The sequence below is a fragment of the Marmota monax genome, unplaced genomic scaffold, assembly GCF_021218885.2.
Source record: "Marmota monax isolate L192 unplaced genomic scaffold, Marmota_monax_Labrador192_F-V1.1 WCK01_AAM20220418_F8-fsc00020, whole genome shotgun sequence".
Taxonomy (NCBI): Eukaryota; Metazoa; Chordata; class Mammalia; order Rodentia; family Sciuridae; genus Marmota; species Marmota monax.
In genome coordinates, this window is record NW_026692912.1 from 6,599,740 (window position 1) to 6,743,918 (window position 144,179).

The 144,179-nt window shown below is 35.8% G+C and overlaps 1 protein-coding gene across 5 annotated transcripts; it reads right to left on the reverse strand.

Moving 5' to 3' along the window:
- Positions 1-473: 473 nt before the first annotated feature.
- Positions 474-97,670, reverse strand: Ptbp3 (polypyrimidine tract binding protein 3). Of its 5 annotated transcripts, XM_046451607.2 has the most exons (15): positions 97,481-97,612; positions 94,612-94,645; positions 67,049-67,133; positions 55,022-55,191; positions 48,167-48,313; positions 39,034-39,198; positions 27,344-27,454; positions 25,542-25,716; positions 18,463-18,540; positions 15,646-15,785; positions 14,862-14,895; positions 11,121-11,213; positions 9,677-9,893; positions 5,648-5,725; positions 474-5,520 (listed from the first exon to the last, which is right to left on the reverse strand). In XM_046451607.2, the coding sequence occupies exons 1-15, from the start codon at positions 97,486-97,488 to the stop codon at positions 5,388-5,390; spliced, it is 1,668 nt and encodes a 555-aa protein (XP_046307563.1). In that variant the 5' UTR covers positions 97,489-97,612; the 3' UTR covers positions 474-5,387. The 5 variants fall into 5 exon arrangements, with proteins under 5 accessions (XP_046307563.1, XP_046307566.1, XP_046307565.1 ...); XM_046451610.2 differs by lacking the exon at positions 94,612-94,645 and having other exon boundaries at positions 97,481-97,670; XM_046451609.2 differs by lacking the exon at positions 94,612-94,645 and having other exon boundaries at positions 67,058-67,133; positions 97,481-97,615.
- Positions 97,671-144,179: the final 46,509 nt, after the last annotated feature.

A 144,179-nucleotide genomic window follows, 5' to 3' on the forward strand; every position in this document is an offset into this window, starting at 1 on the left:
GAATTGTTCCTAAACTAAAAGAGAAGTAGTTAGGGGCTGAGGATAGAGCTCAGTTGGTAGAGTGCTTACCTCACATACACAAGGCCCTGGGTTCAATCCCCAGCACCACCAAAAAAAAAAAAAAAAAAAGAGCAGATTTTAGTGTCTTTAATTTTTTTCAGTTTTAAAATTGTCTGAATATGTGTTTACTAGTTTCAAACTATGACAAGTTGAGATAGATGACTATGGGAGAAAAAAAGACAATATGACATCATTAGAATTACAGGTAAGACAAGGGGAAACCCAGAGTACAGACAAGAACACAGAAAATTTTTAAGAGAGTACAGATGTCATGACATTTATTAAAAGGCATGCTACAATGCTATATTTGTTAGGAAAAGAGATTGGAAATATCAAGTTATAGCAAATATACAAACTGAAGGAAAATGGAATATACTGTAGTGTACAGAAGCTTGAATTAACCATGCACTACGTAGTTAGAAAATATGTTTTTAATATTTTATCTTCTCTTTGCATTTATAACATAATTCACTTCAACAATCACAGAATCCTTTTCTTCCAATGCCACAAACTGTATTACAAATGAAAGCTGGTACTGCTGCTTATCAAAATATACAAGACAATTGATGTTTTTATATAAAACCACTTTATATGTTAACTTGTTCCCAAAAACCTTTTTTCTTTTTTGGCCTGGTTAAAAAAAATGTTGTTACAAATATTTACAGCATTTTATTCTTATAAACTGAAAAAAGGGACTTTCATGAACAGATCACATAAAACACAAGACTATGTCAGAGGCTCCTAGCTGTGCTATTTTGTTTTGTTTTTCTTAAATACAGTACTGAAAATGCCCATCAAACCCTTGTCATCCTAATCCATCTGTTCACATTTGCACTCCCATTTTCTCTAAGTAGTCTGTTCACCAATAGAAAATACAAAGTAAAGGCCGCTCTCAACTGGGTCTTTCAGAAAGGAGCTTGGGGAAAATGTTTCACAGAGGAGTTAAAACCAGAACACTCAGTCTTTGGTCAGAGCAATGAGGTGACATTTTGATGCAAAACTTTGCTTGGTCAGCAATCTTTATAATTAGTAATTTTTCGATGTGGGATGAATTTTTAAAAGATCTGGGTAACAATGAATGGTAAAGGAAAAAGGCCAGAGTATGATTCTTTTTAATGACCCCCAAAATAGCTATTTAAATATTTATTACAACTACTACATAGATCCAAGAACTGAAAACAACAAAAATAATCTGCTGAGAGTGTTGAGTTAAATTTGCCATAAGCAGCTTTCAATCATGAGTATTATCACCAAGGTCACTGGACCAGACAAATATCCCTGTTCTCTGGAACATATGCCTCAGGTTGCAAAAACTAAGGTGACTACCACAAAGCAGCTCTGTTCTTGAACCAGCATAATGCTCTATAATGAAGATTATGTGATAAGACAAAAGTATAACTGAGACTTCACACAGTTACAATTATTTGCTTGTATGACTAGTTCGTGGAACAACATTCTTTTAAAACTCTGTAGTACATATTACCTGAAAACCAGAATACTGATACTATCTTAGTCTCGAACAAGAAGAAAAGGTCATTTAAGACTACTGAAGAAGGCACATAAACTTTGGTCCTGTTTTGCTTTTTTCCCTTTATAAACCCCCCCAAATTAAGATTTAGTTATTTTTATTTTTTAAGCCATTGTTAGAATTTGCTCTGAAAAAAGACTGCAAATAGTCTTACAGGTATCAACACAACTCTTTTAAAAGACAGCTAAGTTATACTTTTAAAGTTTTGTGCAATCTAAACCATGTTTTAGCACAATAAAAGTATTTTAGGTCTGGCAGGTTCATTAACAGATAAAAAGTTAACATTAACAAAAGATCAAGACAAAGAAAAGACTAAGAAAAATGCTTTACACATAGTGATGCTGTCCTTTTTGTTGTTGTTGTTTTATAAATAGCAGTACACATTAGGTTTTCTAAGAAACAGGCTGATCGTTTGGCAAACTTAGGGTTTTTAAGGGACTTAATGGGAAGGAAAAGATATGCTTTTGAATGTGTCATTTTTGTCCAAAAATATTTAATGGGAATAGAAGAGAATCTACATGACAATACACTCAAATATAAACATCACTGATGACATGGAGACTTTGAACAAAGTTTCGGAGCTGAACAGAGATTCATAGGAGCTAATTCTTAAAACGAAGTAGAACTGATGACCACAATAGCAGATGGAGACAACGAAGACCTCACTCCCATCAAGAATCAGGCAGGCAAAAATTATGGCTCTACAAACTGAGTTCAAACATTTCTACAAATAAATGATCGTAATATTCAGTCTTGAAGAATTTATGGCATTCTCTGTAGGAGCTACTAGGTAATCCTGATACTTCTCCAATAAGTTACAGATTAAGATAATGCATCATTTTTCTATTTGTACATTACATGAAACACATTTTACTGCTATGTAATTTATTTAAATCTCAACGTAAGATGTTTTGGCATAAATTGCTATTGTTAAATATGTACTGCTATTTTTTAAAGTCCTGATATATGCGTGTGTGTGCATATATACACACACACACACTTTGTGTAAGTCAATATACCTTGAAAAGTGATAAGTATACCTTAAAATAAAGTGAATAAACTTAAAAATAGGATATTATGATAGATCAACAGTGAAAACAAACCACTGCTTAGAAGATACTGAAAAAAAAAAAGTGTGCCAAAACAAACAATAAAAAAACAAATCTAGTTTTTCCACTATCCTCAATTTTTTTTTTGAGTCTTTTTACAAAAACTATGCCAACACAAATACCGTAGATCTCTATAATTCTAATAGCAAAGAGTTCAATATGGACAACATCCATGTGCTCTATAGCTAATTTTAGACACAATCTGATGGCTTCAAACATGCACTTTTAAAATAATATCCCACTTTTCCAAATCTTAATTTGGTTAATTTTCTTTTTCAATAAATAAAAATGTATGTAATGTGCATATGTATATACATTAGAAGTGTATGTATGTATATACATGAATCTATACACACACACACACATACACACAAACAACACACACACACATATCTACATAAATCCCTGAAAAGGATTCAAATGTTCTTTCTCAGACTTAAAGGCCATCCCCCACTTCAAAATTACATTCAACACCATTATTTCCCTTCTGCTATCAGTTACTTGCTACACTTAATGCTGGATGTTATGAGAATTATGAATTAATAAATTACATAGTCATCCCAAAGTAAACAAAGTAATCCAATTTAACATGTCACTGGAAGTTGCTTGTGTAGAAGGAAAAACAAAAACAAAAACAAAAAAACAAATTTTGGGAGATTTTCCAATTTGTTTCCCTTCCTCTCCTACTTGGGTGTTTAAGGTAAAAATGTATTTCATAAGTGGGGGAAAAAAACCAATAGATAAATGATAGTATACCTGTCTATTCAGCCATTTCAAAGGTCTCAAATTAATGACCTTTATATTCTACCAACTAACCGTTACTCAGTGTTGAGTTACAACCTATAATCTCTTTCAGCTTCCCCAAAACAACCTATGTTCAAATTAATGGCTGGAATAAAGCAAAATGATTTGAGATATTCTTTGAAAAGTTAAGATGAACCATTCTGAGAATTATGAAAAGTGTAAATGGGTGGACGAAATTAATCCCTCTGAATAATTCTGCTTTAAAAAAAAATCTGATCAAGCATTGAAGGAATAATAAAGCAGTTTCTTGTTAAAAAGAAACAATTTTACATAATACAATCACTGAAGCAACATTAAAATGTACTCTTACATTCAACCAGAAAGAGAAGGAAAGTATGAGAAATAACTAGTTTTCTCATACTCCAACTATGTGGGCATTCAGAAATGAAGTTACATTAACAAAGAAAAGCAAGTTCTCACTTGAGTACTGAAAAGAACAAGTAATCCTGAGACAAATTCTGATGGGCAATAAAGATTAGAAAAGATCCAGAAACTGAGATTGCATTCTATAGCCCCAGATTGGTGTATGATAATTGGCAATAACTGCTACGAGTCACAATGTAAAGAAGCCTACAAATGTGTACTGAGTTATTCCCAAAACCATTCACCCTTCCCCACCCCATCTCTGCACCAAAGCACCAAAGATTTGAATAAAAACTATTACTTATTGAAAACCACTTAAAATTGTAATGAAAATAACAACAAAAAATCTTTAAAATCCTTACCAAACCAGAGAAAGCAAAAACAAAATGCTCACCAAGCCCACAATATAGTTTTCAAGATATTTAGATAAAACTCTAACCTATTGTATCTTAAGCACATAATAAGGCACATAAGAAGAAATTAAGTAAATACACAGTAATTCTGAATAAGTATTAGATAGATTATAGTGGTACAAAAAACCCTTGAGATTAATTTTTTCTAAAAGAAGACCTTACCAAAAATAACTTCTAAAAAATCTGTCAAACCATATGATAGACCTGAATATTTCCTTAAGACTGTAAACTTTTTTTCCTGAAAACAATTATAAAAAAGTAGTTTATAAGTAGGATTATTTTTTAAAAAATTTTCAAGATCATATTATATTACTCGACAAATCAGTATCATTTTGAAATTTAAAACATGATTTTTCTAATAAAATTATTAATTATTCTGACTTATTAATAGATCCTGGTTGGATTCTTCTTAATTTCCCTGGGGACAGCTGAAACACTTAATTTTTTCCAGATAGTCTTAAAAAGGTAAGATATGCATATTCAAAGGAGTGTCATACAGTAGAAAAAAAAAAAGAAATCATTGAAAGAAAACATGCACATTTATAAGTCTGCTTCCAATATAATTCAATGTGTTTATATGTATAACCATCAATATATGGCAAATATTTGACATAATTTATAAGTGAACATAATTTCCTACAGGGGTCAAATTTCTGAATCATAAAGTTAAAAACTTGGTTGCAAGTGATTTAAATTACTTACATCAAGTAATTTTAAAAGTCCATATGTTTAAATTTCTCAAAGCTCAAAAGGAGTTTAGAGATGTTGTATAAGGCTGATCTGGACCCAAACTAAAAGAAAGCATGTTCTTTTGAAATCTAATTTAACATAGGGAATTAAATTACTGAAAAATATTTTTCCTGAAGGTTATTTTTATACAAACCATGGTACAAAGGAATAACAAACCTTCGATCATATACTGGAAGGGGAAAAAATGGCGGGGGGGGACCATCCCTTGTTTTGAATATACTTGAATATGAAACTCAAGAGTTTTTTTTTTTTTTTTTTTTTTTGAAAGAGGCAAAATTGGTCTTGAGCTACTTCAGTCTATGTCTGTAGGTTTTAGTAAAATTATGGTCCAGTTTTAGAGGAGAAAAATTCACAGAAAAGTCAGATTGTAGATTTTGAGAAAGAAACTCTGAGGTGGTGATTTTCTCCAAGATCATGATTATGAAGCTCAATGAGGGCCTGGATTGCTTCTTCTACAGATGCCAACTGAATGAGCGCCATTTTACGATCTTTCCTGGAAATGGCATAAGAAATAGAGAAAGTATTCAGAATTAATTGTTTCCAAACCTTCTTCCACCAGAAGACTCTTAGAAATTTGCATGGTGTGTTAAATAATATATTTTGTAAAAGCAAGGACTTACTGAAAGAATTTAAAAGCCTTCACTGAACATCCAGCTTCCGTGAAAAGGTTCTTCAAATCATCCATTGTAACAGAAGGGCTGTGAAAACATTACAGAATGTCAACGACATCAGCTCCACTTCTCAAATGAAGCACAGATTAACTCTGGTAATCATCAATTCTCTCTAGTATTTTACATTTCAAGCAGAATTACTGAGCCAGGTAACAGACATGATTTGGAAGTATCCAGGAAAATATTCAAGATGGCACATACATGTCTTAAACAATGGAATTTTGTCTCAATCTTTGCTGTAAAAAAAAAAAAATGTCATATATATAAATGTTGAGAGCCACAGCCTAAGGGGCCCCAGCAAACTTCCAGCTGCCAGCTGATGATTGGCTCACAGCGGCCCCAGCAACTTCTAGCTGCTCTTTGGTGATGCTCATTGGGCTGTTTCCCTACCCTTTCAGACCACGGAGCTGCTCATTGGGGGACTTTTTTTGGCTCCGCCCACACGACCCAGCCAATCAGCCTCAAGAGGAGGAGGAGTGTGGGAGGTTGAGAGGCTTGTGGGAAGCCGGTGGTGGCAGTTGGGCTCTGAAGGTTTTCCTGAGGAGCTGTGTGGTTTGGTGTGTGTGTTCTAAAAATAAAGTTCGTTTCTTTTGACAAGTGGCTCCTGAATTGTGCCCAGCCAGACTGCGGCATTTAAAGGTCAAAAAATTCTTTCTCTCTCTATATATTCTATCAAAGTGATTATTCTTCACACCACTTGACTCCAGTAATTAATTCCAGTACTTCCAAAGTTACTTCTCTAGGTCTGTTCTTTCGCTATAGTCCAGGATTCTACATCTTCAATTGTTTTCAAGGTAATTCTGACAGAATTGTGGTAGCCAGGCTTTGAGACGGCCCCCAATTACTTTTGCCTTCTAATATTCACACCCCTGGAGGTTATTCCTCTCTCTTTTTTTTAAATTTTTTTTTTTAGTTGTAGATGGACATGATACCTTTATTTTATTTTTATGTGGTGCTAAGGATCAAACCTAGGGCCTTACACATGGGAGATGAGTACTCAACCACTGAGCCCCAACCCAAGCCCTAATATTTCCCTCTTATAACTGAATAGAAATGACCTCTGTAATTTTTAGGACACAACAGAAATAATGATATGCTCCTTCAAATAATTGTACCCTTGCCTAGACTTTGCTTTTGGTGCTGGAAATTAAACCCAGGACCTTGGCACATGCTAAGCACATGCTCTGCTACTGAAGTCAACTACATTAGCTCCATAGTTATGAGCTATGCCCCTCCACCCCAATATTTTGACTGCAATCTTATGAAAGAATCTCAGTAAACCTACCCAGCTAAGTCACCTTGCTATTCTTGATTCACTGTAACAATATAAGATAATGAGTATTTGAATATTTACTTCTGTGCCAAGCTGTTACATTCTTCTGTGATCTGTTATGCAATAGTAGACAAGATTATAATACAGTGATCTATCACATGAGAGTTAATAGATGAAAAGTAGACTCCTCATCTTCTCATGATTGCCAGCAATAATAGTCTAGAGCAAACACTGGCTCTTCAGAGACAGATATGAACTCCAATTTTATTCCTCACTCATTTGGTATATAATTTTGAGTAAAATTACTTATCCTGAATCTTAGTTCCGTCAGCAAAATGAAACTATTTTCATTTATTTCATAATAATCCTTGAAGTAAGGGATGACCTTACTTCAAGGATTATTATTATAGATGCTTTTTCTGGTACCAGGGATTGAACCGAGAGGTACTTAACCACTGAGTCACATCCCCAGCCTGTTTTTTTTTTTTTCCCATTGAGACAAGGTCTCGATAATTTTCTCAGGGCCTTGTTAAGTTGCTGAAGCTGCCTTTGAATTTACAATCCTCATGCCTCAGCCTCCCAAGCTGCTGGGATTACAGGTGTGCACCACTGCAAACAGCTTCAAAGGTTATTATAGAGAAATTCACAAAGACAGAATATAGAACAGTGGTTACCAGGGTCCAGGATTATGGAGAAATGGGAGTTATTGCTTAGTGAATATAGTTTTAATTAGGGATGATGAAGATTTCTGCAGCTAAAAGTTATATATGCACAATAATGTGAATGTATTTTTCAATTTTTTTTAGTTGTTGATGGACCTTTATTTTATTCATTTATTTATATGTGGTGCTGAGAATCAAACCCAGTGCTTCACAAATGGTAGGCAAGTGCTCTACCACCGAGCCACAACCCCAGCCCCAATGTGAATGTATTTAATGTGAATGTACACTGTACTATACAATTAAAAGCAACCAAAATGGAAAATGTAATGTTATATAAATCTTACATTATTTTTTTAAACAAAAGTTTGTTGTGGCTTCCCTGCCAAAAAGGGCTGTTATGGAGATGAAATGAGGCAACATGTAAAGCACCAGTGCACTGCCCAAAACTTGGAAGATGGTTCAAATATGTTAATATCCTTTCTTTTTTTAAGGTCATGTCCTATGCTGGCTGCAACTGTTGACTAGCTTCTGCATAATCTGTTGTATTTTAAAAGCTAACAATGAAAGGTCCATTTAGCTATTCCACAGTGATGAGGTATTGAACTTTTAGATCCATGTACTCTAGCACTGTAGATTTTTTTAACTTAAGTGACTCCTCCACAATTTCCTAGCTGGATGAGATTTGATCCACTGCCCAAATCAGATTAAAGGTTTCTCCTCATAGCCTAATCAGACAAGCAGAGAGGTGGGCATTGAATACTATTTAAAGTAATTATTTTCCTTTCCTATTTAGCTCCCACTGGAACAGGGGTGCTTGAGATCTAACCTAGGTCTTTGAACATGGCAGGAAAGCAATGTACCACTGAAGAACACTCCCAGCCCTTAGTCTACCTTCTTATTCTTAATAATGTCCCAGAACTTTAACCCTGTCTCTTCAGTCTTTAACCTATTCTGTCCTATCAATACCACCTACAAAAAACTTAAATGTAGTACACAGTAGGTAATTATATAAGAATATATTATAATGTTAATTATTGTAAATATAAGCTTGAGATTATGATTTCTAATTTAATGCTCCTGTGTCAATTTGGTTGAAATATTCACAGAACTGAAAACTTGGGACTTAAAAATAGGTCAAATTTTTACACACACATATACAAATACACTCCCCACAGCTTTTACTCCTCTTTTCAAAGGTTATCCCATTTGATAATTAGTTTAAAATATACAAAATTGCCATTTCTGTAAGTCTACGATTTCAAGAATTAGAACAGGAGTTGCCTGTTTTTCTTAAAGGGCCAGATAGTAAAAATCTCAGGCTTTGTGGGCCATATAATCTCTACTGCAGCTACTCAGCTTTGCTACTGTACCTCAAAGGTAGCCACAGATATTCCATGATGAGTACAGCCAAAACTTACTTTATGACTTACACCAAACTTTAAGGAAAGGGAAATCTGAATTTTATCATATCACTTTTTTTTTCTTTTTTTCCCAACCATTTTAAAATATAAAAATCATTCTTTGTCCACAGACCATACAAAAACACACATGGGCTCAGTTAATCCCCGAGTTAGAAGCTGATAACTGAAGAAGACATAAATAAAACACTGATTAATAGAGATCTTCTTAAAGTGGTTACAGGAAGATAACTTTTATAGCTTTTAAGTAATCTATATATATAACATATTTATGACTTTGTAGTTTGTAGATAAAGAGTACAGAATTCATTTTTAGGAAATTCTTAGATACATAAGATACATAAGTTGCTTTTGCTATATTAGTTACTAAAAAGTTGTTACTTCTACAAAGGAAAGGGCAGGAATATTTCCAATGGAATATTTCCACTTGCATTTATTTTTATGCCCTTATATTACCGAACAGCAACTAATTGTTCATTTTCTATTTGAAATAAAAATTACAAAACATTGGATCACTTTTGGAAAGCATGACTGGAGATATAGTTAGAATAGTTTCCCTGTTTTACTTTTCCCAGACCACATACTATAGATCATCACCTAAATAAGTAATTTATTAGGTACATACGGAATGTTGGAAAGATGCAGAGTGGCTGATGGTGGAAAGATATTCTGGAAATTCTTAGAGCCAGGCTTTTTAAAGCGATGCAAAGGGCTATTGCTGAAATCCTTAGTCAGACCTTGGTCTTCTTGTCCCTCTCGAGGAAGCTGAACTGACTGGTGTTTGGACAATGTAGCACGAAGCACTTTTCCATAAAGTCTCTGGCCACTTAAATGGTTCATTGCTAGTGTACGGGAGAAAAGGGAAGTTCGAGTATTAAGTTAGACTCTCAGTAGTATGTCCTAAGTTATCATTTAGTCATTTAAAATTATAGTCAGTTTAAGTGTTAAAAGAGTTTTAAATCCAAAATATTTTACGGAAATGTATTAAATAACCTCATTTTATTATAATGAAAGCATTTTTATTTTTTTTATTATTATTTTTTTTTATTGTTGCTTGTTCAAAACATTACATAGTTATTCATATATCATCTTTCACACTTTGCTTCAAGTGGGTTATGAACTCCCATTTTTAGCCCATATACAGATTGCAGAATCACATCAATTACACATCCATTGATTTACATATTGCCATACTAGTGACTGTTGTGTTCTGCTACCTTTCCTATCCTCTACTATCCCCCCTCCCCTCCCCTCCCCTCTTCTCTCTCTACCCCCTCTACTGACCTTCATTTCTCCCCCTTGTATTATTTTTCCCTTTCCCCTCATTTCATCTTGTATGTTCTTTTGTATAACCCTGAGGGTCTCCTTCCATTTCCATGCAAACAAAAACAAAACAAAACAAAACAAAAAAAAAAGGGACTACTTTCCAAGCAGAGTGCTAGGAAGTTTCAGAATGCCTGGAACATAGTAAATATTAATGAAATGGTTACTGAATATATTAGTTTTATCTAAAGCAAAGAAATAAAGACTAGTGATGTTTTTCTTTTACTATTGTTATTTTTCCTTTTGTAGTGCTGGGGATAGAACCCAGGACCTTGGGCATGCTGAGCAACTAATAGCTACTCTACCTGAGCTACATTCCCTAGCCCCTGAGTAGCAATATTTTAATAGCCCTTGTTACAGTATAGCCTTAGAAAGACACTTTCTTATACCATCATTTGGAAGTTTGCCTTAACTTTTGAGCCACTCAACTGTTAAAGAAAACTTAATTTAGAAGGAAAACAAAACCAGATAAAATGAAACAAAATGCCATGTTTATTAGTTTAAACTTAATGAAAGATCAAATAGATAAATGAACTTCAGAAAAAAAGAGTAATTCGTAATTCAGACAAAATATCTTTAAAACTTAAAGTATAAGCAAGTACAAATAAAATGAAGATATTACCACCAGCAAGTACTCTTATAATATTATATTTCTAATAGCTTTACATTTGTTTATACTGAAGGAAAATTCAAAGGTAGGTCATCGTCATCATCATCATCATCACATTATTATTAATAATTAGTACCTAGCTGAGCTTGACTTGCATCTGCCATCTGAACCAAGGCATTTTCTTTCTTATTAAACATGATCTTCACTCTATGGACATCACCATATACTCCTAATTAGAACAAAGCAAAACAAAAACACTATTTAGTGTTTAATTAATTTTACTCTTTCATACATATTCACCCAAGTCCCAGATCTATTTATCTACTCAAGTTTTTCACTTGGATGTCCCATAAACACTTCAAATTTAATGCATTCCAAACACGTTCATCCCCACTTAGCTCTCCCCATTTTCAGTGCTGAATAGCTGTGGATAAATGGTACCATCATGCACATAATTACTGTAGTCAGATACCTGGGAGTCATCTTTCTTTTTAATATTTATTTTTTAGTTTTAGGTGGACACTATATATATATATATATATATATATATATATATATATATATTTTTTTTTTTTTTTTAAAGAGAGAATTTTTTAATATTTATTTTCTTTTAGTTATCGGCGGGCACAACATCTTTGTATGTGGTGCTGAGGATCGAACCTGGGCCGCACGCATGCCAGGCGAGCACGCTACCGCTTGAGCCACATCCCCAGCCCAACACTATATTTTTATTTTATTTTTATGTGATAATGAGGATCGAACCCAGTGCCTCATGCATACTAGGCGGGCACTCTACCACTGAGCCACAATTCCAGCTCAATGGGAGATATCCTTTAACATCTCCCTTTTCTTAAACCCTTACATCCAGTCTATTACTACTCACTAGCACCCACAGATTCTATGGCCTAAATCTCTCTTACATTTGTCCACTTCTCACAATCCTCACTATCATCATAGCTATCACCATTTCCCATGAGACTATGAGAACTACCACAATGGCCTCTTAATTCATTTCATTACACTCATTTTTTTTCTTAATAAGGAGTTTCCCAAAGTGGATTCCACATCCCAGAGAATGGAAAAAATGATTCATATATGGATGTGGGAAAAAAATAAATTTTTTTTGAGACTGGGTCTTGCTACATTGCCCCAGCTGGTCTGAAACCCATGAGGCTCAAACAATTCTTCCTCCCCAGCCTCCTGAGTAGCTGAGACTATAGGCATGCACTGCCACACCCTGTTTCAAAGTCCCGTTCCCCCCCCCCCTTACTGGGGATTGAACCCAGGGGTGCTCTACCACTGTGACACATCCAAAGCTTTTGTTTATTTTATTCTGAGATGGGGTCTTGCTAAATAGCTTAGGGCCTAAGTTATGAGGCTGGTCTTGAACTTGTGATCTTCCCACCCCAGCTCCTAAGTAGCTGATATTACAGGTGTGTAACACAGCACCTCGCCTCAAACTCTTATTTATACCAATCTATTTATATAAATCAACATGAAAAAACTACATTTTATGAATTTCAATCTACAGATGAAATTAAAAAGTTCTGTGATATAAATAGCATTTTCTTATTTTTCTCCATCCAGTGTATTATAATATATTACAGCTTATGCATAAAAGAGTATCATTATCATACTTTGCAATGCAATAAAAGAATGCCTACAAGGGACACAGAGGACAGATGGTTATCTTGTCAAGCACCTAAAGGCAACTGAAAACCTAGAAATGAACTGTACTTTTCAAATTTAAAACAGAGAAAAGCATTCCAAATTTGCTGCCCTTCTTGGCAATGACAAGTGGCTGAAGTAGATATTCTTTAAAAAACTAAACACACACAATTTGTTCTTCAAGGTATGGGTGATTTTTTTAAAATAATTTTTTTAAATATTTATTTTTAGTTATAACAATAGTGCTTGAGGACGAACCCAGTGCCTCATGCATGGTAGGCAAGCATTCTACCTCTGAGCCACAACCCTAGCCCAAGTTTTTTTTTTTTTTTTTTTTAATATTTTTGTTTAGTTGTTGTCGGATCTTTATTTTATTTATATGCAGGGCTGAGAATCAAACCCAGTGCCTCACACATGGCAGGCAAGTGCTCTACCACTGAGCTACAACCCCAGTTCAAGTAAGTTTACTTTTAAAGAGTCATATGAAGATGTATTATTATCTTCCATGATTTTGTTATTGAAAATTACCTAAATTTGCATTATTAAAAAATTTTACAGTGACTGCAAATGAGCATACAATTTTCTTTCTCTCTTACTTTTGTATGAGGTTTTCTAAGTAAGGAAGGAAAAGTTCTAAATTGGACTGTGATGATGGCTGCATAACCATGTATTTACTTAAAAAAAAACGAAAGCAGGTAAATTGTATGGTTGTAAATTATACCTCAAAAATGCTGTTAAAAAAAAAACCCTATCAATGCTCAAAGAATTTAGAAACAAACTTTTCTATCTTGTTAAGAAAAAATCTTACAAATGAAGAATATCATAGTAGCAACCCAATTTTTTAACACACTTAAAATAACTTTTAATTCAAGCTGTACTGATTTTTTAACATATATATTTTTTAGTTATAGACAGACACATTACCTTTTTTTATTATTTATTTTTATATGGTGCTGAGGATTGAACCCAGTGCCTCACACGTGCAAAGCGCACACTCTACCACTAAGCTACAACCCCAGCCCCACAAGATGTACTGATTTAACAGGAAAAAGATAAAGCACAAAAAAGTAGAAAAAACTTTCTAGATGAAGTACAACAAACATTAGTGGATTAGATTGAAAAACTAGTACAGTAACTAATAAAGTACATCAACAATGAAACAGTTCTATTTAGATTGCTTGTTTTATCCTTGGAATAATGAGCCAAAATGAAAAACAAAATATTTCTTATCCACAATAAAGCATACTTAATTGTATTCCTCACTACATATTATTTTTTTCTTTTTTTTATTGGTTGTTCAAAACATTACAAAGCTCTTGACATATCATATTTCATACATTAGATTCAAGTGGGTTATGAACTCCCATTTTTACCCCGTATACAGATTGTAGAATCACATCGGTTACACATCCACATTTTTACATAATGCCATATTAGTAACTGTTGTATTCTGCTACCTTTCATATTAATTCTTTAATGCAAAAAGATTTTGTCATTAAGAAAACCTCTTAAAATAGTAAGTATTATTCATTTTGTTGCTCTCATATTTCTATGCTTGTGTACTTACGATATATATAATGAGCACAGTAAAAGAAGCAATTTATAAATACTTTAATCCTCCATAAACAGGCATGCTTAACTTTCTTTTTAAGTTAAGCAAGAGGGGAAAACTTTTAGAAAGTATAGAGGCGATCTTTAAAACATGACTCTCATTAAGACACTCTGTTGTATAAAAACTATTTAATGCCTTCATATTCCTCATAGGGAACCAAACTCCTTCATATAGCCTACAAACCTCTTCATCATCTTGTCCTTATGCATCTGCCCAGCTTCAATATCTTTCTTATAATCTTCATTAGGATTTCTTCTCTTCCATGTACTAGGAAATCTCACCCACTACTAGTATCTGAAAAGACATTTACTCTCCTCACTTCTGCCTGGCTAACCCATTCTCATTTTTCCTAAGTCAGCTTAACTATCATTTCTACTGAATCCCTGGGCTAGGTTAGGTCTCTCTATTTTATGCACCCATTTACAACCATTATCACCCCTATTATAAAACTTTACTGTAATTACTTAAGTCTTATTCACTGCTCTACCCTCAGTGTCAAGTACACTACTTGGCATAATCAAGAAATATTATTAAATGAATCAAATGTACTCAATTCATATCTATAGGTAACATTAAAAACAATAAAAATGAACTTACCAAATAGAATAAAAAGCCCATGTGGTGTGATAAGCTGTTTAAAAAGGATAATACAAAATATTAAGTCTTAACTAAATAATTTAAGTAAAATTTTAAAATAATTATAATGTAATAAAGAGTTGATTTTGCTTAAAGTATTATTTTATATGCTTCTCTATATACTCATAATGAACAAACTTAAGCATTTTGGGGGGATGGGGAAGTATAAACACAGGGCCTCAGACATGCGAGGCAAGTACTAAGATACAGCCTTAGCCCTTTTTATTTTTGTTTTAAAACAAGGTCTTTCTAAATTGCCCAGGCTGTCCTTGAACTTGTGATTCTCTTGCCTTCGATTTCCAAGTAGCATGCATAGCCAACCAAACTTAAAAACCATTTTGATCTAAATACAATCCTAGCTCAGAAGTCACTATATCTCCTTTTTTTTTTTTTGGCGCTTGTGGGGGTAGGTGGGTGTGTGTGAGAGCACCAGGAACTAAATTCAAGGGCACTTGACCAGTGAACCACATCTCCAACACTTTTTTTTTTTTGTATTTTATTTAGAGACAAGGTCTCACTGAGTTGCTTAGCACCTTGCTTCTCATGAGGCTGGCTTTGAACTCTTGATCCCCGCATGCCTAGCTACTACTACATCTCTTCTTGAAAGACTACTTATAGGGGCTGGGGATATAGCTCAGTTGGTAGAGTGCTTGCCCTGCATGCACAAGGCCCTGGGTTTGATCCCCAGCACCACAAAAAAAAAAAAAAAAAAAAGACTATTTACATACAATACTTCTCAACTCACATCAGGATTGAGATTGGTGACAAGTAGAACAGAATTTCCTGGTATACCACTTGCTCCAGGAATGGCCATCCTTCCAGTGACAGCAGAGGAGGTGAGGGTGAGAGGACCAAGAGCTCCAGGAACAGCTGGGACTGATAGACCTTTGAAAAACACAAAAAGCATTTCATACTCTATAGTTATCTGAAGAACTAAACAGTTAATATAATAAAGTATATAATGAAGTAAATTTATGAAGCAAATTCTGTATATAAATGAAATAAATAAATGAAGACAAAAGCAAACATGGAAGAAAGTGTGTCAAGCTACCCATAAAGAATATATCAAAGGCCCGTTTTCTGCCCCATAGAGTCTGTCTGGCAGCTGAGTCCCTTATTTGTTGAAACCATTTACTCAGTACTTTACCATACTTGACAGAGTAACTGAAATCACTGGTCTTCAAAAAAAAGTTGTTAGATTTCTCAGAGGGTCAGTCTAGCAACTACAAGCACTCCTGCTATCCCAAAATAAATATATTCAAAAGCACCTTTCTAGTAAAAGCATGCAATTTTCACATTGACATCTACCATAAAATCAGGAAAGTATTTTTTAAAAGTCCTTCAGCAGAAGCCACAAAGAGGTGCTGGGTAGTTCTATATGCCAGTCTAAATTTTGTCACCTTATTAAGTTCTAAATAAATATTGACATAATAGATTTACAGAATTCAATATTCTTTTGTAGAATTTGTTTCAGAGCTCTCTACTCTCCTAGATATTCTGAAATCATTGAATGTTTTATAATACTGTAATACGGACATTATATTTGAACTAATTCTTTTAATTTGTTGTTGTTGTTTTCTTTTGGTGGTTCTGGAATCAAACCCCAGAGCTTTGCGCATGCTAGGCAAATGCTCAACTATGGAGCTATAACCCCAACCCAATTTGCTGATTTTAAAAAAAACATATATTTTAGTTGTAGTTGGACACGATACCTTTATTTTATGTGGTGCTGAGGATTGAACCCAGTGCCTCACACATGCTAGGCAAGTGCTCCACCACTGAGCCACAACCCCAGCCCCAATTTGTTGATTCTTTAAGCTCAATATTCTTTATAACAGTCTGACCACTAGTTTATTAAAACTGTGCAATTAAATTGCAATATATTTCACATTCAGCCTATTCCTCTTGAGAATCTAAGAAGGTCTTTACTACCATTATCCATATTGACTATGCAACTAGATTCTCAGGTTGATTGCTTTTTCATGAAATCCACACAGAAAAACCCTTTCTCCATTCCCTCCAATTCATTACTGCAACGTTTGCTACTGTCTCTATTATGTATTAGCTAAGAGTACAGCTTACTGTGTATTATATACCACACTGTAAAAGTCTTAAGTCAGAAACCCTTTCTTTAACCACTTTTTATCTTTCCTAAATATCTACTACTGCATTTTATATGCAAAGCGTCTCTAAAAGAAATACCTAAAATGAGGGAAAACACATTGCTGCTTCCAAATATTTATTAATTAAGCTTTGGGGAGCTTCAAATAAATAAAAACTATGTTTTCAACAAATTATGTAGAACAGTCACTTAGATAAACTTAAAACTCAACTTCATATCACTCCTTTTTTTTTTTTTGTTAACTCTATCCTCTCCATTAGAGAGACAATAGTTCAAAATCCCAGATTTAGAATATTAGGGTATAAATTTAAAATATAGCTACATTCATGAATTAGCTGGAATATGGAAATATGATGTATAAAATTGGCTTTATGGCATGCCATTTCCCTAAATTACCAACTTCAGTGTTTTCTTTTCAGAGATAAAACCATACAGCATTTTTTCCTTTTCCTTAAGTTGTGATCAAATTCATTTTGTTTACCATTTATAAAAGAATGGGAGTCATTATCAAAGTACTAATCAACTTCCATTTCTTAATTATTTCCATTAACTAAAGAGAAAAAAAAAATCCTTTGAAATAAATAACATGCATAACCTTCCATGGTAATCCTCCAAGTCCCTCAACGAGGGCTGAGGATTTAGTTCAGAGGTAGAGAGCACTTGCCTAGCGCATGCAAGGCCCTGGATTCAATCCCTAGCCCTGCGAAAAAACTAAAAATCAGAAAGGAAAAAACAAAACAAAACACTAAGTGCATCAGTAAAAAGAGATTTCTCAAATTGAAGAGTAAATATTTATTAAATAAAATATTTACTGAGTGTATACTGTGTATTCAGTGCCTTCAAAGGAACTGAAAACACAAAGTTCAGGTCTATTCAACACCTAATCAATAAGCCTATTGTTAATGACCTAAGCAGCTCATACATTTTATGTAATAATTTGATTAAAAATCATTTAATGTAGCCAACCTATAGTTGCCTGTGCAAATGGAAAGTATAAATGATGCAGAACATATAATGGAATGAGTGAAATTCAAATTGAAGCCAGAGAAAATTACTTATAAATAGGAGGAAGCTGTGTACCATACAGTCACTTCTGTGCTTGATATGTCTAATGCTTTTTTTTTTGTTTCCCCCTGGTACCGAGGATTGAACCCAGGGGTGCTTAAGCACTTAACCACATCCCCAGCCCCTTTTTATATTTTATTTAGAAACAGGGTCTGGCTAAATTGCTTAGGGCCTCACTAAATTGCTAAGATTGACTGTGAATTTGCCATCCTCTTGCCACCGCCTCCTAAGCCACCAGGATTATGGGGCAGGTGCTGCCACGCCCAGATGCCCAATGCTTTTATTCCACATTCTTCAAAATTTTCATTTTTCATCTTGCTAAGTTCCTGGAAAATCATTTGAAAATTATTTCAAAATCAACTTTAAAAGATTCACCTGTAGCTTGAGGAAATCCAATGGCTGGGGCAAATCCAGCAGCCCCTGCATATGGTGAAGAGATTATACCTGGTGCACCTAGTGAGGAAGAAAGAGAAGCTAAAATAAATATACTACCTTCTATGAATATGCTAACCAAAGCAACATAAAATGAGTACATTAGAGTTTATTACAGAAAAAGAAAAATATTACAGAATAAATATTTGTTCAACAGGTGATCTTTAAGGTATAAGAGTCTCTGCCATTTTGGGTGGCCTAACCACTTTCAGCTGGGTTCAATGATCAAGTGTATAGTTTAGCTGTTCATTAAGTCTTGACTAGGCTGAGATTTCTGGTCCTTATTTAGAGCATTTTTTTTTCTGTATGAATAGTCATCAAATACTCATTAAAATGTACTCTTATCTGTGGTGCATTGTGATGACATAAAGAGGTATGAGATTAAATCCTTGTCTGAGAGGCTTACAAAATGTAAGTATGAATTACAGGAAATTAATATGATGAGGGTCATATAGTGGTGTAAATGGAATGTACCGCAAGTGGACTAAGGAGTCACAAGGGATTCACGACGATCAGTTAGAGTAACTGAAAAGCATAATGCTTGGTGTGTACCGGATGATAAAATAAATACTGATCTTCTCTTTCCTCTAAGAAGTCCAGTGACTGTGTATCATCAACAAAAAACCGGAGATAATTCCAATGAATAAGTCAGCTCTTGCAGAAAAATAGTGAATGTGGTTTGGAATATGTAAAATTTGATGTGGTAATAAGATATTTAAATGGAAATGCTCACAAGGGGAAAACTCAGAGTAATCATCACAAGCAAACACACAGATTTGTAATCATCTGTGTTGAAATAGATGTGAACACCGTACAAATCAGAGCTCCACTAAAAAAAGCCAAAGAGAAAAACAGAAGAGAGCCCAAAACACAGCCTGAGAGTATTAGTACACTTCAGCAGAAGGAAGAGGAATATTCTACAGAAAAGAAAAAGAGAAGAGCCCAAGAAATAGGGGGGGGAAAGGTAGTGAATTATACAGTACCTCAGGATCTAGTTTTAAAAGGGGAAAGGAGGATCTACAATAAAATTCACACAGAGTAAGTAAAAAAAGTGTAATTGTTTTAGAAAATATACATTGCAAAAAGTCAAAGGGAGAGTTTTGGATTGTTTAATGACAAGAAGATGAACATATTTATAAGCATAAATATTCAGGCTATATTTTCCAGAGGAGTTAAAAGCTCATATAATTTCACTCTCTTTACTAGAGAACTGTTTAACTTAAATATGTAGATGTAATTTAGCATCATTCAAGAAAATGTAGATCTGCAAGGACAGAACCAGCAGAGATAAAGTACAAAAAACAGACTGACAAAATAACTGATAAAATACAGGAGACTGAAATACACCCAACAAACATGATTGATTGATTGATTGATTTATACATACATACATACATACATACTGCTGAGGAATCACTGAACAAAGCAGATATGAATCTCTGTCCTTGCTAAACTTAGACACAAGTAGGCTCAAGATCATCAATAAAAATGATTCATTCATTCATTCATTAATATATATGTACATTAAAGGAAGATTTAATAAGTCTTCAAAATAAAGCCTGCAGACCCATCTCCATAATCCCATTGACTGGGGAGACTGAGGCAGAAAGTTCAAAAGTTTAAGGGCAGCCTGGGCAACTTAGACCCTGGCTCAAAAAGTAAAATTTTAAAAAGGGCTGGAGATATAGTTCAGTAGAACAGTGTTTGCTTAGCACATGTGAAACCCTGGGTTCAATAACCACAACCAGAAAAGAAAAAAGGAAAAGCATGCATTTCTTTGTAATTCACACCCTGGGTTCAATAACCACAACCAGAAAAGAAAAAAGGAAAAGCATGCATTTCTTTGTAATTCACACCCTGGGTTCAATAACCACAACCAGAAAAGAAAAAAGGAAAAGCATGCATTTCTTTGTAATTCACTTTGTAATTATGTCATATGTTTCTGCAAAAAATAAAGGCAGAAATGACATGTGCCACAGAAGCTTTAAAAGGCATTTAAAGTTACACCAGCTCTCTTATTCTTTACGCTCTGCCACAAGAACATCAAAACACCTTCCGAAAGGCCCTATATCACAAGAGGGAGGAGTGCTGTGAAAGCTGATTCACAGCTGCTGCTGAGGCACTTTAGAAAAATGTTAATTGCCATAAAGTGCTGATGAGGGCCAGTTTTCAAGCACAGTCAAGTGGCTAATACAGATGTCTATGGGGAGTGAAGCAGAATGCTAGCCATTAAGTATTAGAAAAATAAGGAAAAAATTTGACATAACGATCACAGAACATTTAATACACATCAATTAAAAGAAAAACTGGCAAGCAAATATCTAAACTAAATTTTGAATCATTTCCCAGCATAATATGATTAATAGGAATATTTGTTTAATTTTGACAAAAGGATGATTTATAAAAAGTTTTTATGAATTTATACTCCTCAAATGAGCAAAACCAGAAACATTTTAGAAAAGTAACCTGTTAAACAATAATATTATTTTATGAGAAGATAATGCAAACCTTTAAAAAATGGTTTACAATTTGAATGACTATTAGAAATAGATATTTTACATTTGGAAATGTATCACCATGACAGCAATCAAGGCAATTTAAATTAAAAGAGGATTACATTTCACCTATGAAATCAGTTTATCACATAATTTATAATAGCAAAATTCTAAAGAAACTAGTTTAATATTCCAACTGGAGAATGATTAAATAAATTATGAGTTACTAGACAAAATATAAGACCATTTAGTATTAAGAGCATGCACTATAAAAATAACATAACTACATTAAAATTTTTGCTCAACTCAAAGAAATGCTAATTATTCTGATTTGATTATTACACATAAGTGTATTGGATTTTCACATTGTACTCCATAAATATGGACACAGTGTTAATTTTACAAAGGACTATGTAGTAGATAATACTACTGTATAGATATTAATTTCCTCATTTTTATAACTGGTATTTTTTTTCAATATTTATTTTTTAGTTGTAATTTTATTTATTTTTATGTGGTGCCAAGGATCAAACTCAGGGCCTTGCACATGTTAGCCAAGTGCTTTATCGCTGAAACATAACCCCAGCCCCGATAACCGGTATTTAGGTAAGAATGTTTTTGAGTCAGAAATGGTGACACATGCCCGTAATCCCAGTGACTCAGGAGGCTGAAACAGGAAGATTATAAGTTTGAGGCCAATTTGGGTCAATTTTGGGAGACACTGTCTCAAAATAATAAAGTATATTATGGAGATGTAGCTCAGTGGTAGAGCACTACTCAGTTCAATCCCCAGCACCACCAAAAGGAGAAAAGAATGTTTTTGTTCTTAATAAATATGCAATGAAAATACATTCTGCTGTCCTGTAACAAATTAGAAAAAGTAAAATAAATATATAAAAAATAAATAAATAAGCAAGCAAGCAATAGGTATTTAGAAGAAAAGAGCATCATGCCTGCAACTTACTTTCAAATGGTTTGGATAGGGAAAATAAATAAAAACAAATAAATCAGAGAGATGATAAAGTAAATGTGGTATGATGCTAACAATTGTGGAATCTGAATGAAGGAGTTCTTAGTGCTATTCTTGCAGCTTAAGTTAATTCAACACAAAGTTACTAAGATACTAAATATTTTAGAACATAAGTATGTATATTTATAGCCTCAGAATAACAAAAAATTTCTTAAATAAGACCCCAAAAAGGGGTTGGGGCTGGGACTCGGTGGTAGAGCGCTCTCCTAGCATTCGTGAGGCACTGGGTTCGATCCCCAGAGCTACATAAAAACAAAATAATAAAATTAAGATATTGTGCCAACCTATAACTAAAAAAATAAATGTTAAAGAGCCAAAAAAGAACAATAAAGGAAATAATATACAAACCTAACTGCATAAATCAGTAAGCCTAAACCCAGAGAAACTATAATATATAATCTACAAATGACAGGTATCTGGAATACATGAAGAATTCCTACCAATAAATAAGAAAAAACTAAAATAAGAAACCAAACACAAAAACAGACAAAAGAATCAAAATTAAAAGAGAGGATGGCAAATAAACAAAAATAGTTCAACTTCCCTGGAATCAGGAAAATGCAAATGAAACTACAACGATAGGTATTATTTTACACACACCAGAATAGTAAAAATTAAAACACCCCATAATGCAGGTATATAGGGTAGGATCCTTTAAAAAAAATATGGTGCTATGGAGTAAAACTGAAAAAAATACACTCTGTATGACTCAATAATTTATTGCAGATGCATGTTCTCTAGAAAAAAATTCTTGTCCAGAAGACACAAGAATGTTTATAGTAGCATTATTCACAATAAACTCAAATTAAAAATAACGCAAGTATCTATCAGTAATAAAGTGGATTAACAAACTCTGGTACATTTATCCAGCGGGACAATACACATTTGACTATACTGAGAATGAATGAGCCATAGTTCCATGTATGAATATGGATGAATCACAAATGCCTAATGTGAAAGAAATAAGTCACAAAAGAAAAACAGCATGATTCCACTTATGTAAAATTCTAAATATAGGTTAAAAAAATTAGGGGCCAGGGTTATGGTTCAGCGGTAGAGCGCTTGCCTCGTACGTGCAAGGCATTGGGTTTGATCCTCAGCACCACATATAAATAAATAAATAAATATTAAGATAAAAAATTAAAGTAGCATTTAGGGCTACATAATAAAAGTACTAAAAAGAAAAACAGAAAAGAAAAAGAACAGTCATTATATTGGGGGTTGTGGTTATCTTGAGGCAGGCAGAGTAGGAAAACAATCCATGAAGAAGGGTGCAGGAATGATCGTCAGTACACATACATGTTTTCTTTCTTTCTTTTTTGTTTTTAACTTTCTATAGTTGTAGATGGACAGAATGCCTCCATTCTATTTGTTTGCTTTTACTCGGTGCTAAGGACTGAACCCAGTGCCTCTCATGCACTAGGCAAGCACTCTGCCACTGAACCCCAGTCCCAGCTCCCATGTTTTATTTCTTAACCTGGTAGTCACAGCATGGGTATTTTAAAATACATTTACTTGAGGGTGCATGGGGGCAGGAAAAATGGTGGCATGAGATGGACATCATTACCCTAGGTACATGTATGACTGCACATGTGATGTGATGCTACATCGTGTACAACTAGAGAAATGAAAATTTGTGCTGCAATTGTGTACAATGAATCAAAATGCATTCTGCTGTCATATATACCTAATTAAAATAAATAAATTTTAAAAAGTGCTTTCAGAAAATGAAAATATAGTAAAATACATTTACTTGTTTTATAAGTTATTTTATAGGTATATGTCACTAAAAACAGGGACAGAATGCTTCTGACTCGGACCTAGAGACTTTTGACTGTATTGAGTCAAAAAGTTGTGCTGCAACCTTTAAAAGAGAACAGCCAGTGAGGAAGGCATAAAGTAGGGAGAATGTGGTATTACAGAAGCTAAGAAAGGAGGGAATAGTGAACTGTGTCAAAAATTAGTGATAGGCAAAGAAGAGAAACTTTTACACAATATGTAAAACATATTTTTCTCTGATGAATCACTCAAGATGGAAATATTATTTTGCAATGACTAAAGATTTATTAATAACAATGAAAAAGAATGTGAATAGTGTTACTTTATATTCAGAAAGCAAAACTCTTAACCATATTTTCCAAATGTCCTACTCCCACAATACAGAACATTAATTACACCATAAGTATATATTTAATTATTAGAATAAACATGGTCCTGCATTTGATAGCCCAGTTTTGGCAAACATGAATTTGCCCTAACTACAATCATTTGTTATTAAAATGGTAATGACAAAGACCTTTGGTTCTGCCAAATCAGGCACATACATATCAAAAACAAAGTTTATACTTAAGTTATAGAATGTTTTCTAGAAAACTATAGGCAACTAATTGGTTGTTCTTTAATTCTTTAATTTTCTCACCTACAAAAGAAGATGGATTAAATACTACTTAAGGTCTCAATTAGTGATATTGCTTGTATTTTTATTAATGAAAAATCCAATACCACATAAACTTAAAGATAGAAGTTTTTTAAAAAAACAAAACACAATACCTTTATTTATTTGTATGTGGTGCTGAGGATAGAACCCAGTGCCTCACACATACTAGGCGAGCACTTTACCTCTGAGCCCAACTCCAGCCCAAGATGTAAGTTCTAATGTTTAAAAAAACAAGATAAATTCTCTTCTTTGAATACAGGAAAAACATATGATTAGTTAAGGCCACTGATTTAAAGTATCACTATTTAAAAAGAAAAAATAATTTTCAAGAGCACTTATGGCAAAATTGTGCTGACTATAAATCAATTTAATTTTTAAGAATCAATTAGAAGCAAATAGTTGTGTAACTTATGAGTAATACCAATGTTAGAAAATAAATTTGTAATTCAATTAGAGACATCTACTTGTTTTGACAAATAACAGAACTTTCTAATATTAAAGAGTTAATGAGGGGCTTAGGCTGTGGCTCAGTGGTAGAGCGCTTGCCTAGCATGGGTGAGGCCCTGGGTTTGAATCTCAGCACCACATATAAATAAATTAATAAAATAAAGGTCCATACATCTAAAAAAATAAAATAAAAAAGAGTTAATGAAGGACTGGGGTTGTGGCCAGCAGTATAGTGCTTGCCTAGAACATGCAAGGCCCTGGGTTCTTTCCTCAGTACCACATAAAAATAAATAAATAAGGAGCTGGGGATATGGCTCAACAGGCATGAGGCACTGGGTTCGATCCTCAGCACTGCATAAAAATATAAATAAAGATACTGTGTCCACCTAAAGCTTAAATAAATAGACAGATACAGGTATTGTTTCCAACTACAACTAAAAATTAAATATTTTTAAAAAAATAGATTTAATGAATGGTCACATTTGTTCCAAGATTCTTGCTTTCCTTTAGAAATTCTGAAAAAAAAAAAAAAAAAAAAAAGAAGGCTAACTTAACAGATTAATAAATGAAACTTCAGAAAACTTGCTATGTGGCCCAAAAAGGAACTACTCACCAAAAGCAGCAGCCATAGGGGGTTCAAGAGATGGCTGGCCATCACCAGTAGGAAGATCTAAGCGAGTGAAGTCTCTGCTTTTGTCATTATTATATTTCACATTAAGGCTGGTGAGCTTGGAGAAGTCAATACGCAGAGTGCAGCATGCATTATATATATTCTGGCCATCCAGAGCCTAAAGCACGTGAGAAAGGGACTGATGTTTTTGCAAGACAATACCACTGATGAATCAAATAACCTCTACTGTGACAAAGAGTGGTAATCAGGTATAAAGCAGAGAGCAATGGAAGAACTAGGTTTACTTTCATCCCTGTCACAATGAATCTAAGGGAGAAAAAAAGATGCTGAGCCTCAATATATATTTGTATAAAGAAAGTAACATCCGGGGCTGGGGATGTGGCTCAAGCGGTAGCACGCTCGCCTGGCATGCGTGCGGCCCGGGTTCAATCCTCAGCACCACATACAAACAAAGATGTTGTGTCCGCCGAAAACTAAAAAATAAATATTAAAAAATTCTCTCTCTCTCTCTCTCTCTCTCTCTCTCTCTCTCTTAAAAAAAAAAAAAAGAAAATAACATCCATCTTATCTATGGTAGGAGCTAACAAAAGAGAAGAAATATAAAGGCTTGGGAAACTACTGTACATTAATATAGAAATACTAAGCTGCTACTACGGCAACTCTGCCTACAACAAACTCTAAACATGATAAACATAAATGAGTGTTTAGAGATATTCCTATTTCACATTTCACCTTAATTATTTTACTATAATTTATATAGATTAAGGTGAAACAAAGCCTTTGTAATTTGTATTTATCAGAAACATAATACACAGAATATTATCTACCACTTATTCTTTTGTGAATTTATCCTGTAATACTTTAACAATGAGCTGAGGAAAATTTGGAGTCAATTGTTATCAAAAATCAGTAATCCCTCCCTTTGCAAGAATAAAATCTTACCAACAGAATAACTGTCACTGCTTGTGATTTTTGTGATTTCTATAACTTGAATTTATAAAAACAGATACCAGAAACCAAAAGCACATACAAATGAAACAAATACATTAAAAGCTCTGATTTACAATAAAAGTAATTAACAAAAGTCATTGTGCTATTAAAATGGTACAAAATAATATATGCAAGAAGGCTATCTTCCTAACTGAGGGCTAGACAGTGCATGATATAGAAAAGAACTATAAGCCTTAGTCTCTGGTCTCTAATTCGAGCAGAAATTAGAAATGATTCAGGAACAGAAGACAGAATAGCATTGGAGATAGATCTCAACAGACGTATGTAATATAAGCAAATTAATGTGAAATTTGTTATACTATCAAGTTAAGTATCTGTGTACTTTAAAAAAGCATGAATTGACAACAGCATAATTCTTGAGACAATGTTTTCACCAATTTAGAGCTCAACAGAAATGAATGCTGAAAATTTTTCAAAAGTAGTGAAATCAATTTTAGCTGATTTAATAGGACCGTACAAAGGGCAAAAACCTATTCTCTTAGATTACATCAGGAGTACTGTGCTCAAATTCTAAACATAACAAACAGCAAAGAGTCTCAAGAGTCCTGAGGGGCAAACTAGAGATTTGAAACCATTTCTATGAGGAAAATAATAATTTTTAACTAGGGGAACACATTCGATTATATGGTTAAAAAAATTAAAATGGTAGATATTATTTTATATATTTTATCACTATTTTAAAAATCACACACAGTAAACTAGAAGAGAGAACACATGATGGTTTCCTTTAGAAAGTGATTAATTATTGAAAAATGAAAAATAATCATAATTACCATTTTGGCATAATGTGCATTCACTGGGTCAGCATACTGAAGCAAGGCTTGAAATTGATTATTCTTTGTAAAGGTGATAATCTTCAAGACTGTTCCAAATTTAGAAAATATCTGGAAACAAGTTCATATTAGTTAAGTCTAAGGAAAATATTAAACTAATGTACCTTTATAAATACAATCTGGCTCATGAATCCCCTTTTTAAATGAAAATAATTTTCTCTTTTATTAAAACTGTTGGTATACAACCCTCGACCCGAAAAAAGCCAAACCTAAAATGTTAATGTTTCAATACCCATTCATGTCTTGGAAGAATACCTTGCACACAACAAAACTCAAAACATGTAATCTACTTCATAACATGTATAAATGATAAATAGTAAAACAGAAGGTGACAACAGAAGTCGAGAGTATAATGATGTTACAAAAGCACATTTCACCCTGGGAATCAGCATATACTTCTGGAGAATTTGTGTTTTTTTTAAACTTGTAATCTTAAAAACAAAATTTATTTTTATTGGCATATTATAAATAATAATGGGATTCATTATGCCATATTCATACACACACATAATTTGACCAATCTCATTTACCAGTACCATCCCTTTTCCTCCTCTCTTCCCTACTTCTGATCCACTTATTCAACTCTACTGATCCCCCTTGTATTATTATTTTAATACATTATAAATATATATAAGTGAAATTCATTGTAGTATGTTCATACATAGACACATGCATAATTTGGTAGATTTCATTGTCCATGCCTTCTGCTCCTCCCTTCTTCTTGATCCCCTTCCTCTTACTCTGTTGTTCTCCTTTTTATTTTGAGGAGATCCCTTTTTTTTTAATTCCCCTTTTTCCCTTTCTCTATATTCCATGGGAGAGCATATATTTAACTTTTTGAGACTAGACTAGTTCACTTAGCTTCTTCAGTTCCATTCATTTACCAGAAAATGACATAATTTCATTCTTCTTATGGCTGAGTAAAACTCCATTGTGTATATATACACCACATTTTCTTTATCCAATCTGTTGAAGATTGGTTTCTTAACATGGCTATTGTGAACCGAACTGCTATAAACACTGGTATACATGTATAATTATAGTATGCAGATTTTAGTTCTTTTGGATAAATACTGTTATGGTTTAGGTATCTCCCAAAAGCTCGTTGTGGGACAATGGAAGAAATTTTAAGGGTAAAGTGATTGGGCTTTGAGAGTTTTTTTTATGTGGTGCTGAGGATTGAACCCAGCGCCCCGCGCATGCAAGGCAAGCACGCTACAGCTTGAGTCATATCCCCAGCCCTTTGAGAGTTTTAACCAAATCAGCAAAATGATCCCCTAAAAGAGATTAACTGGTAGTAACTGTAGACAGGTAGCTGTGGCTGAAGAAGGTGGGTCACAGGGGTTATATATTTCGGGGCTGATGAGCCGAGTTCTCTCTGCATTCTGATGTGATTTTCCTCTGTAACACCCTTCTGCCATGATGTTCTGCTTCACCTCCAGCTCTGCAGAATGGAGCCAGCTGTCTATGGACAGAGACCTCTGAAATTGTGAGCCCCAAATAAGATTTTCCTCCCCTTTTTGTTCTTGTCAGGTCTTTTGGTCACAGTGGTGAAACAGCTGATTAAAATAAATACCAAGGAGTGGGACAGCTGGGTTACGTGGAAGTTCCATTCCTAGTCTTTTGAGGAATCTCAAATCTTTCCAAAGCAGTTGTATTAATTTGTAATTCTACCAACAATGTACCCTTTCCTCCTCATCCTTGTTCTGGAAGGTTTTATAGCCAGAAAACTTAGAGGTTATTCTATATCAAATATTCATAGGGTACTATTCTAAGCACTGGAAAGATAGCAGTGAAGACTATAAAAAAATAAACAAATATTATGATGTCTAGTCATACAAAAATGTTACAAATAAAAATAGAAAAGGGGAAGGGCGAGTCTGAACCATCATGCAAGTTGGGATAGTGCAAAAGTGGTCAAAGAAGATCTTGCTTAAGTATCTTCTGAGAAATGGAATAAATAAGTCTTCCTGACAGATTCCTACTTATCAAGTTCTTACAAAACTTGTTCTACCACAGTAGCACTGAGTCATGGTTATTGTTACTATTGTCTCATTACAAAAGTTTATCTAGGTAGCATAAAACAATAAAACATTTTGTTTTCCTTTGTTAATCCATTTTAAAACTAGATCTTAATGAATAAGAAATTTGTCTTTCTGCCTGTGAGAATAAAAAGGTTAACCATTTCCTATGCTAATAAGATTTTGCCATTACTAAGTATTATGTATAAGTGTGCTGAATAAGCAATTAGTCCTGCTTTAACAAACAAATAAAAAATAAACTGGACTACCTCAAAATTTTGGGCATCAAAGGACACAATCAACAGAGTGAAAAAGCAACCCAAAGAATGGGATATAACATTTTGCAAACCCTATTTCTGACAACACTCAAGATATATAAAGAATTCCTACTACAAAAAAGAAATCCAATTTAAAAATGAGCATAGGATTAAATAGACATTTCTCCAAAGAAGATCAAATGACCAATAAGTAAAGAAAAGATTGACGATCACTAACTACTAAGGAAATGCAAATTAAAATGACATGAGATAGCAGGGCACAAAGGCACACACCTGTAATTTCAGCTACTCAGGAGGCAGAGCAAGGAAGATTGCAAGTTCAAGGCCAGCCTCAGCAACTCATAAAAACTGTCTCAAAATAAAGTTAAAAAGGAAAGGAATGGAGGGCTAAGGATGTAGCTCAATGGTATAGCACCCAGTTTCAATCTCCAGTACTACAAACACACATGCACATATCATATCACTCACACCCTGTAGGATAATGTGTGTGTATCCATAAAATAATGAAGTGTTAGGGGAGGATGTGGAGAAAATGAAATCTTGTAAGCTGTAGGAGGGAATGTCAAATGTTGCAGCCACTATGGAAACAATATGGCAGTTCCTAAAAAAATTAAAAATGACCATGTGAATCAGCAATTATACTTCTAGGTATACACCCAAATAATTGAAAGCAGGAACTGAAAGAGATACTGGTACACCCAAACTCAGAGTAGCATCATTCAAAATAGTCAAAAGGAAGAAAAAAAATCAAGTGTTCATTAACAGATGAATGGATAAACAAAAAGTGATGCACACACAGAGGAATATTATTAATTCTTAAAAAGGAAAAACATTCTGATAGATGCTACAACATCTTCAAGACATTATGCTAAGTGAAATATGTAGTCAAAAAGACAAGTACTGCATGATTCTACTTATATGAGAAACACAGAATAGTCAAATTCATATAGAAAGTGAAATGTTGCTTGTCAGGAACTGGAAAGAGTAAAAAATGGTGAGTTATTGTTTAATGGGTACAGGAGTTTCAGTATGAAAAGATGAAAAAACACTGGGGAAACATAGTGTTCGGTGATGGCTGCAAAAAAATGTTGTGTTAGCTTTTCATTACTGTGACCAAAATACTCAACATGAATAAGTTAAAGGATAGTTATTAACAAATTAAAGGAGATTTACTTTGACCCACAGTTACAGAGGTTTCAGTCCATGAACATCTGGCTCATTACTTTGGGCCTTAGATGAGATCAAACATCATAGCAGAAGGGCATGGCAGAGGAAAGCTGCTCAGCTCACAGCAGCTAAAGACAGAGGGAAGGAGGGGCAGAGCTCAAGTGACATTCTTACAGGGCAGCAACTTAGTGAGATCCCTATCTCAAAATAAAGTTAAAACAAACAAACAAAAAAGGCCCCCAGTGATTTGCTTCCTCCAATTAGGTCTCATCTCCTACAGTTTCCATCACCTCCAAATAGTTCATTCAAATGAGTAATTCATCAGATCATGGATCCACTGATGAGTCTAGAGACCTCATGATCCAATCATTTCTTAAAAAGCTTGACCTTTTAACACTGCTAAATTGTGGAAGAAGCCTTCAACACAGGATGGTTTTGTTTGTACTAAGGATTGAATCTGGGGGAGCTGAACCACTGAGCCATGTCCCCAGCACTTTAGGATCTCTCTGAGTTGCTAAGGCTGGCTTTGAACTCACAATCCTCCGGCCTCAGCCTCCTGGGTTACTGGGATTACAGTTGTGCACCACCAGTCCTGGCAACACAGGAGTTTTTGCCAAACACTTCATATTCAAACAATATCGAAATGTGAATACACTTAATTCCACTGAACTGTTTACTCAAAAATGGTAGTTTTAATTTAAAATGGGAAACTTTATGTAATATATATGTAATCACTTTTAGGAAGATATATATATATATATATATATATATATATATATATATATATATATATATATATATAAATAAAATACATGTATCAACTGAGGGTTTTCCCCCCAATAAAAGAGCAACATTACAACTTGTTTTTTAAAATAAAAAAGGGAGAATGAATATAACAAGTGTCGAATCTCCCTCGTTTATATTGCAGCCAACGTAGGGTCCTAAATCACAAACCAGATTATATATACCCCTGCTTAAAATCATTTACTATGGGGCTGGGGTTGTAGCTCAGAGGTAGAGCGCTCGCCTCCAACTCATGAGGCCCTAGGTTCGGTCCTCAGCACCACATAAAAAAATAAATAAATAAAAATAAAGATTAAAAAAAAAAAAACTTTACTATGTACTCATAAGCATTTGCCTTGGTATACCTCTTCAACCTGACATTTCTTATATCACAGAATTTACAAAAACAGTATCAATTGGCTATACTTCTCCAAGTATAGCAAGTGATTTCAGACTTCTATGCCAATACTTACGGATTTTCCCTTTTCCTAGAACTGAGTATAAAACCTAGTAAATCTTCATTTAAAAACAGTTCAGAAAGCAATGGAACCAGAAAATTGTTTCCCCCAAATCCCAACAAAGTTAATTCTCTAAGTATTATCCCCTTCTTGCTCTCATATAGTTATTTACCTTGTTGTTGTACTTATATTAAGTAAAATTCTTGGCATAAAAGAGTACAAAGGTAGGGGCTAGGGTTGTGGCTCAGTGGTACAGCACTCGCCTAGCACGCGTGAGGCCCTGGGTTTGATCCTCAGCAACACATATAAATAAATAAAGTAAATGTATTAAAACAAACAAAAAATACAGAATTCGGACTGGGGTTGTGGCTCAGTGGTAGAGTGCTTGCCTTGAACGTGTGAGGCACTGGGTTCAATCCTCAGCACCATATAAAAATAAACAAACAAAATAAAGGTATTGTGTACAACTACAACTAAAATATGTGTGTGTGTGTATATATATGAATATATATATTTTTTAAGAGTACAGACTAAAGTGCATCTTTTTTTTAATTTGTGTAAAGTGCTTATTAATTAATAAAGAGTACTTGTCTAGTATGCATTCAATATTAAGACTATTTTAAAAATACTCTTTGAGAACTCCTAGCTGGAGAATGATGATGGTATGCAAATTTTAAATGATAAATATTCTTGATGAGAAAGTAATAAGAACATATAATTTGCTCTAAAACTTGGGATACTTATATACTAAATTATGCTACAAAGCCTAGTTAATTTCCACTAAACTTTCAGATCTTATTAATATTTAGATTCTTTCACCTAATTTAATAATCACCTGATACTTATCTTTACTGACAGCTTATATTTGGTTGTGATATTATTATTATTATTATTATTATTATTTTGTAGAGCTAGGGATTGAACCCAAGGCCTCACATATTCTAGGCAAGTGCTCTACTACTGGGCTATATCTCCAGGCCCTTGATTGTGTGATTTTTATATGAATGGGCTAAGAAAACAGAACTGAACTGGCTAGCATGGTTAATGCTATAGTGCCCCCTGGACTGTATTCACCAAGCAAGGAGGAACTAAGATCCATCTGAAAATTTTTGAATAAAATAAGGAGTACCAACATCAGGAATACAGAAATGCCTGAAGTGCAATTTTCAACACCTTTTCATAATTATCAAAATAGTAAAGGGGCTTGGGTGGTGGCTCAGTGGCAGAGCACTTCCTAATATGTGTGAAGCATTGGGATCAATTCTCAGCACCACATATAAATAATTAAAATAAAGGTCCACTGACAATTAAAAAAAAATTTTTTTAAATAGTAAAATCTGGGGGGCTGGGGTTGTGGCTCAGTGGTAGAGCGCTTGCCTAGCATATGTGAGGCACTGGGTTTGATTCTCAGTACCACATATAAACAAATAAATGAATAAAGGTCCATCAATAACTAATAAAAAAGTTTTTTTAAAAAAATAGTAAAATTTTGAAAAGATATAGTCTAAAACATAAAAATTCATAAAAGTTTTATATATACAAATGTGTTTTTAGTAATTATAAGGTCTTTGACTCTATTCCCTAATATGTTTATTTTGCTGTCATAGATAAAAAAGATTCCATTCTAGAGGTCTCCTGTCTTTTCAGACTATAAAATGGGACTAAGAAGATATCAAAGGTCAAATTCTGATAAAATTATTCTTCAGGGTGATTTTTTTTTTTTTTTTTTTTGAGATGGGGGTTTTTGCTATATTACCCAGGCTGGCCCCAAATTCCTGGGCTCAAGTCATCTACCTGCCTCCCCACCATCCCCTGCAAACTGCTGGTATACCCCTGTACCCAGTTCCAGAGTTGTTGTTATTATTATTGTTATTACTGTGATGCTAGGAATTGAACCAGGGCCTCATGTATGCTAGGTAGTGCTCTACCACCGAGCTATATAGCCAGCCCTCAGGGTAATTTTTATAAAGGCAGAATTTGCCAGAAATTGAAAACGTTCACTAGTATTCACTTGTGAAAAGAATATTCACATCAGAACTTTTATTGTTTGCTTGTTTATTTATATTTTTCAATACTAGGACTGAACCCAGAGCCTGAAGCTCTGAGCTACATCTCCAGCCCTTTCTTTATTTTTATTTTTGAGACAGGGTCTTATTAAGTTGCCCATGCTGGTCTTGAATTTGAAATTTTTCTGTCTTGGCTTCCTAAGAGGCTGGAATTATAGATGTGTACCACCACATACAACACAAGAATATTTTATTTTAATATTAAACTCATGAGTCATAATCTGTTTATAATAGTGTTTGTAATCAACAAAACAGGAAAAATTAGGAAACATTATTTTACATTAATGTTCATTCTTTTATTTAGTACCATGATAACTTGTTTTCTCAAGCTATATATCTTTATTACAATTAAAAAGATTAGTCCTGGGCTGGAGATGTGGCTCAAGCGGTAGCGTGCTCGCCTGGCATGCGCGGGGCGCTGGGTTTGATCCTCAGCACCACATAAAAATAAAAAGACAATGTGTCCACTGAAAACTAAAAAATAAATATTAAAAAATTAAAAAGATTAGTCCTTTCTCTTAAAGAGCTCTATCTGAAATTCATAAATTATTTCCTTATATATAGTGCCTGAAAGTGATAGATTATATGAGAATACTGTTGTGAGCTACTTTTTTAGTACATCAAGAAACTTTTTAGTATGCAGGGTTGAGAGGTTACATAAGGGATCAGCTGATAAATTTTCTCTCTACCTACAAATGCTATCCAGGTAATGCTGTCCAGTCCAGTGGCTTTATACCTATACATATACTGATGATTATCAAACTCTAGATTGGAATTCTTCCTCTGAATCCAGATTTATCTCCAAACTGTCTCAATATTTCTCATGTGTCAATCTAATAGATACCTCAAACTTAATATGTCTAAAACCAATTTTGATTCCTGCTCTACTTCCAATCCCTGCACCATTTTTTTTCCTTCCTTAATCTATCACAGTTTAGGGTAGCTCCATTTTATCAGAGGTTCAGATCCAAATCTGGGAGGCATTCTTGATTACTCCCTTTCTCTTTATAACCCACATCTAATTAATCCATCAGAATATCCTTCAAATTACACCCAGTTCCAGTGCCACACCCTCACCCAGGTCACCATCATCTAACATGGACAATGACAAGAACTTCTGTATGACAGATTATGGTTAACACAACAATGAGTGATTCTGTTAAAACATTAAATGATAACCTCTCATTGCTCTATTTAAAATCTCCCAATCATTTCCCATTTTATTCAATGTAAAATGGTATAAAAACTTTGCACTGCTTGGCTCCCAACCCCTCTTCCCTGATTCTATTGCTATAGCTTTCCTAGTCTCTCTACACTAGCAGCCTGATACTAAACATATCAAGCACACTTCCATCTTGGGGACTTGCTGTTCTTTCTGACTGGATCACTACTCCTCCACATATATATAACTTAGATCCTCACATTCTTCAAGGTTCTGTTCAAAGGCTCTGCTTAAATGTCATACTAGAAAAACTTGCCCTAACTTCCCTCATCTAATACAGCACTCCCCCCATCTCAGTTTCTCAGTCCCCTCACCATGAGCTAAAAGAAGAGCCCTAGCTTCTACAGACATTATACAGTAGTTTAACTAAAGCCAACTTTTCAGCAAATACTAAAACAATTAGCTTAGTTATAATAGATAAAACCAACTCCTTACTTTTATATATTCCCCATTATGATGTTCACATTTCACACCATTATTTACAAAATTACTATTACCCATAAGAGCAAGGAACAGTATCTTACATTGCAATTCTTTAGTATCTGATAATTAATGTTTCTAGAGGAATTAATATGTACTAGGCACTGTTCTACCTGCTTTAAGCATATTAACTCATGTAATCCTCACAATGAAGGTATAAAAACTACCAATTTCATCTTCATTATAAAAATAATAAAACAGGCCTGGCACAGTGGCACACACCTGTAATCCCAGAGGCTCAGGAGGCTGAGGAAGGAGAACTTTTTAGTTCAAAGCCAGCCTTGGCAACCTAGTGAGCAACTTAAGAGCTCCTGTCTCAAAATAAAATATAAAAAGAACTAGGAATGTGGTTCAGGTGTTAAGCATCCCTGGGTTCAATCCCTGAAACCAAACAAAAAGAAAACAGACAGAAGTTGGGCAAATTGCTTACCCAAGGTTGTAGTGGTATAGACAGGATTCCAAACAACTCCAGACCCTGTATCCTTAATTATTATGCTATACTATCTCTTGGTTGACTAAACATAGAATAGAGTGCTGGGGGAGAGGGCTTAGTTACCATAATTAGAAAAAGACTCTTCAAGGGGGTTAACATCTGAGATGAAGAGTGAATTATGTACTCATAGCCAAGTGACTATGGGTAAAAGAGTCTCCCAGGCTTAAGAAATAGGCAACTAAGAAAGGACTAAGCTGGGGGGAAAGAGAGGGGGTAAAAAGGCCACAGTGTTTAATAAGCAGAGTGATGCATAGAGAGATTAAAGAGATTTTTTAAAGGTGTTTGTACATGGAGGCCTTAATAAATGCTTTAGTGAGGGGTTGGTTTTATTCCAGTGGCCCATAGAAAAAGAGTTAAATGAAGGACTGTTGCAATTAAAAGACTAATAAGAGTCATGATCCAACAGTTTCTATTGAGAACTTTCAAAATTAGTTCTCTTCACCTGAAGGACCCATGATTTTGAGGGTCTTGATTTGGGGTTTTACTGCTTTCAGGGATATGATAAGTGAAATGATAGGACATTAGCACATAATAGTGACTAGGCTCGCTGATGGATGTTGGCACTGTTCGAGTCACAGATATAAAAATGTCTGTTAAAAACAGTGTAGGTCAGCAAGCTGCAGAATCTTAGTAGCAAATACAAACACATACAGTAGCTGATGGATTGCATAGTGTGTTCAATGCTACTTTGTGGGATAGAAATTAAAAAAAGAAAATTCACCAAAACATGAAATCAATCACTTAAGGAATTGTTAAATCCCTCTAGGGAGCAATGATGGCTATTGTCCTCTCTAGGACATATTTCACAAATGCATTTATTCTGAAAATGGTATTCAGAAAACTACCAAAAGGAACACAGCAAGCCTATTAACTGGTATATTTAATATTTACATGCACAGCGTGGAAATGTACTGGGAAAAATGACTGAGCATTATCACTAGTTGGTATAATGACCATGGAAGAGTATACACAACTCCACCTTTCCTTATTTGCAAAATGTAAGAACAGAATATATATGCATTTCAATTCTTAAAACACATATGCACAATACCCTCTAAAACCCTTCATTTGATGGTACAAATCCAAAGATATAAAAAAGGTTAAATAAAAATAAGCATAAAGTTTGTTTTAATACCTTTGTATTTTAATGTATAGGTTGATAAGTATAATGAAATGTAATCAATAGTTAGCTAAAGGGGATAAAAACTCAAATTCTGAAGCTAGATGTCAAACATCTGTGTACAAAGATTTATCAAATAACTTACATTTTGAGGATATGTATATATGGAATATTAAAGATATAACAAACATTAAAAAACAAACATTGAACTCTATCACTGAGCCACATCCTCAGCCCTATTTTGTATTTTATTTAGAGACAGTGTCTCGCTGAATGGCTTAATTTGCTGAAGCTGGCTTTGAACTTAAGATCCTCCTGCCCCCAGCCTCTGGAGCTGCTGGGATTACAGGCAAGAGCCACCGTACCTGGCTTAACTGGATTTTTAATTACCCAAGTATCTGACTTTCAGTTTTAATCATTATAAAATTATGTACATAGGTGACCTTCCTGTTCTAAATTCTAAATATTATTAGTCATGATTTGGTGGAATGCTTTTTATCAAGACAAACTGGATATATAAAGGTTACATTTGGTATCAGTCAGCATTTAACATGATGAGTATGATATATCCATATTACATGTGAAGATTTATTACTTAGCCTCCCTTCAGAATTTTTTAAATGAGTATTCAAATGTACGAAGAGTTCAATAGAAATAAGTTAGTTGTATTCTATAGTGACATTATTTTCTAAGGAACAACCACTACTTGGGCTTTCTAGAGGATTCTATGCTTTGTTCATTTTCACATGTACCTATTTACAAAACTGAATTTCTTGCCTAATATTTGTATTTTAGTGTTGGGATTTTATTTTTTGTTTGTTTATGTGTTGGGGACTGAACCAAGGGTTTCATGCATCATGTTAAGCACATGCTGTATCACTGAGCTCTGTCCCAGTCCCTCTTATCTACCTTTTTTTCTTGAGGGTTGGGGGGGTACTGGGGATTGAACTCATGGACACTCAACCACTGAGCCACATCCCCAGCCCTATTTTGTATTTTATTTAGAGACAGGGTCTCACTGAGTTGTTAAGCGTCTTGCTTTTGCTGACTCTGGCTTTGAACTCACGATCTTCCTGTCCAGCCTTTAGAGTTACTGGGATTACAGGTGTGCACCACTGCATTCAGCCCCTTACCCTACCTTTTAAAAATCAAGTATTCAAGTTAGAAACAGGAGGCTATAAAAAATTGTCTCTAGTTAAAATAACCTCTTTTTCTTTTCTTCTTTTTTTGGTACTGGGTTTTGAATCCAGAGACACTTAATCATTGAGCTACATTCCCCAGGACCTTTTTATTTTGAGATAGGATCTCCCTAAGTTACTGAGGTTGGCTTTGAACTTGATATCTTCCTGCCTCAGCCTCCCAAGTGTACTACTGTGGTACCCAGCTTGATCAAACTTCTTTTATGAAATAGGATGATTTTTCTCATTACTGAAACAAAAATATCAACCCAAAATAACAATCTGAAGAACACAGAGTTAATGAATATCAAAAGTTTCAGACATCACATTTGAGTATGTTTTCTGTAAGAATACTCCTTCTTACCTGATGAAGAACTTCCAGAGTAACGGGATAAAAGAGGTTTTCAATTATTATTCGGAGCACAGGGCTCTGTCCAGGTAGGACTGTGCCTTCATTGGAAGGAGCTCCAGGAAGGGCCAGGTTTCCTGACTGGACAGCACTGACAGCCTGCAATGCAGCTTGGGCTCTCTAGAGAACAATCCAAAATCAGGCTTTTTATTATATAAAAGCATTTAAATGAATCTTAAAAGCCAGCTGATAGAAAACAATATGAAATAAGATAGTTAAATCATCCCCCACTTTATCTAGATGCATATAGCCTAAGTTCTGAATCGGTCAAAAATCCAACAAAGACCTATCTTATCACATTGATACAGTACTTAATATTGCTTAAGTTTACTTGATACAATTTGTATTTCCTAATTTTTAAAAGACAATGAGGAAGAAAAGAGCAAAGATCATGTAATAATCACTCAAGTCCCTCTTCTTCACTCTATTCCTTTCTATTCTCAAATAATTCAAGCATCTGGGTGGCATAAAATAAGTGTAAACAAGGAGAAAAAGGGGTGTGGTGGCCCAGAGTGGGGAAAAGAGGCCATTCATATAGGTAGGCATCCTAACATGAAGCATCAGAGCCTAAGAAAGGTGAGGAAAGCATCCATATGGCAGAGCGGCCTGGTAAGGGGAAACTTAGCCCAAAAGTAAAGTAAGGAAGGATCTGTGTGGGGAATGGTTCAGTGTTGAAGATCAGAACCTGAGAAACATAAGAAGAGTAAAGAAGGCATACAGAGGAAGGGGTACCTGGCCAAGACCATCAGAGCCCAAGGAGAGTTGAGAGGGATCCATATGGTATAGGTAGTCAAGATATGAAGACAGCCTAAGCAGGTAAAGAGGAGGTCCAGGGAAGTGGGTGAGCTGGTATGAAGTCAAGAGCCTGAAGAGGCTAAAAAAAGTCATTCAGGGCTGGGGATGTGGCTCAAGCGGTAGTGCATTCGCCTAGCATGCATGAGGCACTGGGTTAGATTCTCAGCACCACATAAAAATAAGATATTGTATCCACCTAAAACTAAAATATATATATATTAAAAAAAAAAGTCATTCAATGGAAGGACAGCCCGGCAAGTTGCTAAAAATCATTCTCCATTAAAAAGAAACAAGGGAATCTAAAAAATAGCTGCTAATTCCAGAGCTGAGGCAGGAAAAGCACAAGATAAATGTGAAATGTTTTTGTTTCTATGGTGTTTTTCTTGTTGTTTTTGCCAGAATATAAGAAATATTGAAAGAATGGTAGAGATCTGTCAAAAGGATATAGAGGCCAACATGAAGGGGGGTTCCTACTGATCAAATGTGAGACATTTTGTGGATTAAAATAGTAATAATTATACAAAAAATAATCCATGAAACAAAACAGGAACTCTGAAGTTCATGGTAAAAATTGAGTAATGAACAGTATGTTTACAATGTCTTAAAATACCTGCCCACAGAGGTTGGGGTTGTGGCTCAGTGGTAGAGCACTTGCCTGGCATATGTGAGGCAGTGGGTTCAAAACTCAGCACCACATAAAAATAAATAAATAAAAAGGTATTGTATCCATCTACAACAACAAAAAATATTAAAAATAAAAAAAAACCTGCCCATAAAGTCCTATTCCCCCCGCCCTTTTTTTTCAGTGCTGAGAATGGAATCCAGGACCTTGTACATGTTAGGCAGGTGCTCTACTACTGAGCTACATCTCCAACCCTATTCCTCCCTCTTTTTAAGTACAGTTGGTCTTCTGTGTCTGTGGGTTCTGTGTCCAACTATGAATTGAAAAATACTCAGAAAAAACCTGCATCTGTATTGAACATAAACAGGCTTTCCTTGTCATTATTCCTTGAACAGTACAATGTTACAACTATTTACATAGCACTTATATTGTAAAAGATACAGCGATCTCTAGGTGATTTCAAGAATATGGAAGTATGTGTGGAAGTAAATAACTTGAACATCCTTGAATTCTGGTATTGGGAGGGGTCCTGGAAACAATTCCCCTGAGTACTAAAGGGCAACTATAATAACTTGACGGCAGAGAAGCCTGTCAAATACCAGCCTAATGAAGAGACAGAGGAGCACACGATCAGTAAAGGAACAAATTGAAAATGTATGCTACCTGAAATTACACAATAAGAAGAAAAGAGTATTACTTCTGTGGCGTACCTATAAAAGATACTTACCCTGAATCGAAACATGAAAAAACATCAGACAAACTCAAATTGAGGGACATTCTAGAAAATAAATTGCCTATAATTTTCAACAGTATCAAGGGCATGAAAGTCCTTTTTTATTTTTTTTAATGTTTATTTTTTAGCTTTAGGAGGACACAATATCTTTATTTTACATTTATGTGGTGCTGAGGATTGAAGCTAGTGCCTCGCGCATGCTAGGCGAGCGCTCTACCACTGAGCCACAACCCCAGCCCCTGAAACTCCTTTTTTAAATTTGACTTTTTTAATTTTTAAAATAAAACTTTTAAAAATTTGACTCCTTCAAAATTTAATTTATTAAATTATTCAAAAAATGCAGTAGGCTGGATGCGGTGGTGCCTATAATCCCAGCTGCTCAGGAGGCTGAGGGCAGGAGGATCGCAAGTTCAAAGCCAGCCTCAACAAAAGCAAGGCACTAAGCAACTGAGTGAAATCCTGTCTCTAAATATAATACAAAAAAAAAAAAAAACACCCTACATATACACATACATACATACATACATACATACATACAATGGGGCTGGTGATGTGACTCAGTGGTCAAGGGCCCCAAGTTCAATCCTCAGTACCCTCCCACCAAAAAAAGTAGGACAAAGGAGGGAAAATTAAAGGAAAAAAGCATGGTTAATGATTACTAAAATTAAATGAATGCTTTCAATGAATCTTTTGCTCCATACTTATCATTTCTTAAGGTGATGATATCTGAATGATAAAATAAAAAATTCTACCACTTTAATGTCACTTTAATTTTTACATATCACAGTTGCAATTTTAAACATCACGATACTTTTTTGTATGTAAATCATAAATTCAAACTGAGGGACATTCTAGAAATTAAACTGCATGTAATTTTCAACAATGTCAAGGACATGACATTTCTTGTTTTCTTTTCATGATTCTAATTTTTAGTTACTGTTTACTATTTATTATACCATGTGAGATATTTGAGTTTTCACCATTTTGCTTTAAGTAATAAATACCTGTCTGAAAATCGGAAGTCTTTCATTTTCTATACACTTAACATTTAAACAAATTTCACTTTTAACTTGTATATATTCTTTTTCCCCCTTTTAAAAAACATGCTGTGGAAGTGAGCACTATCCCTTTTGAAATTACTTGCATACAAACATTTTTTATACCACACACAGATTTTTAGGTATCAAATGATACACAAACTGCTAAATGTTCAGTTTCCAAAGCAGCAGCATCTTTGAGAAGGTATGAATAATTATTTGAATATTTTGTATCATTAATTCTTAAAACCATGCTTTTAGGCAGACAATTAATTGTAATGGGATATTGGCCACCTCAATCTCACTTCAATTCAAACATGGCAGTTTATCTCATCTATTTTACACTGTTCTCCCCAGTAAGATTTTATTGAAAAGCAAGAGTGGTACTGCTTTTAACAATTGAAAACTGATTCAGACTTCCATGTTGGATCCACAGTTGGTGATGTCTTTATGGTTTATATATGAGGTGTCCTCCAAATGCCGATGTGTGAGACAACGCAGGAATGTTCAGAGGTAAAATGATTCAATTATGAAAGCTGAAAACTAATCAGTGGGTTAATCTATTTGACAGATTAATAATTTAGAAGGACTAACATACTAGGTTAACTGTGGGCAACTAGGGTGTGGCTGGAGGAAACAGGTCACTGAGGACATGCCTTTTGAGTTTATATTTTGTCCTCTATGCCCTAACCTCTCTCTTCTTCCTGGCTGACATGAGCCGAGCAGCTTCCTACCACCACATCCTTCTGCCAAGATGTTCTGACTTACCTCTAACCCAGAACAATGGAGTGGTCAACCAAGGACCAAATCTCTGAAACCATAAGTCAAAATACGAACTTTTCCTTCTCTCAGTTGTTCTGGTCAGGTATTTGGTAAAGTGACAAAAAGATGACTGACACACAATGGCAGAGGGAAATGAATCAATCAATTAAAAGACCCAGAACTGACACAGGGGTTAGAATTAGGAAGTCAAAGCAATGAAATTAGTTGTTATAACTCTATTCCACACACTCGAAAAGTTATGCAGAGTGCTTGCCTAGCATGCACAAGGTCCTGGGTTCAATCCCCAACACTACAAAAGAAAAAAGTTGAGCAGAGGCTTGGAAGACATAAAAACAGTGCTATCCAACAGACTCCTGGGATTGTAGAAATGTGATTGCTATGCTATCCTATGATAGCAAGAGGCTAGTGAGCATCTGAAATGTAGCTATTACAACTCAGAAACTGAATTTTTAAATTTAGTCACATATAGCTACTGGTTGCCATGTTGGACATCACAGTTCTAGAGGATCTCTGGGAAAAGACAGCATCCTAGGGAGGTTTTAAGTATAATAACTGTCCCTATTCCTCTTAGATTAAAATGATTACTTTTTTTTTTTCAGTACTGACAATTGAACTCAGAGCCCCACATGATAGGAAAGCACTCTGCCATTGAGATACATTCCCAGCCCTGTTTAAATTTTATTTTGAGACAGAGTTTCACTAAGTTGCCTCTACAGACCTGGAACTTGTAATCGTCCTGCCTCTGCCTCCCAAGCTCTTAAGATTACTACCCCAAGCTAATGGGAAATGATTTTTAAATATCTGGGAAACGAATTCTCTGGAACAATTATACTATTAAAAAGGAAACAGTAAAATTGGAAAAGCAACAAAGATTTTATTGTCAGAACAGGGACATATATTTCACATAACTATAAAGAAGCCTAGATAATGTGAAAAGCACAGTTCTAGAATCAAGAAGATAAAATTAGGGCTGGGGATGTGGCTCAAGCAGTAGCGCGCCTGCCTGGCATGTGTGGGGTGCTGGGTTCGATGCTCACACCACATAAAAATAAAATAAAGATATTGTGTCCACCTAAAACTAAAAAATAAATATTTTTTTTTTAAAAAGAAGATGAAATTAACATATAGTAAATGTACACAGTCAAGTGTTTGGTTTAATAATTTTTGAGGGAACATTTTAAGGGCAAATTTTCCTAAAGTCATCTCTGAAGATTTATACTTTTACCCATGTGATTGAAAAAAAAATATATAAACGACTGCCATTAACATAATCACCTCTCAAATGTTATGCTTCAGGATATGATCTGAATATTTTTAAAAATTTTTAAAATGTCTTTTAAATAAGGGACCCCAAAGTATTTGATATTCACCTGACTAACAAGTTATGTCCATGAGCTGGAAAAGAAGTCACGTGCAGATATGTGCAGTTCAGAGAATAATGAAAGAAACACTAATCTATTAACTTCCTGGGACTGTCATAATAAAATGAAATATGGTACATTTTATATATATAAAAAGGTACCATCTACTTTGACTTCAGTTTGGTGTTGGACTTTGAATAAAAGAAATCTCAATTACATTTTATCAAACATTAATGCACAAAGATTGCACAAAAGTAATAAAATGGAAAGGGTATCAGGAAGAAATCCAAGCTATCTAAGAATAAAGTAGGTCATTTGGGTGGCTCTGGTTGCCAAGCAACTGGTATTTCTGTTTCCCATTGGAATAATTTAATCATTAAAAAGTTTTACTAAACTATTTTTTCTTCTTCAAGATTTATACTTGAATTTATACTTTATAATTTATAACATATTCAGAAACACACTAATGGGAAAACTGTAAGATTTATATAAAGGAAAACTTAAAAAACTTTACTGAAAGACGTAAAAGAAAACAATGTAACTTCTTCCTCTAAAGGATCACAGAGAAATAGAAATGTGTTAGTTATTCCCAAATTAATCTACAAAATCTATCCTATTCTAATTGTGTTTTTTAAGGAGCATGTATTACCAAAATAATTCTGTGATATATCTGGAGAAATCAAAAATATTGATGTTAATTTCTGGAGAGGGTATATTATCCTATAATATACTAAGTTATAGTATGCGCTGAAGCAGGAATGGAATAGAATGGAAGCTAGTCCAGTTAGAGACGGAGTACATGCCATGTGAGCAGCACACACGAGGATAGACCAAGCCATGCAAGCAGAATGCAGACATGTCTAATGAGGGTGTCTGTCTGTTTATATGTATATGCATAGCATATCGATAGAAAAACTAGAATATGATAAAGAATAAGTTTCACATCAGAGAATAGTAAGTAGGTTATTAAAATAACAATGTTTGGGGCTGGGACTGTAGCTCAGTGGCAGAGTGCTTGCCTAGCATGCATGAAGCACTGGGTTCAATCCTCAGCACCACATACAAATAAGAAATAAAATAAAGGCATTCTGTCCATCTACAACTATAAAAAGTTAAAAACAATAACAACAACAACAACAATGTTGCCCTTATTCCCCACATCAAAAAACTTCCTAATAGAACAAAGATTTAAACATCAAAATAAAAGGAACCAAAACATGAAAATATTAGCATATTGCTTGTTTGTTTAAATCTTGGTGTGCTAGGTTTTTCTGAGCATGGTACCAAAGTCAGACTGCATCATGACAATCTTAACAAGAGTTTTTACTATACATATAAAAAATATTTTTAAAACACATAAGCAAAAACATTTATAGGAACAGAAAGTAGAATCGTAGACAGAGGCTGATGGGAAGAATAAGTGGGAAGTTATTATTTAATGGATAGGAAATTTCAGTTTTAGATGATGAATATGTTTTAAAGATCAGTGGTGGTGGTGGGTTATCCAATAATGTGAACGTGCTTAATGCCACTAAAGTACACATTTAAAAATGGCTGAATAATTTGGCACTAGATATATATATATTTTCTTAATATTTTTTATTAGTCATTGATGGATATTTATTTATTTATATGTGGTACTGAGATCAAACCCAGTGCCTCATACATGTTAGGCAAGCACTCTACCATGGAGCCACAATCCCAGCCCGATATTTAAAAACAAATTTTAAATGGGAGGAAATGGCATAAATAGAAATCACTATAAATAAATATATTTAAAATGATCAGGAGTGATGGGAGGGGAGGGGAGAGGAAGGGGGGAAAGGAAGGACAGCAGAATAAAATAGTCATTATTATCTCTGTATGTATATACGTGGCTGCATGACCAATGTGATTCTGCAACCTGTACACTCAGAAAAATGAGAAATTATACCCTATCTGATTCAAATGTATGATATGTCAAGATCATTGTACTATCATGTATAACTAATTAAAACAAATTTAAAAATTTTTTTTAAAAAAAATGATTAGAGCTGGGATTGTGGCTCAGCGGGAGAGTGATTTCCTCGCACGTATGGGGCACTGGGTTCGATCCTCAGCACCATATAAAAATAAATAAATAAATAGAATAAAAGTATTGTGTCCATCTGCAACTAAAAAAATATTTTTAAAAATGATCAAATAAAAGTAAAACAATAAGTTATAATTTCTCACCTATCATATTAACAAAGATAAGCAGGAAAACCACTTGCTTATACATTATCAAGAGCACCCTAAATTGGCATATAATCTTTTACAGCAAGCATTCATGCAACATATTGAAATATAAAATATAATCTAATAATATAATGTTGGAAGTGTGCTAAAATATGTTCTTGGAGTACTATTTGTAAACGCATTAAATAGGAAACAACTTCAATGTCTAAGAAAAAGTAATTGGATATACGATGGCTTTCCTCTATAGAGGAATAATAGGCAATCATTGAAAACTTATGAAGTACCTCTGATTTGTGGTTATGAAACCATGTGCATAACATATAGAGAAAAAAAATAAAAGGTTTCTAAACATCAGAATTCCATTTGTACAAAATAGATAACACAGACACCAGAAAATGGAAGGGCACATACTAAAATATTAGGTCTACTACTTATTAGTTATCTCTGGGCAACTAGATGATTTTTTTTTCTTTTACTTTTCTAGATTGAGTGTTTTACCATGTATACATATTGTAACTGTCATTTATAAAGACAATTTTTTCATTTTACAAAATCAATTCTAAGCCCTGGGGATACAGCTCAGTGATAAAGATCATGCAAAGGCAAGGCCCCAGGTTCAAACCCCATCATACGTGTGGTGGGTAAAATAAATTAAATGAAATCTATTCTATTTTAAAATATCAAATGCTGCCAGATGCGGTGGAATCCATCTGTAATCCCAGGTACTCCAGAGGCTGAGCCAGGAGGATCTCAAGTTCAAGATCAGCCTCAGAAACTAGGGGAAACCTGTCTCAAAGTAAAAGGACGTAGGATGTAGCTCAGTGGTAAAGCACCACTAGGTTCAATTCCCAGTACAAAAAGAAAGAAAGAAAAATCAAATACTGCACTTATTCTAGTTTATATTATATGCCCTATGTCTTAAAACAAGGATTATGTGTAGGAAATGCCCATTGTGATCAATGTGGAAAACTAAAACTCAATAAATTTAAATACAGTTTGCATTGTAATGCCTTTCAACACAGAATCAAAGACTTTTAAGTTCTTTGTATAGAGCAAGAATATAGAGGCCAAATATGCTCTTTACATAATAAAAACCCACTTAAAAACTACTTGCTTTGTAGATAAAATTTTCCTATCTTTAAGTAACTTCAAATTACCACTTTTAACTATTTAAAAATTAACCTGGAAGGACACAAAAGACTCAATATGAAGTACATTAAAATAAAAATAGAAAAGTAAGGTAATAAACATTGATAGACTACATTCCACATTCATCTTAAGGAGTCAAAAATCACTTAATTCTAAATACATTCTCATTAACATCTTATATAAGTTACTCAACATTACAATATAAGCATCACACTCAACTTCTCAAATCCTTTGCTATAAATTCTGTAAAAAGGAGGAATTAAAATGAATGACTTTCTAAAGTTCCTTTCAGATTTGAAATGTTAAGAGGTTCATAACTATAGAAAATTAATTTTAAGTTATGATATCATATATTTTTACTCCTATTTTTAAAGATGTCTTAAATACTTACAGCTTGATTAGGCAGATTGTCAGTCTTAAGTTCTCTGTGATTGGAATACTGAATATAAACTGGCTGGCTTCGAAGTTGAGGAGTAACAGGAGTGTAATAATTCACCATAGTAACTGCAGCTTCCTCAGAAGCCATTTCTAAGAAAGCCTGCAACAAGCATAAGAAGGTAAGGGGGAAAGTTCATCTTTTTTAATAAGACAGTTCACTATTTATCATTCTAACTCACTCTAAAACTCATGCATTCTCAACAGAAATAATATTTCCTCAAAAAGACGAAAAATCTTTTGTTTCAAAGTATATCATGGATGGTAAGTAGAAATGTATTGGAAAAGTTGGGTTTGAGAAAGGTTTGGACTTGAGAAACTGTCAGTTGATTAAATAATTTCATGTGTTTTATCTTCCTATTATTTTTGCTTCTTCTAAAATTTAAAAACAATTAAAAAGGTTAAAATAAATATATAAATCAACATTATAAATGGATGTTTTCAGAGACTGTGATTTAATAGTTTTCTGTGAAAACTTTGGGGCTAATGGGCTATATTCTACATCAAGATATTGAAATTTCATGAGGCAATAAGGAATTTTTTTTTTAAGTCTCAAATGTCCTTTAGAGGAAAAAAGGAAGGAGAGAGCATTGTACTAACTATTTAAATTCTTATGTTTTTTTTTTCTTTCCTTTTCTTTTGGTGGTGGTTGTGAAACAACAGCACAAATAAAATTAAACGGAGCATCCATTTTTCAATAGTTATTATTTCATACTTTGCCAACTAGAAACCAACTTATCTGATCTGATAGCAAGAATGAGAGTTGTCAAGACTTGGTAGAAAGGGAACCTATTCTAGCTATTACAATTTCGATAACTTAGAGGTCATTAACACCTCTGAATCTTAGATTTCCTCATCTAAAATATGAAGTACTGGGCTGGGGATGTGGCTCAAGCCGTAGCGCGCTCGCCTGGCATGTGTGCGGCCCAGGTTCGATCCTCAGCACCACATACAAACAAAGATGTTGTGTCCACTGAAAAACTAAAAAATAAATATTAAAAACTCTCTCTCTTTAAAAAAAAAAAAAAAAAAAGTTGTTAAAATATGAAGTACTGCCCAATATGATCTTTAAGTCTCCTCACATTTTAGGTAGAATTCCTGTTAAGTGATCAGTCTGAGATTTTACAGGAAAGAAATATTGGAAAGCATCTTTTTCAAGTGGTGGTGCCCAGAATTAAATTGTACTTACTTTACAAATATGTTCTCAATCAACACCCATGTTACACTTTGAAACAAAAGTTACATGTAAGTACTCAGAGTTCTTTTCCCTATTTTATATATTTATATTATATGCTTATACACATGCACACACATAAACACTATATCTACACATCTGTATGTTACATATATTTCTTGTGTGGCATCATAATAAATTACTACTGATCAAAGTCAACACAAACCTCTAGTAAGATAACCCAACTATTTTTTCACTATAAAACATTTAATTAGCAAGCACACAGCAACCACTTCGACTTATGTCTAAAACACTTAAAATTTATAAAATATACATTTATTAACAATAAAATTTACTGAACACAGAAAATGGCAAATATCTATAAATCCAACTATGCCTTTGTTTATAGTTATCTTAACTGTCAGATGTTTTCATATGAAGTCCAGTAAAGGAATATCAACTATATAAATGTTAAATATGATGTATAATGGTATCAACCAAATGTCACAACTAAACCAATTAGATGTTTCAAATTAACAATAATTTCCCAAGAGGTAGTTATGTTAGCCAATGAGGGTGAATCAAATATCACAAGTCAAGAAATCAATTCACAATAAACATAAAATTCCACTATCTTTAAAGAGATAAAAGTGTCTTCAAGTCATTATACATCTAAAAGATATAAACGTCCATGATATTCTTTAAAGTATCGGTAATAGACTTTTTCTAATATTTATAAGACAGGAGTATAAAAATGATTAAGGCAAGGAAAAAAAAAAGCTGGGATTCAAACTCAAAAGCTTCTTCTCAGCAAAAAAAAAAAATAATAATAATCAGTGAGGTGAACAGAGAGCCTACAGCTTGGGAGCAAATTTTTACCACACATACATCAGATAGAGCACTAATCTCTAGTATATATAAAGAACTCAAAAATCTTAACACCAAAAAAACAAATAATCCAATCAATAAATGGGCCAAGGAACTGAACAGATACTTCTCAGAAAGTGATATACAACCAATCAACAAATACATGAAAAAGTCTTCAACATCTCTAGCAATTAGATAAATGCAAATCAAAACTAATATTTTATCTCACTCCAGTCAGAATGGCACCTATTAAGAATACAAATAACAGTAAGTGTTAGCGAGGATGTGGGGAAAAGGGCACACTCATACACTGCTGTTGGGACTGCAAAATGGTACAGCCAATATGGAAAGCAGTATGGAGATTCCTTTGAAAACGTGGAATGGAACCACCTTTTGACCCATCTATCTCACTCCTGGATTTATAACAAAAGAACTTAAAAGCAGCATACTACTGGGACACAGCCACATCGATGTTTATTGCAGCACAATTCACAATAGCTAAATTGTGGATCCAACCTAGGTACCCTTCAGTAGATGAATGGATAAAGAAAATGTGATATATATATATATATATATACAATGAAATATTACTCAGAAATAAAAGAGAATAAAATCATAGCATTTGCAGGAAAATGGAGTTGGAGAATATAAAGCTAAGTGAAGTAAGCCAATCCCAAAAAACCAAAATGCCAAGTGTCTTCTCTGATATAAGGATGCCGATTCATAATGGGGATGAGGAGAGAGCATGGGAGGAATAGACGAACTTTAGATAGGTCAAAGGATAGAGAAGGGAAGGGGAGCAAAGGGGTGGGAAAGATGGTGGAATGAGATGGACATCATTACCCTAAGTACATGTATGTAAACACATATGGTGTGACTCTACTTTGTATTCAACCAGAGACATGAAAAGTTGTGTTCTATTTGTGAAACATGAATTGAACTGCACTCTGCCATCTCATATAACTTATTAGAATAAATAAAATTTTAAAAAACTTTTTAAAAAGAAAAAAAGCTATGGCAATAGTTTCTACCTGGTTTTTAATCGCCATTCAATAAAGAATTTGTAAACATTATTCCAATAATATTCTCCATAAGGGAAGAAAGTATATTTTTACTAACTCTTTGCTGAGTGTTAAGAAATAGTTCAATTTCTAACATCAGTCACATAAAGAAAAAGTTTAACAATGTCTTTGGAATATGCGAGTCTTGTCATAGGAAGGGTTTTTTTCCCCCCCTAGAGTATACAGAATCTAGACTTTTATATGTAAAAATAAATTTCTCACATGAAATCCAGTAATCATTTAAGATTTTCCAAAGTATCTAGTCAAAGAATTTAGTCTTCATCATGTGGGGTGGAGAGACAACTAAAAGTCATTGCCCGGAGGACTTAAAATAGCCCCTCTCTTCCCCCATCATTCCAAATGCTCTGGGAAAGGTTATAGCCCATAATCATGAAGTGTATTACTAAATAGGTATTTTCTAAACAGGATTTATGATTTAAGAAAAAGGTAATGAACAGGTACAGTTAGCTTACAGATAAACCCCAGAATAAACAGTAAAGACAAGAAAAAACAATTGTGACCTTGCCTACTGCCTATCAAAACCAATATTAGAGATGATCATGATTGCTTTTTTCAAATCACACAGACCACAGGATTCCCAGCAGTAGCAACTCTTGTTTAACTCTTGTTAAATAATAAAGATTTAAGCCCCCATGTACTAGTCTCCAATAGATGTAAGAAATGTGCACACATGAAGAATACATACGAGAGCATGTTTATAACCTCTCTGAATCTTAGTAACCTCATCTGAATTAAGTGGGGATATTAATCAAGCAGTTTACTAGAGGAGGACTGAATCAGACATGATCCAATCACTTTCATACCCACACTTGACTATTTATTTTTTAGGTACCAGGAATTAAACCCAGGGACACTTAACTACTGAGCCTCATCCCCGGCCCTTTATGTATTTTACTTAGATACAGGGTCTTGCTCAATTGCTTAGGGCCTCACCAAGTTGCTGAGGCTGGCTTTCAACTCACAATCCTTCTGCTTCAGCTTCCTGAGCCGCTGGGATTATAGGTGTTCAACACAGCAGCTGGCTCTATTTATTTATAAGTGTAGTCATGCTTCTAAAACTTTTATTTACAAAAAGAAGCAACAGTGACATATCACAATGTACTATAAATTTTATAGTCTAGATTCCATGCCTCCTTTCTATAATAATGCTTAGCACTAAAGATTTTCAGGATAATCAAAAAAGTGGAAAGAACTGAAGAATACATCCCAGTGAGGTCTCATTTTGGAACAAGAAAGCACACAATCATTAAAATCAATATAACAAGTATTATATTTTTGTTATGGTCATGAGAGAATCAAATTTTCTTAGTTATTTTCAGAAAACTTATTTTTTTCAGGACATTGAAACAGGCAAAAAATTTTGGGTTATAATCCAAAAAAGCAAAAATCATACAAATGAGATTAGATCAAGTTTTTAAAAAGCATCTGCAAAGCAAAGGAAATTATGAACAATATCTATAATATATAAGGAACTCCAAAAACGCAATAGCAAAAAAGAAAAAAATTAAATAATTGACAATAGACCTAAACAGATATATCTCAGAAGGAGACATACAAATAGCCAAAGGCATCTTAAAAATGTTCAACATCAGGGCTGGGGTTGTGGCTCAGTGGTACAGTGCTCACCTAGCACGTGCAGGGCCCTGGGTTCAAGCCTCAGCACCACATAAAAATAAAAAAATAAAAGATATTGTGTCCAACCACAACACAAAAAATAAAATATTAAAAAAAAAGTTCAACATCAAAGAAATGCAAGCTGAAAAAAAAAAAAAAATGAGAGGCCAGGCTACCTCACTCCATTATCAAAAAATAACAAGCGCTGGCAAGAATGTGGAGAAAAGAGAATGCCTGTACACTTGTTGGTTGGAATGTAAATTAGCACACTCATTATGGAAATCAGTATAGAGATTACTTTAAAAATTAAAACAGAACTATCATATGATCTAGCAATCCCACTACCGAGTATATATCCAAAGGAAAGGAAACCCATATGTCAAAGACATCTGCACTTCCATGTTTATTGCAGCACTATTCACAATAGTCAAGAAATAGAAATAACCAAAGCATCCATCAAAGGATGGATGTATAAAGAAAATGTGAAACATACATAATGGAATACCATCTAGCCATAAAAAAGAATGAAATTCTGCCATTCGTGACAACACAGATGGAACTAGAAATCATTATGTTAAATGAAATACACCAGGCACAGAAAACAAGTACTGAATGATCTTGTGGAATATAAAAAACTGAACTCACAAGCTGAGTGGAACAGTGGTTAACAGAGGGTGGAGAGTGTAGGGGAAGAAGATATGGGGAAAGGCTGATCAGTGGGTGGGTATTAAGTTATTGTAAGTAGAAATAAGAAGTTCTGGTGTGCTATATTGAACAGTAGGGTGACTACAGATAATGATAATGTGCAGTATATTTCAAAAAGCTAGAAGAAATGATTTTAAATGTTTTCACCATAAAGAAATGATCAATCAGGAAATATGCTTAATCTGATTTAAACAACACACAACATATACATGTACCAAAAATCACATGGTACCCCATAAATATGTATGATTCTTATATACCATATATATATGTATGTGTGTGTATGTGTGTGTGTGTGTGTATAGAATTTTTTTAAGTGCAGGGCTGAGAACCAAAACCTACAGCTTTTGTACATGCTAGGCAAGCCACTCTCTGAGCTGCATACACTCTCAGTGCCAATTTTTGTATTATTGTGTATCAGTTAAAATAACTAATTAAAAAAAAAACCTATTAACTTATCAAATGAAGCCTCTCTTATATCTCCCTCAAATTATTAAATAAATTACATATTAATTCTACAACTGAATATACATACTGTTAAATGAGTTTACAGGAAGTCATTGTTTTGTACTAGCCTCCTACACAAGGCCCAGAAGATATAAGAGTCAACTCATATTAGGTAGATAAATTTCCAAAATAACAAGTTTCTTTTTCTTTTCTTTTTTTTTTCTTTTGATGTTAGGGATCGAACCCAGGGCCTTGTGCATGCAAGGCAAGCACTCTACCAACTCAGCTATATCCCCAGCCTCCAAAATTACAAGTTTTTAACAAAAGGTTCATAGAAACCCATTAGCATGAGCTCATTCTACCCAAACATGTTTACCCTCTGCTTTAACTCTTACAATAATCCACTTAGTAAGAAAGTGTTGTTTCCACCTTAAAAATGCTAACCATTCTATCATGTCCAGCTTAACACTCATACTATTTTATAGAATTAAGTATTGATTAATTCTAACATCTCACATAAAAGTCAATTTAGACCTTAAAAATCATTGTAATTTGGTCTTGTGACAATACTATACATTTCTATCTAGATTTTGGGAAACTTCACCGTTCTTTGTCAAATATGATGTGATTTATATCCTCTCTATCAAGGTCTTCTAGTAATCACAGGATGTTTTCATAAACCATCTTATGAGTAAAATACAAAAATATTTCTTGTTAGGAAGGAAAATGTTTATAAATCAACAAGTGATAAATACTATTATTTTTGCATTAATATTTGTTGATTCCTGGTATAACCCCCCAAAAAAAACCTTCTACTTTAAAAATTAATGATCATAAAATTTAGAAAATAAGAAAAGTTGAAAAATTATCTGTAATATACCCAGAGATAATCATTCTGTGTTACTCTTTAAATATTACATACCTGGCTTTTTCCTTTCAACATCAAAAGATTAGTTACTTTGCCAAATGGTAGACCTAATGATATGACCTCTGCTTCGGTGACATCACATGGAATTTTGCGAAGATGGAGAACACGGGAAGGTGAACAGGGAGGTCTATCTCCTTTAAATTTCTTGTTGTCATTCCCATTAGCTAAAAAACAAGATTTTTAAAAATTACTAAAACTAATATGGTTGATATACTACATCAATTGTCACAATTGATCCTCTAGAGGTTTAGAATGTGAAATTCAGAAAGCTATAGGCATTGATGGGAGGGGAGAAGAATGGGAAACAAAATCAACCACATTTCTATGAGTCTTTTTTCTATTTTTTTTTTTCCACTGTGAGTATTAAGCCATTTATTTCCAACTCTTTATATCTAAAGACAGCATCTAACTAAGCTGCCCTAACTGGCCTGGAACTTTAGATTCTCTTGCCTCAGCCTCTTGAGTGGCTAAGATTACAGGTATGCTCCCTGACTTCAACTTTAACTTCAAGAAAAAGTATTAGTATAAATGAAATACATCATTTCAAATACAATCATGCGCCACATAATGATGACTCTTCTGTCAAGAAATGGACCACATACAGGCTTATGATCTCATAAGATTATAAGGGAGCTAAAATATCACCTAGTGACATTGTAACACAATCCATTATTCATGATTGTAGTGATGCTGGTGTAAACAAACCTACTGTGCTTCCAGTCATGTAAAAGTATATCACATACTATTACATACAGTAGATAATACTTGTAACAATAAATGACTTACTGATTTACATAGATTACAATTTTATCATCATTTAGGGGTATACTCTTTATACTTACAAAAACAAAACAAAAAGTTAACTGTAAAACAGCCACAGGCAGGTCTTTTAGAAAGTATTCTAGAAGAAGGCACTGTTATCATGAGATGAAGGTTCCATGTTACTACCCATGAAGACCTTTCAGTGGGACAAGATGTGGAAGTGGAAGACAATGAAATTGAAGATCCTGACCCTTACATTAAGTAAAATAAAAAGAAAAACTTTTTAAAAATATAAAAATTCCATCAAATAAGTAAATTAAGAAAGATATTTTTGTACAGCTAAACAATGGGCCTATACAATCAAAAGCTTTTTTAAAAAAAGCTAAAATTTATAAAGAAAATGTTATAATAATCTAAGGTTAATTTATTATTGAAAAAAATTATTATTTTTTTTTTTACATATTTGGCAGACCCTAAATGTACCATGTTCACAAAGGTACATTAGTGTACAATAATGTCTTAGGCCTTTACATTCACTTTTTACTCACTGATTCATTCAAAGCACCTTCAGACCAGAAATCTCCATTTGGGATAAATGCCAAAACATCTTTTCTATGTTTAGGAACAGAAATACCATTGTATTACAAATGCCTGTAGTATTCAGTATAGTAATGGTGCTATACATATTTGTAGCTGAAGGCAGAAGCTATTTCCACTGGCAGGTGGGGTCTGCTGAAACTGCAGGTATCTGCATCTGAGATACATGCTGTAGCTCTTAATGACAGGCTATGCCTTCCAGTGTTGAAACAGACCCCAGCAGCTCACTATCCATTTCTTCTTTCTAGGTTCTTAACTTGTGAATTTGAAGAATGAAATCCACAGACAAGGATGAGTGAGTATAATAGAATTTATTCAAGTATATGTAGAAAAAGAACTCCTGCAGGACCAAAGAAGACAAGACAGGGATTGCCACCTAAGTGTTAGTCTAGTAGTTTATAGAATATAAAGCACTTGGGTGAATGCTATTGGTCCAAATTTATGCTAATTAAATTTTGGAAAAATATTAATGCTGTTGGTTAACTCTTGAGTCAGAACTTCCATTCAAGTCTGTTCCACTTCCACTTTTTCACAGCTCATCTGTAATCCCAGATGGTGCAGGTTCAGGGATCCAGAGGAGGTGCCAGGTGGGCATGCCCTAGCTTGCCCCAGCTAGCATGGCAGTCTCAGGACCTGTGAGCCAGAACCTGTGCTTCTCACCAGCACAGCAATCCACCAGGGTTGTAGCTCTACCACCAATTCTCGAAAAGATTATTGGGCTGGCTGTGTGGCTAGGCAGCTAGGGGTCATGTCACAATCTCCATTCAGGGAAAGTGTCCTATACAAGTATATCTTTTCTACGTTCAGGTACACAATACCATTGTGCTACAAATGCCTGCAGTATTCAGTACTGTAATGTGCTACATATATTTGTAGCTAAAGATAATGAGCTAAACCATATATCCTAGGTATATAGTAAGTAACCCATACCATGTAGATCTGTGTACGTATACACACTATGACGTTCCCTTAATAATGATGAAATAGCCTATAATGCACTTCTCTGAAAGCATCCCCATTTTAATTAGGGTACCTATAAATACTCAAATTTTTGTTATGAATAGAGAACAATATTTATGGCTTTAAATTGTTTTTCTAATTTGTTCAATATTTACAAACAAATAACTATAAAATAAATTTTAGGAAAGATTATGAAAAAACTTTATATTTATTACATCTAAGATCTGAATTTGAGCTGTTTATGAAAATTAAACTCATTTCTTAGGCATTAAAAGTTTTATTAATTTATTATTTAATTCATTTATTGATATATAATAATCCTATTCATTATTACAGTAGTTCGTTTATTTTTTGGTATTTGGGATTGAACCCAGGAGTGCTTTACCACTGAGCTAAGTCCACAGCCCTTTTTATTTTTTGTTTTGAGAAAGGCTCTTCCCAACTTATTAAATTGTTGAGGCTGCCCTTGAACTTGTGACCCTCCTGCCTCAGCCTTCCAAATTGCTCATATCATAGACATACACTACTATTCTGGATTCATTATTACAGTAAATCTTAACGTAAGTGCCACCTTCTCAAAGATGCAAAGTTTCAACACCATACCAGACTTACTTCATCAGGAAGTTCAGGGCTGGTACCCAGCCTTCTACATTTAAAAATGTCCTCCATGTAATTATGATTCACTCTGAAGTTTGAAAACTGTTGCTATAAAATAAATTCATTATCCTAGCACATAGCTAAGTTTTGTTTAAATCCTATTGGTTTGAACATTGACATAAGTAGAACCAACAAGCCTGTAAGGAATACTAAAGTTTATGCAGATAAGATTCAGAATTTTTTCCAGAAATAGCATCATGTAAGACTTCATATAAATTATTTAAAAGCCAAAAGTTCCATCACAATGCTTTATAATAAAAATGCCATATTTGCCACTATTTGGAGGAAAAATTTCTTTTCAAACATCTGCGAATACCTTTTTTCTAATGAAAGAATAATATCTATGATCCTAAATTTAAAAATTTCATGAGAACCACATAAAAATCATATACGATAGATTGTACCCACATGTATGGCACAGAACTCAATGTGTTCACAGCACTTGCTCCCAAATTCTCTCTGTAAATGTATGTAGCATCTTATCCAGCACCAATACTATTTTTACTTAGTAGTCCATATAGTCTTCATACAGTAAATGCGGCAGTCAGATTATGAATGAGACTCAAATATTTTTTAGATCAATTAATCTGGGAACAAAGGATTCCTTCTCCTCTATTTCATCAATTACCAAGAAATTCACCTTTTTCCCCTCAAAACTCACCACTGATTACATGCTTCCATTTTCTTTTTTTTTTTTTTAATATTTTTTAGTTGTTGATGGACCTTATTTTATTTATTTGTATGTGGTGCCGAGAATCGAACCCAGTGCCTCACATATGCTAGGCAAGCGCACTATCACTGAGCCACAACCCCAGCCCCAACTTCCATTTTCACTCTCAATATCATCTACCTCACCTTTTGATCTTGTCTCATTTCCTGCGAGCCCAGTCCCATGTTCCTAGGATTCAGTATCATATCAACTTAACTCAAAGAGTTTATCATGTCTTAACCTATTCTAAAAACTGACAAGTTTCCAAATACCAATACATGTCCTTTAGTTTGCAGTGTTTAAAAACTGCCTCATTAGAGTCTCAAAAATATCACTATAATCTAAAGTTAGTTTTTTTAAACCACAAAAATCTCAAAGTATGTCTTAAAATTCCTAGAAAAGACTACGTAACTTGACACTGACACTGAAATTTTTCGAAGTATGACCAGGCTTATGTGGATTAACAATAATAACAAAAGAACAATGTGAAGGAATTTTTTTTTTAAATTCTAAGTTTGCAAAATGTAAATGCCAAAAACCAAGTTATTTGAGCTTTCACTTGTGTTGCACTATATCAGATGAAGACCTACTTTACCAAAAATATGCTACTGCAAATCATTTTAAGATGTTAATTGACCCATAGGATTGAAGTGCCTGGATTCTGTTAAGGAAGGGGAAGGGCAAAGAGGGAAAGCATAGCACTTGGGCTGCCTATAAATCAGACACCTGTTCTGGACAGGTTACTTGACATTACTGAACCTCAAGGTTCTTCTTCCATAAAATGAGCATAACAACAGGGATGCTATAAAAATTAGTTTAATTTTCAGTTGTCTTTTAAATGTTTGTCAGAATGTCTAGCACAATGTTATTAACAATGCTATTCTTAAGATGCTATTCTTGCTATTCTTAAGACAAGTTGTTTTACTTTGTAATTACCTTCTTCTTTGTTTTTCCCCCAGTAACTGATGACTGAACCCAGGGGCACTCTACTACTGAGCTACATCTCCAATTCTTTTTATTTTGAAACAGGTCTCACTAAATTGCCAAAGCTGGCCTTGAACTTATGATCCTCCTGCTTCAGCTTCCTAAGTACAGTTGGGATTAAAAGTACCATGATACTCCACATATATATGTAGTTGAATACAATACCTTTATTTTATTTATTTATTTTTATGTGGCGCTGAGGATTGATCGAACCCAGTGCCTTGCATGTGCTAATGCTTTAAAGTGAGTGCTTTACCACTAAGCCACAACTCCAGCCCCACTTCTACTTTTTTGATGTCAAAATGATGATTTTATTTTTTTCTCTCGATATCATTAATTGGCAAAATTAAGAAAATGCTCAAAATTAATTGAAAATGTTATCTTATGAAATCTAAAAAGATGTCTAGGTCATTTAGATCATCAGAAAAAGTTTGTATCTGAAGATTTGATAAATAATTTCAAAATGGAGAATGTATGTAATTATAGCCATAATTTAAGAAAAGCCAACATGAAACAAGGAAATTTTAATCCACCAAACACACAAATTTGAAGAATTATTCTCTGTACAAGAGAACAGACTACAATTTTAATATGAAAGTAAGCATTGGAAAAACTTGTATATTTTGTTGCATTCTGTCGGAAAACATACTGGAAACTATCAAATGCATACTACATGTTAGTCATGTTCTGAAAGAGTTATGTGGAAGTGGCTTTTTAAAAAATTCATATATTCTTACTTCAAAACTGGATATTTCAAAACTGGAGGAATTTGTCAGGAAAACTACCTTAGATGTTATGGATTCTTTTTTTTTTAACAATTAAATTTATGAAGGTATACTTTTAGATATAATAAAAATCCATCAACATCTTAAGTGTAGATTTTGATGAGTTTTGACATGTGTATACCAATATGACAACCACAAAAATTAAGATGCAGGATATTACCATCAAATATCCCAAAATGTTTCCTAAAGACACTTTGCAGTCTGTAGGCCTTCCAAAGTCCCCAGACCCAGACAATCTGACTCTATTCTGTTTAATTAATCTAAACGTCCATCATTTGCCACTACCACACTGCCTTGATTTCTAAAGTTTTATAGTAATTCTTGAAATCAGGTTCTTTTTTTTTTTAAATATTTTTTAGTTATTGACGGACCTTTATTTTTATTTATTTGTATGTGGTGTTGAGAATCGAACCCAGTGCCTCGTGCATGCTAGGAGAGCACGCTATCACTGAGCCACAACCCCAGCCCTGAAATCAGGTTCTTATTTCAGGAAAATTCACATCTTAACAATTTTAGTCATCCAAACTACAAATATCCCAGTATCTCTGCCTCCCAAACAGATGGAATTATAGGCATATGCCACCACATCCAACATAAGAAATTACTACTAAACCCTAATAGCATACATAATATTAAAAGACTAATAAAGCCATTTCCACCCTCATCATCTGAGATAAAAGATGAAACTCAGTGTTAGCAAAATACCTTAAAAAACTTAAAGGAGGGCTGGGATTGTGGCTCAGCAGTAGAGCACTTGCCTAGCATCGGCGGGACCCGGGTTCGACCCTCAGCACCACATAAAAATAAAGGCATTGTGTTGTGTCCATCTACACTTAAAAAATAAATATTAAAAAAAAAAAAAACTCAAAGGAGGAATGATTTATTTTGGCTTCGGGTTTAAGAGGTTTCAGTCCATAGCCAGCTGGCCTAATTGCTATGTGCCTGTGCTGAGACAGAACATCACAGTGGGGAGGGTATACAGGAACAAAGCTGTTCACCTCATGTTGGCTGCAAAAGCAAAGAGAAAGAGACAGAAGAGTCCAGGGACAAGATATTGCCTTCAAAGGCATGCTCCTAAACACCTACTTCCTCCAACTAGGCCCTACCACCCACAGTTTTACTACCTCCGAATAATTCATTAAGCTATGAATTTATCAATGAATTACTCCATTAATGATGTTAAAGCCCTCATGGTCTGATCACTTCCCCAAAGCCCCATATCTGAGCATTGCTACATTGGGGACTAAGCCTTCAACAAATGAATATTTCAGGGACATTATAGATCCAAATCATAACAAACTCCTTCAGGCAGTAGGATAGAAGAAAGGGAAAATAGTATAACCATGCAGAGATACCACAGAAGTCCCATGTAATACATCTATTTTTATCTCATTAGCCAGGACTTAACCATATGATCATATCCAGCTATAAGACAGAAAAGTAGTTATTTAATCTGGGTGGCAAGTATCCAAAGAAGGGCTGGGGATGTGGCTCACGCGGTAGCACTCTTGCCTGGCATGCCGCCTGGGTTCGATCCTCAGCACCACATACAAACAAAGATGTTGTGTCCGCCGAAAACTAAAAAAAAATAAATATTAAAATTCTCTCTCTCGCTCTCTTTAAAAAAAAATAAATAAAAAGTATCCAAAAAAAATTAGCAATCTGTTACTAAACAGAATGGAAATAATAATACTGGGATATACCATAAACAATGTCTGCTTTTAATTCCTAATATTACATTTAAAAATAGCATATGGATTAATGAAGTATGAAACTTATGCAGAGCTGTCACTGGAGTTAAAATAACATCTATGGGCTGGGGATGTGGCTCAAGCAGTAGCGCGCTCGCCTGGCATGCGTGCGGCCCTGGTTCGATCCTCAGCACCACATACAAACAAAGATGTTGTGTCTGTCGAAAACTGAAAAATAAATATTAAAAATTTTAAAAAATAAAAAATAAAAATAAAATAACATCTAAAAATGTGGACTCACAAATAATTTTCCCAGATGGAAAGCAATACCACACCAAAAAAAAAAAAAAATCAACATTTTACATTAATATATAAATTAACCTAAGTCAAACTAGAACCCCTAAGAGAGAATGAGGATTCTAAATAAATAAATGTTTGGATTCTGAATTTTCTCTTCCTTTCTTAGAAAGGAATTCCCCAAAGCAACAAACACATTAGAAGACGTTAGATGCTGATGATACAGTGGCTAACCTAGCAAAGCAAACACAAAATTACCCCAGAGATTTTCACAGAAGAAAAAAATAAATCAACTAAAGACTCTCCCACAACCAAAAACTTTGACTCACACAAAGAAAAAGAACATAGCATCAGCAAACACTAACATATATTATATAGAAAATAGAAATGTTAGTACCCCTAAGAACCCCATAATTGTAAAATCTGAAGTTATAAAAAGTCTAAAGCTAGGCTGAGGTTGTGGCTAAGTGGTAGAGCACTTACCTAGTATGTGAGGCACTGGGTTTGATTTTCAGCACCACATATACATAAATAAAATAAAGGTCCATCAACAACAAAAAAATATTTTAAAAAAAAGTGTTTTAAAGCTATATATTTAGGGTTAGGAATGCAGCTCACTGGTATAGCTCTTACCTCTGGAATGCACAAAGCCCTTGGTTGATACCAAGCACCTCCACTTCTCCCACCCCCAAAAAAGTTTGCTTTAAATGATTAAAGAATTAGGTGGAAAAAGAAATATCATAGGAAAAAAGAGTACCATTAAAAAACGACCAAACAACAACAACAAAAAAAAACCCAAAGTAGACCTTAAAATGAATCAAATAGACATAGAAAAAAATACAAGCCCTGAAATCAAATATTCTAGAAGAATTAAACAGCAAATGAGAGAAAGCAAAACATATGATGAGTCAATCAGAAAACCATTTTAAGAAAATTATCTAAAACACAATGTTACAGAGAAAGAGATAACAAAATATGTAAAACAGATTATGACAAATCAGGGCAGAATGAGGTGCTCCTGTACAGGTTTAACTAGGATTCCAGAAGAAAATAACTGTAGAGAGTGTCTCATTACTGAGAAGGTCAAAAGAAGGACTTCAGTAATGGTCCTCAACTCTAGCTGTATCTTGGAAGCATCATCAATAAAGTTAATAATTTTTTTTTTTAGAGAGAGAGAGAGAGAGAGAGAATTTCAATATTTATTTTTCAGTTTTCAGCGTACACAACATCTTTGTTTGTATGTGGTGCTGAGGATCGAACCGGACCGCACGCATGCCAGGCAAGCGCGCTACTGCTTGAGCCACATCCCCAGCCCCTCAATAAAGTTAAAAAAAAAAAAAAATTACTTAGGTCCCCACCCTCAGAGATTTTGGAATTGGTGTGCAATAGGACAAGGCATCTGTGTTTTTTTTTCAATGTTTCCAAGTTATTTTCAGGAACATACAGGGTTGAGAACCAGTGATCCATACCTAGACATAGCTAATGAAACCATAGAATAAAAAGAGAAAAATGTTAAAAATAGCTAGGGAAGACAAATAGAATGAATTTAACAAAATTATACCATACTCATATATAAAGAAACCAGAGGAAATTTCACTTTTAAGTATATGCAGAAGAAAAGAAGTTTAATAGAGTAGAGAAGAGAGAATAGGGGGAGGGCAGAAGGGTGGAAAAAGCAGGTAAAGGGGCTGGAAATCAAATTTCTTGCATGTATGATTTTGTCAAAATGAACCCAATTTCTATGTATAATTATGATGCTCTAATAAAAAATTTTTAAATAACTAGCAAGAAGTAACACTATCAGATAGGTAGTCTGACTGCTCAGTAATGACAGCCAAAAGAAAAACAGAATAGTAAATTCAACAAGAAAATAACAGTCACCTTAAACAGTCAACTATCATTCAATATCATTTAATAGTGGTAATGAAACAGACACTTCTAGTCAAAGTCTAAGAAAGCTTACCACTTAAAAGGCTCTATTAAAGCTAGAAACACAAAGAACCTAAAGTGAAATGGGGTATATAAGAAGAAATCCAAAACAAACACAAAACTGTTAAAATTCACATCCATATCTCATTTTTCCTCACTAAATCATTACCCAAAATATGAGTCTTTCTGGTGGTCTATCCAATAGTTCACAAACATGACTGGACAAAATAACCAGAGGATCTAGCACGGTGGCACACATCTGTAATCCCAGCAGCTTAGGAGGCTGAGGCAGGTGAATTGAAAGTTCAAAGCCAGCCTCAGCAACTTAGCAAGACCCTGTCTCTAAATAAAATATTTAAAAGGGCAGGGAATGCGGCTCAGTGGTTAAGCGCCCCTGGGTTAAATCCCTAGTAATAAATAACCAACAAGATGTTTTAAAATAAGAATATGTGGCCTCACTCAGGATGTAGTTTAACCTTAAGAAGTAAAAGCAAAAAAGCTTTTAAAAGTCCGCCAGATCAAGAGGATAATCAGGTTTATGAACTTCATATACCAGCCTTTCTTTCATCCAGTAGTTCTCAATATGATTCCTAAAATGCAATATTAGTATTTTGCAGATTCTCAGGATGCATTCCAGACCTTCTGAATTAGAAATGCTCAGAGTGAACTTAGCAACTGTCTTAACAGCACCCCCAACAATTCTAATGTGAGCTTAACTTTTAGGAAATCTGCTTTAGACTCAATGTCCATACTATTAATCTGTTTATACTTTCACATGAACAAATCCACTGCTGTTACCCTACCTACAAAATCATTCCATTTAGTCCTTTAGAAAACTGTACTATAAGCCCAGTGACTTGAGGCTGAGGCAGGAGGGTTGCAAGTTCAAAGCCACGTCAGCAACTTTTTATTTTTTAGAACCAGATATGGAACCCAGAGGTGCTGAACCCCAAGCCACATTCCCAGCCCTTTATTATATTTTATTTAGAGAAAGGGTCTGGCCAAGTTGCTTAGGACCTCACTGGGTTGCTAAGGCAGGCTTTGAATTCATGATCCTCCTGCCTCAGCCTTCCAAGCCACTAGAATCACAGCCTTGTGCCATGGTGGCCAGCTGCCTCAGCAACTCAGCAAGTCCTTAAGCAACTTAGCAACACCCTGTCTTAAAATTAAAGGCGTGGGGTGTGTGTGTGTGTGTGTGTGTGTGTGTGTATAGCTGGAGGTGTGGCTCAGTGCCCACCCCCCCCCCATTCGATCCCTGGTTAACAATAGCGGGGAGAGGGGGCCCTGTAGCACAGTTAATCAATTCCCAAGCATTCTTAGAGTTTGTTTTCATTCTTTTGCTAGCTGATTAAAACTGACCAATTCTCTTACAGAGTCCTCAGGTAGAGGCTGTTCATTCTCCCAAACACCATGTCAGCTCATAAAAGAGAGATCTATTCATTCCCTATATTATTCCAAAAAGATCCAGATAAAAATTCTCCTTTTTGAGACTGGGGTTGTAGCTCAGTGGTAGAGCTCTTGCCTCACATGTGAGGCACTGAGTTTGATCCTCAGCACCACATAAAAAAATAAATTAATTAAAGGTATTGTGTCCATCTACAACTAAAAATATATTTTTTAAAAACTCCATTTTTTATAGATTTCTTCATTCCCATGGTTTCCACTGTCAATTGTTTGATACCAAGAACCAAATTTCTCTTGTGCTGTTGAGATCAGGAAACCACTGCTGTGTGACATCTCTATTTGATGTTCCACAGGAACCTCAAACTCAATATATACAAATCTGAACCTACTACATTCTTCTATATTCTCTGATAGAAATGAACAGCACACCACTCATCTAATTATCAAAGTCCAACTCTAAAAGCCTAGAAGTCAATTGATAGAATCCCTTAAACATTCAATTAATTACCAATTACTGTCAATTTTACCTTCTACAAGTTCTCCAATGCGCTCCATCACAACTGTCACTGCCACCACTTCACTAAGTTACCATCCCTTATTAAGATTACAGAAATGGCCTCTTAATTGCCCCCTCTCTTTCCAGTACTGCACTCTTCCATCCCATTTTGCAACCTTCACATTTCAAAAGCAGTTGTTTTAAAATCAAGTGGTATCCTGTGCCTCATGTAGTCTATATGAAGTATGTAGGCTGTAGTATGTAGTATGTAGACTACATGAAGTATGTGTGGTATGTAGACTACATGAGGCTGAGGGTACTTATAGCTCAGTGGTGGAGCACATCCTGGGAGTTCGATACTTGGCATACCCCCACCAAACAAGAGTTATAGTTTTAATACTTCTATTCCAAGTCCATCATCATTCAACACAGATCTTAAATCTAGCTCCCTTTCGCTCAGTAGTTCTTGATCACAAACTCATCAATGATAGTTTTATCACAACTATGTAACACAAATCAATAAAAAAGGAATTATCAAATTAGATTCAAAGGAATCCTTAAAACTTAAAGAGAGCTATAACTGGTGATTTCATCTACATAAACAGTGCAGTATCTCAATACAACAAATTTTTAGTTTATATTATAAACAGTATCACTTCAACATGTTCATAAGATAAGCAAAGTAAGAACACTATTAAAAAATTAAAACTCATAAAAAGAAAATATTTGGAAAAGAAAATTAAAACTTACCATACACACCTGTAGAAGGAGTAGAATTGTTCATGGTAGAAGATCCGTTAATAATACCAGAAGAAAGAAGTTCATCAGACCCCCGCTGAAAGGCAAAACCAATCATCAATTAATGAAATAGGTTTTAGATAATGGTTTATATTTACTACTAAAAATATTAAAAGCTAATTAACTTAATATTTTAGTATGAAGACATTTAGAAGTTCTTGAGCATCACAAAATCTAAAGTTTGGAAGTGAACTGTATGATAAGGAAAAATTATAACACATTCACATGACTAATAATAGCTTTAAAAAAACAATTGCCATTGCAAAAATGGGAGTATAATCTTTCAACCATTTTTCCCCCAAACTCCAGTTCCCCAGGATGTGTTACTTTAGTACTAAACTGTATTTAGGTGGTTGCATTCTGACATTCTTTTTATAATATATATAAACATTCAAGTAATTTTTGTTGCCCTCCTTAGAATCCTGATTTTTCAATACCTATATTTTTTAAATAGAACTCAAAATACAATTTATTTCTATATTGAACAAATTCTTTAAAATCAGTGATTTTTCAACCATTAATTCTAATGTGTACTATGTCTTAAATATTTTATTCAGAAAACTGAAAATCTCAATTCCCCCAAAGATAAAGATTAAGACTTCACTTAAAGCATAGGTCTTCCTAATAATTTCTAAAATGTAGGTCTTATCGGGCTTTGTAGCCTTATAATTATCAGACAAACTATGTAGTTCACTGGCTACATGGAGATATAGAAAGATAAAATTTTTTACAATTTTAAATATAGTAAAAATCTAAATGTACCCAACATGGTTTTTATGTATGAGAAATTTGGTAAAGTATGTGTTACTAATAGATATATTTTCTACATACATGTGAGGTTAGGATCAATGTTTCATTTGAAAATCAAGTTAGTTTGATATTAGAATCCACTTCCACTATTTCTGGCAATAATATATTAAAATGTCAACAAAATATTATAATTACATTAAAATGTAAAAGGCGGGTCAGGCTTTAGCTCAGTGGCAGAGTCTTCCCCTAGCAAGTGTGGCACACTAGTTTCCATCTTTAGCACCATATGAAAACAAACAATAAATGCAATCTGTCCATCTAAAAAACTGGGTATGTAGGCCAGTGGTAAAGCACTCCGGGTTCAATGTCCAGTATTACAAATTTTAAAAACCCACTTTGAATAAAAGTTAAGACCATAAGTGTACATGCATGAAATTAAACAACAAATCCCACCATTATGTACAGCTATAAATCACTAATAAAAAAAATACAGAGAAAAAAAGACCTTATCAACACACACCTATCAGAACTAAAATAAAACAGTGACAAACTCTTGACAAGGATGTGGAAGAATCTGGCTCTTTGAATACACAACTGGTAGGAATGTGAGACAGTACATCTTGAGGGTTTTTTTGTTTTTTTTTTTTTAACTAAATATAAATTGTTATCTTAAAAGATGACATGCTCTTGGAAGGGTGGGAATATAGCTCAGTGATAGAGTGTTTGCCTAGCATGTGTGAGACCTGGTTTGAGCCCCAGGACTATAAAAAAAAAAAAAAAGACATACTCCAAAATAAATAATATGATTTTACTCATACAATATTCTCAAAATAACAAAATTATAAAGATGAAAAACAGATTGACCATTTGCAGTGGGTACAGACACTTGGGGGAAGGTGATATGATTATAAAAGGGTACCAATAAGGGAGATCTTTGTGGTGATAGCCTAGTTCTATATCTTGATTTTGGTGTTAGTTACATGAATCTGTATATGCCATAAAATGAAACTGAAAAATAGATATGGAAATAAAAATGCCATATAAAGGCATTGTATCAGTGTCTCCATCCTTGTTTTAATAATATACTATAATTATATAAGACATAAGTATTGAGAAACTTGGTGAAGTGTTCATAGGACCTTTTTATGGTATTTTTACACTTTGCTATGAATCTCTAATTGCTTAAAAATTTTAAAGTAAAATAAAAACAATAAGATAAGAGATATTTCATGTTGAGGCAGAGAACTCCTACTGGCTTGAGAGGCTTCTTAGACTAGTCATCACTAACACCTGTGCCGAACCCACCCACGGTTCACTGTCACTGTTCATCCCCACACTATGCTTTAAAGATGAACAATATTCAAAACAGAACCACATGGATTCCTTATGGAAATCTATGTGTAAGGTTAAAAAAAAAAAAAAAAGAAACTATAATTATAGAAGAGAGACTACATACATCAGAAAATAATATAATTTTAAATTTGTTCATATAGTAGCCTCTCCTAAATACAAAGGGATACAATACTCAAGGAAGAGGCAAATAAGAAATTGTCTAAAGGAATAAAAGTGAGATTGGTGCAAAAATAAATAAAGAAACAGATACCTCAAAAGTCAAACATTTCAAAGGAAAGGATTAGAAAGTAAAAAATGCAAACAATTTTCTACCATCTAAATAAATTACCTGCTGTAAGGAACCAACTCTTTCTATAATTTTAATATTAAAAAAAAATAAAAAAAGAAGAAATGTTCAAGAAAGCACTTTCCTGGATGCACCTGAGATTACCTGAAAGACTTCTAGAAAATAAATTTAGCTGTGAATACAGGTCCCAGCCATGGCTTGCCAGCTGAGAATTTTAAAAGTTCATGGCAGTCTTCATAATGCATACTTTTAATTTTTGGAGAAAAAGTGATTCATGTTTCTTCTATTTCTATCTCATTCGATAAATGGTTACCTAATTTCCTACCAAATAAATATCTAACCATTAACATGAAATTATTTTCTGTTATTTATTGAATCAAGTCTAAATATACTGTGATAGCAATTAAAAGCTCTAATCTGGATCCCCTTCTCAGCCATATAATTTTCCCCAAATACATCAGCATTTATGCTGCTTGTTTTTATCTTCATCTTCTGCCTCAAACACTATCTCTTCACTACTGGTCACAGACAATGGTACTACATTCTTTCATCCCAAATGTAAAAAGATTCAACTTAATTTTGTTTTCAACATGACAATGTGTGTGGTTCTAGGACTTTAGTATAGTTCACATAATATATCCTTTCTGTATGAATAATATCAGTATCGAGTTTTTTCAAATATGTGTACAAAGTTTTTTCTCAGCTACTTTGAGCTCTATTATTGCACCTTTACTAGATTATATTTCATCACAGCCTGTGTGTCAGGTGTAAAATCTCTGCCTTGGCTGTGCATTATAATCTTATGTCCAGTTTTAAAATAAATGCTCTACACCAGGTCTCACTCAGAGATTTTTTTTTTAATATTTATTTTTTGGTTATAGTTGGACCCAATACCTTTATTTCACTTATTTATTTTTTGTGGTGTTGAGGATCGAACCCAGTGTTTCACACTTGCAAAGCAAGTGCTCTACCGCTGAGCCACAACCCCAGCCCTCATTCCAGAGATTCTTAATCCATAGGTCTACAATAGAACCTGGACACCTAGACAGTTCCAAAGCTCCATAGCTGATTGTAATATGTAGCCAACTGAGAACCACCACAACAGATATGTAATGAACACAGAGCAGAATAGTAATGCAGTTAAAAATGTAGTCTTCTAGAGTAAATCAAATCCAGGTTTGAATTTAGGCTCCACAAAGTAAATTACCTTTATATTATACAAATTATTTAAAACCCTCTCTAAGACTCAGTTTGCTCACTTATATGAATCATAATGATACCCACTCTGATGAGTTGCTCTGAGGATCATTATTTCTAGTATATAGGTTTCATTAAACACTGGCAATAAGTTTAAATAATTACTTGGTCCTTTTCAAAAGCTATATATGCCAATAGTTACTTATATTCAATGCAATTAATATTGGAAAGTAATCACCTAAAAGTGAGAATTATTCTTTCAATATGGAAAACTTTCCAAAATTTCTAAAGGAAACATTTCCTTAATATATTTTTTTAATTTCCTTCTCTCAGATAAATTATAAAAGACTTGATTTGATAAAATGGTCTTAGAAACTGAAAGCAGTAATTTCATATTCTATGTAGCAAACTCTTAAAATGTGTATCCATTTTTAATAACTAGAGTTGATTTTTAATTTGTTTAGAATTGTATGGGAGATTAAAATCTCATTGATGATTAACCTTAACAGAATAAAAACAAAACATGTTATTTTCCTATGCATTAGGACTTCTCCTCCAGAATACTGTGATACTTTTTTTAAGAGGGGAAATGTCCTTTTTATATGTTACCATCCTTATTTAAACCTCTATGCATACTCATCCAATTACCTCATTATCTGTAGATTTTAAATCATTTTTTTCATTTTTATGATTCATTCATCTTACTACGCATTTTGTGAAGTTACAATATGAATCTATGAGTGTCTCTATAACCCTTTCAACTGATAGGTTTTTCAAGTTGTTAAAGTCTTCACAATTATTTTAAAAAATTATGTCATCTATAACTATTTCCCTATTATTAAGTAACTGGGCTTCCAAATTATTGCTATAAATCATGCTGCAATAATTCTTTTAGAACAGCATTTTTCCTGTATTTTTATCTGTAGATGGGAGAAAATCTTTGCTATCTACTCTTCAGAGAGAGCATTACTATCTAGAACATGTAAAGAGCTCAAAAAACCTTTACATCAAAAAAAGTCAAATAACCCAATTAATAAATAGGCAAATGAACTAAATAGACACTTCTCAAAAGAACAAATACAAATAGCCAATAAATGCATGAAAAATGTTCAACATCATTAGCAATTACAGAAATGCAAACCAAAACTACACTGAGATTTCATCTCACATCAAAAAACGGCAGTCACCAAGAATACAAATAATAATAAATGCTGCAGAGGATGTGGAGAAAAAAGGAGCACTTTTACATTGTTGGTGGGACTATGAATTAATACCACTACTATGGAAATCAGTATGGAGGTTCCTTGAAAGATTATGCATGGAACCACGACATGACCCAGCTATGCCACTCATCAGTATTTACCCTGAATAATTACTACAGTGATACATGCATACTCATGTTTATAGCAGCACAATTCACAATTCAAACTATGGAACCAGCCTAGGTGTCTGTCAGTGGATGAATGGATAAAGAAAATGTGGAATATATACACAATGGAATTTTAATTATGCATAAAAAATTATGTCATTTTCAGGAAAATGAATGGAACTTGAGACCATCGTGTTAACTGAAATAAACCAAATTCAGGTCAAGGATCCTATGTTTTCTCTCATTTGCAGAAGCTGGAGAAGTAAAAGGAAATCAAAAGATCAGTAGAGGAAAGCAACCAAGGGGTGGCAGGTGGGAAGCGGGGAGGAGGGAAGCGCTGGGGAGTGATATTGGCCAAATTATATTGTTACATTATGTCATGTATGAATATGTAACAACAAATCCCATAATTATGTACAACTATAATGCACCAATTAAAATATGGGGAAAAACAGCATTTTTCCTAGATTTTGTATTTTATCCGTAGAATAAATCTTCAAGAGTAAAACAGACAATTTTTGATTACGTGAAAAGTAAAGCTACTGTTTTAGTCAGCTTTGTTCATTGCTGCAACCAAAAGACCTTACAAGAACAATTAGAGGAGGAAAAGTTTATTTTAGGGCTCACAGTTTCAGAGGTCTCAGTCCACAGACAGCTGCTCCATTCCTTGGGGCTTATGATAAAGCTGAACATCATGGTGGAAGAGTATAGAGGTGGCTCAAGACATCACACCAGGAAGCAGAAAGAAACTAAGCTCAGCTCAACAACTATATACCCCAAAGGCACAACCCCAATGACCTACTTCCTTCAGCCATACCCTACCAGCCATAACAGGGGACACTGGGTTAAAGCTCTCACAACACAATCACTTCACCTCTAAATCTTCTTCTGTTGCCTCACACAAGAGCTTTAGGGGGACACCTAAATATCCAAACTACAACAGCTGCAAAAAACCTCAAATTCCCATAGAACAATGTAGAATAATTTCAAGTTATTAGTATGCTGAGTGACTACTAAGAAGCATTTTATCTCTACAGGCTGTCTTCCAAATATTGTTAAAATTAGCACATGACTGCCTCATTTTAATATGACTCAGTGTTTGAGTAACAAAGAAGTTAACCTTGCCCAAAGAGAGGTATAGCTTTTGCCTTCTCCTGGGAAGCAATCTCTAAGCTCTTGGAATGTCATGTCTAAGAGGGCTACCTTTTTTTTCCTCTCCAGCCTAGGGGCTTTGGGTTACCAGGTAGTCCTCAGTATAAGAGCTGACTATACATCATTTAGTTAGGGTCCTGTGGGTCATGCCTGGAGCAGCTGGAGATGTTAGACAAAGATAACCCTTGTGGGAAACCAGTTATGTTCACATAATGGAGCCCCTATATAAACTGTAAACACCAAAGCTCTCGTGAGCTTTCCCGGTTGACAATCCACCATACCTACTACCACACAGTGAAGCTGAGAAAGTAATGTGTCCATGGGGAGAACACTAAAGCTCCAAGTTTGTTTATTTCCCTGGACTCTGCCTTATATGTTGTTCCCTTGGCTGATTTTAATCTGTAGCCTTTCTATGTAATAAACCATAGTTTAATAGCTTTCAGTGTATTGTGTGTCCTAGCAAATTATCAGACCTGAGGGTAGTAATTTGGAGAACTTGCTAGACTTACAAGTGGTATAAGAAAAACAAGACTTGTGTGGACTGTGTCTCAGGATTTCACAAGTGGCCTAACTCTTCACAGGGTTAAATGATAAATCATTAAACATAATCAAATTATTCATTTAACAAAACTTTTTAAACTTTATTCTTAACTTTTGAATTACCACTGAACTTCTAACTGTTAAAAAAAATCAGCTGGAAAATGTGATCTAAGATTCAAGCACAGGAAAATTAGAAAATTAATTTAAATTTATACATCTTAAATTAATGTAACATCTTAACTGTCACATTCAAAATATACACACAAAATATCAGTTAAATAAGGAAATGGCAAACACTGCAAGATTCTTCAAAATAAATGACTAAGTTGGATAATTCTACTAAGCTCTTTCAATGATATAAAGAGCTTTTAAAAAATAGAATAAAACATGCTTTAAATAATGCATACATAAAGGAAATTCTATAGTATCAAGTGATATACTGAGACAGATATTTTTATTGTCTTACACTACACAATAAAGATAAAAAAAAAGACTCTGAAGTTTATATCTGGAATCCTATTCATCAATGAGGGGGTTTATCACTCATCATACAGAATAAACCAGACTCAAATTATTATGATATTGGTAACATTTTTTTACCCTAGTAATTTCAGAATGTGATAAACAAAAGAACAAAAGGAGTTTACATCTGAAAATGTAGTCATTAAAAAGTCTTAAGCTGGGCTGAGTTTGTGGCTCAGCCACAAGTAGAGCGCTTGCCTAGCACATGCACAGCCCTGGGTTCGATCCTTAGGACCACATAAAAATAAATAAATAAAATAAAGATATTGTGTCCAACTACAATTAAAAAATAAGTATTTTTTTAAAAAAAGTCTTAAGCCACAATTTACTGGCCAAGTTTTCCCCCCAAGAATTTATTTTCAAATTACGGGGGGCGGGGGGGGGGGTTCATATTATAAAGCTTAAATCCCAAGAGTTATGTTACTTTGTAAAACATGATAAAAAACATAATTAGTTCTATATTGTCACTTTAAACACTTCTTTTAATAAAGAAATAAAACCTTTCTTTCCTAGACACAATTTTTTTCTCAAAAACATACAGGCTATTTTAGTATAAAATATTTTTTTACTGAAAATTATATACCCTAAGTGTCTATAAGTAATTTTCCTTAATAGCAGAGGAGAAATAATGCAGCCGTAACTAAAACTCAAAATTTCTCCCATTAGGTTTGAGTGCTATAAGAAATGTGGCTTAAGGGAAGAATGAAAGATATTCCAGCACAATGAAAAGACTTAAAAAATGAAAGACAACTAGGTAAGATGAGTGATTGTAGACTATCAAGAAAACAAAATTGTTTAAAAGGAGAAGGAAAATAAAATATTTTGTATCAACAGTTAACAAATTAACAGTACACAAAGGCAGCCTTAACAGGACAAATAATAAAGACATAATGGGGAGGAGGAACAGACACTACTGGATCAACAGTCTCCTTAGAAACACACAGTAAATTTACATTGAGTACAGCAGTTTCCTGCAGACTTGTTAGCTCTCTGGTTAAGTCAACACACTAATCAGCTTCACTTCCCTCAAGTATCAATTATTGAAGCTCTTTCCTGATTGAAGAGGGAAAAAAACTAACAGGACCAACAAGGCAAAGGAATAATGCAATAAAGCAACACAAATAAAGTGTTTCATTATCAAATTTGATGAGAATTGGTTTTATTTAGCATTAAAGTGAGAGTATTAATATGATAAAAGGTAATACACACAACTGAAAGACAGACACTGAAATAAAATGTAAGGAAGACTAAAAATAAATTATTAACTCATGTTAACCTTCAGATCATAGCTAAAATATATGTGATGATTCCTTTTAGCCTACCAGATACAAGGGGGGGAGGAGATGGAGGAGGAGCAGGGAGAAGAGCAGCAGCATCACTAGGTCCAATTTATTTTTAACCCCAGATATCTGTTTTCCATCATTTCATACAAATCTCCCCTCAATTTTATGCCAATCCTGGAACCCATTTATTCTACGTATAAATATCATTTTATATTAGAACTTAAATAAGAATACCTGTATATAGTTACCCTTTATAAGAGCAAAAGAAACAAAATACAATGATAACTAGTATGGATTGATTAGTATATGCCACATACTGTTCAACATACTTTTTACATTCCTATTTTATGAAAGTTAAGAAGTCACTGATTTGAAGAACCCATCATTTTATCTAACATCTAAAAAGTAAAACTGCTGCCAATTAAATTATACCTATCAAATTTAGGATGCATCCCGAAAATGTAGGTATGGGTGAAAAAAGGCCTTAGAATCAATGCATTGAATCTTTACAAAATTCCAAGAATTAAGTACTATTATGCTGACCAACATTGGTACAAGATGTTATACCCCATTGTTAAAAATACTAATTCTATCCTTTTTCTTTCTACATTTTAAGTTCTGGACCTCTCTCAAGTGCCTTTTCACAAGGTAATAACTAACAGAACGTTAAGTGCTTAACTTTAAAACCATAAGCTTATTTTGTGTGTGTGTGTGTGTGTGTGTGGGCGGGGGGTACTCAGGATTGAACTCAGGGGCATTCTACCACTGAGCCACATCCCGATCCCTATTTTTTATATTTTATTTAGAGACAGGGTCTCACTCAGTTGCTCAGTGCCTCGCTTTTGCTGAGGCTGGCTTTGGACTTGTGGTTCTCCTGCCTCAGCTTACCGAGCTGCTGGGATTACAGGCGTGTGCCATCATGCCTGGCAGAAGCAACCTTTCTAAGGATAGCAATCTCAGTCTTGCTACATTACCTGCTTTCTACACATCAGCCAAGCCTAAAAAACAAACTAAATTTTAATTTTTTTAAAAGAGTTACCTCATTAACAATGGAACCCAGACACGCTTCTTCAAAATTAAGGTTGTATTTCCATTTTAGCAACGGATTTGGAAGAGGAAGAATCTGAAACACTGGAGGCCAACAAAATATCAGAGACAGATATAACAAAAGATATAGGCTAGGGAGTTCAGGCATTTGGACTCAAGTCCTGCCTCCACTGATTGTTGTATTATAGATAAGTTATTTGGTATATTTCCACCTCAGTTTCCTATTTGAAATAGTGAAAATAAAAAAGTATTTTCTTCAGTGTTACTGGTAAGGATTACATGCTATTATTAAAAGAAGTTCCTGGGCTGGGATTGTGGCTCAGCAGTAGACCGCTGGCCTAGCATGTGGAAGGCACTGGGTTCTATCCTCAGCACCACATAAAAATAAATAAAATAAAGGTATTGTGTACAACTGAAAAAGTAAAAATAAAAGAAAAGAAGTTCCACTCCTCACTTAGTCCCTATTGAAGTCTCTCTGAGGTTAAATGACAATCAGAACAACAAGGGTCTTATACCAATGGTCATGACATACAAACATGATATCCAACTGTTTAGCAACAGTTAAATACCAATATACATCATTAATTTACAGAGGAGAAAATGGACTTTATTATAAATGATATGTGGACAACTGGGAAGCCATCTTAAGAAAGACAATGATTCTATATCTTAAATCCCTCATTAGAAGAAAGCCCAAGTGTATGAAGATGTAAATAATTTTTTTAAAAATCAGAAAAGTATTAGAAGAAAATAGAAGTAAATCCTTTATAATCCTCAAATGGGGAAAGCCACTTATGACTTAAAATCCAGAGCTAAACAACAACAATAAATTCAGTTATCCAAAAATAAAAAGGTTTGGTATGACAGAAAACTTCATAAGCAAGTCAAAAGACACAACAGGAAAAATATTTATAGTTCATTACAGGCAAAGGGTTTACCTATTTTACAAGGAGCTTCGAGAAGTTGAGAAGAAAAAGACTGTGCCAACAGAAATATAGGATGAGAACCATGGGCCCTTAAAAATAAAAAATGTGCTCTACCTTACTCATAAAATAAATATAACCAAATTAAAATAGTATTTCTCACCTTTAACACTGACAAAAATACAACTCTGACAGCACAATTTTTCAATTGGAATTGGGAGTACAAAATTGTACAACCACACTGAAGGTGAATCTGGTTAATATTTTCCTAGAGACACATAAGTAATCCAATGTCTGCATTCCATTTCACAAATACATATGTATGACATGAAATGGCATGCATAAGGATTATTCTTAAGTAATTACTTAACAGTGCACAATACTAGAAATAAGAATCCATCAGTGGAGATCCTTGTAATTTGGCTGGGGCTATAGCTCAGTTGGTAGAGTGTTTGTCTTGCATGCACAAGGCCCTGTGTTCGATCCTCAGCACCCCCCCCCCAAAAAAAAAAAAAAAACTGGGAGACAGAGAGAATGGGAGAGAGAGAATGGGAGGGAGAGAGTGGGAGGGAGAGAGAGAGAATGGGAGAATGAGAGAGAGATATTATCCTTGTAATTGCTGTTTTCTCAAAATATTTTCCAGCTGTTAAAAAAATACTGGCCAGGTGTGGTGGTACATGCCTGCAATTCCAGGTACTCAAGAGGTTAATGCAAGAGGATCACAAATACAAAGCCAGCCTGGACAACTTAGGAAGCCCCCGTCTTATAAAATTTTAAAAAGGTGTCAGGTCCAACAGCATATACCTGGAATCCCAGAGACTCAGGAGATTAAGGCTAGAAGATCCCAAGTTTAAGGCCAAGTTTGGCAATTTAGCAAAACCCTGTTCCAAAATAAAAAATTAAAATGCCTGGGGATATAGCTCAGTGGTCTGTTCCGGTTTTCTGTGTCCTTAAGATTCAGTTCTGGTAGGTTTTGTGTTCAGAAACACATCCATTTGTCCTAAGTTTTCCAGTCTGCTGGCATATATGTGGTCATAATGGTCCCTAATAATCCTTTGTATTTCTGTGGTATATTGGTTGCAATGCCTCCTTTTCAATCTCATTTGTATCTCTTCTTTTGCCTTGATTAGTTTCACTAAAGGTTTTCCAATTTTGCTCATGTTTTCAAAAAACCAGCTCTTTGTCCTATTGGAGTTTCTGGAGTTTCTTTGGGGGGTGGGGGGACTTGATTCCTAGTTTTCATTATTTTCCCACAACTCTATTTCATTCATTTCTTCTCTGATCTCTATTATTTTCTTCTATAAATATGGGGCTTATTTGTTCTTTTTTTTTGGGGGGGGGAATGGGGATTGAATCGGGGTATTCAAACCCCGAGTCACATTCCCAGGCTCTATTTTGTATTTTATTTAGAGACAGGGTCTCATTGAATTGCTTACTGCCTTGCAGTTGTTGAGGCTGGCTTTGAACTTGCGATCCTCCTGCCTCAGCCTCTCAAGCCACTGGGAGTACAGGTGTATGCCACCCGTCCTGGCTTTGTTTCAATAATTTTTTTAAAATTTCCTTGTGAATTCTTTGACCCATTGGTTGTTAAAGAGAATTTGGTTTCATTTCTATGTATCTGTACAATTTTTAAAGTTCCTGTTATTGATTCTACTTTTATTTCACTATAGTCAGAGAAGATACATGCTATGATTTAAATTTTCTTGAATTTGTTGACACTTGTTTTGTGGCCTAACATATGGTCTATCCTGGAGAATGTTCCATGTGCTGAGGAGAAGAATTTGTACCTTAAACTATTGGATGAAATGTTGTATATGCATATTGGTCCTTTGGGTCTACAGTATAATTTATCTCTAATGTTTCTTTGTTGATTTTTTTTTTTGTCTGATGTGTCCACAGATGAACCTGAGACGCTGAACTCTCCAACTATGACTGTATTAGTCTCTCCTCTTAGATCTAATAATGTTACTTTATATAATTGGAAACTCCAGTATTGAATGCATATATATTTACAATTGTTATCCTCTCCTGCTGAATTATCCCTTTTATCATTATATAGTGACCTTCACTGGCTCTTCAGTTTTTTATCTTTAGTCGGGTTTTTTTTTAAGAGCTACTGTTTTATATTTTAGAGCTACTTGTGCTCACATTTGGTTTCCATATGCATGGTGTATCTTTTCCTATCCCTTAGCTTTCAGTTTGTGTCTTTACTGTTGAAATCAGTTTACCAGGGACAACATATCATTAGCTCTGTAATTTTTATCCCTTCAGTTGGTCTACATCTTTTAATTGGCAGAATTTAACCTGCTTGAATTCAAGGTGGTAATTACTGACAAGTAAAGACATCCCTATTATTCTGCTAGTTTATGTTTTTTTATGGTTGTTCTGTATACCCTTTTGCTCCTTTCTTCCTCTTGTTCATCTTTGTAAGTTTGGTGGTTTTCTGTATTGAGAAGATTTGATTCTCTTCACTTTCTCTTTTGGGTATGTGGTCTGCTGTTGAGTTTGGAATCTTCCCATATTCTCACAATGGCAGTTACCATTCCTCCACTTCTAACATAGGAACCCTTAAGTATTTCTTACATGGCCAGTCTGGCAGTGATAAATTATCTTGGAAAATATTTCTTCATTTTTCTGAAGGATAACTCTTCTTGGTAGGCAAATGTTTCTTTTGTTTTCATTGATGTTGTTTTTTTCCTGTCAGGACTTTGAATGTTATCATCATCCCACTCTCTTCTGCCTGTAAGGTTTCTGCTAAGATATCTCCTGTCCGTCTAATGGGGATTCTTTACTAAGTGATGTGACACTTTTTTCGTGATGCTTTTAGATTTCTGTCTTGTACTTTTGACAAGTTAACTATAACAAGTCTCACAAAGGATCTTTTTTTTTTTTTTAACCTCTATTACAGGGGTTCTTCAAAATTCCTGGACTTGTATGTTTATATCTTCCCAGAATTTAGGAAGTTTTCAATAATTATTCACTGAATACACTTTTGAAATGCCTTTTCCTATCTCTTCTTCTAGAACACTCATAATTTGAAGATTTGCTCAAAGGTGCCCCATAAGTCTCCTCTGTTGCTTCTTTTTTTTCCTTGACTGTTATTTCAAACAAACTTTTGTTCAAGCTCAGAAATCCTTTCTTCTCTTTGATCAATTCCACAACTGAGGTCCTCAAGTGTATTTTTTATTTCAGCTATAGAGTTCTTTGGCTACAAGATTTCTAACTATTTTTATAATCTTTCTTTGCTAAATTTCTCATGCATATCATAAACTGCCTGTATTCTCTCATCCACCATTAAGTTTCTTTTAAATCATACTTTTGATGGCTGGGTTGTAGCTCAGTATTAGAACACTTGTCTAGCATGTATGAGGCCCAGAGTTCAATCCCCAGCACTGCGAAAATAAATAATTAAATAAATATATCAACTTTTAAATTCTTTGTCAGGCAATTCATTTATTTCCTTTGCTTTGGAGTTTTGCTAAAGAGTTATGATGTTCCTTTGGAGGCATAATGTTCACCCTGTTTTTTCATGTTTCTTACGCCACTGTATCTGTTGGGTTAGTTTCCTCTACCAATTTCATAGGATGGCTTTTGTAATAAAAGACTTTTTTTCTGCATAGACAGCATTGGCTCTGATTCCAAATTAGCACTTTAGGGCAGTGTCCACATAGCTTCTTCAGCTATGATCAAGGTCAGTAATGTCTACAGGTGTCTCACTGGCCTAGGACTGTGGGACTGCCCTGTCAACTGGAATGTCATTTCTCTTAGAGTGGTTGGGTTCACTGGGAACACTGGGAACTGTGTGGCCAGCTGTGGGAAATGTGAGAAACACATCAGTTTCCTTGGACAGGGCAGGGACAGGATTGCTCTGGTGGGCCAGTGAAGGTGAGATATGGCTGGTGCGGCAGCAAATGTATGGCACAGATTGAGGACCTGTCTACATCTGAGGTTCACACAGGTTGACTTCATAGAACCTCTGAGCACCAACCTGCTCAGAGCAGCTGCTTCTTGGGACCAAGAGTGAGGAGCAATCCATTTGTTTCTCAAGTCTCAGCTGGCTAAACTTCTGAGAATTACCCAGCTGCTTCTTGAGGCAACAAGATGCATCATTCAGTTGCATTCCAGAAACCTTAGGCGCTAAGCTGAACAGGGTAAGTTGTTTGCTAAACAGGGTCATGGGTAAGTGGGTAGGGCCACCCATCTCCTGCATTTTATATTTGAAGAAGAAAAATTATGTGTTTACCTTTATTTGCATAAAAAAATACCAAAAAGATTTAAAAAAAACAGTAAAATGTTTACCTTTGGGTAGAGGGAAAATGCAGACAAGGCTGAGAATGTCAAAAATATACAACATAGCTGAATTTCATTTCTGTTAAATTACATCTACTATTCTTTTTGCATTTTTAAATAAATTTAATATTATCAAAACATACACAGTATATCAATTAAGAGTTTATATGATTAAAGCAAATCTCTCACTCCAATTCAAACAATTCTCATTTATTCTAATGGTTGAACCAATAACCCAGAATAATATGCTTACCTCATATTTTTAAATATCAACTTTAAAAGTAAACCATCTGATGTCTAATATGAAAATTTAATTATTTATCGTCCTTTTCCCATACTATCAATGTCTAAAACATATTCTAACTTTTAATTATTCTATAAGTACTTGTGAATTTTAATAATAACTGCTATATGAATAAAAACAAAATTATACCTTTATTGCTTATGTGGTTAATTCAACATTACTTAATTTATCATTCTGAAAGACAAACATGTTAGTGTTAGTACTTTCTTATCTTCCTTCCTCCTTCCATCAATTTACCCTTTATATTGTTAACAATTTCATTCTGTCCTGCAACAGCAGCATTTGGGCTCTGTTCATTCATGTAGTCAGAAAAGGGTGCCTCAAAAGTTGAAAATCACCAGGTGTGGTGGCACACACCTATAATCCCAGCAGCTCAAGAGGCTGAGGCAGGAGGATTATAAATTCAAGGCCAGCCTCAGAAACTTAGCAAGGCCCTAAGCAACTCAGCAAGACCCTGTTCAAAATAAAAAATAAAATGGGCTATGGATGTGGCTCAATGGTAAAGCTATTCCCAGCAGCCCCTACCAAAAAGTTGAAAATCAAGAAACAGTAAACATATTTTCATAACTATGTAAATATTATTTAAGGAAACATGATCTTGGCACACTTCGTTTTTTAATCTATGGTCCAATGTGACAACCTTAGGACTACTTAAAAAACACCATTCTGAGATTCAAGAATCCATGGATTCATTATTACAGTCCCATATATATTGCTTAACATCATGCCACATTCTAATCTGATTCATATAACCAGGATTTTCTCCAGTTTATTAGCTTTCCATAATATCTTCAAGTGCCTTTTAAAATTCTTATTTATACTACTGTCTTTTATCATAGCATCAATTTTGTCCCAAACTTTCCATGACACTCTTCATCATATCCGATCCCCATTTTTCCCAAAAAAAAAAAAAAAATCTTCCTAAAACCCTATTCTGTCCTTCTGCTCTAACCTAGAATAATTGTTTTCTCTGGGTCTTCTGAATGGCTGTTGTCAACCTATATCGCTTTCTCACCTTCTCTTCTAGGATGGCTCAATTTTTCTTAAACCAGTGTCGTCTTTGTTGTTATTTCATCATGAGCACATCCTTAAATAACTATCTAAATGACAGTAAAGAAAGTAAAGTTTCTGGATCCACCCCATGGATGAGAATTCTACCCTCATAAATGATCATTTGACTTAGTAGAGAATTTTTGGTTAAAAAATTATTTTTTCCAGCAGGGCGCAGTGGCACCCACCTGTTATCCCAAGAACTCAGGAGGCTGAGACAGGAGAATCCCAAGTGCAAAGCCAACCTCAGCAATGGCAAGGCGCTAAGCAACTCAGTGAGAACCTGTCTCTAAATAAAATACAAAATAGGGCTGGGAATGTGGCTCAGTAGTAGAGTATCCCTGAGTTCACTCGCCAGTACCAAGGGGGGGAAATAATAAAAAAATTTAAATACACACACACACACACACACACACACACACGCATATGTATATTTCCCCCAAGAAAATTAAAATAGTGTCCCATTTTCATCCAAGATTAACGTGAGTGATAAGATACCCATATGACATTCATTTATTTGATATTGACTTATTCCTCCCTGGAAGTTATGGGAATCATTTCTTCATCCATGGAATTCTGAAATTTTGCAATAACATAACAATATATCTAGGCAATGGGTCTTTGTACTCACTGTCCTAATTAACTAGTGGGTCTTTCGGTCTGAAGTCTGTAATCTGCATGAGTTACTAACCCCTGTCTCCAAATTCATCTGTAGAAAACTGTAGAAACTAGAAGAATGTGTGGATTTAAATTAAAAAAAAAAAAAAACTAATCAAAATAATGAAAGAAAAACCCTGAGGAAGCTGAAAGTTACTTCACTTAATGAGGTAGTGATACAGAGGAGTGGCTACAAACTAGGGCTGAGGACTTCAAAGGTCTCAGAAGACAAGTTGGAAGAAAGTTTTTTAAAGAAAAAAACTGCATTCTAGCCAGGCATGCTACTGTATGCCTGTAATCAACAACTCAGGAGGCTGATGCCGGTGGATTGCAATTTGAGGCCAGCCTCAGCAACTTAGACCCTGTCACAAAATAAAAAGGATTTTTATTTAAAAAGGAATTGTATTTTATTTTATTTAAAATCTTTTAAAATTACATTTTTGCCTTCAAATATCCTCAGGAATACAAAGCCTCAGCAGATCTGTCACACAAATGCACACATGTTAACTTTTGGGGGAAAGTACTCAAATCGGTAGCAAAACAAACCCCAAAGATAATTTTTTAAAAAGATATAGATCTAAAAGTGACCAGATATCATAATGAAACATACACTGATGGAAAAGAGAAAAAAAAATACTAAGGTCTAGAGAAAATGAAACAGTATGTCTATAATAATCCCAAACTAAAATTCTAGATATTCATCACCATGATGAAATGTAAGGAAAAAAAAAAGTTAAATCAACAATTGAGTGGAAATTCTTACTACGTCCCTCTTAGAAACAAAGAGACTAAACATACAAAATATGACCAGGGAACCAAACAGTACAGTACAATCAATAACTTAAGCTAATAGATATCCTGAATGTAGAACCAAATACCCAGCTAAGAAGATACATTTACAAAACAGACATTTGGACTAGGTGTGTAAACTCAGTGAAAGAATGCTTGGGTTTAGCTGGGCAGAGTAACACATGCCTGTAATCCCAGCAACTCAGGAGACTGAGGCAGGAGGATTGCGATTTAAAGCCAGCCTCAGCAACTTAGCAAGACCCTGTCTTTAAATGAAATACAAAAAAGGGCTGGGGATATGGCTCAGTGGTTAAGTGCCCCTGGGTTAAATCTCCAATACTAAACTAAAAAAAAAAAAAAAAGGAAGCAAGCCCTGGGTTTGACTCCCAGCAGTGGGACAGGGAGGAACAAGGCAAAGACATTGCATCAGGTTAGCAAATTTATCTTAAAAGGGCCAGAGAGTAACTTTAGGCTTTATGGCCTCTATAGTCTCCGTCCCCAACTATCAACTCTGCTGCTGCAGGAGCAAAAGCAACCATAGACAGCACAGAAATGAACATGGCTGTGTTCCAATAAAACTTACAGAAAAGATGTCCAAAAACAAATAGTAGTGAGCTCAATTTAACCCTTGGGTCATGATTTGCCAACCTCTATATTATAGTTCATAAAAGAATATTATCCAAAGGAATATACTAAAGAGACTATGTTCTCTATAATAAAAATAAAATGCTAAGCAATTCAGTGAGATTCTGTCTCTAAATAAAATTAATTAATACAAAATAGGATTGGGGATGTGGCTCAGTGATTGAGTACCCCTGAGTTCAATCAGTTCAATCTCCAGTACAAAAAAAAAAAAAAAAAGGAAGAAAGAAAAGTAAATTAGAGCCACGCACCATGGCACAGGCCTGTAATCCCAACAACTAGGGAAGCTGAGACAAGAGGATCGATCCCAAGTGCAAGCCAGCCTCAGCAAGGCCGTAAGCAACTTACTGAGAGCCTGTCCCAAAACAAAAAGTAAAGAGGGCAAGAGATATGGCTCAATGATTGAGCACCTCTGGGTTCAATCCCTGATACAAAAACTTTTTTTGAAAATTAGGAGGCGGGGGGCTGGAGATGCAGCTCAAGTAGTAGCACACTTGCCTGGCATGTGTGAGGCACTGGGTTCGATCCTCAACACCACATAAAAATAAAATAAAGATATTGTGTCCACCTAAAGCTAAAAAATAAATATTAAAAAAAAAGAAAATTAGGGGGAAAATCATAGGAAAAATATAGAAACACTTTGAAATAATGACAATAAAAACAATGGGCTGGGATTGTGGCTCAGCGGGTGAGCACTTGCCTTGCACATGTGAGGCACTGGGTTCAATCCTCAGCACCACATAAATATAAATAAACAAAATAAAAATATAAAAAGAAAAGAAAAACATTAATCAAAAACTTGTAAATCACAGCTTATGTAATTAAGGTAATTTATAAATACACATACCAGAAAACAAGAAATTTAAATGAGATACTTATTTAATTTTTAAAAAATTATAGCCATGTTTTTTAAAAATTTAGTTTTAAGAATTAACTGATCTATCCCAGTCAAAATTTTAGCTTCCTCTGAAGAAAATAACAAGCTGATTTTAATTTTTTTTAAAGTTGTTTTAGTTGTAGATGGGCACAATACCTTTATTTTATTTATTTATTTATTTATTTATTTATTTATTTATTTATTTTTATGTGGTGCTGAGGATTGAACCCAGTACCACACACAAGCTAGGCAAGCGCTCTACCACTGAGCCACAACCCCAGCCCCTGATTTTAAATTATAAAATGAAATTGAAATGACCTCGAAAAGCTAAAGTAGTTTTGATAGATAAAGAACAAAATTGGACATTACACATTTTAAGACATATTATATAAACCTCCTGTTGTCAGGTCAGTGCAATATTAACCAAAAATAGACAAATTGAGCAAGGAATGAAAATAAGAGGATGTAGAAATAGATCCAATCACATATGAAGAACTGATTTCAAATAATGTTTTCAAAAAACTTAGTCTGGAAAGGAAATCTTTCAATAATGGTGCCAATCTAACTGTATAACTACATGAAAACAAATCAATCTCCACCTCTACCTTACACAATATACAAAAAATAAATAGGCCAGGCACAGTGGTGCATACCTGTAATCCCAGCAACTCAGGAGATTGAGGCATGAAGATATCAAGTTCAAGGTCAACCTCAGCAACTTGGAGAGACCCTGCCTCAAAATAAAATACAAAAAAGGGCTGGGGAGTAAAGCACCCCTGGGTTCTATCCCCATTGCCAAAAAAAAAAAAAAGATTACCTTTAGACATATCTATAAAAGCTAAAACTATGAAGGTTTCTTGAAACAAATAATGGGCAATAACTTTCTTCATGTCCTTGGGAATAAGTAGATTTCTAAGTTAAACAAAGAGAAAGCCATAACCAAAAATTTTTTAAAAAAAGAAAATATATTTATCAAATAAAATTCTTCTCTTTACCACAGACATGATTAAACACAGAAGTCATGCAATGAGAGAAAATATATCTGATGGGCTGGGGTTACAGCTCCATGGTAGAGCGCTTGCCTCACATGTGTGAGGCACTGAGTTTGATTTTCAGCACCATGTATAAACAAATGAATAAGATAAAGGTCCATCAACAACTAAAAAATTTTTTAAATGTATCTGACAATATACAAATAAATATACACATATCCAATAATAGACACATAAACCCTAACTGGAAAAAAGTTAAAAGACTTTCAGTTCAGAAAGGAGTTTGAAAATTGTCACCTCCTCCCATCTTTACAAAATGAAAAAATACCAAACTAAAAATCATCAGCTTTTCTTGGGCCTAGCAGAGAACTGTTGACTACTGGGCAAACTACTACCTCAAAATCTAGAGAAATGGATAATCCAGAGTCACAGCCAACATACATCCAAAGTTCCCTTATGTGGGAACTTTGACAAGCTACTGGAGGATAAGTATTAACTTGCCCAGGATAAATCTCTGCAGCCTTCAATATTAGGGGTCCCAATGCATTCCTGAGTTTTACCTCTAATAAACTCACCAAGTTCTCAAGGTAAAGAGACAAGAAAGGTTCTTTCTAGCCTCTAGCAGAAGAGGGAACATAACCATTGTGAAATATGCATTCATGTTTCTTCAAAACAAAGTCCTACTCTACTCTATCTAATGTAAGGAAAGAGCATTTCCTCAACTCCAGCCCCTTCTTAGTCTTCCTGATTTACCTGAAACAAACAAACAAAAAAACCTGCCAAAGTCACAGCCCACGGTCACAGGCGTAATTTAACCGGGGCTTGGTGACACACACATGTAATCCCAGCTACTAGGGAAGCAGTGACAGGACAATCAACTAGTTCAAGGCCAAACTGGGTAATTTAGCAAGATCCTGTCGAAAAGGAAAACGGTTGAGAATATAACTCCATTATAGAACACTTGCCTACCATGCCTACGGCCCCTGGGCTCAATCCTCAATACAAAAAAAAAAAAAAAAGGATATTAAGAGAATAGAATGCTTCTTCCTCTCCATGCCTTACCACCACATCACAGGGTTATAGCTTAATAGCAATGGATTACAGCTGAAAGAGCTGCAAGAGTCAGACTCTAAGGAAGGGACAAAAACAAGGACACTAGGGAATTTGAAGCTTTAGCACCCATAGCAAATCTACAGCCCAACTCCTAGCCAGATTAACATGAAACTCTCACTAAGGCAAGGCGTTTTACCACTCAATTTCTATTGTCTGATACTATGGCTTTCAGCCAAAAACCAAATTATGTTAAAAGGCAAGAATAAACACAGACTAAAGAGACAAAGCAAGCATGAGGAACAGATTCAAATAGTAAGGGATTCTAGAATTACTGGACAGGGTTTAAAGTAACTATAATCAACATGCTTAAGGATCTAATGGAAAAAGTAGATAACATGCTATAATGTAAGCAGAGGAAAACTCTAAAAAAGAAGCAAAGTGAAATGCTAGAAATCAAAAACACTACAACAAAAATGAAGAAATCTTTGATACACTCATCAGCTGACTAGACATATCTGAAGAATAAATGAGCTTGGAGTTGGGGCTGTGGCTCAGTGGCAGAGTGCTTGCCTCGCATGTGTGAGGCACTGGGTTTGAACCTCAGCACCATATAAATAAAATAAAGGTATTGTGTCCATCTACAATAAAAAAAAAAGATGTGTGTGTGTGTACATACACACACACACACACACACACGAATAAATGAGCTTGAAGATATTTCAATAGACTTTCCAAACTGAAATGCAAAGTAAAAAGAATGAGAACAAACAAACAACAACATCAAAAAAAAAAAAAAAAAACAGAACACCCAAAAACTGTGGGACAATTTCAAACATGTAACACAGACATAAAGAAATACCAGAAAGAGAAAAGACGTAGCTCAGTTGGTAGCTTGGGCATGTGCAAGGCCCTGTATTTAATCTCCAGTACCACAAAGGAAAAACAGAGTACAGAAGAAGCATTTAAAATAACAGTGGCTAATAATTTTCCTTACTAGTGATAGATACTAAAACCACAGATAAAGGAAACTCAAAGATCATCAAGCAGAATAAATAACAAAGACATCTACACTTCTACAGAAAATCAAAGATAAAAGAAACATGAGGGGGACTGGGGATGTGGCTCAAGCGGTAGCGCTCTCGCCTGGCATGCGTGCGGCCGGGGTTCGATCCTCAGCACCACATACAAACAAAGATGTTGTGTCTGCCGAAAAACTGAAAAATAAATATTGAAATTCTCAAAAAAAAAAAAAAACCTTTTGAATGTTTTATCTATAAAGAAATGATAAATGGGGCTGGGGTTGTAGCTTAGTGGTAGATGGCTCGCCTAGCTTGTGCGAGGTCTTGGGTTTGATCCTCAGCACCAATATAAGTAAATAAAAATAAATGTATTGTGTCCAACTACAACTAAAAATTTTTTTTTAATTTAAAAAGAAATGATAAATGAGGAGATTAAATGTTTAACCTGTTTTAAATAGCATACAATGAGTACCCGCATTAACATATCACATGGTACCCCCATAAATACATACATTTATGATATTTTTATGTAAGACTTTAAATTTAAATTTTTAAAATATCAAAAAGAAAAAAAGGTCAACCCAATATCTCTAGCACCACAAAAAAATGTTTTGTCAGACAATAAACATCAAGAGAATTCACTATCAGTAGATCTGCTTTGCAAGAAGTTATTTGAACTGGGGAGGAGGCACATGCCTGTAATCCCAGCAGCTTGGAAGGAAGAGGCAGGATGATCATGATATAAATCAAAGGCAGCCCGAGCAATTTAGCAAGGCCCTAAGTAACTTATTGAGAACGTTTCCCAAAATAAAAAAAAGGGCTAGGGATGTGGCTCAGTGGTTAAGTGCCCTAGGGTTCAATCCTTAGTATCCAAAAAAAAAAAAAAAAAAAGTTTTTTATTATAAAGCAAATATTTGATCTACATAAAGGAAGACTATCGGAAAAGTAATAAATGAAGGTAAAATAAATCTTTAAATTTAATTGAGCTATAAGGTTTCTGGAATGCAACTGAATGATGCATTGAGCTATCAGGTATCTACTGCAAATTATAATAGTAACAATGTACAGGGTAATTATTGCTTAAGATTAAGTGAAATGAAGATCAGTAGTGTCACAAAAAGAAGGGATGGAAGAACTAAGAATATTACATTATATTGTACCCACATTACATATCATGTAAAGCAAGAGTGTTATTTGATTATGTACTTAGATAAGTGTAAATATACATAGTAAAATGTATAGGGTAAGAATAAAGAAAAATGTTTAGAGGAAGTATAATTAATACGTGGAGAGAAATAAATAGAATCATAAAACGCTCAATTAAAACGAGAGAAGGCAAAAAATGAAAGGAGAAATAAGAACAAGTATAAAAACAGAAAAGTTAATGAACATGGCAAATATTCATCCAACTCTATTAATCATCATTTGAAGTGTGATTTATTTACACCGATTAAAATACAGATCAGCAGCTAGAAGCCAATTATGCTCCTCCAGAAGCACATGAGTTTTCTACATTCAACTACTCACTTAAAATAGGATGACAGTCAGATGCCAGGGTGCATAGCCTGGAATCCCCGCAGCTAGAGAGGCTGAGGCAGGAGGATCCCAAGTTTAAAGCCAGCCACAGCAACTTAGCAAGTCCCTAAGCAACTTAGCAGTTTCTAAGCAACTTAGTGAGAGCCTGTCTCAAAGTTCAAAATAATAATAATAATAAAGGCTCAGGATGTGGCTCAGTGGTTAAGCACCCCTGGGTTCAATACTTGGTACCAAAAAAAAAAATAAGATGATGAAACATTTAAATAGAAGCCCAACTTAAACAGGAATATGGGAAATAGATGAATTTAAAATAAGCCAGCTAGGGGCTGGGATTGTGGCTCAGTGGTAGCGTGCTCGCCTAGCATGCATGAGGCACTGGGTTCGATCTTCAGCACCACATAAAAATAAAGACAATAAAGTCCATCAACAACTAAAAAAATATTATAAATAAATAAAAATAATAAAATAAGCCAGTATAAACTGAAATCTTTAATTATCCTTTGGGTCTGGGGATAAGGTTCAGTGATAGAAAACTTTTCATGCCAGCATGTGTAAGGTCCTGGGTTTGATTCCCAGCACTGTGTAACTATTTATTTATTTATTATTTAATATACATTGTTACACACAAAAAACTGTTACTTATAATACTGACACTTTATCTGGCATAATAAAGTTCTTGGAACATGCACAGCTCACTCAATCACCTGGCTGGTTCTTTACTTAGAAGAATTCAAAATTAAAGATTTTTGTTACTTCTCACTGTTTCTCAATAAGTATTTCAAAACACAAAACAACATACAGAAATAAAAGTAATATTTCATAAGTAATCAAAAGATCATTTTCTTAAGTTTGGGAAAGGTGCAAAAATTACATGGAACAGCCGGGTGCACACTAGTAATCCTAATGGGTCGGAAAGCTGAGACAGGAGGATTGAGTTCAAACCTAGTCTCAGCAACTTAGAAAGACCCTGTCTCTAAATAAAATATGTAAAAAGGCTGGGGATGTGGCTCAGTGGTTGAGGGCCTCAGGGTTCAATCCTCAGTATAAAAAAAAAGAAAAAAGAAAAACATGAAACATCCAAAGTATACACCTAAATATAAAAGATGGTATTGCCCGGAAACTGCTGGAAAACATTTAGCCGCCTTCAACAAAGTTCCAATCTAAAAATGAAATGAATTCTTTCTCACTATGGTATACAACCAAAAGAAGAAACACCAGCAAAACTGAAGACTTGGGTTCACGTATAAATTTGCCACCTAACTAGCTTTGTGACAATGTGGCACATCCATTCATTCATCATTTTTGAGAGATTATCCACCAGACACAGCAGTGAATATCAAAAATCCCTGTCCTTATGTATGACACATTCTAAATCACTAAATCTCTAAAAACAACTCTTTTCTTTCTTAGCTAAAATAATGAATTTTATATTTAAGTATTTCAATTCTTTAAAAAAAATCTGCGGGGCTGGGGATGTGGCTCAAGCGGTAGCGCGCTCGCCTGGCATGTGTATGGCCCGGGTTTGATCCTCAGCACCACATACAAACAAAGATGTTGTGTCCGCCGAAAACTAAAAAATAAATATTAAAAAAAAAATCTGCTATTGCTCTTCTGAATCCAGGAAAGTAAATTTATTTAATCATATAACCTGAAATCCACTCTTGCCACTAGCTAAAACCATGTGTTATCATATTCAGACAACAAACAGAGGAAGTAACTGTTAGTATATCTTTCAATCTAAATAAAATATGAAGCTTACTGGCCTATTATTTCATAACAAAACTTTCTTGGATGGGATCAAAGAAAGAACAATTTTATGAGAAATTCCATATAATGAATAAGTTTACACACACTTCCAGTATTTAAGTCTATAAAAATACAGATTATTATTGAATCAAGTAGTCAGTTTATCTTCTCTTCATAGTAGTTATGTTTTCAAAGTGCTTGCTGCAAAACATGTAGTCAGAAAAGCCCAGTTCTGTATTCACATATGGTTCTTGTGCCTAACAAATTTTCTTTCACATGGATATATATTTTCCCCACAATAAAATGGGCAAGGCCAGGCGCAGTGGCGCACACCTGTAATACCAGAAGCTCAGGAAGCTGAGGAAGGAGGATCTCTAGTTCAAAGAAGGAGGATCTCTAGCCTCAGCAAAAGTAAGGCACTAAGCAACTCAGTGAGATCCTGCCTCTAAATAAAATACAAAAAAGGGCTGGGGATGTGGCTCAGTGGTTGAGTGTCCCTAAGTTCAATCTTTAGTACCAAAAAAAAAAAAAAAAAAAAAAAAGCATGACAGTCCCTTAGCTCCTAAATGTTAAGTTTTTTAAAAATATCTTCTGTATTCATTTTTGCCAGATAGAACTCTAGAATCACAAATTACATTTCTGATAAGACTAAAACAGCATTTGCATTAAATATTCTTTCTCCCACAGGCACCAACAGACACCAAAAGTAATCTCAGACATGGTTAAGCCTGTAAATTTCTAATCTAAGAGTCATTCCCAAATGAGAAACTGAATTAACATATCTACCAAAAAAAAAATTCCAACAAAAGAGACCTCTCCATTTATTTCCAAATAATAAATATATTCAAAGTTTGTCAAAGCAGGTCAATTCCACCCAACTCCAAAACTGTATGAGCAGTAGTTCCTCCCAATTGTGCTAGTTGTTGTATTTGTGCTTCTTTTTCAATTTGTCTTTAAGAATATGAGGACCAGGCTGGGGTTGTGTGGTAGAGCGCTTGCTTAGCATGTGTGAGGCACTGGGTTCGATTCTCAGCACCGCAAGTAAATAAATAAATAAAATAAAGATCCATCAACATCTAAAAAATTCATATATTAAAAAAAAAAGAATGAGGACCACCATCAACCACAATAAATGCAAATGAAGTAAAAGCATAGAAACTGCAAGCAAGATGATACACAGAAATGGACAGGGGTAGAATCATGTGCTCTCTTTAGCAGCATTTATACTACAAAGGGATGGAACACCGTACATAAATGTATCTAAAATATTTAAAACACATGCAATACAAACAACTAATGTTTTGTGCATAAGTGTGTAATAATACTGTAATCTGAACTAGATTCCCAACTCAGCTATATCAGATACCAAATTACAAAAGGAAACCTTATTACACCAGCTATATTTTAAAAGTCTCATATTGAGTATTATTTACTTGATTTATATTTTTAAATCAAATAAATGACAAGACTGATAAAACAAGTGATGTAGAACTTAGAGAAATAATTATATTAATTATCCAGCTCTCTAGGCTGTTCACTTTTTAGCTAGAACCCTGGATGCTACCGTAAGGCATAATATAAAAAGGTCAAGCTTTGGAACCAGGAAGATATGGATTTGAACACCAGTGTACCCCGTCTTGGACTTGAACTTTCTGATCTCACTTTTTCATCTCTAAAGTGGGAATATTAATTACCTACCTTTAAGGTTTGTAATAATGATCAGTGGGAAAAAATACATATATAAAGTACTCGGCATGAGATACTAAAGAAATATCAGCTATTATTATTTTATTACTTATAAGCACCCATGAAAAGAGAGGATATAAGAAAGGACATGACAGGAAGATGCTCAGAATCTTGGTTACATTTAACTACTAAAAAACAAAAACACCTTTAATATTTCAAGTTAAACTTGGGGCTCAATTTTCTGTTCATACTTTATTTGTGTATATGGTGATATTATAGCTGCTTCTTAAAATATAGAAATTCCAAAAATAACTACCAGTCTACTTATTTTGGAGTAAATAAAAATGAAAGATTACTCTCACATAACAGATAATTTTATGAACAGATGGGATGGTTTTACCACTTAAAAAATTCCAAAACTAAATTACAAAAGGATAGTAAAAGATTCCTACCTTTAAACCGACTGCTATAAGATCTGTAACAACACTGTATGGAAAAAGTAAAAAGAGAAAATGGAAAACAAAGTTAGAGAACAAGTTTTTTAAAAAGACAGAGATAATAAGGTTAAAGAAAAAAAGAAAAAGCACTTAACAAATAACAAAAATAAAAATGTAATGAGTTGTGAAATGTTAATAAAAACAAAAATGATGGAATGTCTAGTAACAGCAGAGTGTAAAAGCAAAGCCTCAATACTAAAGTAAGAAATTTAAAATTATCTTTTAGTACTATACTGATGCATCAAAACAATGTGTTAAAATTTATTCATTTACCTCTGTTTAATAAATTCAGACCAAAATTTAAAATCACCAAAGTTCATTCCTTTGAATCACTGGTATGAATGATTACATCTAAAGTTTCAAATAAAACAAAACCATTGCTTGTGTTTTATAGACATAGAAAGCAAATCTGCATTTACACCAAAACCTGCTGGCCAAAATACAGTTAAGACAGTCTCCCAGAACTAAAATAGATACAAACATCAAATTTCAGGCATCAAAATTTAAAAAAAAAAAAAATGCTTTAAAAAAAAATTCTGCCATGTCAAAATAATCTAAGTATAAAATCATTCTCTTAGGAAGAAATGAAAACACACACACACACACCAGTGAGATAAGAAGAGACACTAGAAAGATAATTTTGATTAGTGGTCTGTTGTTTGTTTTTCTAACAAAATAAAGGAAAAGAAACTTTTTCGGGCTGTGAGAAAATGAAGAAATTTAATTAGCTTCCTGAGGGCAAATTCTCCCCTTAAGACCAAGATGTAAAAATTCCTATAAAGTCTTGCTGTACAAAAAATTAATTCTTCTACATCTTCAATGAATAGGCTCCATATTTCCTAAAACAAACCTACAAATAAGTCCTATATACCATTTAATAATTTATAATGTCATCATTACTACATGTAAACAAATGTATGGATCTCGATCTGATTGTTTTAAGCAGTAAGCTTGTAGATTTCATCTTCCCTTGTAGACTTCTGAAACTTGGAATACATTTTTCTAAAATTTAAACATGACAACTAATGTTTTGTGCATAAGTGTGTAATAATACTATCATTACTGATGCAAAGAGCAAATGATATTCCTACCTAAACTCCTAAATGAACTTACCTTCTGTATCATTACCTGGATATTTAAGCCAATAAACTCATTCTTAGCTTTAAAACCACAAATAATGCAAAGGGAGAGTTAACACTATCAAAGATTAACTTTGCACTTCACAGATATAAAAGAGTTTAAGAGCCAAGACACACAATTCAAGAGTCCTCTTTATTTTTACTATAAATTTACGACTCAAAAAGCTAGCCTGCTTCCATATATGAAGTAAAACCTTTTAAGGACAATTCACTACACATACTGAAATACTAATTTTAAAGGCTTCCTGAACTAAAATATTGGCACAATGACATAAATCATTAGAGTAGCAAACTTTGCACATATATAAAATGTAACAATAACATAATGTGAAACAAGTCTTCAATAATGCCCAGAGAAGCTCCAATTAAACAAAATAGCTTCAATTAAATAAAAACAATACTTTAAAGAACAACACAACCATAAATAAAATCTAAAATTGCACTTTGTCGTCTACTGAAGTACGTAGTCTGCATTCAAATAAATTAATCAATTTATCACACTTAATATTGCAAACCTAAGATAAATGAAATCTAATGAGGACAAAAATGGTTGGAAGATTCTAGTGTCTTCACAGCTTGCAACAATCATCAACTATATGGCAACATGTAAAATGGCTTTTACTTTTCAAGTAAGTTGTATATATTCCACAACCAGGAAGCTTACAGAAACCTTGTCATAAACTCCAATGCATTAACGGGGATAAATAAATAGATTTGGAATCCCCAACAGAGTTTGGAATTTAAAAAAAAAAAAAAACTTGATAATATGACCTTCGATTATTAATTCACCAAGATCCTTCAATTAACACTTTAATCAGTAAAATATATCTGATCCCACCCTATATCCCTGAGTTCCCAGAGAAATATTTATTGGGTACAGGAGATTCTAAATCTTTTCGTTTTGATCACGAACCCCATTTAGTTTCTCAGCATTTGAAAACTCCCTGAAAATTGCATTTACACAATTTCTTACACACACGGCAGCGAATTCACGAAGTTTCGAGGGGGTATAGGGAGAAGGGGAAGCGTCCATGGTCACTAAGTCCAGACGTCTGGTACACAGTAATCGTTAACAAGTCTCGCAGCGCAAGTCGGAAGACCTCGGCCGGCCCCCGGGCAGCCGCGCGGGGCCGCGGTTCGGGACCCGGTTACCGCCCAGACGTGTACCGACGCGCACCCTGGCCGTCCGCCATCCGGCGGCCACTCGCCTTGCCGCCGGGGAGAGCCCCACGGCTCCACCCCGCCGGTAAACAGCAACTCTCCGAGCGGAGGACGCCCGCCCGCCTCGAGCGCCGCCTCCGCCTTCCCCAGCGCCGCGCACCATTTTCTGAGAGGAAGTGTCGGGAGGCCGGCTGGGCTCCCCAGACTCTGGGCGCCGAAGGCGGACCCAGGCACGGACTCCGAGCCGGGCTCTCCTCCGTTTCCCGCTTTGCGCTGTTGGGGTGCGAAGGGGCGAACATTACCCAGGAGCCGCGTGCGAGGAGACGCTGCAGCGGACCGCGCCTCCGCCGATTCAGGGAGCCCCACGAAGGCGCCCGGAAGCCCTGCCGTCGGGCTCTGCCCGGGCCGCTCCTCCGGCCGCCCGCGCCGCGCCCCGCTCCCCGGCCTCGGCGCGTCCCGCCGAGAGCAGAGAGGAAGCGGGGCCACCGCAGCCCCGCGCGGCCGCCAAGCAGCCTAACACTTACCCATCCATGGCCCAGACGGAGGAGCGCACCGTGCGAAGAGTGACGGGTTGGCCGCGAGCGGAGGGGGTAGGTGGCCGCTGCAGGGCGGCTCCGGGGACCAGAGAGCGGCGCCTCTCCGAGCCCCAGCGGGTCGGAGGTGGAAGCGAGTGGGAAACAGGGGCGGGGACCGGGCACGCTCCCGCCACCGCCGCGCCCCCGCCTTCCCAGCCCGCAAGCGCGCCCCCGCCTCGACTGACCCCGCCCCCTCGGCGTCGACGCCCTCCCCCCGGGTCCCGCCCCTACGCTCGGGCCCACCCTCGGCTCGGCTCCAGGGCGCCCTCTGCTCGTCGTCTCCTCACCGCCCCGCCTTCCCCCTATCCAGGCACGCGCGCGCGCGTCCCCAGCCTCGCTCCTGTGCTCGCGGGAGCGCGCGCCTTGTGCTTCCCGCTCCCTCCTCTGCCCAGCGGGCCTTCCGGCTTCGCGGACCAGGGCGGCCAGGTCAGAATACCTCCCCCTGCTGGCAGGAAAAGCCTTGAGACCCAACTCCCCAAAGTAAGAAGGAGTGTCAGCTAGGACCGGAGAATCCCGGCTGTACTGCCGGAGCTGGACGAGGTTGTCGGAGGCCAGGCGTGATGGCCGGGAGCCAGGCGCGGTTGTGGTCTTCGGAGACCTGGACCCTCCGGCTCAAGGAAGACTCTAGGTTCGTGCCCCTGAAGTGGGCAACCTCTGGCCTGAGCGGGACCCGCCTGGCACCGGGAGTTGACTACTAGGACCCGCCCCAGGGACGCTGTACCCCCGGATTACATCCCCAGAGCTTTTTATTTTTTATTTTGAGACGGTGCCTTGCTAAATTGCCTAGGCTATTTCCGATCTTCCTGCCTCGGCCTCCTGAGCAGCCGGGATTACAGGCGTGCATCACCGCGCTGGGACATTTTCATTTTATTTTATTTGTTTGTCGTACTGGGGATTGAACCCAGGGGCCCCCTACCGCTAAGCTACATCTCCAGCCCTTTTTATTTGGAGACCGGGTTTTGCTGAGTCTGGCCTCAAACTTGTGATCCTCCTACCTCAGCCTCCAGAGCCTCTGGGATTACAGGCCCATGCCGCCACGCCCAGCCACATTTTCATTTTTGCGTAATTTTGGTTTAAGTTTTTTTTTACCTAGTGGTCTGATATTTAATTTACATTAAACTTTCATTACACATGTGTAGTATGGCCATTATATTACCAGCATTTTATGAGATTACTCATTCATACGTCCCAAAGCAGGGGAGGGGGCGGCTTCTGGGAAGGACTCATTACTCTTACTCATTTTCCAGATGAAAGTATAACCAATAGTGGTATCACAGTTTCACAGTGAGGAAACATTTGCACCAAATCTCTTTCCTCTAGTCTGAGCAAAAATAAATACATGTGTGTGTATTTGTATAATAACTATATAGTATATATATATATACATATAACATATGTAACATGATATTTTGCTTGCTTTTTTTTTCTCCTTTAGTCTGTCTGATTCTAAAATTGAATGATTTTTCAGTTCACATATCACCAAAATGTGAGCCACCTAAGCCCTATCTTCAACCAAGCTTGCAACCTCCTTAAGAATGAAGGGGGCACTTCCTCTCCCCATTTGAAAAGTAAAAGGAGCCTCAAGCATGCAATCTTATGTTCTGCTTAAGTAGGTGCTACTAATAAGATTTACTCATCCAGTCAGTATTTACTGAATTTTTACTATCTGCTGATACTGTAATGATGTGCAAAATCAGTTTCCATCATTGATGACTGAATGGATTGCTCAGTCAGTGTTTATGAGGTTTTGTTTGTTTTTGTTTTGGTAGAAAACAATTTTCAAATAGGTAAGTTATCTAATTCAGTGCAGTCATTTAAAAAATTTTTTTTCTAGTTGTAGGTGGACACAATACCTTTATTTTATTTATTTTTATGTGGCGCTGAGGATCGAACCCAGTGCCTCACACATGCTAGGCACGCACTCTATCACTTAGTCACAACCCCAGCCCTGCATCGACATTTTTAAAGTACTACACCTAACCAAAATGACAAGCGTATTTTGTTTATATGTTAAATCCAAATATTGTTACATTTGTAAACATTGCAACTCTGTTGTTAGAATTTTAAAAAAGCAAAATAAAGTAGTTGATGCAGTCTTGCTATCTTATTTGGGATATATTCAGTTGACATGTACTTAAGCTTTTTAAAGCTACACAAGTAATATAAGTGTAGGTGCTCATTTTGGAAAATTCAAATAGTATTAAATATTAAAATGTGTTTCCTTTCCAAACCCCTCATGCCCATGATAACCAATGAAATTATTTTGTTTACATCCTTCTAGATCTTTACTATTTTTTTTATTATAATACTTTTAATCAACTTAATTATTTTTAATACTACATAGAATTTCATAACTTAATGTATAATTTATTTAACCTTTGTCAATATACTAGAATTCACATTATTTCTAGTTATTCAATATAACTAACAATGTGGCAGAAAATATTACATATGCATGAACATCAACTGCACAGTTATGATTACATCTAAGGAATAGATTGCTAGAAGTAGAATTGTAAAAAAATAGGATCTAAGCACTTCAAACCTGATAAATAGTGCCAAAATGATTCCACAAAGTCCATACCAATTTACAGTTTCTTAAGAAAAAGAAGAGTCTCTTTTAACCCCATTCTTTAAAATAGCAAATTTCAATATTAAAAAAAAAAGTATGAAGTATGTTACAACCTTTCCATATCCATACAATCATTCTAAAAAGTCTGCAGTGTAAAGATAATGCACTTGGGGCTGGGGTTATAGCTCAGTGGTAGAGCACTTGCCTTGCACATGTGAGGCACTGGATTCAATCCTCAGCATCACATAAAAATAAATAAAGATGTTATGTCCAAGAATTGGTGTGAATATTCTTTGTATACAACCAGAGATATGAAAAATTATGCTCTATATGTGTAATAAGAATTGTAATGCATTCCACTGTCATATATAAATTAAAAAAAAATTAAAAAGTGTCTATCTTGGGCTGGGGATGTGGCTCAAGTGGTAGCGCGCTTGCCTGGCATGCGTGCAGCCCGGGTTCGATCCTCAGCACACATACAAACAAAAATGTTGTGTCCGCCAAATACTAAAAAATAAATATTAAAATTCTCTCTCTCTCTCTCTCTCTCTCTCTCTCTCACTCTCTCTCATTCTCTCTTAAAAAAAAGATTTAAAAAAAAGTGTCCATCTTTTCAAAAATCTTTAAAAATAAATAATGCACTTAAATAACAATAAACTTTAAAAAACTGTACAGCATTTCCTAAACATTCAACAAGTCCAGCTTTACAACAGAAGTCTATATTAAAAAAAAAAACAGTTTATAATGGAAAACAAGATGAAATCTTGACCTTGACCTTGGTCTTAAATTCAAAGACTATGAATTAGCCTGTGATTTTTGTGAGTTACTCTGATTCAAAAACAATAGAGTTGGGGGCTGGGGTTGTGGCTCAGTGATAGAGCACTAGCCTAGCATGTGCAAGGCCCTGGGTTGGATCCTCAGCACCACATAAAAATAAATAAAGTAAAGGTATTGTGTCCAACTGCAACTAAAAAATAAATATTAAAAAAAATAGAGTTTAGCTCTTGAAGACCCACATTTAGAATGCTAGCTATTTCCATAGCCTACATGAAATGGAATAATATTGACTTTCTATAATCTCAGAAGCTTCTAGGTTTCTGGAATAATCTGATATTGACCTTAATATGTATGAGCACTTTATGTTTGGTATATTGGTGTAAGAGTCAGGCGAAGTGTCGGAGAAAGAGACCACCAAGTGACCACTCATGCAATTGGCAGAAGGGGATTTATTGAACCAGCATGCTGGGGCTCCGTGCCCACTCGAGAAGGGAAAGCAGCCCAGAGCCCCGAGCAGGGGCTGAGCACTGCTTAAGTACACTTTTTTGGAGGGCAGGGATTTTACATACATCACAGTCTCCTTTAACAAATCATCATACACTGCGGGAAAATCAAACAATAATTCTGAGACATGATTAGTTCGTTCATTGGCGGGAACAGGTCAGGCAGGGGTGATAGGTCAGTTCTAAAGCGGGGTACACATTCAAACTGATTGGTCCAGGCCCTGCGATGCCTACGTGCAAGACCACACGGAGCCCTTAAGTTATTAAACAACCAAGCAGTCAGGGGAAATATTTACTGGGGGTTCCAAGCATTGTCTTAACAGCTACAGGAATTTCAGGTTTTGCATGTAGCATAGGAACTTAACAATACCTAGTCCTTTACATTTTAACTCAGGCCTTGCAGCTTAGAAACTTTACAATACCCGGTCTTTTACCCTTTAACTTTTACACTTTAACTTCAATTTCTTTTACCCTTACATTGGAATTGAACCCAGGGCCTTGAACATGCTGGGCAAGTGTCCTACCTCTGAGCTATTACCTGCAGCCCTTATAATGGTTTCTTTTCTTTTCTTTTTTTAAAAATATATTTATTTGTATGTGGTGCTGAGAACCTAACCTAATACCTCACATATGCTAGGCAAGTGTTCTACCACTAAGCCACAATCCCAGCCCCCTTATAATGGCTTCTTGATGGTAGCATTTCTCTATTTGCTAATTGTTCTATACTTTGAAAAGGAAGACAGTTTTAAATACTTTAATTTATAAATTTTATAACATTTAATCTGTTTTATCCTAATTTGCCTATAAATTCCCCTGAAACACTTTGACCTAATAAGAGATATACCCCCCTCCCTATTATATTTGGACAACATGTAACCTTTGAACACCTGCCTTAAGCCAGTCTAGCATGCAGTGGCTAGTTAACATTTAACCAATATTACCCTATTCAAGTTTACAGGTAAGATTTCTTAGGATATAAAATAATGCAAAGATGCCAGTGTAGGGCAGAAATGATACCAATCAGGTGAATCTGGGGAAGGTCAACATTTTCATTTCATTTCATGACAAATACAAAATCATCATCATTAACATGTATTCCCCAAAATAGAAACCTCTAAAATTATACTGAGTAGAGAAAAAGGCCAACCTCAAAAAGTTGCATACCAGGGGCTGGGGATATGGCTCAAGCGGTAGCGCGCTTGCCTGGCATGCGTGCGGCCCGGGTTCGATCCTCAGCACCACATACAAAGATGTTGTGTCCGCTGAAAAACCAAAAATAAATAAATAAATTCTCTCTCTCTCTCTCTCTCTCTCTCCTCTCTCAAAAATAAAATAAAATAAAATATCCAAACTTAGAATCTTTGTATTCATTTAAAAAAAAATTGCATACCATACAATCCATTTGTATAATATTTTCAAAATGACAAAATTATATAGAGAACAGATGAGTGGTTGTAGGAGATTAGGAACAGGGTAAGAGGGAGTAGAAGGGGATGTGAACGTCCATGACTGTAAAGCAGTAGCAAGGGCAATGTTTGTAGTGATAAAACAATGGGGATGGTTATACAAATCTGCACATGATAAAATTGCATAGGACTTTAGACACAAGTTCATGGAAAAATGGAAAAAATTGAAGATTTGTGGATTGTACCAATATCAATTCCTGATTTATTTATTTGTGCCACAGTCTGGCTGGGCACAAAATAACAGAGCCGCCAGGAGGCACTTGTAGGTTCAAACAGGAACTCCTTTATTGCCCAAACTCCCACGAACGCCACCCACGCAGCCCTTCCAGGAACACCACACCAACCAGAACTCCCTCCCCCGGGGTCTTCACCAACGGGGTCTTCACCAACCGGAGAGCTCAACCGGAACTCGGAACTCAACGGGAACTCCAAGAGAACTCAAAAGTACCTGAGCCAGCGCCGGAGGCAACAGGAGCCACCCTATTCTGGAGCCGCCCTATTCTGGAGCTGCCCTATTCTGGAGCCGCCCTATTGCCAGACAGCAGGGGTCCATATACAACTGAATAGACAGCCTGTTTCAATCCAGCATCATCGAGTCACAGCAATTATACACAGCTTAACTTAATTATCATCATCTTAATGGCTGGCATCACCTAGCAACCATTCCTTCTGGCAAAATGCCAGGCACCATTCTGACTAGGCTGTAGCTCTCAACATATTTGTTCATTTTTGATACTGGGAGTTTAACACAGGGGCACTTAACCACTGAGCCAAAGACCTTTTTATTTTTCATTTTGAGGCAGCGTCTCACTAAATTGCTTAGGGCCTTACTAAATTGCTGAAGCTGGCTTTGAACCTGCAATCCTCCTGCCTTGGCCTCCTGAGCCACTGGAATTACAGGTGTGCACCATCACACCAATTAATTCCCTGTTTTTTTTTTTTTAATATTCATTATTATTATTATTATTATTTTTAGTTTCAGCAGACACAACATCTTTGTTTGTATGTGGTGCTGAGGATTGAACCTGGGCCGCACGCATGCCAGGCGAGCGCGCTACCACTTGAGCCCCATCCCCAGCCCCCCTAGTTTTGATAGTATACTGTAATCATTAAAATGCTACCATTGGAGGAACCTGTATATTGTAAAAGGGATTCACTTGTTGCATTGACTACATTCACTTGTGGCTTTGAAACTTACACATTTTTTTCTTTTTCCAATCTTCTTTTTCCCTAACCTTCTCCTTCCTGATCCCCTCCCTAATCTTCTCCTTCCTGTTTTCATTTTCTCTGAATCACCTCTATAAAAGCCCGGCCCCTGTTCCTTCAGATGGGCAGAATCACTCCTTTGGGACAAGAGTCCCCTGTGTTTCTCCTTTGCTAGCAAAGTAATAAAACTTCTCTTTCCTTTTTCTCAAGACCTTGTCTTCGTTATTGGACTGGCATCAAAGATGAGGACCAAGCTTTTGGTTACATTATCTTTTAAACTCCCTATGAATCTATAATTATTTCAAAATAAAACAATGATAAAAAAAGAAACCTTATCTGAGTGTTTCCTCAAGAAAAAATGTGTGGGAGTATAATTCATATTTTTCAGGCTTTCTCACCTTGGTTGTCAAATGAGGTCATTAACTACTGGCACACACTGAGTGTGACAGACTTCACCTTCTTTGGAATTATGAGACTTTCTGCAAAGTCCTTCCTATTTGAAAACACAGCATGAAAGTGTCTCTGTATGCTCACTGACTTCTCAGCTACTGTGCATCATGTCCATTTTCCTCATCCTGTGCCTGGCCCTGAGATAATCTCCACATGAAGTCTTAACATGAGCAGCACCTGGTGCAGAGAACTTGTATGTCTTAAACAAAGCTGTTGTCTCCCATCACTGTCCTATAGTTCTGGGATCCAGCCTGTGCCAAAATTGCATTGGACTTTCTGGAGCACCTTTCCAAAGAGGGAAGTATTTCTTTCCCTTGTCTTGTCATAGTATATCACCTAGGTCCCTATATCCATAAGAGTTTTTAATAAAACAGTCCTTTCTACTTTGTTGTTGTTGTTGTTCCAGGGATTGTTCCCAAGGGCACTTAACCACAAAGTCACATCCCCAGAACTTTTTTATATTTTATTTTTTTTTTTTAAGAGAGAGAGAGAGATTTTTTTTTTAATATTTATTTTTCAGTTTTCGGCGGACACAACATCTTTGTTTGTATGTGGTGCTGAGGATCGAACCCGGGCCGCACGCATGCCAGGCGAGCGCGCTACCGCTTGAGCCACATCCCCAGCCCTTTTTTATATTTTATTATAGAGAGGTCTCACTGAGTTGCTTAGGGCCTCACTAAGTTACTGAAGCTGGCTTTGAACTTGAGATCCTCCTGCCTGCCTCCCGAGTCACTGAGATTACAGGCGTGCACCACCATGCCTGGCTTCCTTTCTACTTTTATTCAGAGAAAAGCCTCCTTCAGAATTTAGGCATAAATCTATGTGGGTAGGCCAAAGAACATCTGAGTAACAAACAGTACAGTGTATTAAGAATCATCATTCCCCTTGAAAGAATAAAAGAAATTGAAGTTAAAATGTAAAGGACCAGGTTTTGTAAAGTTTCCAAGCTGCATTCAGAGCCTGAAATTCCTGTGGCAGTTAAGACAATTCCCGGAACTGCCTGTTAGATGTGTGTCAAAATCTTCCCCTGACCACCTAGTTACTAAATCACCGCTTCCCAGAAACCGTGCAGCTCAGCACGTACACATCTCAGGGCTTCAACCAATCAGTTTAAATATATACCTATCTTAGTACTAACCAATCACCCCCACCCGACCTGTTCCCGCCAATGAATGTGCTAATCATGTTTTAGAGTTGCTATTTGATTTTCCCGCGGTATATGATGATTTGCTAAAGGAGGCTATGATGTATGTAAAGCCCCTGCCCTCTCTAAAGAATGTATATAAACTCTGCTCAAGTTGTTCTCGGGGCTCTTTGTTCTCTGCTCTTCTGAAGTGAGCTCTGAGCCCCAGCATGCTGGACCCCCAATAAACCCTTTGCTGTTGCATGGGACGGTCTCTTGGTGGTCTTTTCCTCTGACCCTCGCCTGACCTTTTCACCCTTAAGCACTAATCTTTTTTCCTTAAAATTGGTAACTCCCATTTTCTACCTTGAGAATGAATTCTTAAGCCAGAATTCTTTTGGGGCAGGTTATCAGGCAGATCAAGCCATTAGAGGATTAGAGAGTTTGAACTTTCAGCCCACCCACCCATCTTTAAAAAAGAGATTAAGTTCAGTGTTAGAGTATGTGCTTAGTGTGCACAAGACCATGGATTCAATCTCCAGTACCCCCAAAACAAAGCAAAACTATGACAACCAGATTTGATGAGCTTTCAGATTACTGAACACATGGAGGTGCTGAGAGGTTGACGCACCCAGAGAGAGCACAGAAGCTCTGCTCGACCATTCTACATACTTGCTTGCCCTGTATATCTGTTCCATCTCCCTGTTTCTGAGTTGTATCCTGTATAATAAACCAGTAAAAGTGTTTTGTTGAATTCTCTAAGCTATACCGGAAAATTATCAAACCAAAAAAGAGGGTTGTGGGAGCCTCCAATGCCACGTGGTCAAAAGTGCAGGTATCAACCAAATAGATTCAGAATTCGATTGAATTATAAGACAACAGTTGATGTTTGCTGAAGAATTGTTTGGTCTATGGGGGGGAAAAAATCACCATATGTTTAGGCACAGAAGGTCTGCATTGTGTGAGAGTATAGAGAAACGCAGGGCTTCCCTCACATGTTTTTTTTGTTTGGTTTGGTCGGGGTGATACTAGGGATTAAACCCAAGGCCTGACTACTTTAAGCATGTACTCCACAACTGGGCTATATCCCCAACCCTTTCTCACATGTTTTTCATTCTTAATATTGTTTGTTCATGGAGCATTTAAATTTATTTTATTTTTTAATACTACATAAATTTTAAAATTTTTTAAATTGAATATTTTTCAAGCAATTTTTAATTTACAGAAAATTTTTGAAGATACTAGAGTTACATGCCCTGCTCCCATTTTCCATAATAGCTTACACTAGTAGAGTACATTTGTTATAGTTAATAATCAATACTAGCCAGTATGGTGATATATATATATATACCTGTAATCCCAGTCAGTCACTTGGGAGGCTGAGACAGTAGGATCTTGAGTTCAAGGCCAGCCTGGGCAACATAGCAAGTCCCAGTCTCAATTTTTTTAAAAAAATTCAATATTGATACATTGTTATTAATTCAAGTCCATACTTTATTTCCTTAGTTTTTACCTACTAGTGTCTTTCTGTTCCAGGATCTCACATTACAGTAAGTCATTGTGTCCCCTTAGGATCTTCTTGGCTGTGAGAGTTTCTCCAACTTTGAAAGTTTGAACAATATTGTTTGGGTGTTTTTTGTTTTTGTTTTTATTTTTGTTTTGGTACAGGGATTGAACACAGGTATGCTTAACCAATGCGTCATATCCCCAGCACTTTATTTTATATATATATATATATATTTTTTTTTTTTCCCAAAATTGTTTAGAGCCTTGTTGAATTGCTGAGGTTGTTCTTGAATTTGCAATCCTCCTACCCCAGCCTCCCAAATTGCTGGGATTACAGACATGCACCACCACCTGGCTGTTCAGGTATTTTGTAGAATTTCCTTTAATTAGAATTTGTTTTTGTCAAAATCACACAAGGAATATAGGTTTGGGGAAGAAAGATAAAATGCCTTTTTGGCATTGGAGGGGCTTGGAGGGGCTTACTGGGAATTGACTGTTAGACCAGGATGCAAGAAAAGACCACTGACTCCAATTAAAATCAAATTAAAGCAGGCTTTAATTTGCCGGGCTGCCTTTCCCTCCCAAAACGGCGGGAACAAGACAGCACCCCAGCTTTCCTTCAGCCCAGCTTTATAGCCCAGAAAGTTACACAAAGGGGGGTTACAGATAACAGAACTCTGACAAGCATCACACTAATGGTAGTTTACATTTTTTGCTGGCCCCAACATCAGAATTTATGAGGACCATTAGAGTCTCAGAGAGGGTAGTTGTCTGGCCAGGGAAGGCCAATATTTATGAGGTGTCACTAAGTTTCAGAGAGGGCTGCTATCTGGTCAGAGAGCCAGGCATGGGTGAGTTCAAGGCACGGGCGGCATTCCAAGCAGATTCAGAATTTGCAGTAATTTATAGTAAAGCCGAAATTATCTTTTTCATGGCTTTGTGGCGAGATTGCTCCCAATTTTAAGAAAAGATCAGGTTGGGTCTATCATTGACCTCAGGTGCACTCAACCACTGAGCCACATCCCCAGCCCTATAGAGACAGGGTCTCACTGAGTGGCTTAGTGCCTTGCTAAGTTGCTGAGGCTGCTTTTGAACTCATGATCCTTGTGTCTCAGCCTCCTGAGCTGCTGGGATTACAGGTGTGCTCCACCACACCCAGCAAAGATAAAATGCCATTTTCATCACCATGGCTCATCATAGCTAATGTTAACTTCGATCACCCGATGGAGGTAGTGTTGGTCAGGTTTCCTCACTGTAGTTATTTTTCCTCCTTTGCATTTTGTAGTCTTTGGAAAGAAGTCATCACACACAGGTCATGGCTTAACGACTAGGGAGTTATGCTCCACCTCCTTGAGATGGACAGTATTCACATAAATTATTTTGAATTCTTCTGTACAAGTAGTTTGACGTTTATTTCTATGTTTAATCATTTAATTATATTACTATGGATTCATTAATATTTATTTAATACTTTGGTTGTCATCCAATAGTACTTTATTTTGGTTTCTAAATTTTTCAAGCTTTAGCCATTGGGAACTTTTTAAATTGGTTTCTGTGGTTTTTGTTTTGTTTTGTTTTGACATATATCCATCAATGTGGAGTTTTTTGTTTTGTTTACTTTTTGTTTGTCTTGTTTCATTTTGAGAAGAGGTCTCTCCTTTGCCTAGGCTTATCTCAAACTCCTGGGCTCAAGTGACCCTCCTGCCTCAGCCTCCTGAATGCTGGGACTACAGGATGTACCACTGCACCCAGCTGTCTGTTCTTGGGACACTTCCTTACTTTACGGCACTATAAATACTCTAATGTCATCTTTTGTATTTTCCACCCCAGTCCTAAAATTAGCCATTTCTCAAAGAACTTTGGTTTCTTGAGAACCAAAAACAAGACCTGGGAGTGCCTATTGCTGCTGCAAGTAAGTTGTTTGTTTTTTAGTTTGATAGTTTGAGGAGATCTAGCCTGTTGTAGGATTTCTAGCAGATAGTCCGAACTTATTTACTCTGCTCAGTTTACTTTGGTTGAAGTTGCAGGTCTGCCAAGAAAGTCCTAGTGTGTATGTGGGAACTCTGCCTTGCAGATCCCTCTTAACCCTTCAGACTCCCTTTACTTCCAAGTTTCAGTCATGGGTCAGGAAACAGAATCCTGGAAAATAAAAATGTATTCTTACATTTACATGGTTTCTTCATCATTTCTACTTTCCTCACCACCTGAGAATGGAACCTAAAGGTGTTCTTTTTAATTTTTCTAGGGCTCACCCTGCCTAGTCCTATTCCTCCAAGCTTCAGGTTGCTACTAAGTCTTCAGAAATATCTCATTTACTTGCAAAAAAAAATGATACTGAATTAATTTTTGGATTTGACTTCTTGTCAATCCCACTGCTTTCCTTGATTTGGGTACAAATTGGAAGATATTTTTTATAGTCTATGTTATGGGTTTTATCTGTTCCCTGGAATAGTTAAAATTTCTTTTCTAGTTTCAGTTCATTTTTTTCATTTTCCTAGAATGTCATCTTTCCTAGGAGTTATGTAATGATTCCTGACTTGCACTGAAGTATTTCCATTATCCCCTGTAACTGTGGATATTGTCCTTCAACTTGCCCTTAACATGCTTCTCTCCTAAGTTAGCAGAAATTATTTAAGTAAGTTGTAATTTATCCTAATCTTTTTCCTTTTCTTTCCTTCTTTTTTTTTTCTCTTATCCCTTCAACCTGTTATGTATAACTCACGTTAGCCTACTGTGCTAAAAGAGTTTATTTGCTTTTCTTGCCTTGGCATTTCTATTTCTCTGCAGAAATATGAAGTTTATAGATGCCCATAATATTGTCATTATTCTTCTATAAGACAAAATAGTTTCTTTTCAGGTATCTGAGACCATATCACTAATAGGAAATATAAATTTTATTTTGAAACTAGAACAAAGCCTTTATTTACTCTGGCCACTTTTTTTTTTTTGGTACCAAAATTGAACCCAGAGGCGCTTATTCACAGCCCTTTTTATTTTTTATTTTGAGACAGGGTCTCACTAAGTTGCTTAGGGCCTTGCTAAATTGCTGAGGCTATCCCTGAACTTGCAGTTCTCTTATATAACCTCCCAATTCACTGGGATTACAGATGTCTGCCACCATACTAGGCTCTGGCCACAAATTTATTTAAACTTATCTTCTAAGCCTTTTGGCATAACTGGATAACAAAGAACCAAGTGGATTGGTTAGAGAATACCTACTTTACTTTTCCTGATTTGCCTTTTATTAAAATAATAGCTTTAAAAAAAAAAAAAAAAAAAACCTTGTGGGGAAAAAAAGCAGACCTTAGTCTATAATGTCAGTGGGGAAAGTATACCTGGGGTGCAAAACAACTGAACAGAGTTGTTCCCTCTTTTCAATATGGTTCTGGAAAATGTTTAACTGCTGATAATACCATGGGGTACCAGGCAAATGTTCAGCCTTGACCAGGCAAAAAGCAAAAGGTCAGTCCAAAAAAACAAAACAAGATAACAACAACAAAAAAAAATCTGGAAACCTTCTCTATGAGAATATATTATTTATGTAACTGGAAAAACAAACCTCCCCATTTACCCTCAGCCATGGGGTGGAGGAGTACCAGTATCAGAAGATAATAAGTCTTCATATTGCCTCTCTTCTACTAAAGCAGCGGGAGTATGCAAACTTAATCAGAAATTTAATTTTGTAGAGAGTAGGAGGAGGAGGACACCTATAAGAATTTAATTTGGCACAGAGTAAAGATATGGGGTATTTCCCAAACCTGACCTTTGTGTAGCAAAGTCGAGGCCATTATGAGGTGAATGGCTCAATTATGAAGCCTGCTTCTTAAGCTAATTTTGAACTTCTTCTCCTCCTTCTTTTTAATGTCTGATTAGGCACAATCTGAAAAATAGAAGATACAAAAGAAAACTTTTACTGTTATATCAATGAGGAGGAGTAAAGCCATGTTGATTATGGGAGAGTCAAATATTTCACTTTCTCAGCATGAAAAAAGTATATGTACTCAGTACAGCACTGGTTCTCAGTATTAATGCCTATCTTTGGGAGAAGTGGGTGTGTTTGATATTAACTATCAATAGTTACTTACTGGACACCAGAAAGAATGAAGTGGAAATACCTCCAAGAGAACTGAACTTGACCTACCTGCAGTCATCTTCAACATTCTTGCTAAAGTCCTATTCTAAATGAAATGAATAATTCAGATTTGATAAAATGTTTGACTTATGACAGGAGGCTGGATCCTTATATGAGATAAACTCTTGTAAGGCAGGGGTATGGATCTTCTGAAAGGCATTTTTAAAGAGGGCAATTAGAACAAAAGAGATGTTCTCAGGGAAAAAATGCAGGTGTGAAGACAAGGAGCAACACTAGGGACTTGGGTGTGCTTAAAAACCCAGTAATGGGCTGGGTGTGGTGACACATGCCTGTAATCCCAGTGACTCAAGATGCTGAGGCAGGAGGATTACAATCTCAAGCAGCCTCCACAATTTAACAAAGCTCAAAGCAACTTAGTGAGACCCTGTCTCAAAATAAAAAATGAAAAGGGGGAGCTGGGGTTATGGCTCAGCGGTAGAGCACTCGCCTCGCATGTGCAAGGCCCTGTGTTTGATCCTCAGCACCACATCAAAATAAATAAAAGTTATTGTGTACAGCTACAAAAAAATAAATAAATATTTTTAAAAAATGAAAAGGGCTGGAGATTTGGAGATATGGATCAGTGGTGAAGCACCCCTGGGTTCAGTCCCCAGTACAAAAAAAAAAAAAAAGAACCTAGTCATGGTGCTGGGTACAGTGTTGCATGCCTATAATTCCATCTACTTAGGAGGCTAAGGTAGGAGGATAGCAAGTGTGTCGGTCAGCTTTTTATTGATGTGACCAAAATATCTGACAAGAACAATTTAGAAGAGGAAAAGTTTATTTTGGCTCTCGGTTTCAGAGAATTCAGTCCATGGCCAGCCACCTCCATTGCTCTGGGTGTGAGGTAAGGCAAAGCAGCCTGGCAGAGAGCATGATGAAGCATGATGATAGCTAGGAAGAGGGGTGGAGTGGTTCTACCTCCCAGTAGTCTATTAAGCTACCAATGGATTAATTTAAAAAAAGAAAGAAGAAAGAAAGAATTCTACTGGTGAGTTCAGAGCCCTCATGATCCACCATTGTTTAAAAGCCCCACCCCTGACCCTTGTTGCCTTGGGGATTATTCTTTCAACACATGAGCTTTTGGGGGACATTCTAGATCCAAACCATGAAAGTAAACCCCAGGCCTGCCTGGGTAACTCAGTGAGACCCTTACTTAAAATAAAATTAAAAAGGCTAGGGATATTGCTCAGTGGTAGAGCACTTGCCTAGCATGTGCAAGGCCCTGGATTCAATCCCCAGTACCAGGAAAAACAACAAAAGTTTTTAAATACTTTGCCTTGAGACCAAGGTATCATTTAAGAGTTAGGTTCAGTCATATATAACAGGAAACTCAATGTAAGTAGGTCCAGAAGTAGTGTGTCCAGGACTGGTGTGGCAATTCATATTCATCAAAGACCTAGACTCCTTTCATTTTATCATGTGCATATATGATTCTCATTTTCAAATCACAAAATGATTGAAAGCTCTTTTTGTTTTTGTTTTTGGTGCTGGGGATAGAACCCAGAGCCTTGTGCATGATAAGCACCTGCTCTATCACTCCCCTAGCCCGAGCCCCTTCAATTTTTTTTTTAAAAGCTTTCCCAGATATTTGTTCCAACATCTTCCACTTATGTCTCACACATCATTCAGTCATGTGACCAACCCTAGTTGAAAGAGATGGTGAGAGATACAACGTTTTTGATGAATATATTGCTACCAGGAATAATAGAGAGATAGGGTTGGTAAGTACAAGTGGAGAATGAGTAGTAGTACATAAGCAACTAGTAGTCTTGATGTGGTAACGATCATATAAAGTGAAAACTTAGTCGTTTACCCATGGAGAAGGTAAGGACTTACCTTTTTGTGTTAGTAAGCTTTTCGTGGCTGTGACCAAAATACCGGACATAAACAAATAAGGAAAGGTTATTTTGGCTCATAGTTTCAGTGGTCTCAGTTCATGGTCACTCAGCTCCATTTCTCTGGGCCTGAGGTGATGTAGAACATCATGGCAGAGGGGCACGGCAGAGGAAAACCCCTCAGTTCATAGCAGCTGGAAAACAGAGAGAAGATGGCTGGACACAAGAAATACCCGTCCAGAGCACATTCCCAGTGAACTACTTCTTCCAATAAGATCCCACCTCCTAGTAATTCATGCAAATTATTAATTCACCAAATGGATTAATCCACTGATGAAGTGAAAGCCCTCATGATCTAATAATTTCTTAAAAGCTTTACCTCTGGACCTTGCTGCATTAGAAACCAAGCCTCTAAGTACATGAGCCTTTAAGGGAAATTACAGATCCAAACCATAACACCCCTCAAATATTCCAGATTTATTATTTCAAGTTGATATCACCTGAGGAACTGCTAACTGCAGAAAGGGCCATTTGGTCTAACTTTTTCTACAAACAGTAAGCCTAAAAGATTCTTTTTGGAAGACTTTTTCCCACACCAGTGTAAGAAAATAGCCTTTATCAGCACAGATTGATAATTGGGGCTGTGACAAACCTGAAGAAATAAACTCAATGAAGTAAACTTTTTACTCTATGAGCTTTCTGTCTTCCCAGATATCTCTCAGGAACTTCCCTAGAGTTTAGTACCCCTAGTTGAGAGATCCCTTTGTTCTGTAATTTCTTCATTGTTTGTCTAAAAAATCTAAAATCATCTTGTATTTACCATTTCTTTTTACTTCACTGTCTTGTGAAGTTTAATAAAATTTTTATGTTTTTCTCTTGTCAATCTGCATGTGTTGATTTGGTTTCTACATAGACAAAAAGGCCACATAAGAATTAAGGTGGGGGCTGGGGTTGTGGCTCAACGGTAGAGCATTCCCTTTGCACATATAAGACCCTGGGTTCAATCCTCAGCACCACATAAAAATAAATAAAGTGATGGGTGAAATAAAGGTATTATATACAACTAAAAATACATATAAAAATAAAAGAATTAAGGTTGATGGGATGAGGATACAACTCAGTGGTAGAGCAATTGCCTAGCATGATAAGGCCCTGGTTCAATCTCACATTAAAAAAAAAAAATGGCTGTAGCTTAGTGGTAGAGTACTTTGCCTAGCACATGTGCAGCACTGTGTTCAATCCTCAGCACCAAATAAAAATAAATAAAATAAAGGTATTGTGTCCATCTACAACTAAAAAACAAACCAAAAAATCCTAAAGCTGTGTGTGGGGGGAGATAATGAGGGAACCCTGAAAAACCAGCCTCTACCTCAGAGCAAAGCCTGTCCAAGGAAGGGACATGACCCTTGTCCTTGGAAAGACCCACAGAGCACTCCTAGGCACATTCCCACCCTGCTAAGTGGTTTAATCTATAAATAACAGGAGAGATCTGCTGCACCAGTTGTCCCTGACTCAGTCAGGCTAGGTGGGGACCCCTAGCAGCCACCAATCAGCATGAGATAGGGAAATACCTGGGATGCCAGATGACCCTCCCAGTAGTTTATAGTGTTGGGAAACCATGTAGTTCAGCACGAACACCCCTCTTGGCTTAAACCAATCAGTTCAAATGAATCCCCCTCTTGTAGTAACCAATCACCCTTACCCACCTTGTTCCTGCCAGTGAATGTGCTAATCATGTTTTAGAGTTGTTATTTGATTTTCCCTCGGTGTGTGATGATTTGTTAAGAAATGCTATGATGTATGTGGGGGTCCCTGCCTTCTCCAAAGAATGTATAAAACTGCTGCAAACCCTGGGCTCAGGGCCTCTCAGGGTCACCAATTGCTGTGTGCACGCGGAGGACCAAGCTAGTTCGCAATAAACACCTCTTTGCTGTTTATATCGATCTTGGTCTCTGGTGGTCTTTTGGGGGTCCCGAATTCAAGCATAACAACCCTCCCTCCCCTATATTCACTCTACTATTTGTTCTCATGCAAGGGAAGGGAGCTGTTGTCTATGGAGGGAAATTTGAACAGTAGAAGTATCAGAAAGAAGCCAGGCATGGTGGCGCACACCTGTAATCACAGTGGCTCAGGAGGCTGAGACAGGAGGATTGTGGGTTCAAAGCTAACCTTAGCAACTTAGTAGGTCTTAAGCAAGTCAGTGAGACCCTGTCTCTAAATAAAATACAAAATAGGGCTGGGGATGTGGCTCAGTAGTCTAGTGCCCCTGAATTAAATCCCTAGTACCCGCCCCCAAAAGGGGGGGAACTTGGGATGTGGCTAAGTGGTTAAGCGCCCCTGGGTTCAATTTCCAGTTTATCAAAGGAAAAAAAGTATCAGAAAGCTAGTTGGAAGGTTCAGGAGGATTCTGAGACTACTGTCCCAAATTGCGACCTTTCCTTCATGGGTTTTATATTATGTAATAAAGCAATTTAAGTTCATCTTTTGGCTGGGATGTAGCTCAGTTGTAGAGTGATTGCCTATCATGTACATGCCCTGGGTTCGATACCTAGCACTGCCTATAAAACAAACAAAAACAAAAAACCAAATGAAAAACAAAGTTCAACTTTGAAGGAGCTGACTAAAAAGGGAAGTCCAGCATTGTTTATGGTTACAAGATAGTTGCAGATGCTCTACACAACATATCCAGGAATAACATCTAGAAAAAAAGATGCAATCTATTGTGTGATTATGGGTTGTTTTTTGTTTCTTTAGTTTGTTTTGTTTTGTTTGCAGTACTGGGGATTGAACCCTGGGGCACTCTACCACTGAGCTACATCCCCAGCCCTTTCTTAAATTTTTGAGACAGAGTCTTTTTTTTTTTTTTTTTTTTTTTTTTTTTAAAGAGAGACTGAGAGAGAGAGAGAGAATGAATTTTAATATTTATTTTTTTTTAGTTTTCGGCGGACAACATCTTTGTTTGTATGTGGTGCTGAGGATCGAACCCGGGCCGCACGCATGCCAGGCGAGCGCGCTACCGCTTGAGCCACATCCCCAGCCCCGAGACAGAGTCTTGATAAATTACTGAGGGTAGCATCAAACTTTTGATGCTCCTGCTTCAGCCTCTAAGTTGCTGGCATTATAGGCATGTACCACATCTGGCTCTGTGATCACTTTCTTATAGTGTGAAAATCTTTCCCAGGAGACCACCCCACACTTGTCAGAGTGGGATCACATGTCCACAGGGAATGGAATTATATGGATCAAGATCAGTGATTCTCATCCTTGCTTGCATTTTAGAACTACCCAAAGGGCTTTTTAAAATACCACTTCCTGTGTGTACCCTTGCTATAGTTTAGATCTACAGAACCCCTCAAAGGCCCACATGTTGAAGGTTTGGTCCCCAGCTTGGCACAGCACTATTGGGAAGTGGTAGGAACTTTAAAAGGAGAGGCCTAGTGGGATGGTTTTGGGTCAATGGGGGTGTTTCCTCCAAGAGGATTCTAGGACCTGGTCTCTTCTTGACTCTTTCTTGCTTCTTGGTCATGAGGTGTGCAGCTTTGCTCTGTCACATGTTCCCACTGAGATGTTCTGCCTCACCAAAGCCCTAAAAGCAAAAGAACCAAATAATCACAAACTGGAACCTACAAAACTGTGAGTCAAAATAAACCTTTCATCTTAATAAGGTTATTTTCTCAAGTATTTGTTAGAGTGTTGGGAATTTGACCAACATGATCCCATAACAGTTCCATAAGTATATATTGAAATAAGACATCAAAATTTTACAAGGGTCCTCCAAGTAACCTAAATCTTTAAAAAGGTTAAGAACTACTATGGTGCTTTGCAGATTAAGAAATTCAGCAAAGAAACAGAGATAATTTTTTTTTAAAGAGAGAGTGAGAGAGAGAGAATTTTAATATTTATTTTTTAGTATTTGGCGGACACAACATCTTTGTTTGTATGTGGTGCTGAGGATCCAACCTGGGCCGCATGCATGCCAGGCGAGCATGCTACTGTTTGAGCCACATCCCCAGCCCAATTTTTTTTTTTAAATAAGAAAAAAAAAAAAACCTATCAGAAATTTCAGAGCTAAGGAACTCAACAAATAAAATTAAAAATACAGGTGAGAAACTCAACAGAAGAATTGATCAAACATAGAAAGAACTTCTGAACTTAAAGACTCGCTTTGTGAAATAACCCAGTCAGATGAGGAAGAAAAGAGAGGGGAAAAAAAATACTAAGGAGAAATAAAAATAAACATTTTGAGATTTATGGCACACATTTATGCAAACAAACCTATGAATTATGAATACTCCTAAAGAAGAACAGAAGGAAAACACATACAAAATCCATTCAATGAAATCATTATTGAAAATTTTCCAAATATTGAAAAGGATATAGACGTCTAAGTCCACAAATCTTAGAAGACTACTAAGAGATTCAACCAATAAAGATCATCCCTGAGGCATATTATAGTTACACCATCAAAAGTACAAGATAAGGGGGCTGGAGTTGTAGCTCAGTGGTAGAGTGCTCATCCAACCTATGAGGCACTGGATTTTATTCTCAACATAACATAAAAGTAAATTATAAAATAAAGATATTGTATCCATCTACAACTATATATATATATATATATATATATATTTCATAAAAAGTGTTGGGGAAACATATAATGGCAGCAGCACCCCAGAGAAAAACCCCAACATGGCGTCTAACGACCCTCTTTCTCCTCTTTGTTTCTTTCACTGGCGCAAAACGTTCCACCGGCGCCAACGTTCAAACCCTGCTGGTGGGAAGCCTTAGCCCCAATTAGAATTAACTTCTTGGGCTCCGGAACTGACATATGGAAGAGCTTGCCAATAAACGGGCGACCTGTTATCTACCTCAGCCCTGCGACCTCTCCTTAGACATATATAAACACACAGCCTTTTGTAATAAAGCGGAAACCTCTTTGGTGATCTGTGTCATGTGGTGCAGCGTCTTCCAGTCTTACAAAAAGTACAAGAGGGGGTTGGGGCTGTGCTGGGAGCCATTAGCCAAGTAAGTATGACAATTTCCTTGCCAGCGTACCCCATGTTGCAGTGACATTGAATGTACTTAACCTTGCTCAAGGACCAAGGCAGATTAGGGTGTTCCCGGTTTTAAGATAATCTTGTTTAGGGCGTTCCCAGTTTAGGTTCCAGGTTTAAGGTTTAAGATTATTCCTGCTGGGAATAGGGCGTATCCTGCTGCCTGAGTTCCCCTTGAGTTCTCACGGGATTCAGACAGTATATTTTGGAGATAGAAGCCCAGTGGAGGTGGATATCAACTGTTATGGATTTGAGTCAAATCATCTTCTTTTCGATCTGTAGAAACTGTTTTAGTTAATCTCTCTGGAATCCAAATGGGCTGCTGTTCTCCCTGTGGAAAAACACAAACAGACCCCCGACTCCAAACAATCACTGGGTCAGGACCTTTCCATTGTCCTGTTAGAATATCTTTCCAAAGTACCTTAGGCTTATGTACATTTTTTGGATACATATGCCTTTCCGCAGCACTAAGTCCTGATGAATCCAAATTTAAAAAGTTTAGAGTAAAAAGCGTTATTTTAATTTTATCTTTGGGGGATATATACCCCCTTCCAATTCCCTCTTTTTGCTTTAATAAGTATATGTCTGTATCTAACAGTTGTCTTAGCTTTTTGCATTTTCTATCTGTAATACCTTACTTGACATTTTCAACCATTTTCTATCTTATTTCTATCTTCTAGTTTTTTTTTTTCCTAAGGTTTGTATTTTTACCCTTAGTTGCTTATTTTCCTCCTATATTTTTTTTCCTATTTTGTGGGTTTAAAATTCTTGTCTTCCTACATCTTTTTTATATTTCTACATCCTCTTTATCTTTTTTCTTTTTAACTTTCTATACTTCTGTCTTTAAAGTTTCACTTTAAATTTTTAATCTTCTTTATATAAATATCTTTTATCCTATTATCTTCCGATTTTTTTTTAAAGTAATGCCTTTAAGATTAACTAGGCTTTGAATGGCGCAATCTTTCCTCCGTCATGAAGGCATTTTAACCACCTTCAATTTAACCTTTTAAAGCCTTCCAATTATCATCTATACTGTACTTTTAAATGTACTTTTTCACCACCTACAGCTTCACTCTTTTAAACGAGGCTTAGATTTTGTTTAAATCGCTTCAATGTTAGTTTACATGGCTGCCTTTCAACCAAAGGCTTTTTTTTTTAACTCCATTGAGAAGCTTTGTCTCAATCTGCCATGTACAAATATCTTTTTCTTCTTTCTTCCTTTCTCAAGCTTTTAAATTAAGTCTAGTTTCCTCAAATTCTTTTTAAATGGCATTTTACAACTTTTTACTTTACCACACAGATTATATCATCTAGAATCATTTCTTTTTCCTTTAACCTTTTATATTAAAATATATTTCCACATCTTGAATCTTTTTATCTCTTTTTTAACCATTAACCCTTTTTATAAATTCACATTTTGAAACAACTCTTATAAAATTTCTGATTTAGACAAATTACTCCACTTTAATAAGATGAAAGACTTTCATGTTTTTTATGATACTATGATACTATAATTGAAACCCAACTGAAAATTTTTCTACTCTTTGTATATAAATTACACATAATAGAATCTTAACTCTTAGTAACCTTGTTTCAGCAAAGACACAGACACAACGCAATATTAAACATTTTTCCATTTACCAATTTATGAAAACACACATAATGTTTAAATATATTACCTTATGGAACTTAGTAAGTAAAGAGTACTTGATTTCATATTTAGTGGTTGATATTTTAACACTTTAGCTTTGTAAATTAATCAGATGTCTGTAAAAACCAAGATCTTAGACAAATGTAGTAAACAGAACTAGCCGTCTCTTTCTTGAAGAAAAATCCTTCTACAGGATACCATGATGGTCCCATTGATATACTTAATAACTCATCTTTAAAAAGCCATGGGCTACATTTTTGTATTGTATCAACATATGCCCTAATTGTTCTTGGTCTCACTGGGGCGCCTCCTTCCTCTAACAATTTATCTTGCTTGGAGGCGAACAACTTCAAACCTTGAGTCAACCATTTTCCCCAGTTTGCCTGAGAAAGTTCTAGGAACAGGCAACTTGAAATAAAAACAAAATAAATCAAAACAATAACACATTGTTTTTTGAAATGTTCACCCATTCTTTCTCTCTTCCTCAAGGGTGAGAAATTTCACTTACCTCTAAGCTTCAGAAGTTCCCCGTACGGGCCACCAAATGCCGCAGTCTGGCTGGGCACACAATCACGAGCCACCACACAGCTTGTAGATTCAAACAGCAACTCTTTATTCCCGAACTCACACCAGCCGTCTACAATCACGTTCTGGGGAATTGGAAGGGGGTATATATCCCCCAAAGATAAACTTAAAATAACGCTTTTTACTCTAAACTTTTTAAATTTGGATTCATCAGGACTTAGTGCTGCGGAAAGGCATATGTATCCAAAAAATGTACATAAGCCTAAGGTACTTTGGAAAGATATTCTAACAGGACAATGGAAAGGTCCTGACCCAGTGATTGTTTGGAGTCGGGGGTCTGTTTGTGTTTTTCCACAGGGAGAACAGCAGCCCATTTGGATTCCAGAGAGATTAACTAAAACAGTTTCTACAGATCGAAAAGAAGATGATTTGACTCAAATCCATAACAGTTGATATCCACCTCCACTGGGCTTCTATCTCCAAAATATACTGTCTGAATCCCGTGAGAACTCAAGGGGAACTCAGGCAGCAGGATACGCCCTATTCCCAGCAGGAATAATCTTAAACCTTAAACCTGGAACCTAAACTGGGAACGCCCTAAACAAGATTATCTTAAAACCGGGAACACCCTAATCTGCCTTGGTCCTTGAGCAAGGTTAAGTACATTCAATGTCACTGCAACATGGGGTACGCTGGCAAGGAAATTGTCATACTTACTTGGCTAATGGCTCCCAGCAGGGCTGTGGCTCAGTAGTAGCACACTAGCCTGGCATGTGTGAGGCACTGGGTTCGATTCTTAGCACCGTATATAAATAATAAATAAAGATTTATCAACAACTAAAATATATATATATATATATATATATATATATATATATATATATATATATATAAAATAAAAGTACAAGATAAGGAGACTTCTAAAAACAGTAAGAGAAAAGTGTCAAGTCACTTATGAGGGAATCTCCATTAGCAGAAATCTTGTAGACAAGGAAAGTAGGAAGATATATTAAAAGCTCTAAAAGAAAAAAAATGCCAACCAAGAATTCTATACCCAGCAAAGCTATAGACAAATAATAGAGAATACTTTCCAAGACAAGCAAAAACTGAGGGAGCTCATCACAGGTAGATCTGCAAGAAATTATTAAGGGAGTCCTAGACCCAATGTGAAAGGATGGTAACCACCATCTCAAAATATAAGGAAGTGCCAGACTCAACAGTAGAGCTCATACATAGAAGACAAAGAGAAGAGAATCAAACCTCTTCAATACAGAAAACCACCAAACCACAAAGATGAACAAGAAAGAAAGAAAGAATAGAACAAGAGGTATAAGAACAACTGGAAAAAAATAGTATCATGATAAGACTATGTCTTTATTTACCAACAATAACCTTGTATGCAAACAGATAAATTCTCCCAATTAAAAGATAAAACTAGAAGCCAGACATGGTGATGTATGACTATAATTTCAGCTACTTGGGAGGCTGAAGCAGGGGGATTGTAAATTCAACGCCAACCTTGGCAATTTAGTGATACCCTGTTGTAATTGAAAGCTCAGTCCTTGTCCCAAATGCCAATTATTGCCAATTTAATAAGGAGGACATGGTTTTGAGAAAAAGGAAAAAGAGGGTTTATTGCTTTGCTAGCAAAAGAGGAACATAGGAAACTTCTGTCCCAAAGGCTGGGATTCTTCCCATCAGGAGGAACAGGGGGATTTTAAAGGAGCTCTTCAAGGGCTACATTCCAGGTGTGCCCTGACAGGAGGTCCCAGGCACTTTGAAGCCCTATTAGGATTCATTTGTTAATTTGTCACTTCCTGGATCCTCTGGCAGACATCTCCTTCCTGTGGAGTACAGATAACTCAGAGTAATCTTGGTCCCCACCCCCAATTAGGGAGGGGGAGAAGGTGAAAGGAAAAGGAAAAAAATGTCCCTTTTAAAAATAAGCCTCAGAACTATACTCAAAAGGTGAAGTGGACCACTGTTACACTGGCTCAAAATAAAAAATAGAAAGGATTGGAGATGTGATATATCTCAGTAGTAGAATGCCCCTAGATTCAATCCCAGGATCTCTCTCTCTCTCTCTCTCTCTCTCTCTCTCTCTCTCTCTCTCTCTCTCACACACACACACACACACACACACACACACGATATAAGCTAAAATGGATAAAAGAATGTAGACCCAATAATATACCACCTATAAGAAACTCACTTCGAGCCAGGCATGGTGGCGCACACCTGTAATCCTAGCAGCTCCGGAGACTGAGGCAGGAGGATTGTGAATTCAAAGCTAGCCTCAGCAACAGTGAGGCATTAAAGCAACTCAGTGAGACCCTGACTCTAAATAAAATACAAAATAGGGCTGGAGATGTGGCTCAGTGGTCGAGAGCCCCTGAGTTCAATCCTTGGTCCTCTTTACCCGCCAAAAAAGAAACTCACTTCACCAGTAAAGCACACATGGACTGAAGCCAAGGAGTGGAAATAGATATACCACTCAAACATAAACCAAAAGTGAACAGGAGTTGTTATATCAAGTAAATTGGATTTTAAATAAAACACTGTAAAGAATCAATAAAGATTACTACATCATGATTAAGGGATAAATTCAACAAGAAGAAATAGCAAGTGTAAACTTATATGTACTCATATATAAATTATATAAAGCCCAATTATATAAGACAAGCATTATTTGATCTAAAAGGAGTGATAGTCTTTAATAAAATAATAGTTGGGACTTCATCACCAGAATTTCTTCAATGGACACATCATCCAGATCAAAATGTAAGGGTCCCACGAAACGTCGGAGAAAGAGACCACCAAATGACCACTCATGCAATTGGCAGAAGGGGGATTTATTGAACCAGCATGCTGGGGCTCCGTGCCCACTCAAGAAGGGAAAGCAGCCCAGAGCCCCGAGCAGGGGCTGAGCACTGCTTAAGTACACTTTTTGGGGAGGGTGGAGGGCTTTGTATACATCAGAACAAATCATCATGAGGCACGGGAAAATTGAACAACAACTACTAAACATGATTAGTTCATTCATTGGCGGGAACAAGTCAGGCTGGAGTGATAGGTCATTCCTAAGGAGAGTACACATTCAAACTGATTGGTTCAGGCCCTGCAGGGCTACGTACAACCACACAGACCCCTTCAGTTATTAAACAACCAGACAATCAGGGGAAATGTTTACTGGGCGGTTCTAAGCATTGTCTTAACAGCTACAGAAATTTCAGGTTTTGCAGGTAACATAGAAACCTAACAATACCTCCTTTACATTTTAACTCAGACCTTGCAGCTTAGAAACTTTTACAACACCCGGTCTTTTACCCTTTAACTTTTACGCTTTAACTTCAATTTCTTTTACCCTTACAAAAAACTCTACAAAGAATTATTGTAATTAAACTAAACAATGCACCCAATGAATCTAATAAACTAAGTCTCAACAAATTAAAAACAAAAATGAAATCACAGCAAATATTTTTCTCTTACTATAATGGAATGAGACAACAAGAGAAATTTTAGAAATTGTGCAAATACGTGGATATTAAACAACATCCTCTTGAATTAACAGTGGGCCACTAAAGAAATCAAAAGAGAAATTTAAAAATTTTTTAAAACAAATGAAAATGAAAACACCTCATACCAAAACCTGTGGGATACAGTAAAAGCAATACTAAGAGGGAGATTTATAGCAATCAGTGCCTTTATCAATAAAGAGAGATTTTGAATAAGCTACCTAACAATGCTTCCAATGGAACTAGAAAAACTAGAACAAACCAAACCCCAAATTAGTAGGAGTGAGAAAAAAGGAATAATAAACAAATAATCCCTGATTAAAATCTGAGTACATGCCTGTAATCCCAGCTACTCAGGAGGCTAAGGCAGGAGGATCACAAGTTTCAGGCCAGCCTGGGCAATTTAGCAAGACCCTGTCTCAAAATTAAAAAATAAAAAGGAGTCAGCTCCTGAGTTTAATCCTTAGTATTGATAACCTGATCTTGAAGATCAAAAACCGGTCCTCCTTGCTCTGGTGTTGAAGATTAAACACCCCCAAAATGCTGAGACAATGTAGAAAGCAAGTTTCGTCTAAGAGAGGGACAGAGGTAGAGGTGGACTTCTCTGGAGAGAAGAGGGCCCAGAGCTGGGTGCCTAGGAGCATGGGTGTGCCTTGCTCTTTTATAGACACCCCAGAATTCCCCTTTATTTTTAAAACATATTTGTTTAGTTATACATGGACACAGTATCTTTGTTTATTTTATTTTTTTATGTGGTGCTGAGGATGGAACCTAGCCTCACATGTGCGAGGCAAGTGCTCTGCCATTGAGCCACAACCCCAGCACCAGAATCCCCCTTTAAATTCCTGACTCCCTTTCTTCTAAAGGCAGGAAGAAGCAGGAGCACAGCTGGTATTCCCTCATGTTGGGAAGTGTGATCCCCTAGGTGTTAGCAACCCACCCCAACATTCTTTATTTGCTGATTGCCAGGCTTTCCGCCCCAGCCTCATTTGTTGAGGAATGTGACATTTCCTGTCTCCTCAGGCCCAGGAGGGACTGACTGCAGGCAGATTGCTTTTTGGCAAAAAAGTATGTAGGGAGTCAGTACAGTGGGCTCATTTTATAGAATTACTCTCTTAATCTGGTGTTCCCACCATCCTCATCTGTTTGTCCTCTTACAGTGTCATCAATAAAAGGGGGGGGGGCACATTGAGATGGTAACATTCATCTGTAGTCCCAACTATTTTAGAGGTTGAGGCAGGAAGAGTCTGGAAGTTTGAGGTCAGCCTGAGGGACATATCAAGACCTCTTCTCAGAAAACAAAAAATAAAAAATGGGCAAATGACTTAGACATATTTCAAAAGAAGATGTACCAATGATCAACAATATGTTGAAAAAAATGTTCAACATCACTAATCATCAGATGCAAATAAATTCCACAATGGGGTATTATTTTTACCCCAGTTAGAATGGATATAATCAACACACTCTCTCTCTCTCTCTCTCTCTCTCACACACACACACACACACACACACACAATGCCCCTGAAGATGTGGACAAAGGGGAACTCTCCTATGGTGTTAATTAGCCATTAAGGAAAAGAGTAAGGGGTTCCTCAAAAAACTAGAATAAGACATACCACAGGATATGTAGCAATCCTATTTACTGAATTAAAATCAGTATTCCAAAGAGACATTTACACTCCCATGTTGATTGCAGCACTATTTATAATAGCCAAGATATGGCATCTACCCAAGTGTCCCTGCATGGGTGAATAGATAAAGAACTATGATACATGAAATATTATTCAGCCATAAAAAGAATTGCGTCTAATGTGGATGGAACTGGAGGACATACATTAAATAAAATAAGTCAGACACAGAAAGACAAATACTATATCTCATCTATGTGGAAGCTAAAATGTTCATCGCGAAGAAGAGAATATGTGGGCTAAGGTTGTGGCTCAGCGGCAGAGTGCTCGCCTAGCACATGCGAAGCTCTGGGTTCAATCCTTAGCACCACATAAAAATAAATAAATAAAATAAAGATATTATGTCCAACTAAAAAATAAATATTAAAAAAAAGAAGAGAATATAATAGTGGTACTGACCTTGGAAGCAAATGGGGGACAGAGGGTTGGAGAGAGGATGGTTAATGAGTACAGAGACACAATTGAATAGGAGGAATTGCTTCTAATATTCTATAACTCAGATTGACAGCAATTGATTGAATATTTCAAAGTAGTGAAAAACCAGCCTCTACCTCAGAGCAAAGCCTGTCAAAGGAAGAGACATGATCTTTGTCCTTGGAAAGACCCACAGAGCACTCCTAGGCACATCCCCACCCTGCTAAGTGGTTTATCTACAAATAACAGGAGAGATCTGTTGCGCCAGGGGTCCCTGACTCAGTCAGGCTAGGTGGAGACCCATAGTAACCCCCTAGCAGCCACCAATCAGCATGAGACAGGGAAATACCTGGGATGCCAGATGACCCTCCCAGTAGTTTATGGTGGAGTGATGGTTGCACAACAGTGTATTTAAAGCCACTGAGCTATATATACACTTAAATATGGTTAAAATGTTAAATTTTATGTTAGGTATTCTTTACCAAAGCAAATGAAAAAGCTGGAAGGCAGTATTAGGGCATCTACAGATTCTGTAATCAGCAAAGCTGATAAATACACGGGCCTCCTAGAAAAAGGATTATCCAACCCAGAAGGTTAAAAGTGCCAAAGTTGAGAAATCCTGGTGTAAAGTATTAGCATAGCCTTGCTAAAGGGCAGAAGTATGTATATCCACCAAGCAAACAATCTTATTTCTAGAAATGTATTCTAGGGTTGTATGCATAAGGGTTTTTTTTTTTTAATAGCTTTATTTTTTTTAATTTTTAAAAAATATTTTTTAGTTGTTGATGGGCCTTTATTTTATTTATTTGTATGTGGTGCTGAGAATCGAACCCAGTGCCTCAGACATGCTAGGCAAGCGCTCTACCACTGAGCCACAACCCCAACTCCTATAGCTTTATTTTATTTATTTATTTTTATGTGGTGCTGAGGATTAAACCCAGGGCCTCAAGCATGCTAGGTGAGTGCTGTCTCGCTGAGCCAACCGCCCCCCCCCAGCCAACATAAAGGTTTTTATTGCAACACTATTTACTATAGAGATATGTTTTAAAACTACTTAAATATCATATATTTGTGTTTGGCCACAAATGAAAATTGCTAAATTAATTTGGAATACATTCATATGAAGGAAAACTGTACACCTATTTTAAAAAGTTAAGGTTGACTTGTGTGCAAATTTGGAAAGATGTCTATGATAACTCCAAGCAAAATATATTTCTAATATACTAGGTTAAAAAAAGATTTCAAAAAATATAACACTCATGGTCTCTTCACTATAAAAGCCATCATAATTAATGCAATAAATATTTCAGCCTTAAAGCATACATATAAAACTTAAAAATGTGGGGCTGGGGTTGTGGCTCAGTGGTAGAGTGCTCGCCTAGTGCAGGTGAGGCACTCTACCTCAGTACCACATAAAAATAAATAAAAATAAAGGTATTGTGCCCACCTACTACAACTATATATATATATATATATATATATATATATATATATATATATATATATATATATAAATATTTAAATATATATATTAAATAAATATTTAAATATATATATAAATATTTAAACTTTATCATTATTAACTATGAAGGCTGGTATTGGGAAAAGAACTCTCACTTTCTTGATTTTTAAAATCATGTATTGGCCAAAAAATACAGATATCAAAATACCCTGATGATATTAATGACCTACAATTACTAATTAAATAATGACTGACAATGATTAATGAACAAGAAAAGGCATGGCTAAGAGTCTTATGGGGAAGGTTATCAGGAGCAATTGCCAAACACTCAAAACCCCAGGGTCTTCTCAGAAGGTGATTCTGAGGCAGGATGAGTGTCTTGTGGATGAAGGGAAGAAAGTTTTGAAGAGATCTTTGACTCTCAAAGCCATTGACAATGTCTCCTCTTGGTCGCACATATTGATGGCTTCTGCCCATCAGTTATATTTGACTGTAGAAGTTTAAAACATCACAGTGGCAAGTTATAACAGTTAAAGCATTGCTTTTCAAATGGTAGGCTTGAGTTCATTAATGAGTTATTGAATTTACTTAGTAGGCTATGATCTACTTTAAAAATAAAACAAGACAGTTTGAATTCAAATAAAATAGAAAACTGTGTACTAGGTCTAGATAATAACTAAATTATTTATTTGTGTGGGTTGTGATCAATAAATTTGAAGATTAATGGGTTATACATTTTTTAAAAATCTGAACACAAGCTCAGGGTTAGAAGAGTCCTTAGTTGATAACTTAAGTTTAAAGTTATAAATTTTTAAAAAATATTTATTTAGTTTTTTTAGTTGTAGATGGACAGAACACAATGCTTTTATTTTTACGTGGTGCTGAGGATCGAACCTGGGTCCTGCCCTGCTAGGCAAGCGCTCTACTGCTGAGCCACAATACCAGCTCCTAAAGTTATTTTTAATATCATATTCTTAATTTTTTTTTTGTACCAGGGATTGAACTGTGGCACTTAACCACAGAGCCACATCTCTAGCCCTATTTTGTATTTTATTTAGAGACAGGGTCTCACTGAGTTGCTTAGTGCCTCACTTTTCCTGAGGCTGGCTTTGAACTCACAATACTGCCTCAGCCTCCCAAGCCGCTGGGATCACAGGCGTGTGCCACTGTGCCAGGTCCTTTTATGGTAATTTTAAAAACATTAATAATATAAAATGAGAGTTGGGGTTGTGACTCAGTGGTAGAGTGCTTGCCTCGAATGTGTGAGGCAGTGGGTTCGATTCTCAGCACCGCCTATAAATAAATAAGTAAAGGTTCATCAATAACTAATAAAAATATTATATATATATATATATATATATATATATATATATATATATATATATATATATATATATATATATATATAAAATGAGGTGCCATGAGTAGTGGTGCATGCCTGTAATCCAAGGCTGAGACAGGAGACTGGCAAGTTCAAAGCCAACCTCAGGGGATGAGGACATAGCTTAGTTGATAGAGTGCTTGCCTTGCCTGCCCAAGCCCTGGGTTCAATCACCAGCACATACAAAAAAAAAAAAAAAAAGAAAAGAAAAAAAGCCAGGTTCAGCAACAGGGAGACTTGCTAAGCAACTCAGTGAGACCCTGTCTCCAAACAAAATACAAACTAATGTTGGGATGTCACTGGGTGGTTGAGTACCCCTGAGTTTAAAAAAAAAAAAAAAAAAAAAAAAAAAATATATATATATATATATATATATATATATATATATATATGTATAAAATGAATTAGAATATCACATCCAGCTTTAAAGATACAAAGCATTATTTTCTTTAAGGTATTTCAAATTTATATATCCTCTTATTTCCCTACTAGTCCTTTAGAGAAACTCATGCTATTTTTTAAAAATTAATTATACTATTATATCATAATACTATTAAATAACATTTTTCTGCATAAATGTAAAATTTGAACTTTAAAATAACAGTGCCATCTGGTGGTTATTCTGAACATTTTTTAAACCTTTATTTGATTTATTTATTTTTTTTTGTGGTGCTGAGGATCTCTACCACTGAGCCACAACCCCAGCCTGAACATATTTTTTTTTCAGACACAATACCTTTATGTATTTATTTATTTATTTTTATGGGGTGCTGAGGATCAAACCCAGTGCCTCACACATAGAGGCAAGCACTCTACCACTGAACTACAATCCCAGCCCCTGCACATATGTTTTTATTTCCCTTGGGTATATACCTAGGAGAGGAATTGCTTTTTGGTGTGGGGATGTCTAGTAGCTGGTAACTACATTTAACTTGAGAGATTGCCAAACCCTTAACAAAAACTGCTGCACCATTTAACATTCACTCCAGCAATGAATGAGGGTTCTAATTTCTCCATATTCTGACCAATACTTGTTATTTTCCATCTTTCTCTTTTTTTCTTTCTTGTACTAGGAATCGAACCCAGGGCTTTATACATGCTAGGCAAATGCTCTACCACTAAAATACACCCCAGTCATTTTTTATTTTGAGACAGGATCTTGCAAAGTTGCCCAAGCTGGCCTTGAACCTGGGATCATTCTGTCTCCACCTCCCAAGTAGCTGAGATTACAGGCAAGCAACAGACCCAGAATACACCTTTTATTTTATTTTATTTTTAAGAATTTAACCTTTAGGGCTGGGGATGTGGCTCAAGCAATGTGCTGCTCGCCTGGCATGCTATGCCAACACCACATAAAAATAAATAAACAAATAAATAAATAAATAAATAAATAAATAAAGATATTGTACCTAAAAAACTAAAAAAATAAATAAATATTTTTTAAAAGAATTTAACCTTTATTTATTTATTTATTTATTTAATATTTACTTTTCAGTTGTGGATGGAATGTGCTAGGTGAGCACTCTACCCCTGAGCCACAACCCCAGCCCAGCATGCACCATTTTTTGATTTGTAGCCATTCTAGTCATGTAAAGTGGAGTCTTGTTGCATTTCCCTATCAACCAATGCTGGTGAGCATTACAGGTTATTTTGAGAAACATTTATTCAGATCCCTTCGTTGCCTAGTCTGGCCTCAAGCTCCTGGGCTCAGGAGATCTTCCTGCCTGTGTCCTAAGTAGTTGGGACTATATAGGTGCAGGACACCACTCCCAACTCTTTGCCCATTTTATTACATTGGGTTATTTATCTTTCTGTTACTCTAAAAGCTCTTTGTAGATGCTAGATACTTGACCTTCCTCAGATACATGATTTGTAAATCTTTTCTCGTAGTCTGTAAATTGTCTTTTTATTTTTGTCATTTCCTTCCCTCCTCCTCCTTTTCCTCCCTCTTCTTTTTTCATCTTTTTTCCCCACAGTGCTGGGGATGGAACCCAGGGCCTCACACATGCTAAGCAAGTTGTTCTACCTCTGATCTACATCCCCAATCCTTAAAAAAAAAAAAATTGAGTCAGGATCTTGCTAAATTGCTCAAGTTGGCTTGGAATTTGTAATCTTCCTGCCTCAGCCTCCCAAATAGGTAGGATTAGAGATGCATACCACTGTACTCAGTTTCTTTTCACTTTTTTAATGGTGTTCTTTGATGCACAAAAATGTTTAAATTCTTCTATAGTCCAATTTATCTTTTTTTCTTTTTTGTTGCTTGTGCTTTTGATGTCATACTTAAGAATCCATTGTCAAATTCAAGGACAATGAAAGTTTACCTTTGTGTATTCTTCCAAAAGTTTTATAGTTTCAGCTCTTTTTTTTTTTTTTTTTTTTTTTTTTTTTTTTTTTTTTTTTTTTTTTTAAGAGAGAGTGAGAGAGATAGAGGTAGAGAGGGAGAGAACTTTTCAATATTTATTTTTTAGTATTTGGCGGACACAACATCTTTGTTTGTATGTGGTGCTGAGGATCGAACCCGGGCCGCACGCATGCCAGGCGAGCGCGCTACCGCTTGAGCCACATCCCAGCCCCAAGTTTCAGCTCTTATATTAAGGTCTTTGATCCATTTTGAATTAATTTTTACATAAGGTATGAGGTAGGAGATCCAACTTCATTCTTTTTCATGTGGGTATCCAATTTTCCCAGCACTATCTGGTAAATAGACTGTTCTTACTCAAATTTAATGATCTTGGCATGTTCACCATAGATGTATGGGTTTATTTCTGACACTCAATTTATGGTGGCGTGTGCCTAATCCCAGCGGCTTGGGAGGCTGAGGCAGGAGGATTGCAAGTCAAAGCCAGCCTCAACAACTTAGTAAGGCCCTAAGCAACTCAGTGAGAACCTGTCTCTAAATAAAATATAAAAAGGGTTGCGGATGTGGCTCAGTGGTTGAGGGCCCCTGGGTTCAACATCTAGTACCAAAAAACAAAACAAAGAAAAAAAAAAAAACTCAAACCCTCAATTCTATTATGTCAGTCTATGTGTCTATCCTTATGCTTTTAAATTAGTGGGACAGATTTATTTTTTATATTTATTTTTTAGAACAGTTTTATGTTCACAGAAAAATTGAACAGTAAGCACAGATTTCCTATATCACTCTCCCTACCAATACTATCCCTAATTAATGTTATAGATTTAATATGATCAATGAACCAATGTTGACACTTCATTAACTAAAGCCCGCAGTTTACATTAGGGTTTAAGCTTTGTCTTGTGCTTTCTATGGCTTTTGAGAAACACATAATGGTACCAACTCACCATTGTAGTATTATACAGAATGGTTTCACTGCCCTTAAAACCCTGTTCTCTATTGATTCCCCCATCTCCCCTAACTCCCAACAACCTATGATCTTTTCACTGTCTCCATGGTTCAACCTTTCCCACAATATCATATAGTTGGAATCATACAGAATGTGCTTGTAATTGTCTGGATTTTTTTTAAATTTTTATTTATTTTTAGTTATCGGCGGACATAACATCTTTGTTTGTATGTGGTGCTGAGGATCGAACCCGGGCCGCACACATGCCAGGCGAGCGCACTACCGCTTGAGCCACATCCCCAGCTCCAATTGTCTGGATTTTAAGGGTCTTCCAAAGATGAAAGGTGGGGTCCCCAGTGTGGGAGACAGCAGAAACTTTAAGAGGTGGGACTAGTGGGAGGTCTTCTGGGCATTAAGCACCTGCCCTTGAAGGGGATTGTGGAACTCATCCTTTCCTGCTTGCTGTTTTTGCTCCAAGGCCTGTGAGATGACCAGTTTTGTTCTACCTTGTGCCTCTGACAGGAAGTGCTGCCTTGCCACACACACACGATTCAATGGGGCCAGTCAATCATGGCCTGGAACCTCCAAAATCATGAGCCAAAATATACTTATAAATTGATAATCTCAGATGTATCTTATAGAGACAGAAAGCTAACACAGTACCTTTTTCAGGTTGGTTTCTCTCATTTAGTAATGTGTATTTATGGTTTCTGCATGTCTTTGTGGCTTGAGAACTCATTTCTTTTTTTTTTAATGTTTATTTTTTAGTTTTCGGTGGACACAACATCTTTTTTTTATTTTTATGTGGTGCTGAGGCTCGAACTAGCGCCCCACACATGCCAGGAGAACTCATTTCTTTATCACTGAATAATATTGCATTATTCAGATATACCAGTTTGTCAGGGGCTAGAAGGAAATTCTCCTTCAAAGAACAGCCTGACAGCCCCCTGGGAGACATCCTGCCTGGGAGACATCCTGCAGCTACCTATCTCCCTGGAACATCCTGTGGTTATCAGGATCACCAGACATCTTGCAGCTGGCAGTTTTACCACCCACATCCAGCAATTGCTGATTAGAGAGCTTCCCCATCCCCAGCATATAAATACCCCTGTGTGAACAATAAAAGTTTGCAGCTTGATCAGAATTCCTGTCTTGCTGTCATCCTTCCTGTCTCTTGTCCCTTCATTCCTCCCCATCTAGGTTCCCTGCCCACGTTGATGTGTCCTGTGTCCTGCTGGTTGGGACACCAGTTTCTTTATTTACAGTGTATAACATGATGTTTAGATGTATGTACACATTGTGAAATGATTAAATCAAGTGAATTCATGTATTTATCATACATTTAAGGTTTAATCTCTTAGCAATTTTCAAATATATAATCACCATGCTGTACAGTAGATCCCTAGAACTTCTTCACCCTAAGTGAATTTTGTGCCTTTTGACAAATATCTTCCAATTTAACTCCCACCCCATCACCCTCATTCTATTCTCTGCTTAAAAGAAATTTTTAAAAAAGATTTCACATAATTGAGATCACACAGTATTTGTCTTTCTGTGCCTGATTAATTTTACTTAATTCAATTCATTTCAGGTTCATCCATGTTTTCACAAATGACAGGATTTCCCACTTTTTTTTTTTTTGATACCAGAGACCAGGTTGAACCCAGGTCACTTAGCCATTGAGCCATAACCTCAACCCTTTTTTATATTTTATTTTGAAACAGTGTCTTTCTGAGTTGCTTAGGGCCCCACTGAGTTCTGAGGCTGGCTTTGAACTCAAAATCCTCCTGCTTCAGCCTCCCAAGCTGCTGGGATTACAGGTGTGTGCTACCTTGCCCGGCAGGATTTCCCACTTTTTAAAGGCTGAATAGTATTCCAATTCACACACAGATGCACACACATATGCACATATACACTGTTAGCTTTCCATTGTTGAGACAAAATACTTGACAATCAACTCAAAAGGAGGAAAGATTTATCTTGGCTCCGTGTGACAGTTTCAGCCCATGGTTGCTTGACTGTTACTTTGGAGCCTATAACAAAACAAGATATCATGGCAGGGAGAGAGAGAGAGAGAGAGAGAGAGAGAGAGAGAGAGAGAGAGAGAGAGAGAGAAGAAAGGAGCCAGGGTTCCAATAACCCCTTCAAGGACAGCCTCCAATTACCCAAGTTCCTTCCCCTAGACCCCATCTTCTAAAGGTTCCACCACCTCCCAACAGAACCCTCAGCTGGAGACCAAGCCTTCAACAAATGTATTTGGGGAGTGGGGGCAGATATTTAAGATTCAAATCATAACAATATTAATATTTTAAAAAATCCATTCATCTATTGGTGCACACTTAGGTTGATTCCATATCTTGGCATTTGTGAACACTGCTGCAATGAACAGAGGAATGCAGATATGTTTGATATAATGATTTCATTTTCTTTGACTATCCCTATATCCCCTCTCAGAACTGCTTTTACCTCATCCAATAAATTTTGATATATTGTGTCTCCATCTTCATCTGTCTCAAGATTTAAAAAAAAAAAATTTTACTTTCTGTTTCTTCTTTAATCCATTGGTTATTTAGGAGAGTGTTACTTAATTTCCACATATTTGTCTTATAACCATTTAAGTTTAAGTTGATACCTACTTAACTTTGACCACATAAAAAAATTTCTACAGTTTAACATCTCTGGCCACATTTTGTTCTTGATGTCACAATTTACACCTTTTACTTTTCTTTTTTTTAGAATTTTTTTTTTTTAATATTTATTTTTCAGTTTTCGGCGGACACAACATCTTTGTTTGTATGTGGTGCTGAGGATCGAACCCGGGTCGCACGCATGCCAGGCGAGCGTGCTACCACTTGAGCCACATCCCCAGCCCACCTTTTACTTTTACTTCATGTATTCATGACCAAATAAATTCATTATATATTGTGGCATAGTTTTTTAAAAAAAAAAAAATTTTAGATATTGATAGACCTTTATTTTATTCATTTATTTATATGAGGTGCTCATAATTGAACCCAGTGCCTCATACACGCTAGGCAAGTGCTCTACCACTGAGCTACAGCCCCAGCCCCTGGGCATATTTTTTTTTAAATTACATTTTAAACTTTCATACTAGAATTACAAGATATTTTATACCATTGTTAGAGTATTCTGAATTTGACTGTATTACTACCTTGATAGTTTTATGCCTTTGTATTTTTCATCTTGTTAGCATCCATTTGTTTCAATTTAAAGAGCTTCCATTAGTATTTCTTGCAAGTAGGTTTCTATAAGGGCACAGGTACTGGGAGTCCTGTTTTATCTTGCTGATGACATTACTTCTACTTTTTACCCCCATGGTGCTGGGGATTGAACACAGGACCTTGTGCATGCAGGGCAGGCACTGGATTGCTGAGCTATACATTTAGCCCCTCCTTCCACTTTTAATGACTGTAGTTCTGTAGTTTTAAAATCTGGAAGTGTGAATCCTCCAATGTTGTTGTTCTTTTTCAAGATTTTCCTGACTATTGGAAATCTCTCACAATTCCATATTTAAGGACAGGCCTTTCCATTTCTGTTAAAAATAAGTCTGTTGGAATTTTGATAGGGAATATGTTGAATCCAAAGATTTTTTTTTTTTTTTTTTTTTGAGAGAGGTCCCACCTCCCACACTTTCGTGGGCTTCCAATTAGTTCTTCCACAGTCACTCAGACGGGACTTCTAGTCCCGCCTTCCAGCCACTAACCTGTACTACTGTGTTTCAGATTTCTACCTGAGCTGTTCAGAGCCTGTATTTTTAAGAATGCCTACCTGTAAATGCTAACAAAAGATATCTTTTTCAGACAAAATTTAATTCCACAGGTTTCTATGTTGCAGTCCTAAATTTAAGTTAGTTCTGAGTTAAATAACCTGACTTTTCTGTATAGTTGTGTTACTAAATAATGTTCTATTGATGAGAGATATCAAACATGCTTCTTTATATTTTACTTTTAATTTTGGAGGTTATGAGGATGCATTTGCTCGCCACAGGAACAAAGCCAGCAATGTTCCTGTGATGACCAAAAAATCCTTATTCTCATTCCTAACTATAAAAAATAAATATGTATACTCAAGGATCTTATTTCAGTTACATCAAGTGATGTCACATAGAAGAGTGCACTCCTAGTTAAAAATAAATTAAAATGGATCCAAATATTTTAAGACCACGTGGTTACATAAAGTTAATACAATTATAAGTTATGTTCTTATTATTCTTAATATATATTTTTTAGATATTTAGATAACCTATATTTGTTAATCTATAAAATAATTAGCACATGCCTAATTGATTAGTTAATATATATTTGCCTAATTGTTTTTCTTCCCACAGAAAACCCATAATTTATGTTTTATATTTACATTTATCAGATACTCTGCCTTTTCAGTTACAGCTATTTGAGATAATTGTGTTTACTATAAATTTGCTTTTAAGTGAAAATACAATCTTCAAGTAGTTTCTAATTCTCAAAGTTACTGTTCAAACTCATAAGATGATAAATAATTATAATTATGTCTACAAAATATCTAAGGATTTTAACTATATTTTCAATGATATTTCTTATCAAAGTATAATAATTTGTTTATGGATTCTAAGGTTTTCAGAAATTGTTCCAAAGTATAACCAAAAAAAAAAAATTTCTAAAAGAAAAAGATGCTTCAACAAAGAAAAAGCACACATGGATCCTAAAAAGAAGAAAGAAATCATCTTTGGGTAAAACAAGGTCTTTGTATTCATATTTAAATGATAAAAGTATTTTCCTAAGTAAAAAAGATTTTTATATTGTTATCTAAACAGATGTTGTAAAAAGTTAGAAAGATTAAAAAAGAGATTTATATATATATATAAACTGACTATAATTAATTTAAGGGTATTTCAGGTTATTTCCTAATTTAACTATACTAATGTGAGCTAAGATTTTGTCCATATTTTGACATGATAAACAACCTATTAAAATGTAAGTTTATTTCTTTAAAGTAAAATCCTTATTGCCTAATAATTCTTACTGTTTAAGACAAAGATTAGTTTTGGTAAATAAATTCACATTGTTGATCAAACATTAAATATATTGAACTACTAACTTAAATCTCGATTTTAACAATTGTCCTTAGAGACTAAAATTGATTGACACTGAGATACTAATTTTTACATATTTTGTTTGTTAGATAATTATAAAAAAAACATTTCATGGGCTGGGGATGTGGCTCAAGCGGTAGCGCGCTTGCCTGGCATGCGTGCGGCCTGGGTTTGATCCTCAGCACCACATACAAACAAAGATGTTGTGTCCGCCAAAAACTAAAAAATAAATATTAAAATTAAAAAAAAAACAACAAAAAGAAAACATTTCATTAAGACTAATTTTCTCCAAATTAAAGTTATATATTAATTTTAAACAATAAAGGTTACAAACTTAAAAAAAAATTCATTGATATTATACAAGTTCTCTGACTAGATCTATTGTCCATAAAAAATACAGTAAGATTTATACACTGCTCCCTACACAAAAAATAACCTTAATCATATTTTTTAGAGGCAATTAAGAGATACCTATTTAAAGGATAATCTCTCAAAAAGATTGAGGATTCTTTCTAAATTGTTAGGATGGATCCACTAGTCTATATTAAAAAATTTTAATAATCAATAAAAGGTAAATCTATTCTTAGTCATTTAAATACTTTTACTATTATCTATAACTTAAACTAATAATACTATGACTTATGCCAAGCCTTTACTCAATTTTATTAAATAAGGAAAAGGGGGAATACAGGATCCCAGAGAGACACTAGATTTTACAAAATACTTTAAAAGTTTTTTCTTAAATTGTAATATTGAGAGTCTTAATGTTACTGAACATGATTCAGTAAATTAAATATGATATCAAAGGAGAGTTTAAACCAGTCATCATGATAATGACTGAGAAACCTGGCCCAGGAAGGTCAATTTCCAGCTACAGAGTTTATAGCCATGCAGCTTCACGAGCTTGTCAGGTAAATAAAAATTATAAAAAGACTTGTATGGACCCATTTCCCAGATCCACCTTTAATGTGTCTTGCAGTCTGGACTGGAAAGTCCACCCATGAAACTAAATTAATTGTCCTGACTGTAATGGTCAGTTATACCTATATATTGATTCTATGGTAAACAGACTGTCTGGAAGTATCTTTTGAGAAAAAGACAGTGTTGAAATAACGGATTTTTCTACATCCGTATGGATAGCAGCTATGGACCAGATGTGAGTAACACCAATTAAGTGCCAGTTTTGTATGAGGGATCTCCTCTTCATCTGTCTTCCTCAGCTTTGTCACTATATTACTGTCTGTCTATGGCCTGTCTCCTTCCTTCCTGAACGCATCCCCACCAGCCCAGTGCTGTGAGCTGGGCCCTCCATGGAGAAGAAACCTGAGTTTGCTGATCCTAGGGTAAATGCTGGCATGGAGGCCACGGGGGCATTATCTATCAAGGAGACAGAGAGCCCTCTTGGGGACGATGCCATGCACACTCCACATCACCCTGTTTGGCCCCGGAGAATGGCTGGTTAGCCAGTGACGGGTAAGATTCCTCAAGGGAGGGACAACCTAAGACAGGCACAGTTGCAGAGGGGCCATCAGGAGAAAATTTGGGGGCCAACAGAGGTGAGGCAAAGAACCTCACCCCCCCACTGGTGCAAAGGCCTAATTCTTCTCCCCTTCTGAGAGAGGTCTCCTGCCCCATGGCTGCTTTGCTCCCCACATCCAGCTCAGATCAGAACCCTAGTGACAGAGACCTAGTCAACAGTGACTGCCTGCTCACCACAGCAGGAGACAAATGCAGCTACAGGAATGGGCCATGTCTGGATGCTTTTCTCTTTCTTGGTTCTCATTTTTTTCTATGCCTTTCCTTTTCCTTTCTTTTCTCATCAGGGTTCTCCTTTGACAATCAATTTAATAGAAGAGGAGAAAATATTAGAAAAGCCTTCAGTTGCAACTAACAGCTAGGAGCATATAGAGTTTCCTCACAATATGGTTATATTAGGCAGAAGATGATTGGCTTATGGATATTATCTTGCTTATGTAGATTGGCAGGCACGCCCCACTCAAACCCTATAATAGTTGTGTACATTCCAAATAGAAACTGAGCTACTGGACATTGACTTGAGGTTTGTCACCAGCCAGTTATCACCAGCTCCCGGGACTGAGGTAGCCAAATAGCAGAGCAACAAATTGACCACACCAGTGACAGAAACTTATGCTAGACAGCAGATAAAAAACCCAAGCCAGCCAATTTTGCTGGACTTTAGTGACTAAGACTACATTTACCTTTATGGACAATTGTTGGAAAGATTATTAAAATAAATTTTTCCAAGGGTATTTGTATTACTGACAGACCTAATTAACTCCTTAAATATGAGAGTGAGGAGAAAAAATGATAAATATCCTGTAGCTTATAAAAATACAACTTATTGCCTCATTAATTATTGCCAGCTAATATTTCAGAACTATAATATGCTGAAGTTAATATTCAGGCTTTGAAACAGGTGTATGTCTATTAACCAGACCTAGCCAAACTGCTGATCCCATAATCCCTAAAGTAACTACTTTAAATATTATTCCTTGCTTATTCAATTTTGGCCTTTGTGGCTATGTCTTAAAACTTACAATATATAGATTTTCTTAATGTTTGACTTAAATTACATCCAACTTCCTTCATGGTCAGATAAGTGCTGATGGAAGGATGAGAACTAAGTAATGATGTTCTAGAAGACAATGTAATGAATAATGTGCGTGAGCCTTTTGCTCTATGGTTTATGGAGAGGCCTAAATGCCATGGCAATGAAAATGCCTGTTACTATGGCCAAAAACAATGTGTCCCAATAAAATTGGGAAAAGATTAAAAATCTTCTGATGAGTGTTTGGCAAGGTAATAATAATCCAGATTATTGTGTTGACTGTTATGAAGATAATACGTTTTCTACTAATTCTTTTTGCGTTTCAATAGCAGATTGTGATGACCTTGGACCAAGAGCCAAGTGACTGAAAGAAAATTTCCCACATTCTTTTTTTAATATTAAGAAAGGGGAATATGTGGGAGGCCAACCTTATGGGTGACTGAGTTACACTCCCCAGCTGGGTGCTGAGGCGCTCAGTCACAGAAATGGGTGTGTCTTGCTACAGCCCCATGGGTGAAGCTATGCTCACCTGTTCCTTTGTAATATAACCCCTTGCCCTGTTTAGGATAGAATCTTCCATGGAAGTGCCTTGTGTGTGTCCCCTCCTCTTACTGTGCCCTTGGGTGTGGCCTACCCAGGTGTCAGTCAACCTGCTGATAGTGGACATCATAAAGATAGACTCAGCCCCCTAAAACCTGACCCCTTGCCTCATTTGAATAGCTTCTCCTCAATAAAAGGGGTCAGCGCGTGTGCTCTCTCTCTCTCTCTTTCTGCGGACTCTTAAGGTCAGAGGAGCTGTCACAGCAACCCCAAAGAAAAAGATATTTGTGTCTCTTGTGTGGTTATTTCGTGCAGCCCAGTTAGCTCAGTTTAACTAGAGTGACCCCTGAGCCTTTTAGTGGCGAGAACAGAAACCTGGCACACAACATCTTTATTTGTATGTGGAGCTGAAGATCTAACCCAGGCTGCACGCATGCCAGGCGAGCGCGCTACCTCTTGAGCCACATCCCCAGCCCCCAAAGATTGCTTTTAAGAGTATTGTAATCTTTACGATATTGTCTTCTAATCCATGGACATAAAATGTTTAGGTCTTCTTTAGTTTCTTTCAGCAATGTCTTGTAGTTTTAGATGTACAAGTTTTACACTTCTTTGGTTAAGTTTATTCCTAAGTATTTTATTCTTTTGGGTGCTATTGTAAATGAAATTATTTTCTTTCTGGATTATTTATTAATAGAGTACAGAAACAAGACTGAATTTTAATATTCCATATTCTATGACCCGAATGAACTCACTTATTGGCTCTAATCCATGTGTGTGTGTGTTCTTTGGGATTATGTAAAACAAGACCATGTCATCTGCAAATATAGTTTTATTTCTTCCTTTCCTGTCTGGATGCTTTTCTTTTCCTTGCTTAATTGACCTGGCTAGAGCACCCAATAATGTTAAATCTAAGTGACCAAAGTGGATATCCTTGTTTTGCCCACCCACTTTTAGAATAGCACCTGATCTGCTTATACAAGTCTCCTCTGAAAGACGGCATTCTCCTTAAACTCCGCAATCGACACTCCTATCACATGGACTCTAACATGTTGTCTACTGCTACTTGACTGCCTCATTTTATGCCTTTGACCTATTACTTATGGCCATATTTTCTAAATATTGGGTTGCTCCTGCTCACTGCAGTTGAATTTTTCACCTGAACTCAAAATGCATCTGGTTGCTTCTACCTCAATAAAAACTCTATCCAATCAGCTAATAAAAGAGCAGAAGCAGATAGAGGGTATTTGACATGAAAAGACATAAAGCTATTACCTTGGGGAATGCAAAACAAACATAGTACTTTCCTCCACAAATTGTTCTAAAACTTTGATGGATTCCACAATTCATCAATCAGTTCTGCTTCCAAAATCCAAGGAGAATGAGAACTTGAGAAACTTTTAATAGTTTGAGTTTTCACCCACTAGTTCCCCAAACTAGTTACCAAAGTTATACTTCATTTTTTTAAAAATATTTTTTTAGTTGTGTATGAACTCAATGCCTTTGGGTTTTTTTTTAATATTTATTTTTTAGTTGCAGTTGGACACAATAATACCTTTATTTATTTTTATGTGGTGCTGAGGATCAAACCCAAGGCCTTGCATGTGCTAGGCAAGTACTCTACAGCTGAGCCACAACCCCAGCCCTCTTTAAATAAAGGGGTGGTGCTAAGATCAAACCCAGTGCCTCACACTTGCAAGGCAAGTGCTCTACCACTGAGACACAACTCCAGCCCCCACTAATATATTTCATTTCTTAGTTTACACTTCATTCTTCATTGCTTAGTCACTGCTTTCCAAAACATAAGTATACAAAGGTGGCTGGGTCTTGAAGAACTTCCTATTTATTACCAGCCACATTCTGTTCAAAGTTAGCCTTCCTCCATGAATATTTTTCTAGCACTTTTTTCGAGGTGAAATTCACCATTTTAAAGTGAACAAATCAGAACACTGAGCATATTCACTGTTGTGCAACTATGACCGATATCTAGTTCTAAAATATTTTCATTATCCCAAAAGGGTTGATGTAAAGCAGTTACTCCCTATTTCTCACTTCCACTCAGCCTATGGCAACCACCAATCTGCTTTCTATCCCTAAAGACTTGTCTATTATGACATTTCATTTATTTATTTATTTTTTAAATATTTATTTTGTAGTTTTCGGTGGACACAACATCTTTGTTTGTATGTGGTGCTGAGGATCGAACCCGGGCCGCACGCATGCCAGGCGAGCGCGCTACCGCTTGAGCCACATCCCCAGCCCCATGACATTTCATTTAAATGAAATCATACACTATGTGATCTTTGGTTTCTGCCTCCTTTCACTTAGTGCAAGTTTTTGAGTTTCATCCACATTGTACTTATCAGTACTTCATTCCCTTTTATGGAGGAATAACATCCCATTTATTACATATGCCATATTTTGTTTATGTATTCATCAGTTGACAGACATTTGGGTTATTTCCACCTTTTGGTTATTATGAATAACTCTGCCATAGAACATACCTCTTCATATTGTTAGGCCTCTGTATAGAGCCCTGAGCCTAAGCCTAGGTGTCTCATGTATTCAAGTTAATTTTAATTCGGGGGCTTATTATTCTTTCTGCCCCTAATCATTTGTCAGAACCTCTCCAAAATTCCTTTTTCTAACCTCAGATCTCAAGGAAAATGGGTCGGACATTGATCCCTTCCCTACCTCCAGGTCCCTAGGTTCTTTATGCATATAGTTGTTCGACCTGCCTAGAATATTACATAGCAAGGAGAGAAGCCTTAATTAAGCCCTCCAAATGAAAAATCCTACCAACCCTTTCTTCCCTGAATCATGAATGCCAATATGTTAACTCTACATTTACACAACTGAGATGACCTGTGTTTGGTAGGCAGGCAATGTTTCATTACTTCCCAGTTGTTCATGTCTACTTTTATCCCTGGTCATGGCTGATTTGCAGGTTGAAACATTTTACTAGTGTTTTTGTTAGTATTTGAAACTGAATAGATACACAGAGAAGATAGGTTCTTGGAATTACTCTGGTTCCCACTATTAGGGTTAGTCATTAAACTCCTTTAATTATATAAGCCAACTCAGAATTCTCCTAGTAAGTTCCCCTTTACCTTCCCCCTTTAATTTGGTTTAAACTAGTCAGATTAAATTACTGTTATGTATAACCAACATTTAAAGGAAAGAAATTGGTATGGGAGAGTGTGTTGCAGCAAATAGCCCATCAAGGAAATATGGAGTATTTTGAGTTGGTTTTATCAAGCAGATATGGAGTGAAATCAGTGAGACTTATTTGGCATTCAAAACTAGTTTTGAATTTATTTTTTAGTTTTCGACAGACACAACATCTTTGTTTTTGTATGTGGTGCTGAGGACCGAACCCGGGCCGCATGCATGCCAGGCTAGCACGCTACCGCTTAAGCCACATCCCCGGCCCTCAAAACTAGTTTTCAAATCATTCTTTCTTCATTGAATGTTTTTTTTTTTCTTTTCCAATTTCTTTTCAGGTCCTAGTTTCTGGAACCTGATAATGTTACCTTATTTAGAAAAAGGATCTTTGCACATGTGATTAAAGATTCTTAGATTGGGAGATTTTCCTACATTGTATTCTGGCTGGGCTCCAAATGCCATTACAGATATACTATTAAGGGGAAAAGAGGGAAATCTGACACACACAGAAGGCAATGTGTAGATGGAACAGAGAGATTTGAAGATGTAGGCCTTGAATGTTGGTGTGATGCAGTCAGAAGCCAAACAATGCTGGTAGTCACCAAGCCAGTAGAAACTGGAAGAGGCAATAAATGGATTCTCTTCTAAAGCTTCCAGTTAGGATTGTAGGCTTGCTGACACTTTGATTATAGCCCAGTGAAACTAATTTCAGACTCT

Excerpts from the sequence above, each read along its gene's own strand:
- Ptbp3 (XM_046451607.2), bottom strand. Across the intron at positions 18,541-25,541 it reads CCCTATGGCTGCTGCTTTTG|GTGCACCAGGTATAATCTCT; the intron begins GTGAGTAGTTCC and ends CTTCCTCACTAG. Across the intron at positions 9,894-11,120 it reads TGCAAGTCAAGCTCAGCTAG|CAATGAACCATTTAAGTGGC; the intron begins GTACTAATTATT and ends CCCGTACACTAG.